The sequence below is a fragment of the Triturus cristatus genome, chromosome 7 (genome assembly GCF_964204655.1).
Source record: "Triturus cristatus chromosome 7, aTriCri1.1, whole genome shotgun sequence".
In the NCBI taxonomy this organism is placed as follows: Eukaryota; Metazoa; Chordata; class Amphibia; order Caudata; family Salamandridae; genus Triturus; species Triturus cristatus.
In genome coordinates, this window is record NC_140590.1 from 1,856,068,167 (window position 1) to 1,856,212,345 (window position 144,179).

Below are 144,179 nucleotides of genomic sequence, written 5' to 3' on the forward strand. Positions count from 1 at the left end.
GTTGGACTCGCTGTGATATTATGTCATTTTCTCCTACAGGTCATTGTAGGGCCTGCACCCACTTATCTAACGAAAAACCAAATAAAATTTGTGGTGAAAAAAAATAAATAAAATTACAAAGAACTCTCCCAAAACTGCAGATAGTTTTCTTGCAAGTAGCTCATTACAAAGCAAATGTAGTCACTTGAATCCGTGCCCCGCACCACATGTCATTAGTTGCGTTTTGGACTGTGACAATTAGCTTACAATGCAGGATGTGTACTTGTATGGTACACTATACTATGTCTGATACTCTTGCTGCTCATCTCAAAGAAAATAATATAGATTCTAAGAAACATTTCTTTATTTAGCAGGAAAAATATCTATATACAAATAATAGCATATTGCGTTCCACCAAGATTGTCTACTCCCGTAATGCCCAAAAACAGCGTTAAATGCACATCTCTACAATTTGAAAAAGCACAAAAAGCAGTCTGTAAAGTTGTGTCTGCTTTTCTTGTGGACCTTGATCCAGCGTACATAAAATATGACAATGTAATTTAGTTAGCCATTAACATTCTAAGGTGATGAAATGCATTCACATAATAATGAAAAATACATTTTAGGTTTTATTTATCAATAGGTATATTACAAATTTTGTGAATTTTTTGTTGAAACACAAGAATTTTGTCTTGATTAGGCACAAGTGGCCTGATTCACAAAGGTAACTTACGCTTTTGAGTATGTTTACACTTTTGAGTAAGTTTACTACTTTTCGGTATTCGCAAACTACACTTTTGTAGCAATTTACACTTTTGTAACTTACAGTTTTGTGATAAGTCCAGCATTACACAGGGCCAAGCACTGGTACTGCAACATCCTTCCACAGAAAATAATGGAGGTAAGGACTTACTACAAAAGTGTAAGATACTGAAAGTGTAAGTTACTACAAAAGTGGTTTGTGAACACTGAAAACTAGTAACATTACTCCAAAATGTAATTTATTACAAAAGTGCAGTTCATGAATGGCACGTTGTAGTAGATTTTGCAGTACTGCTGTAGTATTACAAAACGTACTAGAAAGTGCAGTTTGGGAATCAAGCCCAACGGATTTAGAAGACATTTTATCACTTTTCCCACAGGTTACATACATTTGTTGATACTAGCAAACTCTTAGACATATACACTGTTATGCCAATTGTTTTCCATTGGATGTTCCTCCATTATCAATCCTCAGGTTATATTTTTAAAAGGTGTCCACAGTTAAGCTGTAAATGTGTTTGATTCTGCAAGGTACGTTATTAAGGAAGAAACGAAAGTATTGGAGCTGGTATGCACTAGATGTCTAGATGTATGGGGAATAGGATATGCAACAAAACTGTAATCACCTTGGTATGCTTTAACTTTGTATCAAAGAAAATGTATTAAAAGGTTGTGCGTAGATACATTTGAATATTGTTGTTGTCACAGTAATGCCTTTGGTAGGGGTGAAACAGTGGTAAACTCTTTTTTATACATGGTGCTAGTATGTACTTTTCTTCTTTTACTACACTGCAAAATATATGTTTTCAAGATAGATATACATGTGTGAAAAAAAGTGGTGACTGTTGTTATATGTATATGTAACACAAGTATGCTTTGTACAACAGGATTGTTTAAAACAATCAATAAAGTGTGTTTAAAATAGGTATATGTAGATTAGGGGTATGTCTGAAATACTGTTTGCTGAAACTGTTGTGGTAAAAGTGGGCCAGTAATATTTTCTATTGTTGGATAGTTTTGGTGAATATCTTCATTTTTTATTTGTATATGTTTTCTTTTACTGTTGTTGATATCTTGAAGGTGTTCTTTATAAATTTTATTATGAGTAAATTTCAAGTGTGCTGTCATTGAACTGGTTCCTAAACAATATTTGCTTGGGTTTCCTCTTTTAATATATTTTGAACAAAGAATACATAGCACGTTCGATGCCGTCTTGACCTCACTGTATGATGGGATTGTGAAGTAGTTCCATACCCAAGATCTAGTTTGTGTAAATTTTCCTCCTCTTTTCAGTATTGCTCTGTTGCCATTTGGGTTCCTTTGTTGACAAGCATCGTCTGTTTTTGTGGCTGTACTAGATTGTAATTTGTGTTTTGTAACTGTGTAATTGACTCTCATATGTAATTCTGTTTTGTTATGTCTATTATTAGCATGCTCTGCTGTCTCTTCTTTATCTTTGCTTGGCATAGAATTACCTTCTCTTGTTTCCCCATCTGTGTATTTGCCTGGAATGATGGTGTGTTCATTGTCTATTTTTGTAGGAGTATTGGGTTTCTGTGTGACAGTGTCACTTTCTGCAGCTTGTATTACGTGGTTTTGTGTTTTTCGCATTTCAAAGAACGGGTGCTTTGTTTTTATGTTTGAGTTCCTTTCTTGCCTGTTTGCAAACTTCCATCTGGCGAGATTTTTCTGTTGTACTGCATTCATGTGTTGCGTTTGTGCTTTGTTATTGCTTGTATTTCCTATATACCCTTTTGTTTCTTTATGAACAGTGTGTATGTTTGATAATTGTGTTGAGTTTATGTGGATGTTTAGCCTTGAAATGTTTTTCTCCTCCCTCTGGGTTTGGGCATGATGATATGTGGTCTTATCTTCCTCAGTATATTTATGTGCCACTGTTAAAAATGGATTGTCTCTGCATAATTGCAAGTTGTCTTGTGTTTCCAGTTCTGTTGGCATTGTGGTTTGTCTGTTTTGAAGCGGACAACCTGTTGGTAAAAAGCAAACACATTTAACAGCAGAGAAATGTTATTATCATTGCATTTTCCATTTGAATGCGTATTATTGTATTGATAGAAATAATGTGTGCAAAGTTAGCTGAATCAACCCCAGAGTTTACAAAATCACAGTAGAAGGAAATAATGTTAATTTATGGACAGTGCCATGTAGGCTTCGCAAATGGTCTATAAAAGGTGGCCCTATAACATTATGATGACCTAGTAAAGAACCCTAACACAGATGAAAAGGCATTTTGGGTTTTGACTACAATCGTGGAGCCAGTGGACCAGTCAGCATGAAATGTGGCGATCGCTTAGCATTGGCCTATAAGTGTCAGCATATCAAGTTTAGTGCGAATCCCTCGACCGGAACAAAAGTTAAGGAGGGTGGATTAAAAAAGTGTGTCCTATTTTAACTACCATAAGAAATGTTGCTCACCATTCCAGCACAAAACACTGAACAGATTTAACCAAACTTGGTATGGAGGTAGAACGTCAATCTTTGAGCGTTCTTTTTTTGGTTTTCTGTATTTCAGTTTAGTAGTTTCAGAGATATTTTAGTTTGTAAAAGGTGACAGGACTGCATGAACAGGAAAATGCTTTTGCATATCTTGTCAGCTGAATTTTCAAATCACAGTAAACATTTTCTTAATTTTGAAACTAGGCCAAATCCACAATTTTTACGCTGTGGAAAATAACACAGAGCAAGGGAAACAGAAAGACGGCTTCTAAGCATCATGTGCTAGATTTAGTAAGAAATGCATTTAGTTTATGGTAAATGTATACACTTAAAAAAAAAATCCAAGCACATGGCTAACATGGTGTATTTGGAAAATGGGTGGATTTTGCCTGTACATTTTACAGGGCCAGAGCACAAAATGAATACTTATAAAAGGTTCTTATAAGCCAGTTTATAAGAAGGAGGGAATGTAGGTGCCTGAAGAAAGGTGCAGAACAATATCTGAACGAAGATATAGAAACACAGTGTTGTAGACAGTGAGCTTGCAAACGCTCAACAAAAATGTTCAAGCCTGAATCTGAGAGTTTGAGAAAATAATCACATTTTAAAAATAAATTAGAAACATGGCAAATACCTTATAGTTATGGATGGATGCAGGGCCTGATAAGATGCGAGAGCAGGTGTCTGTAGAGGCAGGCTTTATGCTATACATGAACTCTGTGACTCCATACCCCAAAGCCATACCCAGTAGACAAATAGACATGTTCATCACCCCACAATCAATGTCACCAGTAGCAAACTTTAAAAGGGACAGTACCCAATTTCAGGAACCTTTGTGCTCACCACCCTCGTAAAAGTATCTCTCTATCCAACAGAGCATTGGAACTACAAGTCTACATCATGTCACTTAATCGTGGAGAGCCCAGAACAGGCTTCCATCTTTAATGTGGCCTCCAGACCGCACCCGTCTCAGTCTGTACCATAAGCAAACTTTACTTAGCCTCTCAACTGCATTCAGCGCATTGAAGACAACATAGTGATACAGCGACAATTCACCCAATCCATTCCCTCAAAAAAGATAAAGAGCTGAAAATTGGGAACATCCCTCAACCATCGGAGTCATCTGCAGTGTCCCCAAAGACCCCCTACTCTCCGCCTGCTAGAATAGGACACTGTTGGATAATGTCAGGAATGACTACGGGTCTGATTACGAGTTCGGCGGACGGGATACTCCATCCCAAATGTGACAGATAACCCGTCCGCCTTATTACAAGTCCCATAGGATATAATGGAATTGTAATACGTTGAACGGGAAATCCTTCACGTTTGTGATGGAGTCTCCCATCCGCCAAACTCGTCATCGGGGCCTAAATAATTTCTAAGAGTGGATGCGTATAAAAGCCTCAAAGTAAATAAATCCAAGACAGAAACCTGGTCCATAGCCACAAACATCTCCCGAACAGAACGGAGGCACCAAGCTTCCTCCCCACACACTTTATTATTGAGAAAGAAAAGCCAAACACCCAGAGGTAGTTGTTCTTTGGGACTCAGAAGTCAGCCTCAACTCCCCAATGACGGCTGTGGTCAAGGCAGCCCATGACCAGCTCAAACACCAGACGCAAATCTCCACCAGGGACCACCATAATGACCCGTGTGCGGACCTCTCCGCCCACCAAATGAACATGCTGTAAATAATGCAAAACCTGTCAGTCCATTTCACCAGCTGAACCTGCAGAAAGAAAAGCTCCAAGATGGCTTTCACCAGGACCCTCACAATGACCTTTGTGCAACCCTCTCTATTCTCCAAATAAACCGGTTACATATAGGGCAAAACATGGCCGCCCATCTTACCTGTCTTTACAATCCTGGGCAAACACAGTTGGCTCGTGGTACAAAGCAAAAATACAGTTCATCGTCTTCTCGCTGACGTACAAATCTGCTATGGACGCTGAACCCAAATCCCTGCAGGACAAGATATAACTGTACGGCACCAACATCACAACGCGGTGCGCCTCACCATCCATGAAGGTAAATGCGTGAGACAAACCAAAGCATCTTTGTAATGCCACAACCCAGGTGTACTTGAACAGAGACTTGACAATACACCTTCCCTCCAGGCCTCTGTAGTCGCTACACGCACACTCCCCCTTTTCCTCTACAACTAGCTATCTACTCTGGAGTTGGGTAATAATAAAAATCTTTTATGTAAAGCCAAGAAACTCCTTAGGGTAAATGTCACTTTACTAACAGTATGCACATGAGACTTCTCACTGCTGTATTGTTGCTGTTGAGTTTTCAATGTGAGTCATAGAAAATGAAACTAAATAGAAACATGAAATTAAGAGCAGCTAGGGATGAGCCACCACACGCCAGTGAGCCTGCTTGGCTGTCACAATCAAGCATCGGAGGCAGCAATGGAGTGAGTGTGGACAGTCCGGCGGTACTGTGTACTCGCAGTCAGCCAAGGCCTATGGCATGGAAGGGGAGGCCACAACCACAGTGGACACAATGTTTGTGCCCACAGGAGTCGAGGTTCGTGTTACACTCTAGCCTTTGCTGTGTGGAGGGTCCCCACCTTTGGTCAGACCTCAGCATGCAACAGTCCTAGCTGCTGGACCACAGCAGCAAGGAACAGAAGGGTACGCCCTGTCGGAACTGGGCAAGGAGCCTGGTCCCAGGCTAGGCACAGTACATACACGTAGGACATTACCATGGGTTTGCGTTCAGGACACTTCGGAGGGTAATGTACGCGTGCTCTAAGGCAGGGTCCTAGAGCAGTGGCCGGCATGTCCTTCGGGAGCACGGATGGCACCTGCTTGTTTTCACAAACAGGCAGCTCTGATTGCACATCTTTGTTATCACAAACCGGCAGCTCTGTTTGCACCTCTTTGTTATCACAAGCAGGCAGCTCTGTTTGAACCTTTCTCCCACCCCAAAGTCAACTAATAGTTTATCCATCCTATGAGTAAAAGGAAGAGCGAATAAACCAACCACTAAGTGCCTTTGACATAGGGCACCTCTAGTCAGCGTGACACCTTGTTATATTCATCACCTGAGATGCTCGCCTCATCTGCTCTCGGCTCTGCATACATGTCTGCCTCTTGTTTTAAGGCCTGTGACAGCATAGGCGAAGCAATGGGCTCCCCTGGAAAGAGAAGATACAGTATATATGATTGTGTCACAATGACTATAAATAGAACAATCAAAGCAGAACAGCAACACAACCAACGCCGAACAGCAACACAACCAACGCCGAACAGCAACACAATCGGAGCAGAAAAGCAACACAACCAACGCCGATCAGCAACACAATCAGAGTAGAACAGCAACACAATCAGAGCAGAACAGCAACACAACCAAAGCAGAACAGCAACACAACCAGAGCAGAACAGCAACACAACCAGAGCAGAACAGCAACACAACCAGAGCAGAACAGCAACACAACCAAAGCAGAACAGCAACACAACCAGAGCAGAACAGCAACACAATCGGAGCAGAACAGCAACACAATCGGAGCAGAACAGCAACACAACCAAAGCAGAACAGCAACACAACCGGAGCAGAACAGCAACACAATCAGAGCAGAACAGCAACACAACCAGAGCAGAACAGCAGCACAACCAGAGCAGAACAGAAGCACAACCAGAGCAGGACAGCAACACAACCAGAGCAGAATAGCAGCACAACCAAAGCAGAACAGCAGCACAATCAAAGCAGAACAGCAACACAATCAGAGCAGAACAGCAGCACAATCAGAGCAGAGCAGCAACACAACCAAAGCAGAACAGCAACACAATCAGAGCAGAACAGCAACACAACCAACGCCGATCAGCAACAAAATCAGAGTAGAACAACAACACAATCAGAGCAGAACAGCAACACAACCAAAGCAGAACAGCAACACAACCAGAGCAGAACAGCAACACAACCAAAGCAGAAAAGCAACACAACCAGAGCAGAACAGTAACACAATCGGAGCAGAACAGCAACACAATCGGAGCAGAACAGCAACACAATCGGAGCAGAACAGCAACACAACCAAAGCAGAACAGCAACACAACCGGAGCAGAACAGCAACACAACCAGAGCAGAACAGCAGCACAACCAGAGCAGAACAGCAGCACAATCAGAGCAGAACAGCAACACAACCAGAGCAGAATAGCAGCACAACCAAAGCAGAACAGCAGCACAATTAGAGCAGAACAGCAGCACAATCAGAGCAGAACAGCAACACAATCAGAGCAGAACAGCAACACAACCAAAGCAGAACAGCAACACAACCAGAGCAGAACAGCAACACAATCAGAGCAGAACAGCAACACAATCAGAGCAGAACAGCAACACAACCAAAGAAGAACAGCAACACAACCGGAGCAGAACAGCAACACAATCAGAGCAGAACAGCAACACAACCAAAGCAGAACAGCAGCACAACCAAAGCAGAACAGCAACACAACCAAAGCAGAACAGCAACACAATCAGAGCAGAACAGCAACACAACCAGAGCAGAACAGCAGCACAACCAAAGCAGAACAGCAGCACAATCAAAGCAGAACAGCAGCACAATCAGAGCAGAACAGCAACACAATCAGAGCAGAACAGCAGCACAATCAGAGCAGAGCAGCAACACAACCAAAGCAGAACAGCAACACAATCAGAGCAGAACACCAACACAATCGGAGCAGAAAAGCAACACAACCAACGCCGATCAGCAACAAAATCAGAGTAGAACAGCAACACAATCAGAGCAGAACAGCAACACAACCAAAGCAGAACAGCAACACAACCAGAGCAGAACAGCAACACAACCAAAGCAGAACAGCAACACAACCAGAGCAGAACAGTAACACAATCGGAGCAGAACAGCAACACAATCGGAGCAGAACAGCAGCACAACCAAAGCAGAACAGCAACACAACCAAAGCAGAACAGCAACACAATCAGAGCAGAACAGCAGCACAACCAAAGCAGAACAGCAGCACAACCAAAGCAGAACAGCAACACAACCAAAGCAGAACAGCAACACAATCTGAGCAGAGCAGCTTCCCAGCAGTAATCTTTGAAACAAAATGCGAGCTCCTATTGATGAAGCAATGGACCAATGATGCACCGATGGAGACATATCCAGGTATGACAGTCTTGTAGAGATGCCCGCTCTAGTCAGACAGTTATCATAGTCAGTGCAGAAGTGCGCCTTCTTATAAGAGGAGCCTGGGGCATTATTACTAGGGTCTCCGGTGTTCAGTGTTTATTTTTCATGATTCTGCTGGTGTTTTCTAGTGTTTTCCAAACGTTTACATTCATGTTTATAAAATCATCCCTCAAAGCCAAAACTGTGTTTACATCTAAAGGGAGAATGTTACAGTTTATTGAGCAGTCTCAGCACTTGCTGTGTATGCAGCTGTATTCTGGCATAAACTCTCAAAAGTCTGTATTTCTCAAAATTGTATGGCTCTATCTTATTTCGCCAAACTCTGTCTGTCCAGTGGCGGCTTGTCCACTAAGGCGGAGGAGCATCGCCCGCCTACTCAAAAGGAAAAATAAAAATGCTAAAAACATAGATATTATCATTTTATTTTCCCTATTGCAGTCAGTGGCGGGACAGGCGGGGCTGGCCAGAGCAGGGGAGGAGTAGTGTGCATTCTCCAAGTGCGCATGAACTGTCTGGCCGGCCTTCTTGGGCTGATCAAACAGTTCATGCGCACTTTGCATGTTCCCACCAGGCTGCATTACACAGAGTCAAATGATGCTGAGCTGCCACCGGTGCCGGGGATCGAACCGTAAGCTCCGCGCTCCAGAGCCAGCTGCCCTGGCCGCTGCGCCACACTCTCTTAGGCCTCTGTTTGGTAAACCGGATCATTAGTGCCTCGAAGCCCATGAAATTATTATTTAAGAAGTCAGAGCCTGAGCCCAGTTGGAAGTCATTCCTCAATTCATTTATTTATTATTTCTAAAGCACACCTTGGCACTAGGAAAGATCTCTTCCACAGAAGTGATCCTCCAACACTCACAAGGGAGGTCTCCCCACATATTCAGGCCTGGGACTCAACATATGCTTCTTCCAGTTCAGACACAGGTGAAGAGAGGAACATAGCACAGCAGGGAGGAGAGGAGCAGGAACCCAATATCCTTGTGGATCTCCAAGGGAGTTTATATTATGGCGACCCCAGCCCTGTGTTTTACAAGGCCTGAAGGACCACGTATAGAACAGTAAATCGCCAAATCATGTAAACAATAGGTGGACTTGTACCCTACTACAGTCCCTTTTAACAGCATGCACACACTGCGATCTGACGTGATTTCTCGACCACCACCCCTGGCCTTATGCAATGCTCTCTCCGTGAGTCCACATCTCAACATGCGTGACCTCTGGCCTTATGCAATGCTCTCTCCGTGAGTCCACATCTCAACATGCGTGACCTCTGGCCTTATGCAATGCTCTCTCCGTGAGTCCACATCTCAACATGCGTGACCTCTGGCCTTATGCAATGCTCTCTCCGTGAGTCCACATCTCAACATGCGTGACCTCTGGCCTTATGCAATGCTCTCTCCGTGAGTCCACATCTCAACATGCGTGACCTCTGGCCTTATGCAATGCTCTCTCCGTGAGTCCACATCTCAACATGCGTGACCTCTGGCCTTATGCAATGCTCTCTCCGTGAGTCCACATCTCAACATGCGTGACCTCTGGCCTTATGCAATGCTCTCTCGGTGAGGTGAGGTGCTGTCCTATCACTCAGCACCACTTGGCATTTTTTAGCTTGGACTAGAGTAAAACTGAATGTTCACTGGGCCCAATGAGCTTTGTTTGCGAACCGTCCATACAGACACTAGAGTCCTGGAACAACAGACACTTGATTACTGAAGACCTGGTCCTGTTTCTTCCCTCTGGCTCAGACATAAAACCTTCTGCCAGACCTAATTTGTTCATAATATGGCCCTTTTTCTTGACTTGTACATGGTGATCGACTGGTCACGACATGCAAGTTTGTAACAGAGGCCCTTCGGTAGACTTGTACATGGTGATCAACTGGTCACGACCTGTACGTTTAAAACACATCCCTTTAGTTGACTTGTACAAGGCGATCGACTGGTCACGACCTGTAAGTTTATAACACAGCCCTTCGGTAGACTTGTACATGGTGATCAACTGGTCATTTTATGCAAGTTCGTAACAGAGGCCCTACGACAGATTGTATATGGTGATGGTGTCATGTAGTTCCTATAAACCTATATAGGATCTACGCATGTAGACAACATAGACTGTGGGATGAGAGTCCAGACTGATTCCAGACACCCCCACCGTGTATGTTGGCCTGTATGCCAGGTAGCTCACAGTGCCTCTGTAAAACCCTCTTACCAAGGAGAGAATAGTTCTTGGCAACTATCGAACATGACAACTCTGTCCCATGAGGGATCGTGGAAACAGTACAGTACCTTTTGCTCAGTCACTCGTGCTCACTTTGCCTCAGAGTGATACACAGAATAAACAGTGGGGACGTTTTCAATAAGCATTTATTGAACCAGCGTCATTCTAGTGTAAAATAGGTGTGCTGAAACAACCATAAGACAGAAACAGATGTCAGTGATTATGAGCACCAACAGAGTAAATGGATTGTAGATTCCTACCATACTGCTAAAGACAATTAATATATGGTAGTATATAAATACATGACAGTAAGAATGCATACTCTTACGATGCAAACCTACCTAGATGTACCCAAGTGCACTTACCATGTATGTAGGTGTAGTTGCCAAGACTCCCCCCTAGGCTGAGGCCATCCCCATTACCTGAAGTGAGAGACTGTGGGACCCCGTCTTGGTCTTGAGATGGACACCATGTGAGGGATGTCAGACCACTGCGAGCTGGAGTCTCTGCGTGCAGAACCTCAGCTTCTCGCGTCAGTGTGTCAGCTTGGAAGTCTTTCTCCTCTTCCCACCCTGGCAACGATGTGGTGTATATTTACCCAAAAGGTACCCTCAGGGGATTTGACCTTTGCGGTGTCATATCGGCCGAGGATGACGAAAGGGATGACCTTATACATAGTTATTATGCAGAAGATGGTAATCCTGCTGTGATTCTGAGAAGCCTTATGCATAATGAATGAGGCTAGTTTTTGGGGAGAACCACACAACATTTATGCAGCGCTTAACTAGGTAAAAGGTCAATACCAAAGGCTGCGTCTTCCTTATAGAAGGGACCCTCGGGGAACATCCGCTTAATCTGTTGTCGGTCTACTCCCCTCCTGCTTTGCTGGGCCCCACGCTTCGCGGACTCACCCCACTGATCGCAGCTTTGCCCCTGGGATTGACCATGGTGGGGGGTGACTTCAATGCCACCATGGATCCTAGCCTAGATACTGCGTCTCCTCCCTCCACCTCCAGGACTGCCCAATCCGGTCTTCTCTCCTCATGGGCTGCTAGCCTGGGTCTAGGGGACGCTTGGAGATTGTGGTACCCGACCGTAAGGCAGTACATCCATATCTCTGCCGCTCACCACACCCACGCCCGTCTAGACTACGTTTTCCTACCGGTCCAGGATTGCCGAGAACTTCAGGCAATCTCTATCCTCCCGAGGGGTCTGTCGGACCACTCCCCAGTGTTGCTCCATGTAGGGGCCCTTCCCCCATCCTCCCAACCACTTTGGCGACTCAACGCCTGGTTCCTCCAGGACGAGTAGTTTAAGGAATGCATAGGTGCCGAACTTCACACCTACTTCACCACCAATCATGGCTCGATCTCCTCCTCCCGCACCCTCTGGGAGGCTGGTAAGGCTACCATTCGGGGGTTCGCCAAGGGCCGACTGACACTCACCCGTGCTGCACGTGACTCCCGGGTCACGCTTCTGGAAACACAAGCCGCCCTGCTCGAGGCGATGAGCCCCGAGGATAGATCCGCTGCCCAGGACAGGAGACTGACGTTCCTACGGGACGAGCTCAGACAGACCTCTCTGGAAGCAGCCAAGCTTCTCTGGCATTCATCTGTGGCCAGAGTGTACGGCTGGGGAGACAAGAATGGGAGGCTCCTCCACCGCCTCACCACCTACCCCATGGCCAACCGTATCATTCCGGAGATGACTGACGCATCCGGCAAGCTTCACCGCGCTCCGTTAGCAGTGGCCCACTGCTTCGCCACCTATTACGCTACCCTCTAATCGGCACGGTTGCCGAGTCTTTCTCTCTCTGAGCTCCTCCGACGGGAAGAGTTCCCCCTTTTGCACCTCAGCGGCCCCGATGCGGCTGCACTGGACCTTCCACTTACCCCTACGGAGGTGTCTGATGCCATTTTGCGCCTGGTGGCGGGTAGGACTCCTGGGCCGGACGGGCTCCCCAGGAGTTTTATTCGTCCTACCACGATACCTTGATTCCAACCTCTCATAGCGATGTTCAATGAAGCGGTGGAGTGCGGCTCTTTCCGGACAGAGACGGATCTCGCCACCATTGTAGTGATCCCTAAGTCCCAGCCCCTCTCGCAATACTGTTCGGACTACCGTCCCATTTCGCTCATCAATACAGAGCTTAAGATCTTCGCTTCCGTGCTGGCCAATCGCATACGGCAGCACCTAGCCCAGCTTGTCCACCAGGACCAATGCGGCTTCATGCCTCTCCGAGGGACTAGACACTGTCTTCGGTGCCGCCATCTTGCCCTTGCGAATCGACACCTGCTAACCCCATACTTGTCCCTTCTCCTTATTGACTTTGAGAAGGCTTTTGACTCCGTTGACTGGAGCTACTTAGATGCGGTGTTGGACCAGATGGGTTTTGGCACTCCTTTCCGCAGCTTGACAAAAACACTGTATCACCGTCCCCGGGCACAGGTCCTCGTCAACGGAGCTCTTTCTCGCCCCTTCCCCATTAGACGGGGTACGCGGCAGTGTTGCCCCCTCTCCCCGATACTTTTTGCTCTGGCGATGGATCCACTCACTTGTCTTATCCGCTGTGCCCGCTCCTTGACCGGCTGGAGGTGGCCCGGCCTAGCAGAGGATAAAATCGCGCTATACGCAGACGACGTGCTGCCGTTTCTGGCCGAACCGGCCCAGTCGGGACCCCGATGCCTCCGAGTGCTGGATATCTTCGAGAGTGTTTCCGGCCTTCGCCTCAACCTGGCCAAATCTGTCCTTGTCCCCTTGCATCCATCGCACGAATGCTTCGATTGGCAGTCGACGATCCCCCTTCGGCAGCTGTCCTTCAAGTACTTGGGGATTTGGGTTTCCCTTCTCCCCGACCTCGCGTGGGAGCTCAATGTCACCCCGCTGGTTAAACGGGTCCGCACAGACCTCCTAAAATGGCGCAATTTACCCCTGAACCTCCTAGGCAGAATAGCACTATACAAAATGATGATCTTACCCCGTTTTTAGGTCTCGGGACCATCCGGTCTGCCGAAGGCAGAACCGGAAGTCGAGAGATTTAATGACTTGGAGAAGAGGGGCTTGAACCAGCCCCTCTTCTCCCCTGTTCTCCATTGGCTGGCCTCTTGAATGCTGGCCAGCCACTGGAGAAGAGGTCAGTCATTCAGATTAGGCCCCGTCCTTTTCGGATCGGGGGGCGTGTTTTTTGCAAGAAGTCTCAAGGAGGAGATAACAGCAAAACACGCCCCCGAATCCGAAAAGGACGCTGCGTTTCTCCGAGGCATTTCTGCTCTGCCTCGGAGAAAGGCGGTGGTGTCTTCCGGTGCCCTCGGCTTGTTTTTGGAGGGGGGGTTAGAGACCTAAAAACCATGTTTTTTTACCTTCCCTGTGAATTGCAGACGCTTTTCCAACACCCGAAGTAGCAGTGGTAGAGTTGCGAGGAACCGCTTACACGTAGTATCTCTATTCGAGAACCCAACAGATTCATGGGGAACAAAGTGTGATCTCAACAGGTTCGGTCTCAGTCACAGAAATATAAAATAGTATCTTTTGAGGAAAAAACAAACCATTTCAGCAGAGAATATGCCAAGATTAAAAGGTAAGAGACCCAATCCCGTACTACACACGTGCCAACACACCTACTGTCCAATGCCGCGCAAACGAAGCCATGAAAAGAAACTGTCGAACAAGCTGCTACAATACCTGAAATCATCAAGTAATAGTCACATTCTTGCGAAATCGCTCCCAAACTACGTCTAACATACCGGGTACCTATAAGGAAAAAAGGTTTTTTGCATTGTCACACCGAGCCACATTCACATCAGGTATATAACTGAATGCAGTCTGAACTATTTTGAGAAAAAACACAACCACATCCGTGTCAGACTGTCTTACGAGAGAATACCGCCCCCACGCAAAACGACACTGCTGCATTTATTACAGGGACCCGGCACTTGGACCGTCTTTCACAGATACACCGAAGCCCCTTTGATCTCTTTCTCACTCGCCCTGTCTCCTAGACCCCCCCCCATTCGGGCACATACCGAGAGATCCATGAAATTCCCGAAACAAATGCAGTCTGAACTATTTTGAGAAAAAACACAACCACATCCGTGTCAGACTGTCTTACGAGAGAATACCGCCCCCACGCAAAACAACACTGCTGCATTCATTACAGGGACCCGGCACTTGGACCGTCTTTCACAGATACACCGAAGCCCCTTTGATCTCTTTCTCACTCGCCCTGTCTCCTAGACCCCCCCCCCCCCCCCCATTCGGGCACATACCGAGAGATCCATGAAATTCCCGAAACACACCACAGATAAACATAGGAGGGGGCGCTCAGCAGCTCGCACACACGCCAACACGTGCACAACTTATTTGGGCGCGTGAATACGGGTATTCCCGATAACGCACCTTAATTTTCAATTGTTTTTCATTTCAGTTTTTGTGTTGGAATCTTTCAAAGAAGACGATTGGTTTACGTTGTCGGAGGAACGTGTGTCAGCGAAAATCAAAAGCAGTTTTGGCCTTGATGTGAAAAGGAACGAAACGTTTAGTTTTATTATTTCTGTTTACAAAGTGATCAACAATATTTATGTGACATTTTATGGAGAAGAGACAGATGACCAACCCGATCGCCATGTGTACGAAAAAGGTTACAGAACTGTAAATTCAGGAGACTAAAGCCAGAAGGCGCTACATTTACATGTAACCAATTGCAAGGAACATTAAACGCTAACTCAGAGACTTCCCTGGAGGGTAAACGTGCATAACGATATTATAAATCATATGGAAAAGATGAAAACATAAGAAGGGCAACTGGAATTCTGCCGCAATGGAACTCATGCCGCCTGGTTGAGCGAATTATGAGGCAAGAAAAGGGTAAATGATGTGGCAAAATGCAACTTGCTCACCTGCAATGCTATTTCGTAAATTTGTAATCTTAAAACATATTAATAATGTCTAAGAAAAAATGTCACCGTGTTAGCACTAGCTTAACATCTGAATATGACATTAAGCAACTGAAAGGTGAGCAGTTCACTTTTCTGTCACTGTCCTGCACCACTGGTGACTCTTTTTAAAGTAACTGTCGATCCATCCGAGATTGAAATATTTTTTGTTGTTGAAATCTGCAAATTACGCAACAGGTTGTGGATTGCGTGCAAGTACATTAACGGAAAGCGCCACTGGCGCGGAAACACAAAAAATTGTTGAGGCCATGAACTTAAGGGAAAATAGAACAGTAAATAATGAAGCAGTGACGAGGTTGCTAGAAAGCAACATCACTTGCTAGCAGTGCCAGGACCCAAGATATTTCTCAGGAGGTCGCTGCTCCTTGTCCCACTTCAGGCCACTAGCAGTGCTGCCAAATAGGAGTACCAACGACACCTACTATACAGTGTAGAAAAAAAAACAAGTGTGCATACCCTGTCCTGCATCTGCTCATTGCTAGGCCTAGAACACATTTTCTGTTTCGAGGAACACACACAAAATGGCTGTGTATTCGCGAAACGGGGACGAAAATCCTGCCAAAGGTATACCATGAAACGAGTCTCCCAAAAAGAATGAAACGCAAAAACCATCACCAAAATTCCTCGTTTTAACGAACCGAAGGAGCCGCGCTCGCGAATCTCCGCGTAAATCACCGCCGAGCACGAAACTTCCCCGGCGGCGGATTTCGCGCATTTCATGTAGTAGTGGAATGCTTTGCCCTCACACGTCTTCACACTGGTTGACACGGTGGCAGGCTGGGGTGCACTGTGTAGATGTAGGGTGAGCATTAGGAACAGCCATGTCAACATTGCAGTGCATTGTGTCACTGCATTTCCCACTGCATATCATATCATGAAGCGGTCGTTTAATAGCACTGAATGTTCCACTGCTGTTAATATATCACAGTTCCTGCACATCCAACGACAAGTTGTACAATCTGTGCACAGCGCTCTGGATTTTGAACTGCATAATGAACATTATCATATAATGTACATTGCTCTTAGTAGGCTGTAGGTTGCGCTGCACGGTGCATTGTACCACGTACTGCATTTCAATCGCACTGCCAGTCGCGCTGCGTATTGTCTATCACACTACACTGTAAATGGCGCTGCATGTGACAGGCATGACGCACACCAAAGTGTCAAACTGTGATACCGAGTATTGCACTGCAGTTCACACTCTGCATCGCACTGCGTCGGACCATGCACGCTGCACTGCATAAACTGTCGACAGAACCGGGCTGCACAGAGGTCGCATTGAATATTGCATAAAATATCGCATAGCCAATCGCAGTTAACTTCCTTGTGCATTCACTCCTATGAGTCGCACTGCATGTCGTAGTGTATAAAGTACTCCCCTCACGAAGCTATGTTTCAAACTACACTGTGCTGAAAGTCAACTTTCATAAATCAGTGTATCTATCCTTGTATGTCGCACTGTAGAGACAACCCTGTACCCCCCCCCCCCCACACCAAAAGAAAATATGTATTCTACACGGTAGTGTATGCTGAATGTTTGCGGCTGCTTGCTTCACTTCGTCTTGTTGTGGGGGGAGGGGGGTGGCCCAACTATCCGCACCGCTTTACTGCTCGTGCCCCCCTGGGTGGGCGGCAGCCAAGTCTTCAATCCACATTACCTGTCATAGCTTCCTGTCGCTCTCCATTTCATCTCCGTGTACTGCACAAGCGCCTAGATAACCCCCATCCCGGCGCAATACCCACATCTGAAACATTACTTGCTGCTCCTTGTTCTGTGTATGGGGAAACGTTCCTGCTTCCACCCCAAACAGCGCCCAAAGCCATAAGTAACTACTTCTAATGTCCTCCCCTTTCGAGAATTTAGCGCCTAGGGTCCTGAGAGTTGTGCGATTAAACTATAAGTCACCACGCTCGGTGTCAGCACTGCATAAGGCTCTGCCCCCTCTGTTAATTGACTAACACACAAAATGTTCCTCCACCCACATTTTAAACGCTGGGACTCACGCGCATCTGTCCCTCGTGTGAATCACCCTTTACAGGAAATCAGGTGTATTGTCAATGGATGAGTGGCAAAAACCTGAGACTGTTTTACTCTGCATTTGCCTCGCGTCTCTGTGACTCACTTCAGCTGCAGCAGCTTTGTGTGAAGTTTGCTTTGCTCGGCCTGCCCCCAGCAAGCAGGAGGGGGTGGAGGCTTTTGTTCGTTGTCACGTCGGTGCCATTTCATGTCGGGCTGTAAAAGCTTCTCGTTGAACTGCATGGCAAAGTATTCCCCCACACAGAGGACAGCAACGCCACTGCCAGGGAGACAAGCGCCCAGCTCTCACCGAGGCGCTCGGTCAGTTATACCCTGACATTTAGGAGCAAGCGTCTATTTTATTATTACACAGTTGCGGCCAGCATGGCTTTTACACACACAACCATGAAAACATTCCAACTGCCTGGCAGTGAATGCCAGGACTTATAGTTTCCTACCTACTAGAGTTTTATAGTTTTTATGATTAAATGGCTAAAATTACTTCCAGGCATTTTTAAGCAAAAACGTTTTATTTCTAGAAACTCAAGTGAAACACGTCCCCAGTCCTACATATGGGCCTGTGTAGGAGTTTTTGTAGTTTAGGCCAGGGCACCCTAACAAAAAGTGGCCCACATTTGCGGATTGCTCCTTTTCACAAACACTGCTTCAATGTTTTTAGTATTATAACAAGCATTTACAATGCAACGGTCTCGGCATTGGTAAAGTTAGAGCTATTGGCATTGCTCATGACAATGCCGTTTCTTTAAATGTTTTAAAAACAAAAACATTAACAAAAATAATGTCATGAGCAATGCCAATAGCTCTAACTTTACCAATGCCGAGACCGTTGCATTGTAAATGCTTGTTTATACATGCTCCAGAACACACATCTCTCCTTCGCTAGGTCTTGGTTCCGGGACATGGACGGTTTGGCCACCAAGTTCCTCTGGGGGGGCCGGAGACCCAGACTGGCCCTGGCCCACTGTCGAATCCCCCCTTTTGACGGAGGTCTCGGAACGACGAACCTCTACCTCTATTATTTAGCAACTCGTCTCCTCACGATCCACGACTGGTTTAATGGCGGCTGGTCTGACCCAGCGTACCGCTTAGAGCGTCATGCTATGGGCTTCTCTTCTATCCAGGGAAAGCTTTACGGGGCCGTTGTTCCTCGGGCCCTCCCTGAGGTCACGCGTGGAGTATTTCTGGCTTGGCGTGCATCCCTACGTTATACTCACTGGGCAGGGAAACTGACTCAATACACCCCCTTGTGGTATGGCACCAGGCTCCGTCAAGTCGCCTCCTTGCCGGGGTTCCGACAATGGGATCTCATCGGGGTGACTTTGTTGGGCGACGTCTGGAGCAGTACTCATATCCGATCCTTTCAGGATCTACAAGCTAGACACTCCCTCCATCCCTCTCAATTTTTCCGCTACCTGCAGCTGCGCCATGCCCTACACTCTCATATTCCAGATGGCACTTCCTTGCCTGAATATAGCCCGCCTGAGGCGCAAGTTATGACCGGCGATCTGGGGAAGGGTGGGATCTCTCGGATCTACCGCTCACTCACCAACAATACGCTCAACTCCCTTTCCCTACTCCAAGACAAATGGGAGGGTTGGCTCGGGGCTCTGGAGGATGCGGATTGGAGGGACGCTCTGATGGCCCCCAGAACTATTGCAGTCTCAGCTCCGCTCCGCTTGGTCCAAGTTTACTTCTTACATGCCGCCTACCTTACACCTCTGCGTCTTACTGCCCCCGCTGCTCCCACCTTAAACACAGGACCTGACAGAGGTCCTATGCTGGGAGGTGCCTCTTGATCCCATACGCATTCTGCTGGGCATCACCGACGGGCTGGATGGCTCCAGGGCTGAGAAGCTCTTCCTTAATACGGCATTAGCGGTTGCCAAAAGGGACATTGCCGCTCACTGGTTGGACACTAACGCACCCACCCTGGGGCGATGGCGCAGAGGGATGGACTGGTGTGCTGCACAGGAGCGGCCTCTTTATGTCGCATGGGGATGCCCTAAGACATTTCACCGCATGTGGGGCAAATGGGTTGATGTAATAGAAGTCTGATGTGGAGAGATATGGGCATTAGATGCCCCTGGACATTTCATTCTTGGTTTTCTTTGTATAGCCCTGATGTCTCTGTGATGTGTTGTCTCCCTCTTTTGATAATGTGTAATGTAGCTCTGAACGGTGCTATTGGTTGTTACATTAAAAACGCAATAAAATTGACTGTAAAAAAAAAAAAGGTCAATACCAAAACTTGTTATGTAGTACAATGGTACGGTAAATGTAGGTGAAGGGTCAGGTGACTACTCAAGCCTATATTGGGAAACCCTACGCAACATAACAATGGACTAGTCACAATATGCAAGTTTATAACACAGGCCTTGATAGACTTGTACATGGTGATCGACGGGTCACAATGTGCAAGTTTATAGCCGAGGCCTTCGGTAGACTTGCACTTGTCTCCAGATCTCCCCTCTAGTCCTGGCTATCGAAAATCAACTCTTTGCCTTATGCCTTATGCCTTATGCAATGCTTTCTCCGCGAGTGCACTTCTCACCATGTGCAACCTCTGGCCTTATGCAATGCTCTCTGCGCGAGTGCACTTCTCACCATGTGCAACCTCTGGCCTTATGCAATGCTCTCTCCGCGAGTGCACTTCTCACCATGTGCAACCTCTGGCCTTATGCAATGCTTTCTCCGCGAGTGCACTTCTCACCATGTGCAACCTCTGGCCTTATGCAATGCTCTCTCCGCGAGTGCACTTCTCACCATGTGCAACCTCTGGCCTTATGCAATGCTCTCTCCGCGAGTGCACTTCTCACCATGTGCAACCTCTGGCCTTATGCAATGCTCTCTCCGCGAGTGCACTTCTCACCATGTGCAACCTCTGGCCTTATGCAATGCTCTCTCCGCGAGTGCACTTCTCACCATGTGCAACCTCTGGCCTTATGCAATGCTCTCTCCGCGAGTGCACATCTCACCATGTGCAACCTCGGGCCTTATGCAATGCTCTCTGCGCGAGTGCACATCTCACCATGCGCGACCTCGGGCCTAAAGCAATGCTTTCTTCGTAAGTGCACATTTCACCATGCACAAACTTTGGCCTTATGCAATGCTCTGTCTTGCCCTATGCAATGCTCTCTCTGCGAATGCACATCTCACCATGCGCGACCTTTGGCCTTATACTATGCTCTCTCACCGTGCCTCCTTTCCATTCACCAAAGGTCAGAGGAGCATTGTTCTGCCATTTCTTAGCTATGTCCCATTTGCCAATTAAATATCAAAGTGTATCCTGTAAACTTGCACTCCGGCTGCCCTCCCAAGCAACCATGGTCTCCAGCAAAGCGTCCTAGGGTCCATTAGAAAGTTGTGCCCCAGAACCCTCTCCAGGTATGTGCATTGTGTACAAAAAAGCAATGACAGGACTGTCCTATGTAACGTAGAAAGGTGCTCTATATGTGGTTACAGCGCCAACATGCAGCCGAGGGAGCTCTGCCCACCTGCCACGGCATTTGTGCCTCTGTATGGCATTGACTTTAGTAGCTTTGAAGGATGTTGCTCTTAATTCCTCCATGTAGTATCAACATAGGTTCCTCCGTATGGTGTTAACTTTAGCGCCTCCATATGGTATCGACATTAGTTCCTCCGTATGAAGTGGACATTAGGACATCTGTATGGTGTTGCCTTTGGTGCTTTCATATGGTGTTGACTTTTGTGCCTCGGTATGGCATCAACATTGGTTCATCTGTGTGGTGTCGATATTAGTGCCTCCGAAGGATGTCCACTCTGTCTCTATGTGATGTTGCTATTAGGGACCCTTATGGTATTGACATAGTTCCTCCATATGACATTACCAAAACTACCTGCCTATGGTATCAACATTAGTTCCTCAGCCCACAGAAGAATACACCACCCAGTGTGTGACAGCCCATGGAGGCATACACCACCCAGTGTGTAACAGCCCATTGAAGCAAACACCACCAAGTGTGTGACATCCCATGAAGGCACACACCGCCCAATATATTACAGCCTGTGGAGGCATACACCACGCAATGTGTGACAGCCCATGGAGGCATACACCACCCAGTGTATTACAGACCATGGAGGCATACACCACCCAGTGTGTGACAGCTCGTGGAGGCATACACCACCCAGTGTGTGATAGCCCGTGGAGGCATACACCACCCAGTGTGTGACAGCCCGTGGAGGCATACACCACCCAGTGTGTGACAGCCCGTGGAGGCATACACCACCCAGTGTGTGACAGCCCGTGGAGGCATACACCACCCAGTGTGTGACAGCCCGTGGAGGCATACACCACACAACGTGTGACAGCCCATGGAGGCATACACCACACAACGTGTGACAGCCCATGGAGACATACACCACCCAGTGTATTACAGCCCGTGGAGGCATACATCAACCACTGTGTGACAGCCTCTGAAGGTATACATCACCCAGTGTGTGACAGCTCATGGAGGCATACACCAACCAGTGTGTGACAGCTCATGGAGGCATACACCACCCAGTGTGTGACAGCTCATGGAGGTATACACACCACCGAGTATGTGACAGTTCATGGAAACATACACCACCCAGTGTGTGACAGCTCCTGGAGGCATACTGTTAGACGGCGACCTCAGAGGAGCCCGGAAAGGGGGTCCTGACTACCCTGAGACCCACCCTCAAAGTATCGTAGCCGGGCACTGGCGGGAGACTCCTCAGGAGGAGGAATCCCGTATCGAGGATCGTACTTCTGGCACCACACGACACAGAAACCCCACACCGTGCGTTCTTAGGAATCACTCTTTATCAAACAGGTTAGCACTGCAAATATGTACAAGGAGAGCGCGGGCTCAATGAGTCTCGGAAGGGATAGGGGGTAGCGGGACAGTCTCTGGTACAAGGTTCAAGGCAAGGACGTACCCGGCGCACAGCTCACAATCCTCGAGCTGGGGGGTAGGCTTGTTGTCGTTGGGGTCCGGCGGGACCAGTGGAGTCTGTGGAAGCCGCGAGTCACTCAGCGGGCTCAGGTACAAGTTCGGAGGTCTTACGATCTTCAGGGAGCCGCGAGTCACTCAGCAGGGCTCAGGTACAAGTTCGGAGGTCTTACGATCTTCAGGGAGCCGCGAGTCACTCAGCAGGGCTCAGGTACAAGTTCGGAGGTCTTACGATCTTCAGGGAGCCGCGAGTCACTCAGCAGGGCTCAGGTGGGTTCCAGTTCCAGGAGCCGCGACCACGTCAGCAGGCTCTCGTTGTTCCAGCGTCGAATCTGCCGGACAGTCTCAGAGCACCCCTTGTTATAGGTCGACCCCGCTTTGATGTCCGGAGTCTGCGCAGGCAGGGATCTTGTCACCTGGGGGCCGCTTGTCGGGGTTTCCTGCTATTGTCTTTTGATCCTTTCAGGGCCGGGTCGGGAGGAGTCCCAGACACCCAGCAGGCACGGAGCCAGCCCGCAGGGAGGCCGGAGGGCCGATCGAAACCCATCGTCCCAGGGGAGTTCAGAGGTGCGATAGAAACTGCTCCTCCCTCTCTCATCCCCTGGAAGCGTGATGTCCTCCAGCCGGAGTGGCGCCTCGAGGCCCGGGTCGCGCTGGAGCCGGGCGGCCATCTTGTTGCAGGGAGTGGGCACGCGGGCCCGGGGTGGCCGAAAGGAGAGAGGCCATGGACGGGGATGTCCGGGGTTGGTGCAGGTGTCCTGGTGGGAAAGGTCGGCTGGGCCGCGGGCTTGGGCTGCAGGCACTAGGTTTCGGTGGTGCGGGGGCACGGAGGGCCATTCTACGAGGCCGGGTCCAACACGCGTCCCCCCCAGCTGAAAGCCGGAGAGAACTGCCCATCACCTTGGGGGGTTCTCTTCGCTGAGGCGGAAGAACCGGGAGAGGCCGTCAGCGTTGGCGTGGTCCGTACCAGGGCGGTGTTCTACGGTGAAGTCCATTCCCTGGAGGGAGATTGACCACCGCAGTAGCTTGGGGTTTTCTCCTCGCATCTGCATGAGCCATCGCAAGGGCCGATGGTCAGTTTGGACCCTGAAATGAGTGCCGAACAGGTAGGGTCGTAGTTTTTTGAGTGCCCAGACCACGGCAAAGGCTTCGCGCTCTATGGTGCTCCACTTCTGGTCTCGGGGTAGCAGCCGCCGACTGAGGAAGGCGACGGGCTGGTCTAGGCCTTGATCATTCACTTGGGACAGGACGGCCCCAATGCCATGCTCGGAGGCATCGGTCTGGACTATGAACTCCTTGGTGTAGTCGGGAGCCTGGAGGACGGGGGCCGTGCACATGGCCTTTTTTAGAGCATCGAAAGCTTCCTGGCAGGCAGCCGTCCATTGCACCTTCTTTGGCTGTTTTTTAGACGTGAGTTCCGTGAGAGGGCCGACCAGGCTGCCATACCCCTGAATGAATCGGCGGTAGTAGCCCGTGAGTCCCAGAAAGGCTCGGACTTCCGTTTGGGTGATGGGTGGGTCCCAGGCCAGGATGGCGTCGATCTTTGGCTGTAGAGGAGCGACCTGGCCACTCCCGACTTGGTGCCCCAGGTAGACTACGGATCCTTGCCCGATCTGGCACTTGCTGGCTTTTATGGTGAGGCCTGCCTGGCGCAGGGCGGTTAGCACTCTCCGGAGGTGCTGGAGGTGCTCACTCCACTCTGAACTGAAGACAGCGATGTCGTCCAGATAGGCCGCGCTGAACTGTTCTAGCCCGGCCAGGACCCTATTTACCAGTCTCTGGAAAGTGGCCGGGGCATTTTTCATCCCGAAGGGCATCACGCGGAAGCGGTAGTGCCCATCGGGGGTGGAGAAAGCAGACCTCTCCTTGGCCCCTTCGGTGAGCGCAATCTGCCAGTAGCCGCAGGTGAGGTCGAAAGTGCTGAGGAACCGGGCGGCCCCTAGTCGGTCAATGAGCTCGTCGGCTCGTGGAATGGGGTGGGCATCGGCTCGGGTAACATCATTGAGCCCCCGGTAATCCACGCAGAACCGGAGCTCGGGGGCGACACCGGGGGCTGCTGCCTTCGGAACCAGGACCACGGGGCTGGCCCAGGGACTGTCAGAGGGCTCGATCACCCCCAGGGTCAACATCTTCGAGACTTCGGCTTGAATACAGGACCGGACCCGGTCAGGAACCCGGTAGGCTCGGTGTCTCACCGGCGGGCTGTCCCCGGTGTCCACATCATGAACACACCAGTTGGTGACCCGGGGGGTCAGGGAGAAGAGGTCAGAAAATTGTCTGAGGAGCTGGCGGCAGTCCGCTTGTTGCTGGGCAGTGAGGGCTGGGGAGAGGTTCACTCCCTCCACGGAGCCATCCTGCTCCTTGACACACAGGAGGTCCGGGAGGGGATCCGACTCATCTTCGGCCCCGTCATCGTTGGCCAGCAGGAGGCTCAGTTCTTTCCGCACGAAGTGAGGCTTGAGGCGGTTCACGTGCAGGACCCGGAGGGGATCCCGAGGCGACTGGACGTCCACCAAGTAGGTGACTTGGCTCTTCCTCTCAACCACTTTGTAGGGCCCAGTCCATCGGTCCTGGAGAGCGCCAGGCTTCACGGGGGCCATGACCCACACCTGCTGGCCCGGCTGGAACTCGACCAGAGTAGCATTCTGGTCGTACCAGCGCTTCATTTCTTCTTGACTCGCCTCCAGGTTGGCCTCGGCCAGTTCTCGGAACCTCCTGGTCTGGTTCCGGAGGGCCAGGACATATTGGAACACATCTCGGGGGGTGGTCTGGGGTGCTGCCTCCCACCCTTCCTTAACCAAACTGAGGGGACCTCGGACGGGGTGCCCATAGAGTAATTCAAACGGGCTGAACCCTAAGGACTTCTGGGGGACCTCCCGGTAAGCGAACAAGAGGCAGGGGAGCAGGACGTCCCACTTACGCCGGAGGGGCTCTTCTAGGCCAGCGATCATCCCTTTCAAAGTCCTATTAAACCTCTCTACTAGGCCGTTCCCTTGGGGATGGTACGGGGTGGTGAACTTATAGGACACCCCACATTGTTGCCACAGGGACGTCATATACCTTGATATAAAATTAGTGCCGCGATCGCTCACGACCTCGCGGGGGAAACCCACCCTGGAAAAGATCCCCATCAGGGCCCGGCCCACCACGGGGGCCGTAATGGTGCGCAGGGGAATAGCCTCTGGATAGCGGGTGGCGTGGTCTACTAGGACCAAGATGAAACGGTGACCTTGGGAGGTGGGGGGGTCCAGTGGCCCCACGATGTCGATTCCGACTCGTTCGAAGGGGGTACTGACGACCGGGAAGGGTTGGAGGGGAGCCTTGCGCTTCCCCCCACTCTTCCCACTGGCTTGGCACGTGGGGCAGGACTTGCAGTGTGCCTCTACCGCTGCTTTCATCTTAGGCCAATAAAAATGGGTCACGAGACGGCTGTAGGTCTTGTCCTGACCCAGGTGACCGGCGAGGGGGACATCGTGGGCTAAGCCCAGGAGGAAATCCCGGAAGCAGAGGGGTACCACCAGTACCCGTCCGGATCCCAGCTCCACTGATTTCTGCTCACTATACAGGATGTTATTTTCCCAATAGATTCGGTGCGTTCCGGTCTGGTCACCTGCGGCTTGGCCCTCGGCCTGGCGCCGCAGCCCGATCAGGGAAGGACAGGTGGCTTGCTCCCGGCAAAATTCGTCCCGGGTGGGCCCGCCCTCGTGGCGCCAATGGGCCAACTCGGGTAGATCCCCCAACTCGGGGACCGGGGCGGGGTCGGATGGTGCGGGTTCGTCGCTGGCGACGGACCCTTCCGATGGGGGAACGGGAGGACCCTCGGCGGGGACGGTACGGGCTTCTTCGACCGGGGTGCTCTCGACTTCTCTCCGGGGAGTGAGTCGGGCTGTCATAGATCGGGTGGTGGCACACACCCACTCGGGGAGTCCCATCATTCCTAGGTGGGCCTTGCGCTCTACGTGCTTCCAGGGAGAACTCTCCAGGTCGTTCCCTAAGAGGCAGTCGACTGGCTGGGATGTTCTTACGGCCACCTTGAGTTTACCTATCACCCCTCCCCACTCAAATGGCACCAGGGCTACCTGACACATACTTTCCCTATTGTCTGCAGAGATTACGGGGCAAAAGACATTGGGGAGGATCTGCTCCTCGGGAACTAGGTGCCTGAGGACACCGGTGATACTAGCCCCGGTGTCCCGCAGGGCCTCTACCTGGTGGCCATTGATCTTGACGAGCTGCCCATATTTCTGTGTGTTGGACGGTAGGAGGCTACCAGGGATCATTTCCCTATCTCCCAGGGATACTAGGGCCATAGCGGCGGGTTCCCACTCCTCGGCTTCCTCAACCTCCTCCCCTAGGGCTACGTTGGCTATCTGTCTCGCAGGGGTGACTTGGGTGGCCATGGGTCACTCTGGGTCATTGGCGTAGTGCCCGGGTTTCTGGCAACGAAAACAGGTGACGGTCACCCGGTGTCCTCGTCTCCCAGGGGGCCCTGTTACTGGTGGGGGGGGCGCCGGGAAAGGTGGAGGTGGTGTCTTCGGGGGGCTAGGCTGGGACTCTCTCGGCCCTCCCTGGTTCCCTCCCCCTCTCTGGCGGGGTGGTCCCTGACTGGTTCGGGGGTACTCTCCTACCATCCCCTGGGAGACCCGGGTGTTGGTCCAGCGGTCGGCCTCCACAGCCAGCTTCCGGGGATCTGTGAGCTTGCTATCCAGCAGATGTTGACGTAGCTCTACGAAGCAGTTCGCAGCCAGATGTTCCCATAACATGAGGTCAGGGAGTTCGGCAAGGGTGGTGACCTTGCTGCCCTTGACCCACCCATCGAAGGCCCGACTAAAAAAGTTTACATACTCCACCCAGGTGGTGCCCGGGATCTTCCTGCAGTCCCGGAACCGTTGGCGGTACATTTCTGGGGTGAGGCCGTATCTTGTGAGGAGAGCCTCTTTCATGTGGCTGTAGGAGGTCTGCAGGGAGAGGGGTAGGTCGAGCAGGGTGTCCCTTCCTTCGCTCAGAAACCGCCCCCACAACCCCGCCCCCCCAGTCCTTCTGTGGAATCCGATGGGAGGTCATGGCGACCTCGTAGGCCCGAAACCATTGCTGAATGTCATCGTTTTTATAATATTCTTTGACCACATCCTTGGGGATGTGGACCTTCTGTTCCGCTGGGGGGGCCGTCTCTCGGTTCCCCGAGGGCCTCCCGTCCTCATTTCGGGCCTTGAGCTCGAGTTCTTTTAAGCTGCGTTCGTGCTCTAGTTGGAGCTTTCTTCCTTCGTGCTCCCGTTGGAGCTTCTTTTCTTCCAGTTCGCCTTGTACGCGCATTTGCTCTACCGCTAGCTTTTTCTCCGCTAACTTCAATTCGCCCTCGATTTTGAGTTTGGCTAACTCGAGTTCATGACTGCGGCTTCTCTCTCTGTCCGCGAGTTCTCCCGGGGATAGGCCCCCGTCTGGTACAATGCCTTGCACCTGATTGTCGCTGCTTTCACTTGGAGGGGGTTCGGCTTCGTCGGGGCGCTCCCCCGTGCCTTCCGGGCGGGATGCCCCGGTCTCCACCCAAGTTTTCAGTGCTTTCTGCAAGTCTTCCTTAGTGTTGAGGCCAGTGGTAGCTATTTTAAGTTCTTTGCAAAATTGTTTTAGCTCTTTGTGTGTGTATTCTTCCAGATGCTCCACCTGGAACACTCTGTTGGCGTTGGTTTCTGCGGAGCTCATGGCGCTTCCTTCTGCCATCTTTGTTGGTCGTGCGTCCGTTGTTCACTGTACGATCTCTAGGTGATGGGCCCGAATCCCGTCGCTTGCCACCAATGTTAGACGGCGACCTCAGAGGAGCCCGGAAAGGGGTCCTGACTTCCCTGGGTCCCACCCGTATTGTATTGTAGCCGGGCACTGGCGAGAGATTCCCCAGGGGGAGGAACTCGCAGCTAGGATCGTACTTCTGGCACCACACGACACAGAGAGACCACACTGGGTATTCTCAGAAACAAGCTTTATCAAATAGGTATCACTGCAAATATGTACAAGATGAGCACGGGCTCAAGAGTCTCGGAAAGGTAGGGGGTAGCGGGACTGTCTCTGGTAACGGTTCAAAGCAGGGACGTATCCGGCGCACAGCTCACAATCCTCGAGCTGGGAGATACGTGGTCGGAGTCGGGGTCCGGCGGGACCGTGAGAGTCTGGGGGAGCCGCGAGTCACTCAGCAGGGCTCAGGTACAAGTTCGGAGGTCTTACGATCTTCAGGGAGCCGCGAGTCACTCAGCAGGGCTCAGGTGGGTTCCAGTTCCAGGAGCCGCGACCACGTCAGCAGGCTCTCGTTGTTCCAGCGTCGAATCTGCCGGACAGTCTCAGAGCACCCCTTGTTATAGGTCGACCCCGCTTTGATGTCCGGAGTCTGCGCAGGCAGGGGTCTTGTCACCTGGGGGCCGCTTGTCGGGGTTTCCTGCTATTGTCTTTTGATCCTTTCAGGGCCGGGTCGGGAGGAGTCCCAGACACCCAGCAGGCACGGAGCCAGCCCGCAGGGAGGCCGGAGGGCCGATCGAAACCCATCGTCCCAGGGGAGTTCAGAGGTGCGATAGAAACTGCTCCTCCCTCTCTCATCCCCTGGAAGCGTGATGTCCTCCAGCCGGAGTGGCGCCTCGAGGCCCGGGTCGCGCTGGAGCCGGGCGGCCATCTTGTTGCAGGGAGTGGGCACGCGGGCCCGGGGTGGCCGAAAGGAGAGAGGCCATGGACGGGGATGTCCGGGGTTGGTGCAGGTGTCCTGGTGGGAAAGGTCGGCTGGGCCGCGGGCTTGGGCTGCAGGCACTAGGTTTCGGTGGTGCGGGGGCACGGAGGGCCATTCTACGAGGCCGGGTCCAACAATGGCGTTGACACTACTACATCCAAATGGCGCAGACACTAGCGCCCCTTGTGGTGTTGATATTGGTGCTTCCTCATGGCGTTGACACTAGTACATCCATATGTCACTAATACTAGCGCCCCTTGTGGTGTTGATGTTAGTGCTTCCTCATGGCGTTGACATTACTACATCCAAATGGCGCAGACACTAGCGCCCCTTGTAGTGTTGATATTGGTGCTTCCTCATGGCGTTGACACTAGTACATCCATATGTCACTAATACTAGCGCCCCTTGTAGTGTTGATATTGGTGCTTCCTCATGGCGTTGACATTAGTACATCCATAGGTCACTAATACTAGCGCCCCTTGTGGTGTTGATATTGGTGCTTCCTCATGGCATTGACTTTACTACATCCATATGGTGCTGACACTAGCGCCCCCATGTGGTGTTAAAGTTGGCGCTTCATTGTGGTGCTGAAGTTAGTACCACCGTATGGTGTTGAAATTAGGATCTCCATAATTTATGGCCAATGCCCCCATATGGTGTTAACGTCACTGTCTTCACATGGTGTTGACAACCCCTGGTAGGTCAGAATGTCGCCGCAGGACAAAGATCTCAACTCTAAAGGCAGATATGCTCAACGTAAGGCTTGAGCCAAAGCCACATTTATCGACCTCTTGGGTCCCAATTGATAGATATTGAACAATGGCTGTCATTAGTGACCGGAGGCTTTGGGTAATTCACGTTATTCATTTGTCTGTTTATTACATGGATTCTCCTCCAGGGAACCTTTTTACCACAGTAAGCGTAGCCCCGTTTTCCTACAAGCTACAGATGTTGCCTTTACTTTAAAATCACGATTTGTGCTTGACGTCACCAATAGCTCATTGAAGCACAAAAAGGGGAGGCGGGGGAGAAAACCAACCGGTCTTGTAAGTAATCCACACTCTTCACTACTCTGCTCTGAATTTGTCAGGGGCCTTTAATGGCAGCTCGTGACCTTTGAGCTAAGAAGGCCCGTCTGACTTGTTAATATTTCTAGTCGTCATAACTGTTCAATCAACTCCATCGTTAATGGTCGACAGCAGGGGTATCAAAGCGGCTACCAGTCGCGGAGTTAAGGCATCCAAGTAAAATAATATGAGTCATGTTATCATCTTCAAATATTATAGAGAGAACACCAAGTTACTTTTGTGCAGTGGCTGGAGCTCATCTGGACCACTCTGAGCATCCAGGAAGCGGTGTCAGACCCATGACTCAGTTTTGCACACAAGAAGATGCTTGTTCAAGCACAAATGGGTTTATCACAGAATACAAAGACAACACTTTTAAGAGCAGAAGGAAAGACAAAAATGACAGAAAGCCCATATATAATTCCTCTGCTAATCCAGGTGTGAAGTGGGCTCTATTCAGAAGTAACTCTGATTCGAAGCACTTTTAACTCACCATCGACTTCGTCAGCACCGTTTAGACTTTGGTGGCCCTGATGTTCCGAACAATCAAACTCTTCCTCCTCCTTAATGCCAAATGAGATAAGATCATCGCCTGTTGCAAAGAGAAACAAATACAGGTGTAATATCAGAACATATAGGGTTATATAGTACACATCAGTGTTAGCTATACGTGAGATGAGCTGCCATTACCATTTATGCTCCTACCAAAGTGTTGATTTTCGATAGCCAGGATCAGAGGGGAGATCTGGAGACAACTGCAAGTCTACAGATGGCCTGCGTTATAAACTTAAATATTGTGACCAGTTCATCACCATGTACAAGTCTACCAAAGGGCTGTGTTATAAACTTACAGGTCATGACCAGTCCATCACCATGTAAAAGTCAAGAGACAAGTCAAGAGAAAGGGCCATGTTATGAACAAATAAGTTCTGACAGAAGGGTCTGATGTCTCAGCCAGAGGGAAGAAACAGGACCAGGTCTCCTGTAATCAGGACTCTGGTGTCTGTATGGACGGTTCGCGAACAAAGTTCATGGGGCCCAGTAAACATTCAGGTTTGCTCTAGTCTAAGCTAAAAAATGCCAAGTGGTGCTGAGTGATAGAACAGCACCTCACAGCAGGCACTAAAAGGTTTGAGAAGCTTTTGCATACTTTTTGTCAGTAATAGAGCAATCACTGGGGTTTTTGTTGTCTGTGGGACATCCTATGAGCTCACCCACTTAAGATTAGGTGAAAACAAAACCTTTAACCTGCAATGACTCATGAACCTCAAGAATATATATCGGCTCCAACAGCCCCACATTTAGTGCACATGGCCATGTACACCAAAGAACCCCCCAGTAATCTTAGATAAAAGAGGGGTTGCAATAAGTCTGCAAATGAGAGATACCAGTAACTCTAAAGTCACAAGGGTTTGTTGTAACACCTCAAGATGATACCAGTACCTCTAAACTCACATGGGATTTTTGCAACCCCTCAAGGTCACACTCCCTGTCTAACACTGGATTACAGACCCAGGTGCACACCATTGGGCTTTAGAGCCAGTGAACAGGTGGGTCAGGCCATAGTGGTCATGCAGCCTTGCTGGCATGTGCAGTCCTAAATAGTCTCTGGCACTTCCTGGACAGTCACTGGCTGCAGATGGGCATCAAGTTCAGTAGAGGTCAGCTGGGCCCAGATACTTGTGGCTCTGGGGCAGTCTCTTCTCTTGCAGCCAGCCCTCCATGGAGGGCTCAGTGAGCAGGGCCTTGGATGTGCCTTCTCTTGGTCACAGCGGCTCCTGTGCACACCGCGCAGTCTAGCACCCTGTGTTCAATCACTGGCAGCACCCCCCTTCTGATCCTAATCCCTGTCATGCCTTGACGAGCACCCAGTCATGGTGTCCTGTGCCTGGCAGGTCATTCTCTGAGTGCACAGGTTCCCTCGGAAGTCAATGTCTGTGTACATTTCTGCCTTCAGAGAAGCGGAAATGTAGGCACTCTTGGGAAGCCAGGGCCCAATCAGATGGTGTGCAGTCTTCATATTCAAACTTTCCACTCATCCAGTGCAAGGAACATCATTGTGGGCCACTTCCGAGGCTACAGGAAGGGGAGAGTAGCAGATGATCAGTTAGACATACATTAGGAGGCCACGTACCAGACATCCAGTGCGTGTTATCTGTTGATGGGGAAAGTCCACTCTCTTAGGACAGTCAAACCAGTTCAGTCCAGGTTTTGTTCCTGAAAGGATCTCAGGAATGTGTGTGGATCACAGACCAGAAACCAGGCATGCATGAATCCACTCTAGGGTACTGAAGGTGCCGACCCCCGGGCCGAGCTGCCCAAACAGCCTTACAAGGACTGGCTCGCTTATGGTACATGCGGGGTAACCTTTGAAGAGAACTAGTTATACAGCGAACTGTATCCATATACTAGTCACATGTAACAGCACCACACAGCCAGAGGCAGGTGGAGGAACCCCATGACAGGGGACTGACCTGATTTCAACAAGCTAGGAGTCATAACAGACACGCGCCCCTGCATGCATATAACTACCACCAACCATCATTCTCCCTAAAGCTTCGCACGGGAGGAAGTAAACCGACACGCACCCCTGCAAGCATTTATGGTACAATGAATCATTAGTCTCCCCATATCTTAAGGGGGGGACAACATTTACTGCAGTTAAACCTATAGTTTCACAACAGCACCATCTGTGGGTTCAAAGCGGTTCAGAACATTATGGGGGAAATGGGCCAGCTGGAAAGTCTCTCTAAAGGGTAGAATGGAACACCTCCAATGGGGATGTAAAATGAAGGAGGCTGCATTACCCAGCTTGCGTCACCCAATAGGTCATCAATCCAGATTAAATACCAGTATACCAGAGCGCATGTGTAAACTATCTGAGCTGATGATAGATAACATAATGTGTTTTTGTAATGTGCATGTTCATCCATGGGTATTTTGGCACTGAATGACAGATGTTTATTGTTACCCAACTTAATGGTACTCACTTTATTGACCTCGGAAGGACGAAGAGCTGAGTGGGCCCACTGGGATTTGAATTTGTGAACATGATGTCAAACACAGGCCCCTACAGTGGACACATTAGTTCACTAAGCCAACAGACGCGACTTCGAAGAAAGGGCACAACTCCTGAGCAGCTGGGAAAACACGCTGGAACTGGTACACTTACTAAGTAACAGAGGCAATAAACCAAGCCGGGGGCCACCATAATTCATCTCACCACGAAAACCAGCTTTGCTACAGTTCAGAAAATGAGGTACTCACTTAGAATGTGGTCTTTGCTGCAGTTTCCAAATTCCGTACCCAGTTGATTATCGGAAATTAATATTGTATCTTTCTTCACCCATGTGTCAGCTGTGGGGAGTGAAAATCCTGCAGAAAAATTAAATTATTGTATTGTGTTTGAGGAACAAAGGTATAGATTATTATAAAAACTGAAATGTATTTCAAGAATAGTGTACCCAAAAGATGACCCAAGCATTGTAATCTCAAGTAATAGGATATCATGTAGATATGGAGGAACTGCAAGCCAATATAGTTGACCTTTACTTTCTGCGCTCAACAAACAACAGACAAAGGGCCTGATTTAGAGCTGCACGGGTGGGTTACGCCTTCACAAACATGACGGATATTCCATACGCTGTATTACAAGTGCATGATATCCAATAGAATTTGTAATACGGCAGACTGGATATCCGTCACAAACCCGTCCGGCGACCTCTAATCAGGCCTAAACTTTCCCCACAGGTTTTTATGTTCCCGATAATTAGAGAGAAGCTCTCTGATGGCGATGGCCCTGCTCTAGGTCCTCATCCTGGTGAACACTAAGGGCTTGATTTAGATCTCGGTGGACGGGTTACTCCGTCACAACAGTGACGGGTATCCCGTCTGTCAAAATATTAATACAATTATATCGTATGGGATTTATATTTCGGCGGATGGGTTATCCGTTACCATTGTGACAGAGTAACACATCCCTAAAGTTTCAGGCGTTTTTATCTTGTTTCATACATTTCTCGTAGATACAATAAAATATTTACACCAACTTGTTTTGAAATCATATATTCCTTATTTCGTCTTGTTAGTGCAATTTATGTTGGAAACATAAGTCAATAAGGATAACAAACAATAAGTACAATTACTCTGTGCTATGTATTGCTAACGCAAAAATTCAAATGTGACCCAATGCATTTCGGGTTTGTAAAACCCTTCTTCAGGGGTACATATAATACAGTAACGATGATATGATGATTAGATATGCGGCATAAAGCTGCCTCCGTTTGGAACTATGAAAACAAAAATTAATGCATTGTCAATTCTCTGTATGCTTCCTGAAGGAATACATATTATAAGTAGGATTTGCACACTTCAGGCATTAACTCATGGGAAAACATGTTCATGTACGTAACCGGGAAGTGAAACCAAAACTGCGACGAAAGGTGAAAAGATGTAAAACGTGACAAATATGCAAATCTATGGGTGCCACTATTAACTTGAATGTGAATCGTGCCGGAAAAAAACGAGGTGCCCTACCTCATATGCACACAAATTTAAAAAGACTGGAAGGTGCAATACTTTAACATGCTCGTATCTTACCGCGTCTTTGTAGAAAATACGCGATTTCCACTCTGCACGTAAAAAAACGGAAACATAAGTAGCCATAAAACGCCATAAGACATAAATCAATAGAAATGCCCCTTGTTCTACAGTTCAAACAATCTTACGGGGATGCCGAATTTCAATCTCCGTATCTGAACGGAAAAATCAGACATCAAATAGATGTCAAACTTTGTGTAACCGAGATGCCAAGGATATATCTACGACATAAAAACCTAGTCAAAGACGACTAGAAGCTCACCCTTTTGCTTGCACCAACTGGCGGTCAATCAAACGAATCCTCGCAGCTGCTAACGTGCGTGCCTGCATGGGGACGTTTCCGGCTTAAACCATGCGATTCAAAAAGCAACTTTATTCATGCCTCTACGTACATCCATTGCTACTCGTGTGCCGCTCAGAGCCACCCAGCGTGAAGCGCTCTACCTATGAAATTAAAACGTTTATAAAAGAATGCTCGAGAGAGTTGCGAATACTGCAATTTGCTAACTGGTGTCGGTGACGGTGCTCTAAGGTCAACAGGAGTTGTGTAATGTCCAATTATAAACTGATGTACACATTAAAAGCGTAATGCTTTAAAATGCAACTAACAAAAAGGAAAGAACACGAAACAAAAAGTAACAGCGTCAAAAAATGACTAAAAGTGAGGGGGCTAATACATTATGTCTGTGTGCAAATCCTGTACAAAATGCAAAGCGTATTACATAGAACACAGTCCATCATCATGACAATAGATATATACATTTACAGGAAACATAACAATTCATAATGGTCATTGAGACCTCCAGGAATGATGGTACCTAAGTATTTAATCCAAAATGTTTCTCTACGTGCTAGAGAAACATTATAATCTATCCCTGGAAGGGGATACATTTTTTCTAATATTGTGAACCTGATCTGGTGGATGGTGTGTGGTGTGTTGACCCAATTTGCGGCTAGACAGGAGTTGCAGTTTTTATTGCGGATCATACTTTTGTGTTCTATAATACGTGTTTTGATTTTACGTGATGTTCTGCCCACGTATATCAGTCCGCACAGACATTGGATGGCATAGATAACGCCCTCTGTGTTGCAATCTGACGTGTGTCTCAACTGGATTTTTTGCCCTGTATGAGGATGCGAGAAAGTGTTTCCTGGAATTATGTTGCCACATTGTCCGCAGTTCCAACATTTCCTCATGTCTCTATGCGTTTGTGTGGAAGAGATAGGTCTGGGTTTTAATAGTTTCCTCAGGTTCTTAGAGCGATTGTGAGCAAACATGGGTTTGTCCATAAACAACATTGTAAAGTCTACCTCTTGCTCTATAATTTCCCAACGTTTAGTTATGATTTTTTAAATCTTTGTGGAGTGTTTTATGACAAACACTTCCTATTTGCTTGTCGACTTGACAGATTTTTGTAATAAGTCTTCCCGTCTCTTCTGTGCGACTGTATCTTTAGCAGAATTCAGAACCTGCGGGGGATACCCCTTGTCTTTGTATCTGTTGAGTTGTATGTCTATAAGAAGTTCACTCCGTTCCTCTTGAGATGTAATTCTTTTTATTCTGATCAGTTGTGACACAGGCAAGTGTTTTTTAAGAGAGGTTGGATGGGTGCTCGTGTAGTGTAAAGCGATATTTACATCCATAGGTTTTCTGTATACACAAGTCTCTAATCCCATCATTGTTTTATGAATTGCAATGTCCAGGAAGTGAATTGTCTCCGGGTGAATGGTGAACGTAAATTGAATCTGTGGGTTGCATTGATTTAGTTTGTTGATACTTCCTTCCAGTACGTCAAGTGTTCCTCTCCAGATGGCTAAGATGTCATCTATATAGCGCATATATGTGATGAGGTTTTCTTGCCATCTTGGATTGTGTAATATATGCGCAGGTTAGGATGTTTCCGGGTCCTCGCATATGCAAGTCCTACACAGGGGTTAGGGCTATACCCCAAAACGCATCAGCACACAAAAACAGATCACAATTTACCCCGATCCACAAATACGATTTTGAGCTTTAAAATGTACTAATTAGGTGTGCAGGTCTAACCCACATACAAGGGAGTAACACATCCGCCAAGATCAAAATCAAGCCCTAAGTCTCATCGCTTCAGAACTCAGACTGAGGTCAAAACAAAGTAAGACCAATTTTGGATGAAGCTATACATACCATGTGTACTATTGAACTCCTCGTCATCTTGGTAACACACCTTTTCTTTATTACTCAGTGAAATTACTGTGTTTTCAATAAGAGGACCTGTTAATAAAAAGAAAAGAAAACATTTACTTACAGTTTTTCAAATGGTCCCAATGTAACGAATAAGAATCATAATGACCCTGTGGCACATGTTGATGAAGATTTAATTATGATGCGTAGCAGCTAGCAACGGGTTCTTGGCGCTAAAAACTAAATCAAAAAGAAGGGAAACAACTAACTTAACGTTAAGAAATTATGTATAACGTGTTAAATGACAGACTGGAACTGTGCAACAACCCACTGGGTTAAATAAACTTGCCATGTCATTGTGTAGAACGCACGGGGCACACAGAGTGTTAAGCAAAAATATACAGTGGTGCAAAGACTGTCCTGGGGTATGAAACACTCACAAAAGTGCTGTCAATCAAATCAGTCCAGACGAGAGATGGCAGTGACCCCCCCCCCCCAATAGAAAACCTATCAAACGCAAGATCGAAAATGAAACAAGGAATGCAGTGAAGTGGCAACTTCAAACAGAGAGACCAAAGGAATACTGCAGGTGAAGTACAGAGATGAAGCAGCATACATATGTCAACCTGAGGAAAGAAATGTACAAATCAGTATATAACATATTATTCAGATGACTTATGAAAGATATAACCGGATAAGACTAAGGGTCGTACCAGCCAAGGATAGAACTAACACTATGGAGGCCCAAATGCCATTTCCACTCCTAGGCAAAAACAACAGTTGATGGACAAAATGCAGAACAATGTCATACATTCACCCCAGTACAGAGATCTGGGCCTAAATCCATCGTTTTTTTGCTCACCATGCCATTCCAGTTTGAACCCTGCCACATGCAAATCAGTCTTGACCCTGTGCCCCATGGGAACAGTCCAGCCCGAACTGCCAAGCCAGGTCCTCCCTGGACTGGAAACAAGCATCCTAGGACTGGTTTTAGGGTTTCACCTCTCATCAGCTAGGATAGCTTGACTCCAGAGGCATGGAGAACACGGGACCCACGTCTGGGCATACCCATCTCACTCGGGGGGACAAATGCACAAACAACAATTGATGGACAGAATGCAGAACAATGTTATACGTTTTCCCCAGTACAGATATCTGGGCCTAAATCCATACATTTTTTGCTCCCCATGGCATTCCAGTTTGAACCCAGCCACATGCAAATCAGTCTTGACCCTGCGTCCAATGGGAACCGTCCAGCCCGAACTGCCACTCCTAGGGTCGTTTTCAGAGCTTTGCATGTGGCACCGCTGTCCATCATGGTGGTGGAGGCCATTGTCTCCGCCACACTGGTCGGACTGCTACCCACCATATGGAGAGACCTCTGCTGGCTCTGTGCAGATTTCTGAGTTTTCAGAGTCGCCGCGGCTCCTCAGAAGGCACTGAAAGTTTTCTGAAAGGCTACCATATCTCACGTGGCCCCTCAACAAACTTATTGCTTCTCTTTGCTTTTGAAAAACAAAATACTAATGACACTAATGAGTATTTTTTTTCCAGGTGTTTCCCTGACAGTCCTCAACCGAAAAAGGTCTATCAGCACCTAATAGGGCAGATGGTGTGACTTACTAACACTGAGGGCCCAATGTAGAGTTTCCGTCAGCAGGAGCAGCAGGGGCACTGCTGTGGGAACCATGGTATGCATACCAACTCCAGATAGAGGGGACAGACTGCCAGTTTGGTGGACAGGGTTCACCGCTGTGTTTGTGGCAGGGTACGCTGTGCGAAGGACACGCAAAGCAACAAACTAAAAGCGATGGGCGGGCTGTAAGCCCACAGAGTAGATACAGCATGTCTTGAAGAGGCATCACATATGCCGCCATAGGCGAGACCTAAAAATGGGTGGGTTCTTAATGAATGCATTCAAGAACCCAATTATCCTGTAATTTAACTTCACTCTTAGATCCCCCATCCTTTCATTCCCAGTTTGTGGGATCATTCCATGGAGTGAGGCCAAAGGCTTTATGTATTATGGTGGGCTGTCCAGGTTACTCGCCAATGTCAACAGATCTGGAAGAATGAATATTAGAAACACTTTCAATATTTTAAGGTCAATCAAAGATAGACAAATCAGATGTATTCTGAGAATCCTGAAGTAAAAAGAAAACATTCAGAGAATGTGTAATTTTACCTAGTGAGATCAAGGCCTGGTGGATTTCCTTCATCACGTTCCTGTAAAGTGTCCTCTGCCATTGCTTTAGATGCTTCCACTCCTCTTCAGAGAAGTAGGCGGAAACATCATGGAAGGAAACCTGGAAGCGAAAAAGGGACTTCACTTACTTAGCTCCCGCCAAGAAAATAAAGTAAAAAACCATAACCATTCATTTAAATATGAACTTTTCTCCTCTCAATTCCAACATCTCCCAACTTATCTGCTCTTGTCACATGAACAGCCCCAAAAAGTGGCAAAATATTCACACTGTGATGCAACATCAAATGCTCGGTGTGTCAACTGCAGGTTAATTTCAGTTCTTTTATATTCCCAAGTTGGGCCCATGTAGTAAAGCAGCTTATTTCTTACGCTGTCCTCACAAATACCATTTCCAGCTGGGACCTTCTGCACATATTTGCATGCACAACAATACTGGATTCGTTTCTCTGAAACTAGACTTGTTTTTACATTGAGCTTCGCACAACATTATCACTACGCCCCGAACATCATGTACAAGGTCTCGTTTCGCCCTACGTACAAATGTCATCAAGTATCTTAATCCACAGGGCAATAGGGCTATCTACATATCCATAATATCACTAATCTATGCGCACATCGCAAGGCTGATTTCAATTATAAAAGATCAGCATCCTGATAGATTAGTAGAAGAGGCCCTTCCGCTGACATCGAGGTTCCTTGCATGCTAAAAAATCCCCATGCAGCGGTCTGACATCTCGTGAGGGGTATCCAATTTGTGACCTTCACTTTCACTCTATCCCATCAGGTGATGGGGTTGGATCGTCCCTGGGGTGATTCTTGGCTCTACACCTACACACACTCTAGATACACCTAGAGTAGGGTTCACATAGTAGGAGTATGCCGGATTACTGCCTTGTTTTATATGCCTGCATATATACATTGTTTTAGCACCATGGCAGAACTCTATCTGCTATTTACGCTTTTGGCGTTTGTAATCACGCTTATCTGCCTCTGACTACTAACCATTGCAGGACACGTATATTATCCAAGAATAACGTTGATTCAATAAATATTATTGAAAACGTCCCAGTGTATTCTCTGTATATTTCTCCGAGAATAACTGAGCGCAAGCGACTTACCAAAAAGTTCTGTACTGTTTCCACGATCCCGGAGGAGTCAGGGTTGTCATGTTCAGTGGTTGCCAGAAAACAATTCGCTCCCTGGTAGGTTAAAGGGGCTTACCATGGCACTGGGAGCTAACTGATCTACAGGCCAACATATCCTGTGGGGGTTTGCGGAATCAGTCTTAACACTAAGTCCTTAGTTTATGTTGTCCAAACAATGCGCAGGTCCTACGGATTGGTAGGAACTACATGACTTGGCACCGCTAACATTGGTTACGCTCTTAGTTAAAAGTCAAATCTGAGCAGTTCAATCGCGCTTTCTCAGAGACCCCTAATCAAAATTTAACCAGAGACGTCCGTAGTGAGAAGTGAAACAAATCCGCCTCAGCAGAGTAGGTATACCCTATGTATTGGCTGTAGGTTAAACAAAGCATGGAGTATTAGAGGTTCCCACAGCATGCATTCCATATCTCTATATGATTTTAAGTAAATACTACTGCTGTGACAATGACTGAACAAGCTGTGGACATTGAAGAACAGATAGTTTGACTAAATATTTCAGAAAATTGCAGACAAGCAGTTACCATGAAATTATTACAACATGGCCTCCCGTCAACGGGTGGTGATGTTACCTTCGTGGTAGAGGCGCACAAAGCATTAAGAACGGAGGTATTCTATTTTTGGATTAAGTTCCCGCCTGCAGACGCACACACACAGTTTTTTCATGACTACACTGAAGTTGAACCACCTGATGAGTATTTCCCATACGTGGCCTTAGAAGTACCGTTAACTTACCAAGAGCACATTAATTGGTTTAAAGGCGTCCTACCCCATACCACAGAACACGTAAGACTTGTTCCGGTCAGCACAGAAGGAGCGACTTGGCCGGACTTAGCTTCATATACACTGCATCCAGCCACTGTTGCTTTATCAGCAGCACAAATGCGTACACTCTACAGAGATTTAGTAACAATTTACAGAAATCTTACACAATACGTAATGAGAACATTTATGGTCCAACCTGCAAGGGCTGCTCAGGCTACACAACCACACATGGCCACAACAGGTATTAGCCCACAACCACTGAATGCAATTATGAGAAAGGTTCCCACCAGCTGGGAGCATATCTTGTTCTGGATAGCACAGAAAACAGCACAGCTTGAAGCAGTTTTTCCCCATATGTTTCTGCAAGAAATAACACAGAATACTGACAATTTGCTTTCCAATGGGAATGGCTCCCCCGATAGAAGATTGTGTCACTTGGGGTACAATCTTCACTGCCGTATATACCAGAAAACATGGTACCCCTTCAAAAGCAGTCATACCATATGTACTGAAACAGATTCAGAATGAGTACAGAGTCTTAGATCTGGAGATGAAACTGATTTTCAATTTTGCCCATGTAGCAACCATTATGTTGAGTAACATAAAAGAGGAGGCAGCAGCGGTTGCTAAACGCCTAAGGGAATTCACTCTGGCACAGCAGGAGCGAGAATTGCCTAAGATTATCGAAGATACATATGCTTTGCTTGGTAGAGATAATCTGTGAGCCAGACCTGGGAAACCTATAGTTAAGCGCAGTTCTTTAAAGGATAACTCTAAACAAGCACCTGATTCTTTAAGGAAGAACTGGGATAATAAACAAAAGAAAATACAGTCACGGTGGGTCTCCTCAACAGGAACACACAGAAAGAAAATACAATCTGAGAAACCGTGACAATATTAGAAAATCTGTCAGGTTTCAGGATACTGATACACGTTCATCTCGTTCCTTTCAGGATACATCCGAAAAGCGTTCGGAGAGAGACGGACGATCAGAGTACAGATCAGAAGAGCGAGTCAAGCCAAAGAGGGGGATACATCACACTTCACACTACATTATTAAACAGGAAGACAAACAAAAGACTTCAATACCTCAATTTAAGAAGAAGGTACCAGGGATTAATATTAGAAATGCCCGGCTACTGAGGACTCTGCTTCTGAACAGGGATTGGACAGTGACAATGCTGTACAGCGCGGCAGAAGTCACAATAGCTCACCAGAACCTGATGGATTAACTAGGGGTAGTCATACACGGTGGAAAAACCTGGTACAAGGGTACGTATCTTACATCATTTATACAAAGTAAAGCTCCAAATGGAGGGGGACATAACCAGGCAAGTAAATAGTCTCTTTTGGGAGAACATGACCTAAACCTATGACATTTTTTGGGCCGAAAAGAATTGGCCACCTGAGATCGTAATGGATTGCCCAATGGGAGAGAAAGTTATTTTACCTGCTTTCTCAGACCTTGTACCAGAATCAGTTAAAAATTCATATGTGCAGCCACGTCATCATGAGATCCCATTAAAATCAATTCTTCAACCACAGAGAAAATACCCAATAAAGCACGAAGAAAAGAAACAAGTAAGGGAGCACTTAGATCAACTGGCGTATCGGGGTGTGAATGAGAATTGTACCACACCTATGAATATTCCCTTGTTTCCCATAAAGAAACCTAATACTTCATATCGTCTTGTCTTAGATTACAGACATTTAAATACATCCACACACACATACGCAGTACAAAATGCACATAGTGCTGCACTAATGAATAACATTGTGTGGAAAAAATAAAAAGCAACACTAGACATCTTGAATGGATTTTTCTGACATAATATAGCGCCTGGGAGCAGATATTTAAAGCATTATTGGCGCTAGGCTCTCAACGCCAATTTTTTAGATTACCTCAGCGGTATAAGAATTGCCCCGGGTTGTTTTCAGCCAGGGTCACAGAGTTACTCCAAAATTTTCATGAGGGGGCATTGTCCTATGTAGATGACATCTATCTGAAGGATAATGAATTAATGGAACACTTCTCTAGAGTGAACCACATAATTCTTAGGCTTGCCCACCTGTGATACAAATTTAATTTCAAGAAATCGAAAATTGGCCACCTCAGTGTCCTACTTTTTAGGGTATGAATTGTCAAGTGAAGGCATAAGCTCGACGATAATTTTTAGAAAAACATGCACTGCTCCAACCTCCAACGACTCTGAAAAGACTACAATCCATGTTAGGATTTTTTAATTTTGGCAGGACATGCATTTTGGATTAGGCAGAAAGAGTGAAATCTTTCAACAACTTAATTAGACCTGATTTTTCAGTGCATCATTGGACACAGGAACATACTGATAACCTACGTTCCGTACAAGCGGACATGAGAGCTTCCAAACATTTACACGTGTGTTAACACAACTAACCTGTTGATCTGCATAGTCGCTGGCCTAACTGGGTACACATATATCACGTTCAATGAAGGTGATACCGTCCCTATAGCATACAAATCACATTTGTACACAAACGCCGAAATGTGTTTTGCACTAACTGAAAAAATACACACAGTGGTACAGACTTCTGTAGTTAGTGAGAGAGCACTAGCGCAGGGGAAACACATAATTGTTGTGACTGCGGTATCGACCCTAGAGGCCGCTACAAAGGCAAGCATTCCAATGTGCAAACTCTCTCACTGCAACAGATGTAGATTACAGATTTGATTCTACATTACAAACACAAGCATTCCTGCAGTACGAACAAGAATATCCTCTGCCAAATGAAATAATGCCTCTAGATCAATATGAATGTATCATTTATATCAATTGATGTGCCCAGCCGACCATAGAAACAGGACAACAATATTTCGCGGCATGCGCAATTGAAAAAGGGCGCATGCAGGATGGAAAGTTCCTTCCTGGGAAAACACACGCTCAGTCTCTAGGGGACTGTATGGCACAGATGGTGGTACTAAAAGCTCTGATACTGGCACTACAAAATAAGAATCGTGAATTCTCCACACTCATAGTGTGTGATTCAATTTACTGTGTCCAGTCCTATAACACATATTTACACTATTGGGCCAGAATGGATTTAGGAATTCCAAAGGTTGCACATAAAACACAAGATGCTTTCGGAACAAGTGGCAAAGCTGAAAGAAGGCCTGCCACGGGCTCAGGTTATTCAAACATTGAGTCATCAACGTGTTGGCGTTCACATTGATTTCAATGGCGGATGAAGCCGCCACGACAACAGTAGGCACTGCTGCCAATGCTGCAATCATTTGCTCCAGTACGAGAATAGACAGAACAAGTATGATAGCTGTCAATTCCACGTGCAACAGCTCAGCCCTGCCGAAAGGCTTTCCACTCAAGTACTCCTAAAAGTTAGAAGCACAAAACCTTTCGTATGCTCAGATTCCTGGAGTGGGGGATACAGTAATACCACACACTGATCGCAGATTGGGATAGATACTAGCTGCACACGAGGGTCTGGGTTCAGCACATGCAGAGATCACTACTACAGTTCCACTACTAAAGCAGTGCTATTGGTGGCCAGGTTTTATTAAACAGATCACTGACTTTGTCCTCAAATGCGACTTCTGCCAGCAGATGAAGGGCCCCACCGTTGCACGTCCACCACAAACATCTGTATTGATCTCAGACAAACCTCTTGCGTGTGTGTATTTGGATCACTGCAGTCCCTTACACTCAGATGGGGCTTACAAGCACATCTTAGAGGCAGTAGATTCATGCTCCAGATTCCCGTGGGTATGGCCCTTGCGCTCGGCTGACACTTGAACTGTTATAAAGGATTTGCGAGTCTTTATCGGCACATACGCAATTGGCACACTACATTCCGACCAGGGTTCGGCATTTAGCTCTCGGGCTTACAAAGAAGCTATTGGAAGTTTGGGTATGGCCTTGCGGTACTCCTCCCCCTATCATCCTGAGGGAAATTCTGTAGTTGAGAGGACAAACCGGGACTTAAAGCAATCCTTACCAGCATGGGTATTAGGCTCAGGTGGCAGTTGGGTCAATCACCTATATGGGGTCAAGACAGCACTTAACAACATGCCAAGAAAATCCCTAGGGGGTCGTACACCTTATGAGCTCCTGTTTGTGGTGAGGATGTGGATACCCGACCTCGATATGGTCAGTATGGTGGTGGCTGAAACCCCATTTGACATCAATGATAGTTTACAGGACCTTAAAGAATACAGAGCTTTACAAAGCAACATCCAAGTAAAACGCACTGCCACTGGAGAAGTGAAAACGGTGTCAGCAAGACCTGCATGGGTCCCAGAGATTGGGGACCTGGGCAGAGAGAAAATTGTGGACAAGAAAGACTTGTGCCCATCTTACACCTTTACACTTGTACCTGTTCTAGCTGTCGAAGGTACTAGAACTGTACTTCTTCCGCCACTTGCGGTTGCCGGGACAAAAGGTTTGTCTCAATTGATCTGATCAAATTACACTATATAGCCAATTCACAATAGTAGGCCACATGGGCTCCTGGATAGCTGCCGCACTCCTTTCGCTACTGTAAAGGAACTTCAGTAGGAAGTTTTAATAACAAATGAATACTCCACTTTCTAAAGAGAAGCTGTGAACGACAATGAAATGATGCTTCTCCCTGTTGAAACAACTGAACAATCAACAAGCACAGAAATTTCAATTACAAAAATTGACGACATCTGTGTAAATATGCCACAGACAGAGTCATCTACCAGTTCCACAAAACCTGCTGAGCTACCAAGAATAGACCGGACGGCGTCTGGATACTTTGTGCATTATGATGATTTCTCATCAGATCCAAGTGAACCTGAGCCGCTGCCACTGCATCTCCCATTCAAGCCGAGAGTTTATGCTTTCTATCTTTGGCTAGAAATGACTTACTTCGTTGTACCCTGGATACATCTATGGATTACAATTAGATTACTTTTCCTGGTACTTTGGATTGGTGTAGTAACTGTCGTTTTCCATCTTCTGAATGGACACTTTTTCCCAGAATGCTCCGCAGTACAACTTGTGAACTTGGTTCTTAAACCACATACATCACACAGTGAACTAAGAGACTTGTCCCTAAAGAACATTACAGCGGTTCGAGTTCCTGAAGGAATTGTATGGGACAGGGTATCGTATGATGTATATCATCCTACTGAACTTTTGAAAATTCCTTATTGTTTAAAATTTCATCACCTCTTGTATTTTTTCTGATGATTGGGACACTGAAGCTGTGCATAATTTGCTTTCAGATTTAGAGCCATCAGCTGCATTGCCTAATGACGAATTGTATGATGACACAAGAAATTTTGGAGACATGTTCTTTTACAAGCATTATGGTCACCATGGTTTACATAAAGCTAGTATCCCACGCGCTGTTATAATAACACACAATGGGAACACTCCCAACACCGCCAAGAGGTAGTTCAAAAATTTTTGCACATAAGTTTGCTTATTTTTCAGGTTTTGAAAACTCGTATTACTACAGGCTTGCACCTACACCTGCAGAGAAAAATATGCTAACAAACACCAAGCTGATTTACTCTGCTTCCTATATAGCCAACTGTCTATACAGGGTTTCAACTTTTGGAAAGACATAATAGACACAAAGTCTATCTGTGGAACAAAAGATTGGCAGGTTCAGGGGACAGAGGCCTTATTTAGAGCATGCCTCATACCACATCAAATGATTTTTCTATACAAGACAGTGCAATGAACTTCATGTCTAGGTATAGCAAAATCAAAGGATTTGTACGCACCAGGTATTCCCGCATTCTCATGCTTCGAGAATTGGCAGCACTTTATACTCTTCAGTGAGGATACACTACATACCATGATACGCAATGGTTCTTTCAATTCATCAGTACCCAATTTGAAGGGTTGGTTGGTTTGGCCTATGAACACAAACAGTGTCAATCAGATTCCTGGGTAACACCGAAGGATTTAGGATCAATAGCCCTGATCAGCGATATGTACAAACAGAACACTCGGGGTGGTGACATAATATAGTGTTGGAAAGTTATGCCTAGATTGGTTACAAACCTCAACACTCTGCCAGGTGAAACAACACCTGTATCTTCTTTCTGATGACATGGATCTCTGGGATTTTTTAAAGGACCACAGATTCCACGTCAAAAGCACCTTTTGTACGGAATATACAATGAGCTGCGGAAGATTTCTCAACAGGAAGCTGCTGAGAGATTGCGTGAGATTGATAGGGTTAATTTAGAAAAGGCTTCGGCTGTAGTTGACAACAGTATGATCACTTTATCATCCAGAATTTATTCACTGGGCAACATAGTGTCCTCTGCAATTGACATAATACAGCAAGGCACGTCTATATTACAACATGGACAGTCACAATTAAGGTCAATAGTAATACTGAGCTGGATATTACAAATGTTACGTTCTGGCCACATGTCATGGCGTTACATCAACAGTACAAATCTGTTTTCAGTATACGATCTAACAGAAAGACAGATAACAATGGCACGTAGAGATGCAAAATATACCACGTTGCACATTGAAAAATTAGACCAATTACCTTTCACCGTGGCTGAGATACCATCCACTGACTGGGTAATCCATGGTTACATCACCCTACTGGTCACAACCTTTCAATTCCAATATTGTCTCCAATACCAACAGGTAGGCAGATATGAAGTGCTAAAGGAAGGATATGTGCACAAGTATTAGGAATAACTTTTCAGGTTTAGATGCAGGAATGCAGACACTGATTTTTTTCTTGGTGGCTCCGACTGTAAAGACGCCTTAAGCGGCTCCTTGGTTTGCAAGGACATTTCTCTCCACAGAGCATGCAATGCTTCAAAGACGAACATGTCTTGTTATCTGGAGGGTTCCCCTGCTGCCGTGATTTATCCTGTTTTCAGGCTGCTCTCTAATGGGAGCGATATGATGCTGAATGATCAAGGTTACTGCAGAATGGAATAGAGCATCACTTATCTAGCGACTGTTAATTCCATAGTCACTTGTTCTACACAAGTACTGTTTCCATCTGCCTGCACAGTTGGGGAGGCAGAATTATGGCCTTCAATAAATGTTTCCAACATAAAATTTGATTCCCAAAATGAATGCCATGCTTTTGCAAAAAGATGTAGTAGCCTTAACTTCAGCCAAAGAGACGTTTGATCTCCAGGTTGCAAGGTCCACGTCTGAGATATATACACTACTCCACACTACCTTTCCGCTGCAGTTCGGGGAGACGATCCATTGTATCTTTAAATGGCAGATACGAAAGGAATAGTGCACTTTCTTAAATGTATCTGCTATGGTTCGGTGAGCACCTCTCAGACAATATTCAGAGTTATACCATCTTTCATACACTCCGTGTTGGGAAGCATTTTTGGAGGGCTCCCGCTTGTCCTACTACTTGTGGCCGGAACACTGATTTTATTCTATCTGCTCCACAATGGACATCCCAGTTCAACTCGGAATGGAGACATCACTGCTAGTGCTGCGTTGCTGTGAGCACATGATACACTACTTCGGCACACTTCGACTTCAAGAACTAAATGAGCACTGGTTCTTGTTATTCAGGCCAGTCTGGCTTGCCTGCATACAACCTGCGTTCCGCTGCCTGCTTTGCAGCCACGAAGCGTCCTGGATATATGTCTCTGATCATAATTGGTTGCGCCACCGAATATTGAAGTACTGATGGACCCCTTAAAGGCCCATGCGTATTGCTGTCCCGAGCGTATTCCATTGATGATGAATGCATTCTTAGAGCCACCCTGGGATGCTTCCGCTCCTGGTGATGTGATCAACGCTCTGCGGACAACTTCTGGGACACACTACCCTCAGTGGCTGCTCTGGGAACAGGATGGAATTACCTTTGCTCCATATGCTACGAGATGTGCCCACGGATGTGGGCAACAGTGATGTTGCGTATACCACTCGGAAAACATAAACAATTGGCCTTTTTCCGTGTGGGAACGATTTGGCCTCTTTTTAAAACAAAATGAACCAAAACAGCTTTTTCGTTTTCTAGGCACCATGGCTTTCTGAGTGCTTGGAATCTCAAATAATATATTGCCTTTCAGAATGTTTAATACATATTTTATTGGGAAGCCCGCTTTCAGATACTTTTAAGAGTATTTTTTAATTTCTTTTAAATTATCTGCTGGCTAGTTAGACCGCTTTTTAGATATCGACCCTTAATCTAACGAGTGGGTGTTATATTCCCGAGTTAGACCCATGTAGCGAAGCAGCTTATTTTTTACATTGTCCCCACAAATAACATTTCCAGCTGTGACCTTTTGCACATATTTGCATGCACAACAATGTTGGACTTGTTTCACAAAGCACTGAACATCATGTACAAGTTCTCGTTTCGCCCTACGTACAAATGTCATGAAGTATCTTCATACGCAGGGCAACAGGGCTATCTACATATCCATAACATCTTTAATCTATGCGCACATCGCAAGGCTGCTTTCTAGCATGAAAGATGAGCATCCCGATAGATTAGTAGAGGAGGCACTTCTGCTGACACCGAAGGTCCTCACGTGCTGAGAGATCACCACGCAGCGGTCTGACATCTCGTGAGGGGTGTCCAGTTTGTGACCAAGATGGGGTCCTTCACTCTATCCCATCGGGTAATGGGGTTGGATCGTCCCTTGGGGGGGGAAGAGGGTTCTTGGCTCTACACCTACACACACTCTAGGTAAACTTAGAGTAGGGTTCACATAGTTGGGTGTACGCTTGATTACTGCCTTGTTTTATTTGCCTGCATATATACATTGCTTGAGCACCATGGTAGAACTATATCTGCTATTTACGCTTTTGGGGCTTGTAATCACGTTTATCTGCTTCTGTCTACTAATCCATGCAGCACACGTATTTTATGCACGAATAACATTGGTTCATTGAACATTATAGAAAATGTCTCTCTGTGTATTCTCTGTATATTTCTCTGAGAATAAGTGAGCACAAGTGACTGAGCGAAAAGTTCTGTACTGTTTCCACGATCCCACGTCAGGGTTGTCATGTTCAGTGGTTGCCAGAAAACCATTCGGTCCCTGCCGTTACCGCGGTGAAGGTGTGAATGTAGACCAAATCTGACAATAGAGTACGACCTTCAGAAGTCAGGTAGAAACTAACTCTTCGCAGGACTCTCGAGCTGAAACACCAGGCACACGTACGCACCTTCTAGTTTTTGTGAGATCACGGTATGTCCAACGTGGTGATCCAGCATTATCTAAAAGCTGCTAGACGAGCAGGACGTGTTACATCAAATGAAAGGGAAGGAGACTCCAAGCAAGGAGTGCTACCCGAGCTCACACTGAAAAACAAGGTTTCCGCCATGGCAAGCGCCTGTGCTCCCGTTTCCTGAAACATTGGACTGCCTTGAGGTACCTTAGATTTACTAAACCACGCAGAGCCACGCAAGGGGTGTGGCTTAGTAAATCCCATTTAAGGGCTTGCGTTACCTTAGATTTACTACACCACGCAGAGCCACGCAAGGAGCGTGGCTTAGTAAATCCCACGTACAGGCTTGCGTTACCTTAGTTATAGGCCGATCTCACTTCTTCCAGCATTCTCTAAATTCTTAGAGAAGCATGTTAACTCGCACATCTCGAGTTACCTGGAGCATTATAATCTCCTCTACCCAGTCAGTCGGGTTTCAGAGCTAACTGCAGCACGGAAACAGCCTTGCTTGAAATAACTGAACTAAATAAAGACACGCTAGACAAGAGGGCTGCCCCGATACTGCTGTATTTATCATGGAGGACTACTGGCCCGCCTACGGGATATAGGATTCGAAGGTCTAGCCTTGAAGTGGCGCACCTCATCCATAAATAACAGGAGTCGAGAAGTATGGATGCCCCCAGATGCAGCCGCTATTCGAGAACTCACTGTAGGAGCGCCTCAGGGATCGGCACCGAGTCCCGCATTATTTAAACCATATCTAACTCTCCTAGCTGGTCTGGCAGAAGCTCTGGGGCTGAAAGTAATATCATATGCAGACGACACTCCGCTGCTTTTTACCTGGGGAAAAGAAAAGGAATTTGATGGAAAGGCCATTAAATACTGTCTATCCAATGTGTTCAAATGGTTATCATTCAACCAGCTTGAAGGCATCCCCCGATAAAACTGAGATACTGTTCTTCGGGGACATTTCCCCCGAAATAAGCAGAACACGGTGACCACATGATACTCCTCCCCCAGGCGCACAACAAAAGGTAGTAAAACCTGCGGGAATCAAAACGGAGAGTGCCCTGTCTTTCCAGCCACACATCCAGTTATTGGTGGCTGCTGTTTCGGGATCCTACATTCTCTAGAGAAATGCTTCCCTTTTCTGTCATTAGAGACGAGGAAAACATGGATTCACAAGCTCTGATCACCGGAGGCTTGACTATGGAAATGCTTCTACTTGGGCCTTCCAGACTACTTGCTCAGGTGTTTTCAATTGGTACAAAATGTGTCAGCTAGATTCATTTTTAATGTGGCCCCAAGAACGCGCGAGACTCCTCAGTTGAAGGCAGTGTAGAGAGCCACCCGGGCTCTCCTAAACAATGTATCAGCAGCACACGCACCCCTCGGGGCGGGCTCAGCCCGAGGGGATAAATAAACGGCCAGAAGACCGCTCGGGGTCCTCCCGCCATTAACCAGCTAGCTGTGTGGCGTACCCCATTTCCAGCGCTGCCAAGGCCTTATCCCCGTGGCCCCGCCGCACTACAGGCAGTACACGGGCCGCCTGTCAAAAAGAGGATTCTTTTCAGGACTCTGGCCCTGGCACATAAAGCTGTCTAGGGAAAGGGGCGGAGTATCTGAGAAGGAGGGGGGACACGTGCCTGTGCCCCCCTCAGAGAACTGCGCTCCTCACACAGCTTTTTAGTCGGGGCTCCCAAAATTTGCTGGGCAAGAACAGGGGGGAGATTGTTCTCTTTCCTTGGCCCAAAGACCTGGATTAAACTCTCGAAAGAAGTCCATCCATTTTGGAGCTCCGTTTTCAGGAAAAAAATGAAAACGTGGCTGTTTCAACCACTTTTTCGCAGACGGTAGGTTTGTTTCTTTCACACGGCTAGCGCCGAGACACTCTCTGGAGTATTTGCGCGCTATACAAATGCCTTTTTCATTTCATTTACTAAACCACGCAAGGGGCGTGAGTTAGTACATCTCACTTCAGGGCTTGCGTGACACAATAACTTTAAGGGGCAAATTTACAAGCCCCTTATGCCAGATTTGCGCCGCCGTTGCCTCGCTTTTCTGACGCAGCGGCGGCGCAAAGCCAGCGCCATGCTGCGGGCTATTTACATCGTGACGCATCTAGGGAGACGCGTCATGTTGTAAAGCCCTGCGCCACATGTGGGCGTTCCGGCGTAGGAACGCCTCCGAAAAGTGGCTGAGTGAAACCTGCTTGAAGCAGGCGTAAGGATTGACGCAGCATGTTAGGGATAGGGGCACCCCGAGCCTTGCTGGAGCTGCGTCGCGCTTGCGACGCAACCCTAGCAATGCACCGCCTTTCCGTGGGGGGATGCGACACGCATCTGTCCGTCCGTGCGGCGCATCAGTGGTGGCGCACAGGTGGGCAGATGCGTCGCAACTCTTCTGGCGCATCCCTGCTGATTAGCAGAGATGCGCCAGAAGTAGTAAATCTGCCCCTAAGACCCTAGTATAATGGTACAAAGCAGACACAGGACCTGTAAGTTAAATGTCACTAGTGGACTGCAGTACCTATTGTGCCATCCCCTACAGTGACAGTGGAAACATGACTGCAGGCCTAGTATTGGTAGCCCGGCCGTTGCACTTCCAAGCACATTCAACATGCCAACATAATCCCATTGGACAGGACAGAACCTTCCTTTTAAATAGTTATGTCATTCCTATAGAACGCAAACTTTTGGAAATCGAGCCCGAAGTGTCCAACAGTGACTCTGGGCTCACTGTAAATCTTGTGTTACGGTCCTCGAGGTCTTCTTTGGTGAAATGAAATGTAAATGGGTGAAGCCCTCACAGGGTAAGAAAACTCCGGGGGGAGTGAGGGGGGGGGGGTCCTTACGGCCCCCAACACTAGGCTGAGGGGCAGATAACTCCCCTGTGCCCGCTTTTTGTTTCGGAGGCATCGACTGTTCAATGTTGTCGCTCGTGGGGGCTAAACATATTTTAATAAAGAGAAGACGATACTGTTTAGAAAGCGCCTTCTTCCAAAGATTACCAGGTTTGGGGGGTTTTTCGCCGCCGGAAGCTCACGTTACATACACCAAAATAAGGGCGGCCTTTTCACTTTATATCAGAGACGTTTTAATGCATGGGCAAAGTGGGCTCTGGCCCAGGGCCCCAGCCTTTTAGGGGGCCCCCTGACAGTCAGCTCCTTTCTCCAGAGTTTTGCCCCAATGACCTTGAATATTTCCTAAACATTTTGTTTTAAATTCTGTTTTCCTTTCATATATTTCTTATGTACCTGATGTGTGTGAGTCTAGTACAGCCATTTTGCAGAGAAATTGTGTGTTTATGTTTCATGCAATATATATAAAAAACATTTATTTTAGATCAAAACAAGGCCTAACATATAAGAAATGGGAGGGCGTCATAGAGATTATTTGCAGTAATATTTGTGAGCTGCTGCTGTGTTACAATATTGAAAACACACATAACTATCCCTGAATATTAGATGTAAACACTTTCAGGGCCTTATTTATGAGAAGTGATGCATCGCTGTGTGAAAACAGGGATGCGTCACTTCTTAGTGCGCCCTCGTTGCGACATGATGGATGTGTCATATTTACTGTATGACGCATCATGTCGCAGGAGTTACAGATATGTCAGTATTTCTGACAAATCTGTATGCGCAAAAGTGATGCATTGCTGGGGTGTGTCTGAAAATAGACGCAACTCCAGCAATGTGTTGTTTCACATGGGGCAAGCCCCAAGTGAAAGGGCCTGCATCAGTCTTATGCCTGCTGTGTGGCAGGTGTAAGATATTGACGAAATGGCGTCCTAGAAGTGGCGCACTGAGTTCTCATAGATTTCAATGCGCCACTTCTACGAGGCATTTTGCGGGGCAACACCCACCCTGCATACATTATGCCTGACGCAGGTATAATGCGGTGCAGGGGTTTACAAAGTGAAGCATCTGTGTAGATGCGTCACTTTGTAAATAGGGCGTAACATTGCACATATTTTATGCTGCCGGTGCGTCACAAAAAGTGACGCACCAGCGGCATAAAAGTGAAGCAAAGCCTCATAAATAAGGCGCTTAGACCTAATGAAATGAAATTGTGTATTTAATAAAGCGCGCTGCTACTCAGACTAGAGAGTCCTGGCGCATGACAGTGGGAGGAAAACATGCGTAAAAGACCCATCAGTTATCAAAAAGCCAGGTTTTTAAGTTCTTTCATGAAAGAGAGTAGGTCTGTGGTTAGTCTCAGAGACTCAGGGAGGCTATTCCACAATTTTGGGCCTAGAAAGCCGTGGGATCTGCCTCCAATGCGGGCACTGCATATTTTAGGCATGATGGCCAGGTTGGCATTGGAAACATTTAGGGGTCTAGCTGTTGTGTAGTGATTAACGTGCTTATTTATGTAGCCGGCTCCTAAGCCATTGAAAGCTTTAAAGAAGATGGTCATCGCTTTGAAGCCGATCCGTTCTTTTATGCGGAGAGACTTAAGAATAGGGGTCATACTAGATCTGGGTTTAGGTCTCAGGATGGCTCTGGCCGCCGCGTATTGTACCACTTGTAGGTGCTGGATAAGGGATTTGGGAAGACAGAGGTACAAGCTGTTGACATAGTCAAGCTTTGATGTCACCAGAGTCTGCACCACGATCTTTAGGCTCTCAAGCGGTAACAGTGGCAGGAGTTTTTTTTACCATCCAGAGTATGCCAAAGCAAGTGCCATTTAGATTTTGAATTTGAAAGCACATGGAGAGTGTCTTGTCTATGACAATTCCTACGTTTTTGACTTTCTCCTTTTCAGCGGGCGGGGGCGACAGATCTTTTGGCCACCAAGCGCTCCAGTCAGGCATTTATGGATTACCAAAGAAAACAACTTCAGTTTTGTCAGGATTGCACTTCAGCTGATTGATCTTAAGCCAGTTAAAAAACCTTTGTGAGGCAAGACCTAATCATTGCCCCGTCAAAGTCGGTTCCTTTTTCACACGTAAAAATCAGCTGAGTGTCATCAGCATAGGAAACAATTTTGGCGCCCTCTTCCTCTACCAGAAATGCAAGGGGGATAGATATATATTAAAAAGGGTAGGACTGAGAATGGAGCCCTGAGGGACACCTACATTCACGGCCGGAATTGGGGATGAGAAAGGGGGGTGCCAGATGTCCTGAGATCTATTTGCCAAGAAGGATGACATCCATTGTAAAGGCGGTCCCCCCCCCAGACCGATGTTAGCAAGTCTCTCGGGGAGCCTCTCATGTGGGACCATATCGAAGGCCGCCGACGTATCGATCAGTATCAGAACAGTCTTGCCTCCCTGGTCCAGCTTACCCGTGAGAAATTCAGTCACTTCCAGCAGAGCGGACTCCATACTGTAGTTAGCCCTAAAACCGGATTGGGACTCATGAAGGAGCTTCCCATCTTCAATGTGTTTTTTGAGGGCCTTGTTTACATGCTTCTCTAGTACTCTGGAGAGGGTCGGAAGAAGGGAGATTGGCCTGTAGTTGACAGGGTCCGTCGGTTTGGCGTTAGCCTTTATTATCAGTTGAAGAATCTTAGCATTCTTCCATAATTTCTGCATGTTGCCTGAGGAGAGAGAAGCATTAAAGAGCTGGTTTACTGTGGGGTTTATGGTGGGAGCTAATAGGTTCAAGATATTCCCTGGACATGGGTCAGTAGGAGAGCCAGACTTAATGCTTAGGAGAGGGGTCAGTGACTCTTCAAGCTGAAACTCAGGGAAAGCTAGTAAAGATGTAGGATCCACGAGGTGAAATTTGCTATTAGAACTAAGGTAGAAGGTCAGTTCTTCCTCTGAGATGTTAGTGAAGGCTTGTTGGATCATGGAGATCTTTTTGTGGAAGAATTCAACTATTTACTTAGACCATTCTTCAGTGCATGGCCCTTCCTTTGTGCCGGCTCTCAGGGCAGTAAAGGATTTAACTATGCTAAAGATTTCCTTACTCTTATTTTGGGCATTTTCTATCTTGGTTTGAAAGAGGTTTTTCTTGGCTGCCTTCACGAGAATGTAATGAGCTTTTAAGGTGTCTTTATACACCTTCCTGTCCTCAGGTAGATAGGATTTACGCCATTTCCGTTCAATTGTTCCACAATTTCTGTTGCGAGATCTAAGGGGATCGTTAAACCATGGAGCTGGTGGGGATGACCTCTTTGAGGAGCAGCAAACAACCAGTACCACTGCATCAATGTTGGTTCGGAGCCATGAATCTATTGAGAGGGCGTCCGAGTCGGGGCAGCCAGACAGCTCTGGTGAGGAACGACCGAGGGCGTCTGCTAACATCGGGATGGATATTTTATGGAACGTCCTGTAATTAGAGACCCTCTGCCCTGTGTTAGCTCAAGGGGCTGTGGCAGAGTTGGGAATGACAAATTTTAATAGGAGGTGGTCAGACCAGGTAATGGGAAGAGGTAGGTTTACTGATATGTCAAAGTTGTGAACGATTTGGTCTAGGGTATGGCCCTTCTCATGGGTGGCCAAAGAAACAGATGGAAACATGTTGCAGGCCTGCAGCGCCTCCAACAAGGAAATTGTTTGAGGGTCTTTTCCATTGTCCATATGTATATTGAAATATCCCAGAATGAGGCAGTTGTTGTATTTTAAGGCCAGGGAGGGGGTGGCTATATTAAGCGTAGTAATAATATTTCCAATAGCACTGGGAGGTCTGTAAATCAGAAATCCAGCTATGCTATGATGGGGGGATAAGGTACAGCAGAAGCCTAAGCAGTCTAGTTTTTTATTGTAAATTATGGCAACACCTCCCTCCTTCCCATTCGATCGGTCCCTCCTAAGAATGTAATAACCCGTAGGGATGGCCGAGGTGATAGTAGGGTTGGAGGCTTCAGACAGCCAGGTCTCAGTGAGAAATAAAAGATCAGACTGTTAGTCTAAAAGTAGGCCATAAATGTATGGTTTATGCTTTTGTATAGAGCGACAATTTAAAAGGGTGGCCTTTAAGTCCTCTGTTTTCTTATTGTTTTTACACTTATTGTTGCGTGGGAGGATATTGGGTGCGAGTTTCCTGGGCTGGAGGAGAGTCCAGTTGCACTTATTGCATCGAAAGTCTACCTCCAACCTCGGATCAGCGGCTGTACAGTGACATAATGGTAGCTAAGCAGTTTTTCCCTATTGCAATATAGTGGAAGAAACTCACCGGAGGGGAACTGGGCAGCATGGCCGGCGCCGAACGCCTCCGGGCGCAGACAGGCTTACCTTCGGCGCCAGCGGCGCGCCCGCTGTGCACGTCCACTTAGCACGTCCGTTTGCATCGGGAATATATAGGCTAATGCCTATGATGCAAACTGGATGGCCAACGCAGCTGAGGAAGCGGAAACTGCATAGGCATAAGTGAGGAGCCCGATAGTAGCCCCAGCCCTCCGCACAATCGGCGTATCAGCCGCGGCGTACCAGGACTGGAGGAAAAGCGAGATGCGAATCGAAGCAGCTAAGGAGGTGTAGGCAAACAGAATCAAGTAAAGTGCAAGTGCGCATAGGTAGGAGAAATTATTAAAAAGCACAGAGTAATTCAGCCAGACATATACAATTTAAAAAGTAATAAAAACCTAGTAGCAGGGCAGGAAACCCTGAATCCTACACCTGTAAGCTGCACATGTCCATTTACATCGGGAATATATAGGCTAATGCTTATGATTGGATCGCTAGTGCAGCTGAGGAAGCGGAAACTGCATGGGAAACAGGGGCTCAAATTAGATCATAAATTCAAAGGTGTCCTGAACAGGGGCCCCCAAAATATGTTTGGCCCAGGGCCCCCTAAATCCTTAAGATGTCCCTGCTTTATATACAATGACCCTTAAAATGTGCCCAATAAACGCGAGACTGCCTCGAGCTGTGCAGAGACAATGTTAGGGGGAATCTGCACGGATTCCAAATCTACCCCCGACCACCCCAGGGGAGCAAGGGGCAGAGAAGAGTGGCAGGCTTTGGGGTGACCCCATAACCCCCATATATGAGCACACTCACCGCTCCCGGGCCGGTTTGGGACATGCTGCTCCCTGTGCTTCTCTGCGAGTACGTGTGATCGTGAGCAGAATCAGTGTTCAAGGACCCCAGGCTCGAGGCTGCTGCTAGCGCCCAGAACCCGAGACGCTAGCTCTCGGCACATGCCCGGAGCAAACACCGCTTCCGGCTTTGAGACCGAGTCAGAAACGGAAACTCAGGGACGGCGGGTCCGGCGGTGGACCGGACTCGGAAAGAAATATTCAAAGACTGCAGCCGGCCCGGATCCGGGGACCTCGGCACCGAGGGGCTTCCTCCCGTCTACCTTTTTATATGTATTTATGCACGTTTGAGGACTCTCGGACTCTGTAAAGCTCCTAGAAGCTACTTTTAGCCGGCAAGGAGTCAGCCTGGGCGCACGTGTGACGTGCACGTGCAGAGTGTAATATGCTGATTATTATTGCCAGTGTTCATGGTGGGGAGGGGTCTCGGTTTTAAGGGTATTTTTTTTTAATTTTCCGTCTGTATCTATCCATATTTTTTAAGCAATTTAATCTGTATTTATTGTGGGTTCTGTGAAAGAAATGAAGCTGAAGATAGTCTATTTCCACATTTATTTAACTGATAAATGTGTACTCATTCTTTTTTTTATGGGAGTATATATATATATATATATTTTAAACAAATCAAACAGCGCAGTACAGGTGTGCGCAGGGTCTCCACAGAAACGTAGGGGCATATCAACAACAACCGGCGATAATTATCACTGAGCGCACTTAGCGCTCGGATAATTATCGCCGGCTAGCGCCGATTTTTATCGCTGAGATAGCGTGCTATTAGCAACGCTTATCTCAATAGCGATAAAAATCCTGGTGCTAAGTAGCTAATGTGAGATTATCACTGGAAACCCAGCGATAATCTCACGTTAGCTTGTTGATTGGGACAGACAAACTTAGCCATGATATCCACCCTCCATAGGATATCATGGCTAAGTCAGAAAAATACCAGACGTAAAAAAGCAGCGTTAACCGCGGTTAGCGCTGCTTTTTTTGTCTCTAACAGGGTTAGCGACATTCTTGATAATAGGAGAAATGTCGCTTAGCGACATTTCTCCTATTATTTTACTCTGGAACGCCCCCTTTGCATCTCATTAGAGATGCAAGGGGAAGCGTAGAGTAAAAGGGTGCTAACATGCAAATTTGCGTGTTAGCACCCTGTTGTTGATAGGGTGCTAGTTTTATCTCGCCTTTTTTGGCTTTTAAAGCCAAAAAAAGCAGAGATAAAGCCCTTGTTGATATGCCCCGTAGTCACAAATCAATGCATATATTTTCTTGCCAACACCAGATCTTGTCTTGAAGCCTAAAACGGGCATTGTCCAGGCCTTGCCGGTGCACGAGGGCAACGCATCGTCAGACCTCTGCGATGGAGACCCCTGCAAGGTAAAAGCCTCTGACTGTTGCGTGTCTCCCCCTATATCAAGCCCAAAGTATCGTCTCCAGGGGTCCCAAATTTTGTGGAATTTCTTGGGGCGTCCTCTGCTTCGGTAAGTAGTCTGTTCGGCTATCATGTCCATGCCCGTCGTCCATTCCTGGATAGTCGGATTATCTGCCACCCCCCATTTCCTGGTGATGTCTCTCTTCGCGACCATCAGCCCCAAGGAAGCGAAAGTCAGTTGCATTCTGGTGATGTCAACCTCGGTCGATATCTCAAGTATCGCAAACCTGGGCTCCACTGGTAGCATCACCCCCAGGACGCTGCCTAGGAGTCCCAGCACTTGTCCCCAATAAATCTGGAGTTTAGGGCATGCCCAAATCATGTGGTGGAAACAGCCCGTGGCCGTTGCGCAGGCCAAGCAAAGTGGAGACTCCGCCCTCCCCATTCTGTGTAATCCATCTCTATCGTAATATGACCGATGCAGTATCTTTAATTGAATGAGTCGGAGTCTCGTCTTTATGGCCACCTCCCTAGGGTGAATTAGTGCCGCCTCCCAGTCTATATCCTCCATGGCCCCCACCTCACTCTCCCATTGCAGCCGAAGTCTCCCTAGCCTGTCGGGAATGTTATTGTTAATTGTTTTGTAAGTGAATGTGACCGCCTTCTGGTCGAGCTCCTCTTGCAGGAGTCTACCCTCCAAGGGTGCATCTTCCGGAAGCAGGTCACATGAAACGTTTTCTGCCAGCCATGTGTGGCGCAGCTGGGCATATTTAAGGAATTGTGTGACGCTCATATCATAGTCTTGTTGAAGTTTGGCCCACGGTATAAATTCCCCCTTCTCAATTATGTCGCCAACTGTAGAGATCCCGAGGAGGTCCCAGGCCCTGGACCCAGAGAGCTTGCGCAGCTCCTTAAAGCAAGCCCCTTCCTAAAGCGGGGTGGCCTTCGTCACCCGCCCTGTCCAGCCCAAGATCCTAGTCGCCCTCGTCCATGCCGCCAGGGTCACCTGAGTTGCGGGTAGCAGGCAACAGCCGCCCCTCCCTCCACACAGGTAGTGCAAATGCGTATGTGGCAACATGACCTCCCTTTCTAGTCGATATTTGGGGTGCTGTCTGTGTTTGTGTATCAAGTTGTTGATGGGGTATCAAATAAGATGCTCAGTAATAAGCCTCGACATCGGGGAGGGCGATGCCTCCGTTGTATGGATTACGTTGCCATGTTTTGAGTGCGATTCTGGGGTGACCCCCTTGCCACAGTAGTGTTCGCAGTATACCATCTATTTCCGTAAAAACGGCATGGGCAAGGGGGTGGTAACAGTTCTGCAGGGCATAGAGAAGTTGAGGCAGAGTGATCATTTTAAAAATGGCTGCACGACCAAGAAGTGTAAGGGGGAGATCTCTCCACCGTTCCGCATCTGATCTAAAGTTAGTAAGGATCCGTCCTAAGTTTTCCTTTCTACAGACCTCGGGCTAGGGAGGGATGAAGATACCTAAATATTTAAAGCCACTTTGCGCCATTCAAAGGCCTCCCGGCAGGGGACAATCATTTTGCGCAGCGGTTGGCAAAAAAGTGTGGACTTGTTCCAGTTTATTTTGCATCCGAGTAGCAGCCATATTCAATTCGAAGATGGTTGTTGCCGGGTGCGAAATATACATCAGGATATCGTCGGCATACAAGGAAATCTTTTCCTCTATAGTGTCTGTGGGTGCTGTGTGGAAACCACTGATGGAGGGGTGCACTCATATCGCACACGCCAAAGAATCGAGGGTGAGCACGAAAAGGAGAGGGGAAAGAGGGCATCCTTGCCGCATTCCCCTCTCTATAGGAAACGGTGACGAGCACCTTCCGTTGACTCGCACCCTGGCCATTGGCCGATTGTAAAGGAGTGCGACCCAGCTACGAAAAATCAGCCCTATCCCCAGTTTGTCCAGAGTGGCATTAAGGAACAACCAATCAACCAAGTCAAACGATTTTTCGGCATCCAATGATAAAAACACCTGCAGGCTGGTCCAGTCCTGCACCTTCAAGAGCAAGTTGTGGGTGCGTCTAAGGTTTAAACGAGTGAATCTGCCCAGCATAAATCCTGATTGGTCTTTGTGGACCAGACCCTCAATTACCCCCAGGAGGCGTGTCGTCAGTATAGTGGCCAGGATTTTGAATTCCGAATTTAACAGAGAAATGGGTCTGTAAGACCCACATTGATCACTGGGCTTGCCCTCCTTGGGTAATACCACAATGGTGGCCATCCGTAGGTCCGGAGGAAGAATGCCTTCCTCGTGGGAATCGAGAAAGAGTCGGAGGAGGTGAGGGGCCCAGGATACTCGCGTATCATCTGTAAAATCCCGCGGGGAACCCGTTGGTGCCCGGCGTCTTCCCAGGACATAGTTTCGCTATCGCGACCTGGACCTCTGCCAACGTCGGTTCTCCCTCCAAACTTTGTGCCTCCACGTCCTCTAGCAGTGGTGTAGGGATCCCCTCCAGGTATGCCTGGACTTCGGCTCGTGACTTAGACCTTTTGGACCGGTATAGGTCTCTATAATACCCTTCAAAGGCGTTGGCAACCCCGTTATCAGTAGATTGGGCGATGCTTTGAGAATCAGACACCTCCCTAACCCATCTGTTCTGTATCTCTCGCCGGCTGATCCAGGCCAGTAGCTTTCTTTCCTGCCTTATCCCCTACCTCATAGAGGCGATGTAGTGTAGCCAGATATAGCTTCTTAGCATTGTCCGTGGCCAATTCCCTAGATTCCCCCTCCGGGCCGCCAATTGGCATGTTACGTCTGTGCCATTGGCCAGGATCACCCGTCTTTCAAGATCTACAATCTCCTGTTCCAGGGTAGTTAAGGCTTTATCTCTGTCCTTGTCCCACGCTATGAGATTTTGGGCTCTGTCGCGCAGCACGGTCTTGTACGCCTCCCACACCATCACTCCAGAGGAGATCAAGTCCTTATTTTCCCTGAAGTAGACTTCAGTGTCCGCCCTAAGTTCACGCGCTATCTTGGCATTGCTTAAGTCCCATGGACTCAGCCTCCAAGTGCGAGTGCCCCCCCCGTGCCCTCAAGCCCATCACAATAAGCAGTGGGGAGTGGTCCGAAAGGCCCCGAGCCCTGTATTCTGCAGTCCTTGCGTAACGTGTTTCGCCCTTAGGGATGAAAATGAAGTCCAGCCTAGAATACGTGTCATGGGCCCCGGAATGAAAGGAGAACGGCCGGACTAGGGGGTGGGTTTCCCTCCAACCATCTGTCAAATCCAATGTTGTGGAGAATCGCCTAAGGGGGGTGGTCGTCGGAGGTCTATCTCACCCTCACGAGCGGTCTAGCTGCGAGTCCATAACGTCATTGAAGTCGCCCCCCACAATACGCAGAGCTGAGGGCGTCTCAATCAGTATGTCCTTCACCTTGGTCATGGTAGGCGCTTGTAACCCGGGTGGTGCGTACACACATAACAGTACGACTTCTATCCGACCCCACAGTCCCAGGACCCCTACGTATCTACCCATGGGGTCCCACCATAATGTGCACTCATTCTTGAATGCCTGAGAGGTTTCAGTGATATAAAAACCCACAGATGATAAACCAATGCACTTATATGAAAACATACGCATTTTAGTATCCATGTGAATATCTACTGCTGTTTAAGCCTCTTTGATAAAATTCCTTTATTTTTTTAACCCCCTTGCCAGTCAATCCGCACAGCTATTCGCTTAGCAGCCATGGTAGACAGTATTTAGAATTACTCAAAAACAACTCCATTTCAATTTTCATCCACATTTAAAAATAAATACAGATAGGAATATAAATGGGTTTCTGTCTGTATTTATCTGTAAAAATCAATAAAAACGGAAAACAGGGATCCTTATTTATAAGAAAGCAGGGGAATATAGAGTTAAAAATGATTTGGTAAAAACGGCACAGGACAAAGAAGGGAAGTGACCTGGAAAGGTGAGAATACCACAGAGTAACCCTGAGCGTAGCAACAGGTGACTATGAAATCAGCCGGCATATGAGACACAGCAGATGTGGGCAGCCTTAGAAGATGAAAACAATAAGGCAACAGAGGGAAAGGGCTTATCCAATGGTATTGTATTAGCATTTATATAGCGCTCACATTCAGGATGAGGAGCTGAAGTGCTTTTCTGGATGAGTAGCACGCTACTCCCAGGTAGCTTGCAGGAAGCCAGCCCTGTGGCTACCCCTCAGGCTGGCTGTGGACGGGTGGGTGAGAGCCTACACAGTGGAGCGGTAGGCCAGTCGCTGAGGAGCGGGTGCAGTGCGTCCAAGATTGCCTGTATGCAAAGGGGTGGGTGCAGGCCCTGCTTAGGCTGTGCACAGTAATGCAGGGGGCCTCATGTGAAAGGGGGTCATCAATGATGTCATTTGAGATTGTAATTGTAATGGGTATTTATATAGCGCTTACTACCCCTGACAAGGCATTGAAGCGCTTTGCGGCGAGTAGGACGCTTCTCCAGAACCTCAGATGATGTCATTAATGGTGCCATTTAACGTTATGACTCATGTAAACGTGTAAGTTATAATTAGTGCACTAAACTACAACTGGCATTTCTGTGGTGTTTCGATTTTTAAACATAAGTTATTATCTCACTTGAACACCTAACAAGAATATCGCTTTAACCTTTGTTTTTTTCAATTAATCTAGCTATCTATCTATTTGGATATTTAGAGAGTAAAAGAATGTAGGGGCATATTGGCCAATCTATCACACAGGGCAGCAAGGAAAGTTGCTGTGCTGCTGTTGCTCGAATATGAATTTACCTTGAAAAAACAACGACAAAAGGCATTTGGCAAAACAGGAACAGTTGGTTTAATTAAACGCTGTGTCCGGGAGTACAGCATACAGAAATGGGTCTGAGGACTGACTCAAAGTACAATCTTTTCGAGCGCCTTTATTTACATTTCTTGCAGCATCATAAAACAGTTCATAGATCTGTTCAGGGAGAGAATGTGGGCCTAGCCATGGAGTCATAAATTACTTGCACCTGATGACAAATGCAGGTGGGTCTCGACCTTGCGTGGACACAATGAGGGCCAGCGGGTGACGTTGCTGGAGCAGGGGTTTTAATTTAAAACCAAATACCTGTTTCATTTTTGTATGTCATTATTAAAAGTACTACTGATTAATTAGTAATTACTAAAGATTTGTCGAGTCTTGACTAACCAACCTTATTTTTTTTTTTTTTTTTTTGAAAAACTTTCTTTATTGGCATTTATAGATAGTGAAACGCGCAGGCACATGCGATATCGCCATTATCACATAGATTTACATTTCAAGTGCGCCCAGTCACAGTTCTTACAATCTAGCAGCCTCTCGGCTCTTCAGGCCATTCATCGCTGTCCTGAGTGGGGCTGCAGATATGTGCCCGGGTCCAGCCTCTGAGTGTGCCCTGCTGGAGTGCGCCAAGATCGCCTCGCGGCAGGGATGCCGTGCAATGCGACTGAACCCCCTGTGAGGGGCGTCGCAGAGGCTATGGAAGTGCGGCCATTGATTAACCACTAACTAACTGGGGGTCGAAAACCAGGGAAAAGGGGGGGTGCACTGTGTCGCCCATCGGGAGTACTAGTAGCTACGCGCTCTTGAGGTCGGACCATCATGTGGGAGAGGGCCGGTGTGGTCGCCGCGGAGATGGGGAGGGGGTGGGGGGGCAGGAGCATCGCGCCTGGCCTATGGGGACTCTGGCTGTGAGGCCCGTGGTGGTAACCCCTACGAGACACCGGGTGCTGGACCTGCCTGCGCATTACCCAGGGTGGATTCCGGAGTGGCGGGCGCCCCCGAAGGGTCTATCAGTCCCGAGCTCGCCGCTGCCTCAGTTTCCCGCGTGAATGTGTGCATTAGCATGGCCCAGGGCATGGAGATCGGGTGTTTGCCCATCACACGGGCCTCCTCCGTTCTGAGTGTGGTTTCCTCCGCCTTGCCCCACTTCTTGACGGCCCCCACCCATGCTGCTATGGGGGGCCCCCCCGGCTCCTTCCAATGCATAGCAATGCATCGTTTAGCGAGGATCAACATTAAGAAGGCAAACCACCTCTCCACCTTCTGCCGCTTATGCCGACCATGAATTCCCAGCGCACACGCCTCCCATGTGCCCAGGTCCTGGAACCCTGTAACCGTCTCTAGGGCAGCGTGAATCGTGTGCCAGTAACTGTAGAGCGTCGGACAGTCCCAAAACATGTGCCTAATCGAGGCAGCAGGCTCCAAACATCTAGGGCAGCCAAACACCCCCTCGGGGAAATATTTCTGCAACTTTTCAGGGGTTAGATACGCCCTATGCAGGATATGCAACTGTATGTTCTTAAACCGATAGTTGCGGGACACTTTCTTAGTGTATTCTAGAGCCCTCGTCCACTCCCTATCATGCAGGGGCCGTTGGAAATCATCTTCCCAGTGTTCTCTAAGGGTCGCCAGCGTAGGACTCCGCAGGGCTCTCACTGCTTTGTATATCCATGTGACTAGATGGCGGCCGGGCCCCATCTGGAGTACCGCATGGATGACCGGGTGTGAAGGGGGCTCCGCATCAATCCCCCCCACTGCCTACGGCAGTCCATGAGAAGCTGTCTATGCAGCAGGAATTGGCCCCTGGGGAGCTCGAAGTCTCGACTAACCAACCTTATTAACAGAAGAATTACACGTGGGAATGCAATTGCATGGCTAAAATAATAAGTGAACTAAGTTGGTGAGCAAATTGACAGTATAGATGTTGCTTATGTGATGTTATTGTATTTTGCGCTTATAACAAATATGCATTAATGGCTTTTGATGTCGCAAATGGCTAGATAAATACATACACATAAGGGTATTAGCAGGGGAATAACACTGTATAATCATTTCCATGTAGTAATTATAATTTTGTGTTTTCTTCACTTAAGTTGACCATTGTGGCCTGCTGTAAAATGGCCACCACCCGCAGCCTGCATTCGAGTAGATGAAAATATGAAAAGAGGCTTTGCGCTGACTGCGACCCTGTCCTCTGATTGAACTGAAAAGCCATGAACATGACGACAAATCTGGGAGTGTTGCCAGATGCCCCTGAACGTGAAGAAATGTTGCAACCCAAAATCCGACTTGATGAACTTATAATGGTCCCATGGATGAGATACATTTTATCCTGAGGAGACATCCGTAGAAGTAACGAATTAGCTATAGACTTCTAATTTCTATTCAGAACTTGAAACTATCAATACATGAGAAAATCTAATGGTGTAGCTTAATGTACCAAGACGACATATTTTCCGCCAATCGAATGTTTCGAAAGTTATGTTTGCAACATTTGGAATGTAAATTTTGGTATAAATATTAGTAGACTAGAGAGGTCTAGCGCCACTTCTTCCCGAATCAATGATCAGAGGTCCCGACGCTGACGGAGAGGACGGTGACTCTACATGACGGATAGAAAACTTTAACTATTTGCTGAGGACCATTTCTGACTTAGAAAACGACTTTTAGCCAGAATAGGTAAATATGGAAAAAATTATCTTGCATTTAATTGGCTTTTCTTACAATTTTTAGATAAACAATATTCTGTTTGAATTACTGTGTCGGGTGGTTATTTTATTGTTATGTTTATTGAATATTTAGAGTGTTAAGTTGTATCACCAAATCTATAGCAACTAGTTGATCTCATTGACCTCCGGGTACATGCAGATTGGTTAGGTATAGAAAAGTGTTTCCCTTATACATGGCATGGATAGAGTGGTAGGATGAATGTTGGCGTTATGGGCCCCACAAGCGTGTGATGTGTATGGGTGTGTGTGACTGTGAAATCACTCTGTCCGTGGAAGTAGAGGGGATTCGGAAGCTCCGATCTGCACCAGTTTCTTGGTAGCAGAATGATGGTTAACTGTTGTCTTGATCTGGTGAATTTGCGTGTATATAAGCTTATTGATTATTGATTGATATTGATATGTACTAACACTATATGTTGAAGTCGTATTGAGTTTTATGTAGTGTGTACGGCTTCTGGGACGGTGGAAGTCGGTGACAGTTCCGTAGTAGGGCAGAGGGAAGCGCTGCTCTCGGAAGAGGCGGGATTGTTGGCCCTGTATGTAGACAGGGGAAAACGGGTGACAATTGAAGTTGCGCGTCGCATTGTCTAGGTTTGATGAGGTAGCATCGCCGTATGTTGCCATTAGAGACATATTTTCTGTGTGAGAGAAGTGTATATGATAGCGAAGGTTACCTGTGAAGTTCTGGACTTAGGTATCAGGGATCCTTATGGCATTCCGATAACGCTTATCACTAGAAAGGTAATAGGTATTCTCTGAGCTTTTTAGAAGGACAGAGCAGAGGTAAGCGCTGCTTTGTTAACGTGTGATATAATTCTGTAGTAGGACAGACTGTTCGCTGTTCTCGGGAAAGACAGGATTCTGTGTGAATGTACTACATTTTCTGGTGTGAAAGTGCGTGAATGAGAAGGCATTCTGGTTAATTGTGAAACTCTTAGGAGCATTCCGGAGAAAACAGTTAATTGGTGCTTGCTAGAAGGATAGAGTAGAGGGATGTTCTACTTTATCAACGGAAGTAACGATTCCATAGTAGGGCAGAGGTAAGCGCTGCTCTCGGGAAAGGCGGAATTCTCGTGGGAAAGGTCTTTTGCTGTTCTGTGGTTAGCGAAGCAGACAATGGAGATGTTTGTATGTTGTAACTAACAGACTCGTAGAAGTTGAAACAAAGTCTACCGAGTAGTTTTGTAAAGGAGGGGTAGACGAGAGACAGGAGACAGGAGCAGGAGCTGCTGCAGCGACTGCTGACGTCAGGAAGACCGTGCTGTTATTGGACAGTGGGTTAGAACGGTGGAAGCACGGTGATTGGTGTGCTGGTATACGCCGCGCAAGGATTGGGAGACATACAGGGTGACGTAGACGCTCCAGGATTGGTGCGTTAGTGTGAGTCGCGCTGAGATTCGTGGACTAAGTCAGTGACGTAAACGCTCCGGATTGGTGCATTAGTGTGAGTCGCGCTGCAATTGGACAGGAGATCGTACAGTTGTAGAAAAGACTAAAGGGTTGCGGAAAACGAGAAAATGTATTACCACGCTGAGGAAAAGAAAAATAAATCCTTGTTTAGTAAGGTTAAGACCTGGTTTGACAAGGATAAGGATATTGTGACTAGGGAAGGACAGTTACTTCCTCCGATAAGAACCCCCGCATCCTTCATGGTTGCAAAATATGGGTATCATACTTGTATTTGGTTAGACAATTGGGCAAAGTACACCAAAGAAGATGGAGTTTTAGCTTTCCCGGAACATGGCTCATTTAATTTGGCAATATTGAGAAACTTACGGGAGAGGATGATGAATCTAGAGCCTCGGCCTAGGCCGACGCAGTTTGAGGCGTTGACTGAATGGGAAGATGAAATGCATGAGCGAGAAAAGCAGAGGAGTGGAGGAAACTACCGGTACATGTTCGGGCGAAAGTATGATCGCGAAACTCATCATGATCGGATGAGAAGATGGCGAGATGCCAGTATGACTGAGGGATTATATCCTGTAAGAACTGCAGGGGAGACAGAAGGGAAAAAGTGTACAGAGAAGAAACATAATGTGGAAACAAGGAGGTATGGGGCGAATGAGTCTGAAGACGATGTCTTAGATGACATGTTCTACAAAAGACCACCCCCGTATAGACGAGAACCAGAAGTAGGAACACCAGTTACCCCAATGAGAGAGACCCTGCGGATTATAAAAACAGAAGTTACGACCCCTGAGTTGAAAAGCAGTAGTTCTCTTGCGGAGAGAGAGAGAGAAAGGGAAAATGAAATTGAGGATGAAAAGACAAGAGAACTAGCAAGAACCACATTTGAATTGACAGAGAAAATCAGAGAACTGACTAAAATTCTTGAAGCAGTTACAGTGCCGGTAACAATAGGTCCGGTTATGCCTGTTTTTGAGAAGCAGAGGATTGGTGAAGGTGGTTTAACAGTTCCATAAGTAGGCAACAGACTGGTTGTTCCTCCAGAACAGACAGAAATGAGATCGGGAGAAAATCAGTGGAGATCAGGAGAAAATCAGTGGAGACATACCATATGTGGAGGAGAGTTGAATGTGCAGACTAACTCGGTTTTGAATTCCGGTTGTGTGGAAGGGAACAGAATGACTGGAGGATCGATCTTAGAACCACAAAGAGTGACAGAACCAGTGGGTGCAGAAAAATCTATGGGGATAACTGCTGAAGATTTGAATGATTGGCTAAAAGTTTTGCAGGGGAAAGAAAAGGAATCCCAGGCAATTGATGTAGCTAGACTACGTATGGAATTGGAGGAGCTAATAGTAGGAACAATTCCTACAGAAACGCTGAAAAACTATCAGGATGGGGAAATACTATTTTTGTGCAAGAGCATCACATGGAGAGCAAATAACACACATGACAGGTTGAAAGGAATAGCCAGTGAAATGGGAATTGACATGGACAAGGTAAAAGCTTTACAAAAGCCTTACCGAGTGGATTTTACAGATAAGGACATCGAGAATCTGAATAATGCAGGCCGAGCAGGGCAGATTAAGGAGATGATTGCTTTGCTGCGAAAATGGGGAGATGTGGAGAAATGGAAAGATAGATAGTATAAAAAACGAGAAGATGCAGCAGACAGAACTTATTCAACATTCCCTATGAGGGAAAAAGAGAAAACAGTGAAGCTTATCCCATGAGGGAGATTCCAGGAGGAGGGTATGTACATGTCCCATGGACCAGACAAGATATTTTGTCATTTACAAATGATTTCCCTCGACTGAGAGAGAAGCCCGTCGAGTGGTATAGACAGGTTGACAGATTTGTGAAGTTGTCAAAAGTGCTGTGGATCGACCTGAATAGTCTGTTTGATATAATTGTACCAGCAGACTTGTGGGCAGAATGTAAGATAGTCATAGACTGGCCCACTAAAGAATACCCGAGAGATCCCAAGACAGGAGCTCCAGACCCGGAGGTCATGAAAAAGTATGAGCAGGTTATGGTTTTCCTGAAAAATAAGGTACCTCCCAAAGAAAAAGACTGGGTTAAGATAGATCGAACACATCAAGAAGTGAAAGAATCAGTCCATGCTTACTATGAAAGACTAATACTAGCTTTCAAACAGTTCAGTGGAGATGAACATCTGGGTGACAAGGATCTGAGCCATTTTGTATATAGATTTGTGTATGGCTTGCGACCTGAAATCAGTGAAATGATAAGGCAGCATACTGTAGACTGGCAGAGCAAAAAGATTGATGAGATCCTGAGACATGCAAAATACTTCAGGGATGAGATTGAGGCAAACTGAAAGAAAAAGCAATGTGGGGACAGGTGAAAGTTGCAGAAAGACAGGAAGCTCAGTTGGTTGAACAAGCAAATAACCCAGGAAATAAACCTAGATTTGGCCCAGGAAAAGGGAAAGGCAATATTGAGGAAGCAAAGAAAAGGTTTCCCTGCCATAACTGTGGAAAATTAGGGCACTGGAAATCCGAGTGTAAGAATCCACCGTCTGCTAACGATGACAATCCATCATTGAATTCACAGGTGCAGAGTGAAGGGTGTGGTCAGCAGCAGGAACAGCAGAAGGCTGTTAAGCAGCAGAATCAGGTGCCAAAACCGCCCTTTCCACAAAACAGAGGATCTCAGAAGTACAGCCAGGATTCGGGGTTCTACAATGAAGAACAGGTAAACAAGCCAAAACGCGCAAGCACTGTATCACAATATTGGCTAAGGAATGAGGGAAGTGATTCTGAGGGAGACTTCTGAAGGTGCCGAAGAGAGGAGGAAGAGTGCGTACTTGGCGCAACTCTAGAAATAGACCAGGCAGGACCTTTTGTAGATGGAAAAATCAATGGTGAAAGTGTTACTTTTCTAGTTGACACAGGAGCTACGAGATCGACTGTCAGGTCAGCTGATATAAAGAATCTTCCTCTCTCGGATGAAGCAATCCAAGTGGTTGGTGTGTCCAACACACAGATCAAAACTCATCTTACTGAACCAGTAAGGGTTAGAATAGGGAAATTCTCAGACATGCACCGGTTCGTGGTGTGTGACACCAGTCCTGTGAACTTGTTAGGCAGGGATTTGCTGTGCAAGATGAATTGCACTATTTTTTGTACCCCAGATGGAATAACCTTTGAGACACCAGATGAGGATGTCCTATACAGAATGACCCTAGATAACAGGGAAAGTGAGGCTACTGGAACATATGCTGTATTCAATCCGGACGGATTACCCCCAGAACTAAAACAGACAGTAACAGCAGCAGTTTGGAATTTTACTGGAGAAGATGTGGGCCTGATGAGAAATGTAGATCCAGTAAAAATTTCTGTAAAAGATGGAATAGTTTACCCAAACATCCCACAATACAGACTGACACCTGAAATAATTGAAGGAATAACACCTATAATTGAGAAAATGATTCAGCAGGGGGTGTTAAGGGAAATATTGAGCAGCCCATGTAATTCACCTATAATGGGACTGAAGAAACCCAATGGGAAGTTCAGAATAGTACAGGATTTGAGAAAAATTAACAAGATTGTTGTGTCATGCTGTCCCATTGTGCCAAATCCATCAGTGATTTTGTATCAGATTCCCCATGATGCAGAATGGTACACAGTAATTGATTTGTGCCATGCTTTCTTTTCAATCCCGTTGCATCATGACAGCCAGCCGATTTTTGCATTTCGGTTTGGAGAGAGAATTTTGGCATGGTGCCGAATTCCACAGGGGTATACAGAGAGTCCTTCGATATTAATCAATTGCTGAAGAAATCTCTGGAGAGTTTAACAATGCCTGAAAATTCAGTTTTAGTCCAGTACATTGATGACCTGCTTGTGGCATCAAAAACCCGTGAAGCTTGTGAAGTAGACACCATTGCTTTACTGAATCACTTGACAGATGGAGGATTAAAAGTATCTCCAGCCAAATTGCAATTCTGCAAGAGAGAAGTCCAGTATCTGGGACATAATATTGAGAAAGGCCTGAGGAAAGTGACCATTGACAGGATCAAAATCATCAGAGGGATGAGAGCCCCAATGACACAAAGAGAAGTAAGAATGTTTCTGGGAATGGTTGGTTATTGTCGTCAGTGGATAAGTAACTTTTCCTTAATTGCCAAGCCACTGATTAAATTGACTAAAAGTGAGGTGAAAGACCCATTGGAATTAAACCCAGAAGAAATGGCAGCATTCAAAGAATTAAAGAACAGGCTATGTGAAGCTCCTGCCCTAGGAATGCCAGATTACCAAAAAGAATTTGTGCTGTACTGTAGTGAGAGGAATGGATGTGCACTTTCAGTGTTAATCCAGAAACATGGACATCTGAGGAGGCCAATTGCGTACTTCTCATCAACACTTGACCCAGTAGCTGTGGGTTTACCAGGTTGCCTGAAAGCAGTAGCTGCTACATGCAGAAGTCTGGAACAAAGTGAGGGAATTATAATGGGATATCCTGTACGGGTATTCGTACCTCATGATGTGGCAATCCTTTTAACAAGGAGCCGGACACAGTTTATGTCTCATAGTCGGCTGACTAAATATGAGAAAGTCATTCTTGGTGCATCAAATGTGAGTCTTGAGAGATGCGTGAATGGGAATCCAGCAACGCTGTTGCCAGATGCTGAAAGTGTGGGGGTAAGAGATGATGTTGATCATGATTGCCTGGATGTGCTTGATTACTGTACAAAACCAAGACCAGACATAAGAGATCTGCCACTGCCTGAGAGTGATCATGTGTTGTTTGTAGATGGATCCTGTCTGAGAACTGATGAAGGAATGCTGAGTGCCGCATATGCTGTGTGTACAGTTTCAGGAGTTGTGGAAGCATCACCTTTGAAAGGAGTTAAATCCGCTCAAGTGGCAGAATTGGTGGCACTAACGAAGGCTTGCAAGATTGGAAAAAATGTGAGAGTGACTGTAATGACTGACAGCCAGTATGGCTTCGGAGTTGTCCATGATTTTGGCCAGTTATGGCTACAAAGAGGTTTCCTGACCTCAAGTGGAACTCCCATAAAAAATGCTGAAATGGTTGGAAAATTGCTTGAGGCGATACAGCTGCCTAAAGAACTAGCAGTTGTAAAATGTGCTGCTCATAGTCAAGGTGATGATTTCGTCACCCTTGGGAACAAATTTGCCAATGACATAGCACAGTATTGTGCGAGGAATAATCACTCCATTAACCGGAGTAAGGAAAGGGAAATGTCTTCTTGTTCCTTAATGTTTACTAATGTGGTGGGAACATGGGAAGAAGTGAAGCAGTTGCAGGATGAGGCGGGAGATGAGGAAATTAAAGATTGGGTGAAAGCAGGTTGTGCACCAAGGGAAAAAGACCACGTGTGGGTCTATAGGGATGGAAGACCAGTCATGCCCAATAGCATGTTGTCAACAATGGCACGGATGTATCATGGCCAGGGACACCTGGGAAGAGATGCTATGATAAGGGCCTTTAAGCAAACCTGGTACAATTCAAAATTCAGGCTGATAGCAGAGAGTCTCTGTCAGAGATGCCTGATATGTCAGCAATTCAATCCTGGAAAGAAAACAGTGGTGAGCCTAGGTACAATAGGCAGGGAGGGAGGACCCTTCACCAGAATGCAGATAGACTTCATCGAAATGCCCCAAGTCAATAGATTAAGGTATGTCCTGGTGGTAGTCTGATTGTTCTCCAGGTGGGTGGAGGCATTTCCAACAAGAAGAAATGATGGGATAACAGTGGCCAAGCTACTGTTGAGAGAATTCATCCCAAGGTATGGGTTCCCAGTGACCATTGAATCAGACAGAGGAGGACACTTTTATAATGAAATCATGGGTTTGATCTGTGAAGCATTGAGTGTACAGCAGAAGCTACATTGTGCTTACCGACCAGAAGCTTCTGGTGTGGTTGAACAAATGAATGGTACTATCAAAAACAGAATTGGCAAAATGTGCCTGGCCACAGGAATGAAATGGCCTGATGTCTTGCCTCTAGTCCTGATGACAATTAGGTCTACTCCAGATAGAACAACAGGTTTGAGTCCACATGAAATCATCATGGGACGTGCTATGAGACATGCGTTTGTACCAGTCAACAAGCTGATGACTATAACTGATGACATGATTTTGGATTACTGTAAAGGCCTGGCTGACGCAGTTCATTCTATGTTTCACCAGGTTGGAGAAGACGCCACCACACTTGAAAGAAAACCAGCCCATGATCTGAGCCCAGGGGACTGGGTAAGAATAAAATTCCACAGAAGAAGAAATTGCCTGGTTCCAAGGTGGGGAAGGCCAAGGCAAGTCGTTCTGACTACAACAACTGCTGTGAAGTGTGTTGGAGTGAAAAATTGGATACATGCCAGTCACACTCTGAGAGTTCCAAATCCAAGTGACGGCATTGGAAAAGAATACTTTGAGGAATCAGATTCCAGTGATGATGCAGACAGTGAGGCAGAAAAAAGAATCCTGAAAGGGGGGAAAGTGAGTCAAGAGAAACTTTTGTCCCAACAGAAGGAATTCTGAAAAGAACATTGCAAACTTCAGAGACAAGCCCAGATTCTGAAGAAGTGCCTGAAGTCCCAACTATCAGTGACGAACACAAAAAGAAAGAAAGAAAAGAAAAGAACATTCCAACAGAAGTGACACCTGAATCAAATGAGAAAATTGGGAAAATTCGACCTGAGATAATTTTTGAAGAGGAAGGGACAGAAAAAGAAAGAGAGGGACAGATTGCGGAAAAACCCCGAGGAGGTGTAGGGAACATCGACAACAAGCTAGGTGAAGGGACAAGTAGACAGCAAGTAGATTGCGTGTCGGAAACGCGAGGAGGGACAGAAGTAGGGAAATCTCAATCGGTGGAAAAAGAGACTGTTGGAGAAAAGAAAGTTGTTGGAGAAGGGAAAATTGTTGATGAACAAGAGGCAACTGAGACAGAATCTGATGAAAGTGGAAATGAGATACATGAAGGACGAGTTCTGAGAAAGAGAACTTGGATTGGAGAGAGAAACAGTAAAGAGGGAAAACAAAAAAGAAATGCTAAAGGATATCTTTGGCCCAACAAAATAAAGAGACTGAGATATCGACTGACACGAGTTAACTCTTCGAAAGCTGAACAGGTGAACGAAGTGTCAAGTCAAAACCAAACGAAAGGAGAGGAAACAAAGATATCTGAAGAAACTAAAAGAATCAGAAAACCAAACCAGAAGTATAAGTCGCCAGAATGGACGTATGTGGCACTGCCTGAACAAGGTGAAGAGGCAGACAGTCAAGGAAATCCAGAGGAGGCTTTACTGAAAGTGGTTGAAGAAGAAGAAGCAGTTGGAATCCTGAGAGTTATCTTGTCCGACATTGGAGAAGAAACGGATGTTCAGGACCTAATACAGTTTGATGATGATGAGGAAAGAGTGAAGAGTGATGAAAACCCAAATTGAGTAAATCCAAAGAAGTCACTTGAAGAAAAAAGTGAAAAAGTAAATTAAGAACTAATAGATTGTAATAATCTGCTAGGTGCTTGCTGCCCTAAAAGTTTGGTAGTGGAGTAGAAGAGGCTAAGTCAAAAGACACGGTCAAATTAACAAGATGGCTAACACTGAGAATAATCAAAGTAGATGTACCTTCATGAAAAGATGGTGCAAGATGGGCTGCTGCTGTACAGGATTATTAATGCTACTTTGGAGCGTGCTTGCTCTACTGATCTCTTTTAGAGTAACCATAGACACTTTAGGAGGACATACTGAGAACATGACTAACATAGGGAAGAATTCACAGAAGATAGTTCCAACTAGAACTAGCAATGTATATGTACATAAGGATAGGTCTATTAATGCTTTTTCTAGCAATGTGTTTTCAAAATTATTGTACGAATATGTAAGGACAATGGATGTAAGGGATTGCTACGTCTGTATGCAATTACCTGCCTCTGTTTCAGAAGGAGTGACTTATCATCACCTTCCGGCTACAAATGGAATTTCATGTAGGGTGTTGATTAGTATATTTTATCAATTAGGGAAATTAGATTATAACATGTCTAATGTAGATAATATTCTTGGGCAACTGCCTATGAATAAAGAACTGAATCCTGCTAAAGAAGCTAACACGAAACTAGAGAATTAACATTAGAATATGTTTTTAGAAACAATTTAGCCTGCAGTTTGAAGTAAGAAGAGAAAACTTTCCTAGACATGGTTGAGAGAAGAAGGTTGAACATGCATAAGAAAGCAGAAGGACATAAAATGAGTGAAACAGTGTGGGATATTGAGAAAGAAAAAGAGTTGAAAAATGGAGCCAGTCCAACTATGGCTATAGATGCACCACAGAAAGGCAAACTATGCATTACCAGGAAGAAATCGCAGTATGATTATTTCATAGGGACTAGTGAGTGCCATGATACATACTTTATTGCAACCGGATGGGGATTTAGAGGTGGAGAAGATCCAGTCTTTCCGGGAGTGTATTATATTTGTGGGAACAAGGCTTATTACAGGTTGCCTGACCATTGGTATGGCACATGTTATGTTGGCCTGGTCTTTCCAAAGATTTTTCACATGGATAGAGTAGAAAATGCTGAACAAACTAATCCATTAACACGCTATAGAAGAGAAACATGGACAGAAATTGTAGGAGATATTTTTGGAGCTTTGATACCAGCAGTGGGAATTTCATTGAATGCATATGGCATTCGGAAGCTATCAACAGTGGTGGATCGCTTGTCAACAAGCACCGCTGGAGGCTTTCTTTTGGTAAATACTGAAATGGTTGCTTTATGCGCTATGGCGATGCAAAATCGACTTGCCCTTGATATTCTATGATGGTTAGCCAAAATATCGAGTTTTAAATTTCGACCTACAATAATATCGTGTTTTTAATATCGTAGGTACAGAATATCGAAGTCAAGAATATCGATGGACAGAATATCGATCCCAAGGTAAGTAATATCGAAGTTAATAATATCGAAGTAATTAATATCGATGTAAGTAATATCGTAAGTAAAAATGTCGATGTCAATAATATCGATATTTATTTAGTGTAATGTTATTTAATATGTATTTTATTTGTATGTTAAAGATTATTGTAATGTATTTTAATACATTTAAAAATAAATGTTTAGAGATTTATAATTATTTTACATTTAATTTAGCGTTTTAGTATCAGAGCGGGTTGTGGGTTTATAGGGGAATAGGGTGGGAAGTAATTTAATTATAATTAATGAATTAATATGTATTGTTTAATTGGTATTTATGATTAATTAATTGGTAATTAATTAATAATTGGTAATTAATTGATCAATTAATTGTTAATTAATTATTAATTGTACAATTATTTTATTAATTGGTTAATTATATACATTATAATTAGTTTATTATTAATATTTATTTATTGTTAATTAATTAATTGTTAATTAGTAATTAATTGGTGATTTAATTTTATTAAGTGATTAATTGATAATTAAATTAATTATGTGAATTTTAATGTGTAGTGGGTTGTGGGTTTATAGGGGAATAGGGTGGGAAGTAATGTAATGATAATTAATGAATTAATATGTATTGTTTCATTGGTATTTATGATTAATTAATTTGTAATCAATTAATAATTGGTAATTAATGTGATTAATAGATTAATTAATTTTTAATTAATTATTAATTGTAAAATTACTTTATTATTTTGTTAATTATATACATTATAATTAGTTTATTAATAATATTTCTTTATTGTTATAGTTAATTAATTAATTGTTAATTAGTAATTAATTGGTGATTTAATTTTATTAAGTGATTAATTCATAATTAAATTAATTATGTGAATTTTTATGTGTAGTGTGTTGTGTGTTAAAGGGGGAATAGTGTGGGATGTAATTAAAATTTATTTATTTAAATATTTATTTTACATAATTGGTATTTAATAATATTTTTTTTTAAAACATTGTTAACATGCAATTTTTTTATAAGAAATTATTGAATTGGTTATAATGTTAATAGAATCACTATGCTATCTAGTGCTTTCCCAACTGTTTTACTATCTGGAGTGGGAATAGTAATTTTTACCCCTACGCTATCCAGCGCTTTCCCTACTGTTGCACTCTCTGGAGTTGGAATAGTAATTTTTACCCCTACGCTATCCAGCGCTTTCCCTACTGTTGCACTCTTTGGAGTTGGAATAGTAATTTTTACCCCTACGCTATCCAACCTTTTCTCTACTGTTGCACTGTCTGGAGTGGGAATAGTGAATTTTACCCCTAACGCTATCCAACACTTTCCCTACTATTGCACTCTCTGGAGTTGGAATAGTAATTTTTACCCTTACGCTATCCAACACTTTCCCTACTATTGCATTCTCTGGAGTGGGAATAGTAAATTTGACCCTTACGCTATCCAACACTTTCCCTACTATTGCACTCTCTGGAGTTGGAATAGTAATTTTTACCCCTACGCTATCCAATGTTTTCCCTACTGTTGCACTCTTTGGAGTTGGAATAGTTATTTTTACCCCTACGCTATCCAACGTTTTCTATACTGCTGCACTCTCTGGAGTGGGAATAGTAAATGTTACCCTTACGCTATCCAACACTTTCCCTACTATTGCACTCTCTGGAGTGGGAATAGTAAATTTTACGCTTACGCTATCCAACACTTTCCCTACTATTGCACTCTCTGGAGTTGGAATAGTAATTTTTACCCCTACGCTATCCAACGTTTTCCCTACTGTTGCACTCTTTGGAGTTGGAATAGTTATTTGTACCCCTACGCTATCCAACGTTTTCCCTACTGTTGCACTGTCTGGAGTGGGAATAGTAATTTTTACCCTTACGCTATCCAACACTTTCCCTACTATTGCACTCTCTGGAGTGGGAATAGTAAATTTTACGCTTACGCTATCCAACACTTTCCCTACTATTGCACTCTCTGGAGTTGGAATAGTAATTTTTACCCCTACGCTATCCAACATTTTCCTTACTGTTGTTTTTGTTGAAGTTGGACTAGTAGTTTTATTGTGTCTGATATTAAATATGTTTTGTAATATTTTAGCTATTGTAATATATAATTAATAATAAAAATTATTCAAATTAAAGCTATTGATTATTATTTGCTATATGTAATTATTTAATATTTATTAATGTTATTGTTTTATGTGTATAGATGTATTGGTAATTTAAATAAATATTTAATAATTTATATGTTATAAAAATTATTATTAAAAGTAATTATTAAGTAAGTGTATATATTATATATTATATATATGTTTAATTAAAGTTTCATTTAATTATATATATTTATTATAAATTTTACATATTATACAATATATTTAATTATGTTTCTTTGATTTATAAGTATTATTTGGTTTATTTTACATATATTTTTAAACTAAAAAAAAAACGATATTTTTGAATTACGATATTTTTGACATCGATATTAAATTTTCGATATTTTTGTACTTACCATGTTGTAGATAGGATGTCGATATTCTTGACCACGATATTTTTGTTGCGATATTTTTGTAGGTCGAATTTTTGTCTTTCGAAATTATGTCATACAATCATATTCTATTGGCAAAAGAGGGTGGAGTCTGTGGAATGCTGAAAGTTCAACATTGTTGCACTTACATTCCTGACGAAAGCAAAGATCTAAAGGTCTATATCAAAAATATTACTGATTTGCATGAAGAATTAGTACCACTGGAAGCTGAAAGTATCTGGACTAAAATGGCTAATAAGATGATTGCTATTAAGAATTTTATAGCTAAAATAGGTAGTACCATATTTGGTAAGGTATTATTAACATTAACGTGTGTAATTGTTGCATTATTAATTCTTCGATTAGGGTGTATGTGTTGTAGATACAGAAGAAATAAAAAGAAAATAACACGAGAAAATGTTAAAAAGAGACAAAAGAAACCAGAAAGAGATCCACAAGAAATAGAATTAGAAGAATTGAGGGAAAGTATGTATATAGAAACAAAAAGAGAAGATGATAAAGAAACAAGAGTTTAAAAATGAACAAGAAGACATTTTGAATTTCTTCAAAAAGGGGAAATTAAATTGATTTTTTGGGTTTTGATTTTGTGGTGATAAAATATCACCAAAGGGGGGATTGCTGGAGCAGGGGTTTTAATTTAAAACCAAATACCTGTTTCATTTTTGTATGTCATTATTAAAAGTACTACTGATTAATTAGTAATTACTAAAGATTTGTCGAGTCTTGACTAACCAACCTTATTAACAGAAGAATTACACGTGGGAATGCAATTGCATGGCTAAAATAATAAGTGAACTAAGTTGGTGAGCAAATTGACAGTATAGATGTTGCTTATGTGATGTTATTGTGTTTTGCGCTTATAACAAATATGCATTTATGGCTTTTGATGTCGCAAATGGCCAGATAAATACATACACATAAGGGTATTAGCAGGGGAATAACACTGTATAATCATTTCCATGTAGTAATTATAATTTTGTGTTTTCTTCGCTTAAGTTGACCATTGTGGCCTGCTGTAAAATGGCCACCACCCGCAGCCTGCATTCGAGTAGATGAAAATATGAAAAGAGGCTTTGCGCTGACTGCGACCCTGTCCTCTGATTGAACTGAAAAGCCATGAACATGACGACAAATCTGGGAGTGTTGCCAGATGCCCCTGAACGTGAAGAAATGTTGCAACCCAAAATCCGACTTGATGAACTTATAATGGTCCCATGGATGAGATACATTTTATCCTGAGGAGACATCCGTAGAAGTAACAAATTAGCTATAGACTTCTAATTTCTATTCAGAACTTGAAACTATCAATACATGAGAAAATCTAATGGTGTAGCCTAATGTACCAAGACGACATATTTTCCGCCAATCGAATGTTTTGAAAGTTATATTTGCAACATTTGGAATGTAAATTTTGGTATAAATATTAGTAGACTAGAGAGGTCTAGCGCCACTTCTTCCCGAATCAATGATCAGAGGTCCCGACGCTGACGGAGAGGACGGTGACTCTACATGACGGATAGAAAACTTTAACTATTTGCTGAGGACCATTTCTGACTTAGAAAACGACTTTTAGCCAGAATAGGTAAATATGGAAAAAATTATCTTGCATTTAATTGGATTTTCTTACAATTTTTAGATAAACAATATTCTGTTTGAATTACTGTGTCGGGTGGTTATTTTATTGTTATGTTTATTGAATATTTAGAGTGTTAAGTTGTATCACCAAATCTATAGCAACTAGTTGATCTCATTGACCTCAGGGTACATGCAGATTGGTTAGGTATAGAAAAGTGTTTCCCTTATACATGGCATGGATAGAGTGGTAGGATGAATGTTGGTGTTATGGGCCCCACCAGCGTGTGATGTGTATGGGTGTGTGTGACTGTGAAATCACTCTGTCCGTGGAAGTAGAGGGGATTCGGAAGCTCCGATCTGCACCAACGTATCCAAATGTCCAGCAAGGGGAGCGTGTGATCACTGCATGTGCTGTGTGTGCTGTGTCCTGATTGGCTGAGTGTTCCTAACTTCACATGGCATCTAACTTTATGATGTTTTGGGAACACACACCCTTCCAGCCATGTGCGTTTTATTGGGGCCAATCTCCCTGGACCATTGTGGTGTTGCTGCCTATCTGTGGGACTAATCTGGGTTTTTCCTGTTTGTGCGTTTGTTCCACTGGTTACGTGTCCCTCCACCTGTGATCTGTAAGTCAGTCGCCTCAGGCCTAGGTCGTAGGGCCTGCCTGACCATGGATTTCTGACTCAGGGTTTATGGAGAGGTCTTCTCGGGTGATTTAAACAACAGTGATTCAGTTTAGTTTTCCTGCACACCTATCATTGCGTACATCAACATCAATATTAACACTGCATTGTGTGAAAGGGAGCGAGAAGAAATGCTCCACAGTAACAAAGATATGGCGCACCCCTGCTCTCGCATAGCGCGGGTGCACTGTCTGCTGCCTTGTGCCTGCGCTACGGGCAAGTTTGTTTTTGTGCAGGAAGGGACACATTCCTGCACAAAAACAACCCTTAGAGGCATTTTCCGTTCTATGTGTGGTGTGGAAAGAGGATATAAAGAAGAGAAATAAAGATATTTCTCCTCGTTACGTCTCACTGGGGAAGGTGTAGTATTTTGAGGCATTTCCAGGTTTACTAGCTTTACTAAATCTGGGAAAGCTCCATAAAGCGTAGGTTGATGCATGGGAAACACCCCTGCTCCACCCATGGAACGCCTCCCAGCTTGAAATGTAACGTAATGCAGCGCAAGACACTGCTTTACGTTATATTTCTTTACAAAGCATTGCAAGGCGGCGCAAATCACCCAGTGGGTGGCTCTGTAAATATTACAGAAGCCTTTGCATTGTCCTACAACGCAAAGGCTTGATAGATCTGGGATATAATCATTAAGCGTGACATCAAGTGTGAAACTATTGACCAACAAAGATTCCGTTGACGTCGATAAGTAGGATCAATGTGTCACGGCTCCAGAGGCCAGCATCACTAGATTAAGAATATCCTGAAGACATTGTTTGCCTTAAGGAGAAAGAGATATGTAAGGCAGACTGTACAGGTGGAAGCAAGAGAATCAACAAACCAGATATGAAGGATTAACCCTGCGTGTGCGAGCGGAGAGCAATGCACACATTCCACTACTGGGTTCTGCGACTGAAATGAACGGGGTTGAAGAACTGCAGTCCCACTCATATAGTGTACACAGACGTGTGGCCTGGTAATGCCTCATTCATCCGGCCGACGGCCAGAGGGATAACAACTAGAATAGTTGAAGATGCTTCAGAAGTACTATATAAAGCAAAGAGCCTCGTCCAGGTTCACAATATGTGGAGTTAAGGGACACTGAGAAATGACACGCTGTGGCTAACACGGTAATAGGTATTCTATTCTATTCATGAGGTTTTCTAGAGCGCATGGCTACCCAGAAGGGCCTCCCAGCTCTAAGACAGCATTCAGGTTACTTGGCATATTAGCTGAAATGAGCGTTTTTAACAATTTTGTGAATTTAGGTTCTGACTCAGTTTTCCTTCTTTGCTGTGGGAGCGCATTCCAGAGTTTAGGAGCTAGGAATGTGAAGGAGTTACCTCCACTGCTGGTTCTCTTCATCCCAGGTACTGCGAGAAGTCAATGGCTGCTGGGGCGCAACGTTCCATTGGGGTCGTAGGGAGTTACTGTTCTTTGAATCAGCCTCCGACCCTTTTCATACATTGATCGATTAGCCAGGCAGTCCCTTAAAATACATTCTTTTCTAAGGAATCATTTAACAAAACTATTTCTTCGTAAAGAACTAAAATGGGGCTCTAAAATAAATTCAGTTGAATTGTGACTAAAGGCAAGAATCGATTAGAATAGCCTCATACATTGTTCCCCAATGACTGGCTCGCAAGCACATTGTCGCTCCCACTACCTTAAAGGGTTGCCCTCCAGTTCTTCTTTGGCAGCAATGGATGCGTATTTTTAGGCCTCGCCTAGCGTTGCAGCACGCATGTGGTACTCGCTCGGCGAGACATATTGTAGTAGAGGAGATTTCAGAAGGGGACTTGAATCCCCGCCCATGCTAAAGGGTGGCCTCCGATTGAAAATGAGGCTTCTTTGTTACCGCCCTGTCTCCTTTTGGGACGGCCCATCCGGACTGGATCATTTGCATAATGGCGGTCGTGAGGGTATTTCTTATCTAAAGGAGGCGTGTAGTGACGGATCATGTTTCCGAAGTCTTTTTTTTTTTCTAAATCTGATTATGTCTGCCGGTGACGACATTACAAAACAGCACTGCGCAGTCTACACTGAAATAAAACGTTCACGCTACTGTATTTTTCCTCACCCTAAATCTAATGTTTAGTTCAAACAGATTTCTGTGCTGATATACAAACACCATCTTCCCCCTCTGCCTCCAGAGCACACATGTGCACCAACCCCCCCTGTCAGCCGCCGAGGCTCCCTTCAACTTTTCAACCAGTCACTGCTCAACACCAGACCCAGCCTTCCTTTGTTGTTTATTGAGGTCTCAAGACACCCCTTCACGCCCAAGGGGCTCCTTTCGCTTGGCCTTGCTGTAGTGATGTGCTAACAGTAAAAAGATGTGAGATCGCCATCACTGTAGATATAGGTGTGAGATCACCATCACTGCAGATATTGGTGTGAGATCACCATTACTTCAGATATAGGAGTGAGATCACCATTTCTTCAGATATAGGTGTGAGATCAATATCACTGCAGATATGGGTGTGAGATCACTATCATTGCAGATTAAGGTGTGAGATCACCGTCACTGCAGATTAAGGTGTGAGATCACTATCACTGCAGATATAGGTGTGAGATCACCATCACTGTCGATATAGGTGTGAGATCTCTATCACTGCAGATATTGGTGTGAGATTACCATCACTACAGATATTGGTGTGAGATCACTATCACTGCAGATATAGGTATGAGATCACTATCACTGTAGATATAGGTGTGAGATCTCTATCACTGTAGATATTGGTGTGGGATCACCCTCACTGAACATATAGGTGTGAGATTACTATCATTGCAGATATAGGTGTGAGTTCACCATTACTTCAGACATAGGTGTGAGATCACCATCACTGCAGATTTAGGTGTGAGATCACCATCACTGCAGATATAGGTGTGAGATCACTATAACTGCAGCTATAGATGTGAGATCCCCATTACTTCAGATATAGGTGTGAGATCACTATCACTGCAGATATAGGTGTGAGATCGCTATTACTGCAGATGTAGGTGTGAGATCACCATCACTGCAGATATAGGTGTGAGATCACTATCACTGTAGATATAGGTGTGAGATCAATATCACTGCAGATATAGGTGTGAGATCACAATTACTTCAGATATAGGTGTGAGATTACTATCTTTGCAGATATAGGTGTGAGATCAATATCACTGCAGATATAGGTGTGAGATCACAATTACTTCAGATATGGGTGTGAGATCACTATTACTGCAGATATAGGAGTGGGATCACCATCACTGCAGCTATAGGTGTGAGATCACTGTAGATATAGGTGTGAGATGACTATCGCTGCAGATATTGGTGTGAGATCACTGCAGATATAGGTGTGAGATGACTATTACTGCAGATATAGGTGTGAGATCACCATCACTGCAGATATAGGTGTGAGATCCCTAATACTGCAGATATAGGTGTGAGAACACTATCACTTCAGATATAGGTGTGATATCACTATCACTGCAGATATAGGTGTGAAATCACTATCACTGCAGATATATAGGTGTGAGATTACTATCTTTGTAGATATAGGTATGAGATCACTATCACTGCAGATACAGGTGTGAGATCACTATCACTGCAGATATATAGAATACCTACGTGTTCGGTATACGGGAGTTTAAGCTATTAGCATTGTAAATGACAATGCCTTTTGTTTATGTTTTAAAAACGAAAACAAAAATAAAAGGCATTCTCATTTACAATGTCAATAACTCAAATTGGTGTAAATGCGAGACCTATTGCATTGCAAATGCTTGTCTTTTTTAAGGGACTCTGCAAATGAAGACATGTAAGTGGCAAGCATGTGTCAGCGCCGCAGCAATGCAGTGGCAGTCTGCCGGTGGGCTGGGGAGGTGGGCCTGAGGGGTTGTGGACGGGGCAGATCTGCCAAAGCCCCATTGCACAACCCCCCTCAGGTAAAAGCAGACCTTTGCCTGGGCTTGTAGGCTTGCACAAGATATAGATGGGATAACTGAGAGGAAAATGTGTCAAACCGGATAAGCAATGACTCACCTGACATTACTGGAAGCCTGGAAGGTAGTGAGGACACTGAGGCTAGGAACATCATGAGGAAATGGGAAGTGAAAGGGGATGATTGTGTGAATCACTGGAAACATTCTCAAAGTGTTCATTTGGGGACACTGTCATCCTGGAATGCGTGCTAGCGTGGACACAAAGGTATGTGCCTGTGCCACTAGGTACATGTGTAAAGTGTGACTAACGGGGCAGCCTGAAGACTTGGGTGCTGAGCTGGCTGAGGCTGTGTTGTGCCGGTTGTATGACGTTACAACGCATGCCATTACAACTGCCCCTGTGTAATATTACACTGTGGTCAGCTTCAGGGAGGTGTAGTGAACCAGTTACTTATTTGAATATTTTTGAGGGAAACTACTAGCAGCGTAATTTGGAGACGTCTAGTGCTTCATGAGCGCAACATCATCTTACGTAGTTTGTCTCCATGTTCACTCTACTCCCAGGAAAAGTGGCCTTCAAGTCCCACTAAATGTTAACCACCGCCGCTGGCCTGATGCGCTATGTATCAATAGAGGACGCCTGGACCACAGATCTTTCAATCTGACCAACGAATGACCAACACTACGGACTGAACACAAAATAAAATATACTATGTCCCACTTTTACTTCCACAGAAGCCATTGTGGAGGGACCCTAAAACCACACTAAACATGTCTTAAATCCTCCCAAGGTTTCTCATATGTAATTGGGCGAACACTCTATATAAATACCAAACGTGTCGCTAAATGTAGCAGAAACTCCTTTGTGTATCTTCGGCTGAACCCCCTTGCAGTGTTCTTGTCATGTACCAAGTTCCTACCAATCTTGTATATACGCACAACGACACATCGTTTGCGTCACCGTATTCAAGATGTCTCCCAAACCCTCAGTAATCTTCCAGTCCCAATCTGATGAAACAATGGGATTGACCTAAAGTACTTAATGGGGGCCCTTAGCCACAAAAGGATACAATGATTTATTGGAGAACACCCAATTCACTAATTAGTGGCCGATGCTACTGACCCAATGAGTTATGAAGTACAACATCTGCACACACATCGCACACACACATCTGCACACAGATCTTCACACACACACATCTGCACTCATCTGCACACACATCTGCACACTCATCTGCGCACACACATGTCTGCACACACTCATCTGCGCACACACACATCTGAACACACTCATCTGCACACACACACACATCTGCACACTCACATCTGCACACACACACATCTGCACACTACCCCTTGGTGGATAGCTCCGAATCAATCCGAGCAGAGGGGGTCATATCACACAATGTTATTGGCAGAACGACTCTATTGTCCACTGTGCTCCCAAAGTTCCTTGTAGGTATAACTTCTAAAACTCTTCTAAAAGTGCCACAATGTTGTAAAGTAGGACCCTGAGTACCGGTGCTTAGTAAATGCACCACCTGCAGCTATATTTGTCACAATTCTTTAGCTGTATTTAAATTGTAACACTTCTTGGGCATTATTACTAGCTTTGTGTGTTAAAATGCCTAACATATCACTAAACTTCTTCGAAGTTCTTCAGTGGGTTGAACACCTCCTCCTTCACTGCACAGCAATATTTGCATCTTTATAAGATATAAGCAATGTCACTAAATGCTTACAAATGCACGATTTGCAGAAGTTCCCCAAATAAAGAGCATCTAAATCTATGTTTACGATCTTTAAATGAACCATTTGCCTTTTAAACCCTCCAATAATAGGCTCAGTATTAACTCTCAACTCCCTCTTTGAAGTGGTAGATGCTTTGACCAATATCACTCCATAGTGTCCTATGAAAGTTGCCATTTTCCGCTACCATTCCCCAAAACATTTTGGGAAAAAATGGTCTTCCCCTCTGTAATTGTTTTAAAAATCCAGCAATGTGTTGACCACTTGGGCCGGCCTTACTTGCTACAACATGTAACTACATCCAGCTAGAATTCCTATGGGAAGGAATGCCCAACTCGCCTATCGACAACATTTGCAATGCAGGAACAATAAATTGCAAACTGCTTTGACTAGGTTGTTATTGTACATGTTATTGTGGGGAGAGGCCTCTTTTAGTATGGTCACTCTCCACAACCTTGGACTGGTGCTGCTGGGTTTTCGACTCGGAGAGTGCACTGAGGGCTCCTAACCTGACCTCAGTGCCAGAGTTCTAATCAATTACAAAAGGTATGTTGAACTTGCTATCTCCACGTGGCATAGACTGACTCCTTACAATATTGTACCCAGAGCATGTAAGACAGTGTCCCCCCAGGGCTGCAGCACTGGTTGTGCCAACCAGTGTGTGACCATGTACAAAATGGCCCCCAGGCTGCCACTGCAGCCTGGAAGAGCAGTTTTAAAGCTGCTAGTTCAACCTTTGCCATTTAAACCAATGGCAAATTCCCCACTTAAATTAACAATGTATGGTAGGTCTCCCCTAAGGAAGACCTACTGTGCCCTAAGGCAGGGAGTTGTATATTTTTAAGCAGCACATATATTTTTAACAGTAAACTTCCAAATATGTAGTTTTTGCTGTGCAACAGTTAGTAGCCCCATTGACTACCACAGAGTTACTGGCTGACCCCTCAGACCGGATAACTTCTGAATGGGAATACTAAAATAGGTACTTTGGGGTATCTAATTAACCATGGCATTAAATCCGACTTGACAACCAAATCACATTTAATGTCGCTCTTAAGGAAAGGAAACCTTTAGAATGCAGCCCCTCTGTTACCCAGTTTGTCCAGTGGCCACACAGTGTCAGGTTGTCAGCAGCACAAGAAACAAACAACGCCACTAACCTTTTCACAGTGGCCAGCGGAGACGATGGTAGTCGAGAATTCCCCCAATTCTCCTGAACGCAACCCCCAACAGAGGAAAGATGACACTGCTGTGGGAGGTCGTACCCCGGGGAAAAGGGAAAGGGATAAATTAACAAACTGTGCTGCAGTTGCCCTCGTACCTCCCTGGTCTGGTCTAGGAGTCAGAATGGCACCCTTCTAGGTTTTGGCACAGCAGTGTAATAAGAAAACAAACAGGTATGAGAAGTACCATACATCAATACACGGATGCATTCTTGAATGTTAATCCATGCATACACTCACCAGGAGCCCTGCAGCTACTCCTTGGGAAACCTGTGTAAAAGCGTTGCTCCAATGAATGTTTCACCAAGCAAAAATGCAGACAGGTAAACGACCCGGTCTGTATATCAAAGTAATCAAATCCACAAGGGAAGAGGTCGCTAGCCTCTATGTAGGTATGCAGTGAGTCTTTCCTACCGTTTTGAGAGTCACAGCAAGAACACTCCAAGGCACATTGCACGAGTGCTGTTAAAGAAACACAGCAAGAGAGAACTAAAATAAGTCTACCACTGCATTCTGATACAACGGAATCGCTGAGTAGCGAGCAAGGAGCAAAAATGAGTTCCAGCACGCAGTCACGGTTCTTTGGCCACGAGACTGTGCTAGACGAATCCCAATGTAAATTGCAAAAGTAAATAAAACAAATATGCGGAAGAAAAACAGAAATCACTCCGGGAAGAAGTTGCGGTCCCCTGACCGCTGTACCGAACTGAGGGACAGGGCGCTGCTAAATCTCAGTGTACGGGCGAAAACAAAATCGCGGTAATGAAGGACGCACTCCAGCGCCCCTTCCAAGTGTACCTGCTGTTTTCTACCCTTCAGACGAGCCGTGCAAGGAAATGGTGACCGGGTCAGCTCCCCGACGGGTGATGTTAAAAACAACTCCTCGGGAAACACGGGAGACGCTGGTATTCTTCTAGCTGAAATCCGATGCGGACACACCATCCGCCATCTTCAATCGCTCTGGAACGGATTGTCAAGCACTTTCCTCGGGAGGAGGAAGTGCTTAAGTAGGGGCTGCGCTAACAACCACGTTGCTGTCTGAAATGCCCCACTGCCTGCTGGGAGGCGTAGTGCCGCGGGCTCCTGCTCCACTTACGCCCAGGTACTCGCAAACAGAGAAAGCGTTTCAAGCGTGTATGTGCCTGTCTGGCGGTCTCTCTATGTGTGATCACTTGTCAAGAATTCCTGTCATGGGGGGAGGAGCCAAGATGGCGACCGGAGCAGACGCTTGAGCGCCCGGCTCCGTCGGCCCTTGGCCTCGGACTATCATCCTGACTCCTATCCTCGCCGATTTTCGAGGTGCAACGTGTGCGACGACGCGCTGACCGCGCCGCCGCTTTCCCGGAGTCTGAGCCCGCCCGGACGCCGGAGTTCTTGGTGCTTTTGTTCTCCGCACTGGACCCCTGCTCTATTGTGGCCTTGGCCGGCCCCCTGGAAGCTCCGCAGTTACCGGACCCGCTAGCGTAAACCTGAGCCCCGAGGTCCCGGTCCCACCTCACACCACGGACTGTCGCCGGATGAGCCGGGGGAGGGACGCCCGGACACCTCCTGCACCCCGCACCTGATGGGCTGGAGCTATAGGGTAAGCCCCGGTGCGGCGGGTCTCCTGCCCCGTTCTGTGGACCGCGCTGTGGGAGGCTGCAGACCCCCTTCTTCTATTGCCTAGTCGGCTGCAAAGAGAACCCGAGGGAAGGGCAGCGACTGTTGGCTTTTCCCTGTTGCGGCGCAGACCTGAGGGGAATTGCCTCCTTGCTACGACCCCCCCCCTGGCCACTGTACCGTTCTGCGGTAAAACATGGCGTTGATTGCCTGCTCGCGACTGGGGGATGCTACTCCGGTCTCGCCCGCTTCGCCCTCCCTCTACCAGACACCAGCTCCACAGTGCCGTCCCGGATGGCTACCGATGTGGGGGCGCAGCCTCCGCTGACATGCTGCTCCGTTCTGGCTGCCCTGCGGGACTTTCGTATACAAATGTGTCTTGGCTTGCAAGCGCTGAGTGAGCGGTTTGACTCCATACTGTCGGCTGCGGGTCGTGAGCACCCCGTTTGTCATCAACGAGGCGTGGGTCTGCCAGTGCTTTTGTCCTCTTGCGGGGACGCAATGGCTGTTTATGATCGTGCTACACTGGTGCCTGCATCTGGCTTTACCGGCACCCAGGATCAATCGCTCTCCAGCTCAAGTGCGGATACTTTGTCTCCCCGTTCATTGCTGCCTGCTTCGTTGTTGCCTGCCTCACCGTGCCCGCAGGAGTATCCAGCAGAGCGACACCTGACGTCCTCGAGGAACCGTTCATGGTGGCCTACTGCTTCTTTTCTGTGGAACTCCTGTACTTTACATGCCAGGTCTGGACTTTATGTGGTGCACAAGGGGACCTCAATAGATGGTCGGCGGCCATTTTGTGACTCTACTTCACCATCTTCTCCCAAGCGGCCATATTGTCTTTGTCTGCACGGGGTGCGGGGCCTTCATGTAGGGGCTGGTGTAATCTTAAGCCCGCGATCGGGCCAGGGCTGAACTGATTTATATCGCCATGGTTTCACGGATGGGCTGGACTGGGACTGGAACTGTTTGCATATGTTGTGCGCACTCGTCGCGGTTTGTCCGCCTTCATTTAAATTGTTGTGACACGTTATCTTCACACGACCGCTTTTGGCGTAGTGGGTTCTCAGTGTGTGGAGGCCATAGCTGGCCGATGGTTTCGGGCGCTCTGGGGTAACGTAGGCTCCTCCCCACTTACCTCTCTGTTCTCTTATTTTTCTTTACTCTATTCCTACTTTCTCTCTTGTCTATATTTCGGGTTCATTGGGCGACAGGCACTATGCTGGGGGGGGGGCAGGCCGTAGCCTCCGCATTGGTGTAGGGTGGGGGGGTAATTTACTGTTTCTACTTAGTTCTATGGGCCTTTTTCTTTTATGTTTCTGCGCTATACTTGTTTCGATTCGGGGTCCGGGTGTGGGGTGGATTGAGTGGGGGCGGCTCTGGAGGGGTGCATATTTACTCATGTGACTATCCTGTTATATAACTGCATCGCCTCACTGCCTGAGATTTTCCTTCCATGACCGTTTTAATGATGCTGCTGCTCTCCCGTGTGGTGAAGCTATCTTGCGGACTCGAATCTCCTTGGTTCTTATTCTTTACTGATTTTTTTCCTTGATAAAATTATTTTGAAAACCTTAAAATTAACCTTCACTTCTCCTTCCCCTGGTGTCAAGGATCTCTCCAGTGTATACCTCATGACTCGTTGCTAATCTTGACCGTGGATGCGCAGGGGATGTAATGTTTGTACCAGTGCTTAACCGTACCGTGGCCGGCCTGACGGTTGTAGGCCCGTATTTGTTCTTTTCATATGCACAAATAAAGGTTTAAAAAAAAAAAAAAAAAAAGAATTCCTGTCATACGAGGGGAGGAAAACGGTAACCAGCAAAAACGGACTACATCTCCCAGGATGCTTAGCGGTTGAGAGGTTATGTAAACAGGAGAGCTGTTACATAACTCAAGGGAAACACGCCCTTATGTAAACAGGAGAGCTGTTACATAACTCAAGGGAAACACGCCCTTATGTAAACAGGAGAGCTGTTACATAACTCAAGGGAAACACGCCCTTATGTAAACAGGAGAGCTGTTACATAACTCAAGGAAAACACGCCCTATAAAGGGAGGAACCGGGAGGTACAAGGCTGTCGGATATTGTGTTTACACAGACGTACCTGCTTCGTGAAGAGCAGTGTTCCGGAGTGGTGCTCCAGTAAGGCAAGAACGGAGGTAGGTCGAGTCGTTACTCCCTGGGCCGTGTCTTGCCCCATCGTCACCGGTGAAGGACCCGGAAGCTCTACCGGTCAACCATTGAGCTTCGCTTTTTGACTCGGCTGAGTCCAAGCGCAGTGGCGCTTTTGCTGGTTGGAGTCGTAACTCCCAGCCCGACCAGAGACACAGGGACTGCCAGCTGTAACGCACACCAGGAGGTGTTTGCCGCGTTACAGACTCGGAAGTCCACAGGATCGATCGAGCGGCTGCTCTCGGTTCAGTCTTCTTGCTTGTGATTGGGGTATCGGTGACGCATCACCAGGAGGTGACTCCGCGTCCCGGTGCAGTCTGAGGAAGAGGTTGAGCGGCTGCTCCCTTCAGGTAGAGACCCCGGCTGGGTGTTTCCCTGACTCCTCGATTCTCCCCAACACTCTTCGTGCCCCTCACAGCCTACCGATTGGCATTGTCGGCCATTTCATTTCTGCCCTCTGTTGGCATACGCCGGGATCGGCGTATATGCAGAGGACGGTTAGGACCATCCGTGCTGTGGGCTGGTAACGTACTTAGCCTGGAGGATTCCAGTGACTATAACTTTTGTTTGTTCTTTGTATTTTATTTGCCTTCATTAAAAGAACTAACCCTTCACAAGTGGTTGCGTCCTCATTGTCGTGTCTGTTAAACGATCCTGAGACGTTCAGGGCGTTACATCACTACACACAGCTGTTGGCCACCAGAAAGCCTTCTGCCCTCCTAGGGAGTAGTGTGAGTGACTCCCAAGCTCAAGAACAGTAGCAACCTGCTACAGGGAGAGGTGTTAGCTCCCCCTTGCAGGAAGCCACTCAGTGTTGGCCCAAAAGGCGAGGCTCCCTTTGGGCAAATGGCAATCACACTCCTGAGGGGGTTTCCCCTTTGTTCAGGTAGACAGGCTGGAGCAGAGAAGGAAGACCAGTGCCCAAACCAGTTTTCTCATGGGTGTGTAACCCACAGGTAGCCACACCTCTAGGGTGGGCTACAAGATCCTAATATCTAAGGAAGGGTTCAGACATCTTGGGAGTGAGTAGAATAGTGCACCCAGGGATTGCTAGATGCCATACATAGCCGCATAGGGTGGAGGGATCCTGGTAGCCCATTGGCTAGTGACCGCATACTCCCCAGGGCACATTCTGGGCATAAGCAGGGCATGCCTGGCACCCTGAACCTTAGATCACAATGGAACTGGATAAAAAACCAAAGGACTGCCTTGCTGACCCCTGGACCTGGCAAAAAGAGGCTGCACCGTCTGCTGGACAGCACCTGCCGCACCTTGGGCTAGCTAAGAGAGGACTGTGCCTGTGGCTTCTGGCTTGAAGAAACCCGCTCCTGAGCCCCAGATCAAAAAAGTGACTCCAAGGGTTTGTTGGCTGAACACCTGGAACCAGCACCAGGGCCATCAAAGCTGAAGTAACCCTACTCGGCAAGTCATTAGTCACTTCAGGAGATTCACAGCTAGGTGCCCCAACGGACCGATCCGCGGCAGCCAAAAGTTGCACCGAGTCTGCCGGACCCAGGAGTGTCATCTTAGTTCTGATTAGTCCCACAAGAGGGACACCAGCCTCCACTAAAGGATTCCACTGAGACCGCTGTGGACGGAGACTGGAATCACAGCAGCAGCATGCCTTCTACAGGCTCAAAGAGGACTTCAATGGACCTCAACCTCTGTGGCCAAAGTCACCCCACCTAGTGGCAGTCCATAACAATATTACCATTAAGAGCCCATAGGTCGACACACAGTCTCAAGGTGTTGTCCTGCCTATTTGCCAAAACTATAGGAGACAACCACTCTGAGGAGTCAACCTCCTCATGCATCAGTCTTTAAACTGATAGGAACACTTCTCAACTTCTGTTTAATGGAAATGACCCCATGTTTAAGTTTAATGTGATGTGAAAAATACTGTACCTGACCTGGCCTGTTCGTGAAAACATTTGGAATTTCTCAATCCACTCGATGTAATTATTATCTCTTAAACACAGCACTAATTCTTTAGATCGGTTACTAAAAACTATGGCTTTCCAATTGATCTCTACAGCCAAGTAAATCAACTCCTTTTATTTCTGCATATGACCTAATATCTGCAGCTCTGCCCTTGAAGATTCATCCCACACTACTAAAACCCACCATACCAATGCTTTGGCCCTTGAATGCTTCAAGCCTTATGTCTGATTCTTTTAAGTCTTTTAAATTTAACTTACTGTAGAAAGCATTTAAAAATATTTTCTTGGTAACTATAGTCCATGGAGAGCCAGAGTCTGTCATTAATATGATATCCTTTCCCAAGAGTTGCACTTGACATTTTGGTGGGTTTTTAGATCGCGGAATAATCAGAATTGGATAAAGATTCCCCATCAGATAAAAGCCAAAACAAAACCTTGTTCATTCATCTCACTATTAAGATCTCCCTCCTCATGGATATCTTTCACACAAGCTATCACTGATTTGTCATTCTTTTAAACATTTGCACATCGTAAATAAATGCCTATACCGCCCCCAATTTTGTAAACTTTTCCACTGCCAGGTCAGAATTTATGTGTGCATGTTTGACACACTTCTTCACTTATAGCATACATTGTTTTTTCCATTTTTTTAAAATTCGGTATTCTTCTCTACACGGTTTGTTACACTTCATAATTCACTGTACTTTCTTTCCGTTTTGTCCCCCTTCTCTGACTTCGTCCAGGATTCCGACAGCTCAGTGGCTTTTGCAGTAGCATTTACATCCTGAAGTGAGAGACCATCAAGTACCTAAAGCTGTTCTTGGATTCTGCAGCTTCATACAGTGACTATAATCAGATCTTTTATCATCTTATATTATTCCAAAATAACAAGACAGGGACAAGTTCCTTGAACTTGTCATCTCTGAATATGGGTGTAAAATGGTTACCTTTCCAAATCAATACTGGATGTCAGGTTGAATCCTGTTTTCATATGAGTCATGGCCTCATAAAATGTATTAAGCTCACCTTGACCCTTGCTAAGTAAAGAGAGTGGGGCAGTTCTGAATAATTCCTGCCCCTCAGACCCTAAGCAATGCAAAAGAATGTTCTTGAGTCCATCCAATGTCATTTTGTCACCTTCTATTGCACACAAATGTCATAAACTCCTCCTTCCATTTTGTCCATGGTCTTGGTGTTCCCCTTCTTGCTGTAAAAACGTGGGTTTAGGAACAAACTGCATGATGGCAGATATGTAATACGGCAGATGTTCACAAAACGTGAATACACACAACACTGCAGAGAATGAGCCTTAACAAGTGTCCCAGAATACTTTGTTTTCTTAGTTGTTGTGTCCTGATCACAGAAGTCGATATGCATGCAGTTTGTACATTTATTACTATAAATTCATTGTATGCAACTCAGAGAATAATGAAACACTTCCATATGTGTGTGTATCACAGCGACTGACAGCCACGTTCTTATATCTGTAACGAGTGCATATGACAGTGGGCATTAACTGTTGATGTTAGGTATGTACAATAAAATGTCAGTATCTACATCATGTGTGGGCACATCCCAGATTATAACACTTAGAATCTCCTGCTGGATGTGTGTGCATATGACAGAAAATAAAGTCAATCTGTTCCAGTAAAGTGCCCACATAGACTACGACATGCACAAGGAATTCAGTGTTAGTTATGCATATTACCAATGCCCAGCGTACATCATATGCCTTATCCATATATCCACTACATGTGAAACTGTAACAAATGGATATTGCTGTAACTGTCTGCTAAGCTGAATCCGACAAGGGCATGTCACAGCGAGTCTGTGCTCTCTTTACTCAGCGGACGCTTACATGCATGTTTAACCCTCCGCCAGGATTCCCAATACTTGTTTCAAGCAGAGTTTTCTCGTCAGGAGCAATCCATGGATGGGTGGGAAGGCAGAGGCACACTGCTGAAGGCTCTGTAGGTTCCAGAAGGCACTTTAAATTGTAGGCAGGTCAACTCCTACTACTGTGCCTGCTTTCCAAAGTTAGTGGCGAGGGGAAGACCAGCACGCTTGTGGCCAATTTTAGGGAGAGAATGCAAAGCTCTTCATCTAGGAAGTCACCTTTATTAGTTCAAATATAAAGTGCTAATGTGCAAACACCTCTGCTGTGAACAACTCCATCCAGGGAGAACAGGAGTCCCAAGATATTCACAGAGGTGTGCCAGGAAACCTGTACCTGGTGCAGGTTTCCAGGTGGACTTCTGAGAAGGTTTGCTAATTGCAAACAAAAATAAATATCAGTTCATACGGAGATGTAAATCGCTGCCCTTGCGCTTTTTTAGTTTTTTGTGATTAGGGCACATCTCTTCAGATCTGAATCTTTTTGTCTATGAACAGATTTAGGCAAAGCACCTCCTTCTGCAGTGGTCCAGAGAGAAATGGCCAACAGTTAACCCTGAGCGTTAAGTAGTGTGTGTTGTAGTTCAGGCAGGTTATTCTGAAAATTTAGTAGGTTCCAATTGGGTGGTAGTATGCAGTGACAAGTGATTGGGAGAGAAAGGCAAGGCCACTTGAATTATTCGATTATGTGGCCGCAGCGTTTTTCATCTAATTATGGATCTGCCGCATTTGCCACATAATCTATCATCAACTGCATAATCTGCAGATTTTAACAAAAACAAAATTTGTTACTAGCACAAACGGTTCAAAAGTTACTAAACCCACAGTGACACGTGTTGGTGCGTAGTCACAAGTCCTTGGCAAAGGTTGATATCCCCATTCTATTGCTTATTGTTATATTTGGGTATTAAACTGAGGAGCAACCTATGCACAGACAGTGTTAACAAGTGTAACAAGCATTGGCATAGCCAATAGGTCTCGCCTTTAGGACCTGCTGCATAACTAAATACTTATAAGGTCTTAAAGGCGAGACCTATTGGCAATGCCAATGCTTGTTTCTCATTGCAGCGAGAGCACAGCCTGAGTGCCAGCTCAGAAATCTGATCTCTTGAATGAGCTGGGCAAGCAGGCGACATCGCTGGAATTGGAAGTCCCTGGAGGAGAAGCTGAGAAAAAGCGGGTTTTGGTACTGGCTCTCCCTGCTTCTGGGGGGAGGGGGAACAAGAGCTGCAGGATAACATGGAGGGACAGGAGAGTGGGAGGGAGCACTAACAGCACGGAAGGACTGGGAGGTCGGAGAGAGCACTAAACCGGACTGACGGAGGTGGAGGGTGTAGCGAGCACTAAACAGCACAGGAACAGGGAGTGTGGAAGGAAGCACTAAACAACACAGAGGAACCGCGAGGGAGCCCTAAACAGCACAGAAGGAATGGGAGGGTTGAAGGTAATACTAAACAGCACAGAGGCACGGTGATGGTGGAAGGGAGTGCTAAACGGCATGGAGGAAATGCGGAGGTTGAGGAGCCCTCAACAGCATGTTAGGGTGGAGAGGGCGCATGCAACAACACAAAGGGACTGGGAGGGTAAGCAAGAGCATGCAACAATACTGATGGATGGGAATGGTGGGAGGGAGCACACAACACTCTTCTTTGACTGCTAATGAACTGTAAACAAGCCTGTGAGTGGTGCGCGCGCGCTCACTGCAAAGAATTTCAGGAATGCAGCTGGCACAGTGAGGGGCCGCTGCTCGCTCCCTAGGCCACGGGTGAGAGAAGGGGGGACAGCAACCCGCCTTTGGCCAATTGCGTGCGGTCTTTCTTAGAAAGACGCATGCAAAGGCCAATAGCGGGTGATAAAAAAGAAAGCACATGCATGAGCGTGTGTTCTGAGTTTAAAGCCCTTACTAAAAGCCTCTCAGAGCAGCGCATGCGCGCTGGCTCAGGCGAGACCTACAAATGACAAAATAATGAAGTAATACTATCAGTTGAGTCGCATAATTTGCATTTTCGTGACGCATAATTTAGTCAACCCAAGTGCATCATTTTGGCCCTTTCCTGCTGCATAATTACAGTGGCATTGAATATGGGCACAGTATGGAACAGATGAACCGCGCAGCGCACGAGGCTCTTCCTGAGCCCTAAATCAGGAAATACCCTAATGTTCTTCATTGTACAAACTCCACTGTCTCATCAGAGCCTCCCTTAGGATTACTGTTAGAGTACTCGCAGGGAGCAGGCAGTTGTCTCTCGCAGCAGTGATCCAGTGATCTCATGGCTTGAGGATACAGGTAGCTAGTGCTTCATTTGTAAAAAAATAAGTGCCGGGGCCCAAAGCTCTGCTCCAACAGTGCTCTTAAAAATCGCTGCGCTGAATACCAAGGCTGCAGTCTTGAATCTACCTCAGACCTCTTTACTCCAACACCAGACACACCCTACTCATTTATCTTAATCTTGCGGTCCCGCGTGCTCAATTTGTGTCTGTTTTTCCGTCTTCCTCTCTTTTAACTTTGTGTGTTTTCCCTTTCTTGGTCACGGTCAATATCTAATGATAAAAAATAAGTAATGAGCCCCAAAAATGAGGGCCAGTGGGCCCCACTAGCCACCACCGGCTCAAATTAAGCCCTGCTGTAAATGAGAGAATACCTTTGGTTAAAGAAGAGAACCAGCTCGAGCTCTCCTCTTAGTACAGAGAAGAGGCCAGTGGGCCAGGTTCTTCTATCATGTGCGGTGTGGCACCTAAATGGACACAACCGTTGCAAACATCTCCTCCCAGTAAACAGAGGACCACACTGGAAGCAGAAGAACTCTCATTTATTGTGAAAACAAATGATTTTTTTATCACTGTATTACGTTAATATTCTACAGGTAAGAAATCCCAACAGGTACAGCGGACACTTCTCTTAGAACAGACTCCAGCAACTCTATCTCCTCAAATGGCACTAGTATACGCCTCCTTCAACCCCTAAGTACTCCCTACGTTCACTCAGGAGCAGAATACCACCAGCTTGTGTGGAGCTCAGGCTTAGTGGCGGATGCTACAGCACCTCAGTCGCTCAAACCCTATTCAGTTCTCATACAAACAGCTGGATCTTCCATTGAGCCACTGAGGCTTCATGCAGGCAGAGCCCCCCAAATCCTTCCCTGGACTCGCTTGTAGACACGGACATGACCGTTCACAGCTCCTCTCCAAACCGCACTGTGGACTTCAGGGGGGCTATGTCATATGCTGCACAATTACCCGCCAGTGAACCGAGAGCAGCCTCACACTGTTCTTCCGTCAAGTGCGGCCACTGCTACTTCCAGTGGTATCCCATCGCTCCCTTCTTCAACTGGAGACTTGGATTTTATGGCAAGACAGAGGCTAGCATTAATTACCCATAACTCTTTATTAATGCGCCTCAGCGCAACACTTTATCCTCCAGTCCCTCTATCCATAGTCCCTCCCACTTTCTAGAATGTTCCAGAAACGTAACAACTATGCAACAAACATGGTCTTCTTTTTAAACATATGACACAGGAAACATTAAAAATATAACAGTCATTTCAGTAGAACCTGTAGTACAATAGTGCAAACAAGTGAAAATAACAGGCACATGTAAAAGGGTGGTGATGTTTTTGGCACTTTGATACATCACACAAAGCCTGCAACATTCATTCAGTCCTGAGGTTTTTGGTTCAATACATTACGAAGCTTATCAATCAAAATGCAAAGCAGTCGTCTTTGATGAAGTCAAAGCTCCTGTCAAGCAACAATCACGTTATCAAAACACGTCCTTTCAACCTTCACATTTAAAAAACAAGAAAATGGCTAACGCTGTGCCTGCTAAACTATGCCGTATCATCACTGGTCAGGAGTTAACTCAAGACCTGACAACGCCAATACCCTTTACGAAGTTCTAAAGCATGTGTGGTGGGTTTGAACTGTGAGATATCTTTATAATTGTTTAACAGGGCTACCTCCCCCGCCCCAAATTGCTTCTTGGTTTAATGACAACTAAGGGCCTGAATTAGATGTCAGCGGTTGGGTTACTCCGTAACAACTGTGACAGATATCCTGTCTGCTGAAATGGAAATCCCATAATATCCTATGGGATTTATATTTTGGATTACGGGTTATCCATCACTGTTGTGATGGTGTAACCAGTCCACCGAAATCTAAATAGGCCCGTAAGTCTCTGTCTAAATGGATCAAGAGCTCGATGATCTGTGATACCAACAGCCAATTTCCTTTCTGTTGTACTATATGTTTGTAGGAGGTCAGGGGAAGTCCATCTCAACCAACACTCACTCAAGACATTGCCTGAAGTCAAACTGACAATCTAGCTTTTGTTTAACAGATTTAAAAAAACTAATTTCCCACCAAATACCAGCTGCCACTGAGTAGTACAAACGGTTAGGCTTATTTCTAAATCTTAACTATGAAGCCCCATTAATACCCAAAAATATCCTGACTCGTAAATGCAACCAAATAGGCTAATGTGTTCAGGTTTTGAAAATGCAGAAATTACAAAATATTTATTCATGTAGTCATTCATATATGCCCTCCTCCTCTCGGGTTTTGACACAGAAACTGGTATCACTGGTTTACAGAGTGCCACAGTAGCATGGCGCTGGGGTTTGCAGTCAGACTCGCCAAGGCCATAGACCGCACCTAAAGATGTTTGGTACATGCTCACTTGGCCGTTCAAGGCCTTATTTGGACCTTCCATGGACCTTCAAAGGCAAAGAGAGAAAGCTGGCCTCCCCACTAGAGGTTCAACCACAAGAGGCAACTAGAGAACCAGTAGTTACCGGAGCATGGAACTTAGGCCACTGAGCAATCGCTGTCTGTACTCAAGGAGACCCATGAGAGTGGTCATGGCACCAGTAAGGGCACTGTAGAAGTTATATGAAGTTAGTATCTGGGTTACGCACATGCAGCGAAGGTTGACCCACACAGCACTGCAGTAACAACCCAAAGCGGGGAATTATCTGTGAGACTTGTGTTTTCTGTGCATAGAAAGATGGGGGGAGAAGCCCCTACCCACCTAGTCAATGCACCTGATGCATTATAGTAGGTATTCAGAACATACCAGAATCCCCTCAAAGGTCTAAGTGCCCCGGCCTATCAGTATATTGAGATGCACAAGAAAGCCGCAGATCTATTTACTTTCACCAGAGATTTCAGCTGCTACAAGCTGTCAAAATCGACTGCGGGTGAAAGTCTGAGTCAAAATGAGGAATTACCTGTTGAACTGGACCAAGAATGATCGATTCTCCCAGCAGCGCCTCACTTCTGGCAGACCCTCTGGGTCCACATCTGAAAACAGTAGATTAACCCTTCCCCTGGAGTTACTAGGACCACTGTATCAGTCACTCCAGCGGAGGAACATACACTCCCATTTCCTGGCCCACTCATACTGTGGGGCTTGGTACCTGTTTCTCTGGTGCAATGCGATGCCTGGACGCATCTCTGCACACTTGGGGAGAAAAAGCATAGCTTACGTTTAGTTTCTATTATAATACGGTTTCAGCCGTGGAACATCTCTGCAGACACTATTTAGCACGAGCCATTCATGAGGATTTCATTTGTAAAGTATTGATTGGGAAGAAATATAAAACAGTTGCATTTGATAATGTTCAGGTTTTAGGTTAAATAAATTGCATTTCTGTATTGTGTCCCATTTTTCGGCCGGAAACATATCTTCTGTTTGACGAATTAATAAAACACAGGAAGATGGAGAGCTTTGTAGGTTTCATTTTCATGGCTTGTTCTGTACTTCTTGGTAGGTGGGAGTTATCACCAAAATGCAAAACAGGAGAAATCAACCTTTTGTGCTGGCCTATGGAGACTATCACGGCTATAATAGCAACCTAAACCTTTACAGAGATGGAATAGAAAAAAGGGCAGATTCCTTGTTCGAACAAGTAAAAAAAAACTTTGACAGACTGTGCCACTGTGAGCTCCAAAACAGTCCAGAGTAGCGGGCTGACCGGGTGTTCTGAATGGCCAGTTATCGGTCAATCGGAAGTGTATTATACAGAAGCCTGTTTGGATTGGCCCACTGCAGCAAGCTTTTTCAGCAATTCTGAGTGGTTGACAATTAGAGGAAGTCTCTGTGGTTACACCCTTCCGATTGGCTCATGGCAGCTCATTCACAGATTGCCCTGCCCATGCTCACTCCTCTCCTCGCCAGCCAATCCTTGACTGACAGGACAGAGGGTGGGTGTCTGGTAACCCAGCCAGAGTTTGCTGTGAGATACTGCCTGCCTTTCACTCTTTTATTCTGTCTTTGCAGATTTACAAGACTGGCTTTAATTACCTTCCTAGGTTTACAGCTTGAATAACTTTCAACAAAAACTTTAAAGATGTGATTTTGCATTATACCCTCCCTTCCAACCCGGAAGAATTTTAGTTCTGACTAGCCATTGTTTATCGGGTTGGAGTGTCATGTCTTGGTAGCAGCGTTCTGCTCTCATGGTGCACGACCATGTGGTAATGGGAGAAGCCTGATCTGGCCAACGTGAGACCATGATGTAGGTAAGGGGTTGGAGGACAGGCAGACGTGGGCACCCATGGCTATGAGTACAAGGGAAGGTGGGAACCCACTGGACTGTGCTGGTATAAGCAGATATGCAGACCGTATGCAGCTGGTGTTCATACGCTGCAGTTGCGATTGGTGGCAGTCCCTGAAACTGCTGAATACAGGGCCATCACTGTGAAGATGGGTCTGCAGTACTAGTCAAGCCTCTCTTCGGGTACATGGCCGAACACTGCAGACATCAATCATTTCAAAATTCACTTTATACTCAATTGTTCTCTAATTGCATCTTCTAGAATTTCAATATTTTTGTCCTCTTCTTGTTGTAGGATGAAGTATTCATTAGGGGCAGACACTTCCAAGAGTCTGGCAATAATCATGTGTGTTTTTCCAATTCCTTCTGCTGTGTGTTTTTTTCTCTCTTGTGTAATATGCTGCGTGTTTTGAGCAAATATGTTCTCGCACTCAATGCAACGATATGGTTTCTTCCCTTTACAACCTCTGTGACGTTTAATATGAACATTGATCTGGCTTAAGGTTTTGGCACAGTCACTGCAAAGAGTCTCGATTTCTCCTAATTGATCATTACAGTGACTTTGTGCACTGAAACGTGTCCCACGCTGGCGACGCCTCTCTCCCTTCGTCACTGCACTCTTTCCTGTGTGAGTTCTTTGATGACGTCTGAGATCCTGCTTCCAAGCATAGCTCTTCCCACACTCATTGCAATGATACGAGTTCTCCTCTGAATGCACTCTCTGATGTCTTCTAAGAATTCCCTTCTGATTGAAGCTTTTCTCACATTCAGTACATTGAAAAGAACCCCCATCTGAATGGGTTTTCTGAAGTCTATTTACAGTCTTCTTCCGAACTACTCTTTGCTCATATTGGGTACACTGAAAGCATCTGTGGTTAGCATGATTTGCTTTGTGGCTAATGAAACGTCTTCTTGTACTAAGGCTGTTCTCACATTTCGTACGCTGAAGAAGTTCGTCACCCAGGTATCTTGTAGGGTGGCCTATGCAATTCTTTATGCTGGAGATGTTTTCAGATTTAGGACAAGGAGACGGTCCCAAAGTGACATGTGTTCTTAGATGCTTCATAAGAGTGGTCTTTAGGCAGGATTTCTGGCACACGGGGCAAATATATTGTGTCCTCCCTGGGTGTGTGGCTTGGTGATATTTCAAAAGCTTTACAAATTCAACATTGCTTCTAATCAATACATTCATTTTTGGTAAAAGGTGACGTCAATTGGAATGTGATGAGGTGTTGACACTGCTCACACACTAAACTATTTCCTCTGCTCTAATTTCCCGATTACATTCAATTCACATCTTTCTTGAAGTGTACGTTTGCTTATCAGGAATCTGGGGTCCATTCACTTTTCCTTCTCACACATAGGTTTAGAGCAGGTGCGTCTTCCAAAATGTTCATCACTGATTTCTGTGTTTATAGTTTCATTATCTGCTGAACCAAAACAAGAGATGGTTAAGAATTACACATGTACAACAGAACAGAGAAGTAGCATTAAAACAGAAACTATAATTTAGAGTTGGGACCAAAAGAAAACCATATTGCGAACTGTATCAATAGCATGAACAGAAGTCTAAAACTTCATGGTGCCAAAAACAATGTAGCTAATTAGGGACCAAGGAATTTTCCCATCAAATAGGCTGCAAGTGGTCTGACGTCTAAAAATACATATAAGCAAGTACGCTAGCCTATTCTAGAGAGAAGTTTGCAGGCGCACTCCGCATGCAGACTGCGAAAGATTTGGCACCCCTGCAAAATTGCTGTGAAACAGATTTGGCTCGTCCATACACACCCAGGGAATGGGATATGATACTGGTTAGCTCTACATGTGTCCCCCACAACGCCAGGTTCTGAATAATTCAGTATTAAATAATACATAGGCATATCTTACCCGGGACCAAATTATTCAATACTTTCACAGACAGGATGCATGCTGCCCCCGATGCAGTCATCATGATGCTGACAGTTTACATATGCTGTGGTTGTGCCACAAACTGTAACACTACTGGGAGGGGGTGACGCGGCACCTGTCCAAATGCATCTTTCAAATTCATGGAAAAGCTGTATATTGGGTATAGTCACAAGAGACAAGAAACACAGAGCTACTACTAGATTCTTGGACCTTGGCTTGGTGGTGGCTGAATGCCTCATAACAAGACGCTGGAAATCCAGTAACCGCTGTCTCTGCTGGCCAGGTCGCATTCTATACTCAACTGGGCTAGAGTGGAAGGAGTCTCTCCGCAGGGAGGATACTCTGGATCTGCGCAAATTCCCTATCTCGTCCAGTTGATACGTGATCTGAACAGCCCTCTAATTGGCATTGCGCCCTGAATGGTGCAGATGACACTTTGAGGTGAGATCCGCACTTGGGCAAGAACATACCCATAAGCCATGGCTTTAATATTTGTAATGTTCCTGAGTGCACACACTGTGATATGTGGACTGAGGAAACCAGAAATGTAATGTAATGTTGGTATTTAACATCTAGCGAACAGATAATGCATTGAGCATCAGCGAATCTTACTTTTGTTTACTCCCTTGTTGCTATCCTTAATTTCACTTGTTTGATTTGAGATTGTATCATCCATTTTTATCTCCTCTTGCACGACACGGCTGCTCATGGTCATATAAGGAATATGCTACTTACCAGTATGCATCTGTTCTTGGCATGTAGAGCTGCAGATCTACACACTTTTGCATAGATCACCATCTGGTGTTGGGCCCGGATGTTTGCAGTTTGTTTTTCCTCTTGGAATGTCTTTGGAAGTCACGAGGTCAGTGACTCCTCCTTTGGATCGTATTGCGCATGGGCTTCGGCTCCATCCTCAGATTGTTTTTCGCCAGCAGGGAAAGATGGAGCGTAGTACTAACAGTGAAGATGCCCATGTGAGTGCTATCTAAATAAGATAAACTGGGACAGATACAGGTAGCCGGGGAGGCGGGTGGGCGTGTGTAGATCTGCAGCTCTACATGCCAAGAACAGATGCATACTGGTAAGTAGCATATTCCGTTCGAGGCATATGAGCTGCAGATTACACACTTGTGCATAGATTATATAGCAGTACCCACGGTTAGCGGCGACCACCAGTATCTGTTGCAGTGGTTTGAAATAATGTTCTGAGTACAGCCTGGCCCACACTAGCTTGTTGCTTAGTTTGCACATCTACACAATAGTGTTTGGTGAAAGTGTGCGGTGTTGACCATGTAGCTGCTTTGCAGATATCATCTAATGGGATGTTCCCTAAGAATGCCATGGAAGCCCCTATTTTTAGTGTAGAATGGGCTTTCGGGGGAATGGATAGCGTTCGCTTTGCTTTATGGTAGCAGATGTGTATGCATTTTACAATCCACCTAGCTATCCCTGATTTTGAGATGGGGTTGCCTTTGTGCGGTGGAGAGAAAGAAACAAACAGTTGTTTGGTCTTACGGAAAGGTTGTGTTCTTTGAATGTAGTAGGGTAAGGCTCGTTTGACATCCAATGTGTGAAGAGCCCTTTCTGCAACGGTCTGTGGTTGCGAGAAAAATACTGGTAGTTCTACTGTTTGGTTTAGGTGAAAGGGAGAAATTACTTTAGGGAGGAATTTTGGGTTGATACGGAGAACAACCTTGTTATGGTGCCTTTGGAGAAAGGGTTCTTGAATGGTAAGTGCTTGTATCTCACTGACCCTTCTAAGGGAAGTGATGGCTACAAGAAAAGCGGTTTTCCATGTTAGGAATTGTAGTTCGCATTTGTGCAGAGGTTGAAAGGGAGGCCCCATTAGCCTTGTGAGAACGATATTTAAGTTCCACACAGGTGAGGGTGGCACTCTGGGGGGAATTATTATTTTAAGGCCTTCCATGAAGGCTTTGATGGCAGGCACTCTAAAGAGTGATAGATGTTGCCTGTTTTGTAGGTAAGCTGCAATAGCTGCGAGGTGTAGTCGAATGGACGTGTAGGCTAGATTGCACCTTTGTAGGTGGAGTAAGTAGCCTATGATGTGTTGAATGGACACGTCCAGTGGATTGATGGTGTTGTTATGGCAATAAACAACAAAACGTTTCCACTTAGCGGCGTAGCACGCTCTAGTGGTAGGTCTTCTAGCTTCTCCGATGACGTTCATACAGTCAGGTGGAAGGATTAGGTTTCCGAATTCTAGGATTTCAGGAGCCGGATCGCAAGGTTGAGCTGCGCTGGGTCCGGGTGTCTGATCTCTCCATGGTTCTGGGTTAAGAGGTGTGGAGAGAGGTGTTGTTTTTGGTGCAGTACTACAGATAGTTCCAGCAGTGTGATATACCACGGTTGTCTGGCCCACTTTGGAGCTACTAGGATTAGTGTGAGGGAGTGTTGTAGTTTGCGCACCACTAGTGGAATGAGTGGGAGAGGCGGAAAAGCAAACGCAAATCTGCCTGACCAGTTCATCCATATCGTATTTCCTTTGGACAATGGGTGTGGGTATCTGGCGGCGAAGCTTGGGCATTTGGCGTTTTCGTGGGTGGCGAAGAGGTCTATCTGTGGATGCCCCCATATTTGAAAGTACGGGTGAAGAACTTGCGGGTGAAGCTCCCACTCGTGGATCTGTTGTGTCTGCCTGCTGAGCAGATCTGCCACTGTGTTTTGGACTCCTGGGACATGCTGAGCTAGGAGAAAGATTTTCTGGGGTATTGCCCATCTCCATATGCTCTGTGCTAGGTGAGAGAGCTGTGGAGAGTGTGTGCCGCCTTGTTTTTGAATATAATACATGGCTGTCATGTCTATTCGGATCAGGACTGCCTTGCCTGAAATTTGAGTTGGAAAAGATTTTAGGGCTAAGAAGATTGCTAGTAACTCAAGATGGTTGATATGGAGTAACTTTTGTTGAGGTGTCCACTTGCCCTATGTGGTGAGATGTAGTAGATGAGCTCCCCAGCCGGAGAGTGATGCGTCTGTTGTTAGTACTATGTGAGGAACCGGGTCCAGGAACGGTCGACCTTTGGAAAGGTTTGTGGTGTTCCACCACTGCAGAGAGCGATGGGTGCGACCGTCTACCAACACCAGATCTGTTAATTGACCCTGGGCCTGGTTCCATTGGCGCGCTAAGCACTCTTGGAGAGGACGCATCTGGAGTCTTGCGTGAGGCACTATGAAAATGCAAGAGGCCATCATCCCTATTAGTTGCATAAACACTCGAGCTGGAAGGGAGTGTTGTGCTATGAATTTTGTGCGTAGAGCTTGAATGCTTGCAATCCTGGCAGGATTGGGGTAGGCTAGTGCTCTTGAGGTGTCTATGGTGGCACCAAGGTATTGTTTTATGTGGGATGGTTGGAGATGGACCTTCTGGTGGTTTACTGTGAAGCCCAGCTGGTGGAGTAGTTGAATGGTGGTAGACGTGTGTTGTACAACACTGATTGTATGACCTGGCTTTTATCAGCCAGTCGTCTAAGTATGGGAAGACGTGGATGTGTTGTCTTCGCAAATGTGCTGCCACCACTGCTAGGCACTTGGTGAATACCCTTGGCGCTGTTGTGACTCCGAACGGGAGCACTTTGAATTGGAAGTGTTTTCCGTCCACTACAAATCTGAGGTACTTCCGGTGAGCTTTGTGCACTGGAATGTGGAAATAAGCGTCTTTTAGGTCTAAGGTGGTCAAAAAGTCGTTTTGGGAGAGGAGCGGAGGTACCTGCTGAAGTGTTACCATATGAAAATGGTCTGAGTGTATGTATGAGTTTAGGGGCCGGAGATCTAGGATGGGCCGCAGAGTCTCGTCCCTGTTTGGTACGAGAAAATATAGGGAGTAGACTCCCATGTTTTGTTGGTTGGTAGGAACGGGTTCTATTGCCTGTTTCTGTAGGAGGGAGATTACCTCCTGCTTTAGGAGTATTAAATGTTCTTGTGACATTGGGCGCTGCCTGGGTGGAATGTTTGGGGGGGGGGGTAAATATTAGTTCTAGGCACTAGCCTGACCGAATTATTTGTGTTACCCATTTGTCTGAGGTGATGGTAGCCCAGACAGGAAGGAAATGTTGGAGTCTGCCCCCGACCGGAGTGGAATGGTCTGGGGGGAGCGGGGGGAAGTCATTGGGTAGGCGTTGTGACAGAGCGGGCGTTGTTTGTTTTGCCTCAGCCTTTATTATTGTTACCCCTATAGCCGCCTCTTTGATAACCCCTCGTGAAGGTGGACTGAGTAGGGGATTTGTATGAAATGGACGCTGTGTCTGAGGAGTAGCCTCCAGATGTACTTCGAAAGGAAGAGCGGCGAAAGGAGCGTCTAGGAGGGTGTGACTGGAAGGCTCCCATGGACTTCGCCGTATCCGTATCCTTCTTCATTTTGTTCTAGGGCCTCATCCACTTTTGGGCCAAATAGATGTTCCTGGTCAAAGGGATGGTTAAGGATGGATGCTTGTACCTCCGGTTTAAACCCTGATATTCTTTGCCAAGCATGGCGACGGAGGGGGACGCTGGTATTGATGGCCCTGGAAGCTGTAACTGCTGCCTCTAAGGCACAGCGTATAGAGGTAATAGTCTTACCCTCTTGAATTAGTTCGTTGGCCCTAGCTTTATATTTTTCAGGGAGGTGGTGCATTATGCTTTCTAACTCGTTATAATGTGCCCTGTCATATCTGGCCAATAGCGCTTGAGTATTGGCGATACGCCACATATTGGCTGCTTGTGACGCAGTGCGCTTTCCTGATGCGTCCAGTAGCTTTGACTCTTTGTCAGGTGGTGGTGCTTCGCCTGACGCCTGGGAATTTGCCCTTTTGCGTGCAGTGGATACCACTAGAGAATCTAGTGGCGCTGGCCCTCTGATGTAGGAGGGATCTGTGGGGACAGCTTTGTATTTTTTCTCGATGCGCGGGTTAATGACCCTGGCCCTAACTGGGTCCTTAAAAACTTCTGGCACATGCTTTACCACTCCTTTAAGGATAGGTAATATGGAGGTAGACCTATGTGTGGTGTCAAATGTGTCGAGGAGGAAATCTTCCTCCACGGGGTCGGTATGCAAGTCTACCCCGTGATAGTGTGCCGCCCTTTGCAGTAGATGGTGGAACCCCAATGAGTCTTCTGGTGGAGATGGTCTGGAGGGGTAAAGATCATCTTGTGGGACGTTGGGGATATCAGGGATATTGTAGTCGTCCCATGGGTCTGGGGATCCTGTAGGGGTGAGGTCCCCTGTGGGTAGGTCCAGGGGGACATCCCCTATGTCATCATATGGGTCCCCGTGATCATCATCGTGTGGAGAAGGGGTGGGAGAACGATGAGGTTGGGGTGGAGAAGGCGGAGGGGGTGGAGGTGGGGAAGGTGGAGGAGGTGGAAGAGGTGGGGAAGGTATTCTGAACGGAGAGGTAGCAGAGTCCTTTCTCTTTTGAGGCGGAGGTGGAGCAGGCTTCTCCAAATGTCTCTTTTTGGAAGAAAGTGTTAAATGTCCAGTTTTTGGATCCTTGGTGAGTGTTTTTTGCAAGGGATCCGGTGTAAATAAGTCCGCTGAGGCTGGTCGGTCCGTCGGCGCCGGAGGCGTCGGGGCCGTTGGGTTTTTAGGCTTTTCTGTGCCGGTTTGTTGTTTGGAACCTGGTCTGGGAACCTCCGGACGCTTGGGCGGCGCCGAGATTGGTTTCGGCCTCGAAGTGTCGGTGCCGGTGGCCTTGTGTGCTTTGGTCGGCACCGAAGGTGGTGTCGGTGCCGAAGAGCTGGGTTTCGACCCCGAGTGCTTCGGTGCGGGGCTTGGTGTCGATATGGAGGTCGGCTTCTTTTTCGGTGCCGAAGCGTGTTTATCGGCACCGACGATAGCCTGGCTCGAGCCCGAGCCACGGAAGGCTTGCTTGGCTTCTTTACCGGGCCCGAAGGAGCGGTGTTGGAAGCAGTGTCCTTGGTCTTGCCTAGGTCCGGAGGCGAAGGTGTGACCGGAGTCTTTTTTGGTGCCGGCAGGGGTGTGTGTGTGTGTGTGGGGGGGGGGGGGGGTGGGGGGGGAGGGATCAGTACTGACGACCCTCTGCACCGGGGTGATGTCCTCCACATCTGAGTCGTCGGCTTCGGAAGCTCTGACGAGGCCCTCTTCGGTGTAACGCTCTGGAGCGTCCATGCCTTCTCCGAAGATGTCGTCCGGAATCGTCGTCGAGGAGGGCGCCATAGTTCTTCTGGCTCTTCGGTCCCGAATAGTCTTTTTGGACCGGAAGGACTAACACGCCGGACAGTCTCGAGCCTCGTGTTCAGGGGAGAGGCAGAGATTGCATACCTCGTGGAGATCGGTGTGGGGAAATTTGGACCCACATTGAGGGCACTCTTTAAATGGAGTCCTTTCCATTAGCCAGGACCGAAGCTTGGAGAGGCCCAAAGGCCGCCGTCGACGACTGGAACCGAAGGTCTGTGCCGATGAGAAGGCGCGTCGAGTAGGGGAGATCGCGATCGAAACAATACCGCGGTTTGGGGTGAGGATTTTGCGTCGATCTGGAAGCTGTTCGGAACCGGAGCGCGAAGATTACATCCGAGCCCGATGGCGGAAGAAAACAATCTGAGGATGGAGCCGAAGCCCATGCGCAATACGATCCAAAGGAGGAGTCACTGACCTCGTGACTTCCAAAGACTTTCCAAGAGGAAAAGCAAACTACAAACATCCGGGCCCAACACCAGATGGCGATCTATGCACAAGTGTGTAATCTGCAGCTCATATGCCTCGAACATCATATGTATGTTGAATGTTATTAAGGTGGTATGTAGCAGATTATACGCATGCCCGGTCTCTTACAGAGTGTACTCCCCCCCCATTGTAAGTTGTATACACTTACTAAGTTATATACCTTGGTGATGCACGTTTAATCAGAAATGCTGGTTTACTCAGATTTTTATATTACACAATCATTTGTGGACACCCCTGTATAACTATACAGCTCAATTACCTGCTGAAACTGTTTTATGAAAATCAACTAATAAACAGATCACACAAAAATACATTCTAGAGAGAAGTTACATTATAAAGTCTGTACATATATTGTGTCTGGAAGTGATAGCCTGCTGCTGTAACAGCATTTGAGCCTAGTGTTTCAAAACTGTGGGAATTCACAAATGTAGGCATAATTTGTGTGTAAACTGTGGTGTGTGTAATGTTCATGGTTTACGGCTGCCTTGGACAGGCATATACCTTCCTTACATATATATGTGTGAAGGATGTTGGACAGTATGCCCACATGTGTTCAGTATTCACACACTCCAGTCCCGAGTTTATGTAGGGAGCCTGTACTGCAGGAAGTCATTCCTTTGCTACAAATTACACTAGTCTAGAAGCCCTTGGCAAGTGCCCTTTAGATTTATTGCTGCTATGCACATGTCATGAAAAAGGCACCATACACATTTTTGGGTGAAAGAGCAGGATTGGCAGTGCTTAATTTGAGTCAGTGGTTTCCGGAGTTCATCACCAGCACTTAATTGACATCAACGGCACATATGACAGTCTGCCACATGGGAATGTCAGTCCTTCCCAGGTAGGATTACCGAGTGCATAGCACAAATTATGACGCAGTCTTCTTATCTTCTGCTTAATTCTCCTTAATGATTCATTGGTTATCATTTTTTTAGGTATCCCTTCAATGCTAGGTCTTGATGAGACCCCATATTGATAGTTAGGAAGCGAACCATTTACCAGCCCTACTATTGTACTAGGAGGCTGCTAGTACCTATTAGGCATTGATTTATGGTTGTTTTTATACAAATTGGTGAAACCTTACTTTTATGTCACAAACAGTCACAACCTTGATATATAGGTTTCATCTTCACTTGGGGCACCATGCACTGGATTAAAAAATAATGTGATACATTATATTAACAACTTTGATTTCATATAAAACTTGTGTTATATGCCTTTTCTGTCTCTGACATCTCTTTGCCTCCGATTATTGCGATTGTGCTGTTTGGTATCATTTATTAATTGTTGATTGCCAACAGGAACCATTGTTTCTGTTTAAGTGTAGAGTGCAGTGGTATGGAGTGGTACAGAGCAGAGTGGAGTGTGCATGGTGTGGTAGTGCACTGCTATTATAGACAGCACATTTTCAATTGAAATGACCATTACATTTGCACAGACATACAGTTTTACTAATAAACCTAAACTACGCACAAATAATAATGTATGTAAATGTCATCACCTAGTGTACTGATTTGTTTCATCTTATTTAAGTATTTGTTTCTAACACACTTCAGAATGAACAAAAATGTGCTTCGTTTGAGCTTTCCTAATTCTGATATATTTTGAAATACTTGCACAGTTTATTTAAATTTTGTTGTGTGCTAGAAAAAAAACTTTCCTACTCGCAGTATCCAGCAAGATTGCCAGATATATCCTCTCACTTTGAAGTCAGAGTAAGAAAAGTAAACACGAAGCTCACTCTGAAGACAGAGTCTGACATTTGACCTGTGTTTTTGAATGCACAGAGAGCAAATGTGACAAGCTAAGAACAAAATGTACAGGCCTGTTTACAGAAAGGAGCACTTGTGGAAGAATGCAAGCAGAGGTAGTGTGAAAAGACTTTGCTCCTTGGGAGGGACGAGATCATGCTGGACAGCCAAAAACAAATAAAGCCAGCAAATAGGAAGCCAGAAAATGTGAGTTACAAGCCAATGGTAAGCAACGGGCGGAATGCATTCTCAGGGAAACTTTCTGAATGTCCCCAAGATGTCATTAGCAAACCAGACAGTAGGCTTCGACCTAAACATACATCTAAGGGACACACATATATGGGGAAAATAAATAAACAAACCAAACAGTGAAAAAGCAGAGAGGCAGGGTCCAAAATCAAGCTAAGCTTGAGTAGGCAGGCAGGTGTAAAAGCAAAAGAGGAACCTGCAGGGAGTGTGTCTGAAAATGAGGACTGTGCTAGAAAAAGAAACAGGAAGGACGGCTGCATAAAGGCGCATACATCTAAAAAAAAAAAGCTACAAGACATGACCATGAAGACATCTGCTGTCCTTGCTTGCATGAATGTCACACCATGTGTGAGTGAACGAACAGTAAACGCCTTTCCAGACCTGCACCAACAGATTATTTTCAAAAAATTTTGTTAATACTGTGGGTCCCTTGCTCACGTTGCCACTGGATTCAAGCTAGCCTGGCTGATGATGGCTGATAGCCAGAAACCGGTCCCAGGATGCTTGTTTCCGGTCCAGGGAAGACCTGGCTTGGCAGTTTGGGCTGGACTGTTCCCACGAGGCACAGGGTCAGACTGATTTGCATATGGCCATGTCTGAACTAGGGTGGTGAAGTGAGCTAAAGAATGATGATGGATTAAACCCAGATCAGTTGAGTGGGAGTGAGTGCTTGCAATGTTCAACAGTCCGTCCATCATCCCCTTTGGTTTTGCGTTAATACTGTATGGTCATTTGTGCTGTAATGCTGATTTTTATTTCCCACATCACAGTAACAAATGCAATAGAAACAACGTGCACATAAAGGGACATCATTAAAAAAAAAACTGCAACGTAAAGGACACACACTTGAAGGAAAAGTATGGGGAAAAAGAAATAAAGGAAATAGGCTAAACTAAAGGGGCAATGCCCAAGATAAAGAGATTAAGTATTTGACGCTGGACCTCGTGGGCCAATGTTGGACACTCATGATCTAAGGGAAGTGAAGGTAGTACCTTGTCCCCGTCTACTCTCCTAATAGCGACAGAGAGTGTAGAGTCCTGCATGTAGCGAGGCATCAGGCAGAGGCATTAGAGGAGGAATGCTGTGGGAGAACTGACAGGCTGCCCTGGTCAGAAAGTGTTCTCTATTTATTTTCCCTTTAAAAAAACAAATGTTTGCGCTCGAGATGGAACAGCATAATGCAAACCCATTTTACCTGAAGTAAACATTGTAGGCTATGTTCTTGGCGAAGGGTCCGAAAGGCCAAGAGCATTAGTAAATAAATCAAAGGACGGGGCCTAAATAGGGGTGCTTTGAGAAGTGAGCTTAAATAAAGGGCACATAAAGAAGTGAAACAGGCCATATATGTTTAGAAATAACAGCAGTCTTAAGGAGCAGGGTGTGAGCGTCGATCTTCTCTCAATAAAAAGAGCATTACGATTTGAGCTTGTGCTAACATTAGCTTGTGTTTACACTGTCCGCCATCTTGCCTGGACGTCAAAGTGTATCTATCACGTGATGGCTGTGGTTGATTCTGTTTCTAAATCAAACTCTTTGAGTTGCGCTTGAGTAAGCAGAAACGTCCTGGTTGTAGTGAACCAAGGAGGGTTCTTGCTGCCCCAGGCTCGGATGACAATGTATCAACGTCAGACAGGAAATTAATGTCCGAATCCAGGACAATATGACAGGGGTCATGAGCGTTACACAGACAGACCTGACCAACAGTGTGATCGGATCTCAGAGAGATGAAGGTGGATCTCACGATGAATGAACCGCAGCGCTAACTTCACGAAGCAGGATGAGAAGCCGAAGAGCCGGACCTTCCTTGGAGAAGAACCAGCGGTGGTGGAAGAGGCGGCAGAAAAACTGTCAGCTGTGTCACCATCAGGAACCAAAAAACCTAGATGGAGAACAAGACTGCAGTATTGACGATGAACCCTCAAAGCTCTGGAAATACTTGTAAACGAATGAGTCCCAGCTAGGAAGAGTTACTGGATGGAAGTGAAAGAGAGTGGAAGGCAAGACAAGGAGAAAGATTGAGGATGGATCTCTGTGGAGGTGCCTCCTTCGGTCACTCACTCTCATGCAGCCGTTGTTCTGTCTGCTTGTGGAGGGGAGAACCCGTAAGGCAGGGACCGGTCACGGAACAGCACCATTCTCAGAGGGACCACAGTGTAACGGAGCCCTGGTAATCACGAGTAAGGATAATCGCTCTGTTCCAAAACTTGATTCACAGAATCCTGGAAGTTGTAGATTGAATCTACAAAACCACAAGCAGGAAGTGAGGTATTCAGAAATAAAAGCTCCATGGGAACAGACAACTGAGAGAAGAGGACAAACATGAGTAAGCCCCAACTAGAGGAGTGTAGAGTACAGAACTATGATTATGATTCTACGCCTTCTATAGGGCAAAAGAACCTAGGGGATTTCAAGAAGAAACCTGTCACGCTGTCGGAAAAGCGGGAACAAAACACACCACAGGTAAAGACAAGCTTGGTCTTATCATGGACCATTATAAGGTCAGAATGGAGGACGCAGACACGACCAGGCACCATTCCTCCTCAATGCAGCCCGACGGACGCACAACGACCGCTGGTCAGTAGAAGGAAGCAATTTTGGTGAAACTAGATATGTAAGCTGTTTAACAATCCCTAATGCCTCTAATATCCAGCGCTTCCTAATTCTAGTGATACCTCTAGGAGTAATTAACGGTTGCATACCCGTTTCGATGTGAAATACCAAGTACGGCAAAATGAATAATAGTAAATCACTTGCTAAAGAAAAACACAAGACTAATTATAAGAACCTACCTTGGAGGGAAACTGGAGTCTCTCGAAGGAAGGGGCAAAATCCTGACGACAAGGAACCTGAGAAGAGAAAGAAAACAAAGATAAACAGAAACACATACTAATGGAGCATAATCTGGAAAGAGACAACTACATTATGGAAAGTCTTCGAACACAATAGGGTATTGATGCAATGTTAAGGAAAAACTTTAAAAAAAAGAAAGGTCTTTGGGCTCGAAAGGACATAATCTCAGACTCTATACAAAGGAAAGCCCAACCTTTCCTTTAATTTACATGTAACAACCATATAAAAACTAAGCAATAAGAAAATAAGAAAAAGAAAATAACTGGCAGAATCTAAATATAGAGAGTTTTGTGATATCTTCGTGTCCCACCACCAAATCACACACAGCTGCATAAAAAGTCGAGAGTGGCTTCTGCTCCCTGGTCAGGTTATCGTAAACTGGACTGCGGGTGACAGATGCTGTGGACGGTCGGGAGAAGCAAGGGGCACTTACCTCTACCTAAGGGAGAGGCGTCGAGTTAACGTCTTGTTATAATCTGGCCAGTCCACTGTAACTAGGGGACTACACTGCTCAAGTGCAAGATCTGTGGTTGGGCACAAGTGTAGGAATCCATCTGTGGAACAACTGTTGGGCTCACGTGGCACTACTGTGGGAGACCGTGTGGCACAAGTGTTGGTGCTCGTATGACAAGTGTGGGCATACATGTGTGGCACAAATGTTAGGCTTGCGTGGCACAAGTGTGGGAGTCCATGTGTGACATACTTGGGCTTGTGTGGCACAAATGTAGAAGACCATGTGTGGCACAACTATCGGGCTCTTTTAGCACACGTGTGGCAGTTCATGTGTGACACCCTTATAGAGTTTGTGGTGGAGCGTGCGTGGCACAAGTGTTGGGCTCATATGTGGGAGATCTTGTGTAGCACAAGCACTGGGCTATGGGGACACAAGGGGAGAGTCCATGGACTTCTCTAGAGACACAGTAAAAGTGGGCAGGGTCTCCCTCAGATTAGCTTGGTTCCACCTGCTTATTGCAAGAACTGGGACCTGCCCCTCAGTAGGATGGGGAATACAGAAACATGTATTGTTGGGTCCAGAGACCTAACCAGCAACAGCATCCGGATGAAACCGATTTGAAAACTTAGAGCAAGGCTTTACCCTGCTCATCAACCCAAAGGGTTGTGGTTGTGCCATAGGGTAATCTCTGGTGAGCACCCAGTGCCTCCTCAACATGGCCCCAATCTACACCTGCGTACACTCCAGTGGGGTGTCTGAGCCCTGCACTCCCTGGAGAGGGGGAGCGGAACCTTGAAAGGGTCACTTCACGACCTTCAGTTTGTGGGCTGTCTGCATCGCCTGATTAGGAGCCCAAAAGAACAACAGGGATCTATCTCCCCTTCAAGTGCTGACCTCGAACCAGCGGATCCACCCTTGATGCTTCCCAGGATATCCTGTTTACGACGTTCTTCATATGTAGCCCTACATTATGACACTCTTACTCCTTCCTGCCTGGTGCCATCCTGCCCATGGTCTGTTGAGTCACTGAAACCTCAAATCTGATCAGTTCCTAGACACAGGACCTGGAAGGTTTTTGACTCCTATGTTGCCAACAATTAAGTAATATTCAATTTATCGGTACCCGTGAGCACCCTGATCCCCCCACTGGCTCTCTACGTGGTTTCCAGCAGCCCCGGCTGCAGATGCTGCATCCAGGAGGCCCCACTCTGCTAGTCCCCCCCCCGACTTGGGATATGCCCGGTTTCCTGTACCAGCCTCTTAACACTCGTTCCAGTGGATTGAGGATCCGCAGTTCCATACTGAGGGGTGAACTTACTCAGTTTTGGTCTAAATTCTACAGCACTGAAAAAGAGAATCTATGACAACTGTATCAAAGCCCCCTAAACCTTTCTAACCCCACCTGGCACCTAGAGTTCTCCCAGTAGAGAGCACGGCCCGAAAGCTAAAATGCAACAAAGTTCCCCACAGGGATTCGAAAGCTGCTAAGTCTTCGCGATTACTCGTAGGAGGAAAACACTGCGCGGGGCACTGGCTATAGCACCTCAGCACATAAGCAATTTAATAGCATTTGAAGGTCATACCAGGTCCCCACAAGCTGCTGCCATCTTTTGGTTTTACTTTAAATGCTCTGCCTTAAATAGAGAGCTGGTATTTTATAAATATGCATCTCTGACACGATATTGATTTTAGGGGGTGTGATTAGTGTGTATGGATGTATGAGTCCCAAACCTGCTCTGCTGCACGTTTGGACTGCTCACTCAAGCTACTTGACACTGACAGGAGTAGGTCAGAAAGGACACAGTCAGCGGGGGGAGAAATCAGGCTACCGCAAGGTATATCAAGACGATGGCGGACAGGGAATGTAAAGGGGGTTGCTTAAAATAGATAGGTGTGGGAGAAGGTTCACTTAGACACAAACTGAAGATTTCCGGCACTGGTAGTGGGATTGTGGACACAGCGCGGGAACAGAGGCAGTTAGGACAACTGGGACAAAACAAGGCGGGGCAGCCGTGAAGATTTCGCTAAGAGGGGCGACTAGAGCGATGAGCATGAAGAGAGGCATGGTGGATGAAGGTAAGTTGGAGAAGTCAGGTGGTATGATAAAAAGAAAAATGTCACGGAGGCCAGGAGCGAGTGTAAAAAGAGGCTGCCGTACATGGGGATCACAGCGCCGCTGCAGACTCGTTTGTTGTCCACTACTAAGGAAAAGATACAGAACGGGGAGTTTATAGACGTGAACATTACTAAATCTAAAAATACAGGCATAAGAGAGATTTAAGGAGGACAATGCAATGGGCGCACTTCTCCAGGAATGCCAGGTAACCAAGACCTAGAGGTGCGACTTTTCATTTTATGCCCACAGCCGCTGTGAGAAGTATTCTGAGAGATGGTCAGCTTTTTTAAACGCATTGGGTTTACAAGACCAGTCCGATCTGTTCCTCCAGAAATGGACCCCCTTCTTAAGAGATGAGAACCACGACGGGCAACCCACCAGGGTTGGATTGGGACTAGAAATCGGCCCGGGCACGCTAAAACAAAGTGGCCCACGTTTGCATATTGCCTTTACGCAAAACACTGCTTCGGCGAAACCTTATAAACAAGCATTGGCATTGACAATAGGTCTTGCCTTTGGGACCTTATAAGTGTTTAACCATGCAGCAGTTAATGTTGTTGCACCAAGGACATTGTGCTGCATAACTAAATACATATAAGGATCCAAAAGCGAGACCTATTGGCTATGCCAATGCTTTGAGTGTGAAAAGAAACGCAGCCATAAAGAAAAACTGTATAATAACTGAAGGTGGTATGAGCTGCATGTTGGGTCTTTTGTATTTGATGACACCCTGGCGATAATCTACATATACCATATAAAACAAAATCTATAAAATATAAAAGTGATGGATACACTGGGAAGCCACAGGAAGCTCACTAGTAGCTACACACAAAATGTATGTCCGTATGTATGCATGCATGCGGTATTATTGTAGCAGACGCAACTCCAGATACACAGTCGATTGTGAATCTATTCAGTCATGCTTGTTGGTACGGCCTCGTATATAATGAGTAACTCACTACAAGTAACATTACAAGAAATTCTTAATTCTTCCCTCTAACCAGCTACATGAAAGTCAATTGTGGGGGTGTGTGATCAGAGCACTTCATTGTTACAAATGTTCTTACAGTTGCTTTGGATGTGTTGAGGGCTGGAGTCCCTTGACAGCTAGTTTATGCGAATGCAGCAACTTAACTAACTTCCCAGAAAGTTAACTGAACATGTCATTTTCTTCAGGAAGAATGTCAGCACTCACAAACACTGGTTTCACACACAGTAATTAATCATAGACCTCAACAGTGCTATTAACACGTGTTTATAAACAAAAATTTCCAGAAAGTTTAGGGGGCACTAAAACGTCTCGTGTCAACAAATACAACCTTAAAATAGCGTATACGAGCAGTCCAGTCTAGCTGGAGGTACTTTGAGAAATCATGTCAATGGGCACACTCAGCTGACAAGAGGTGGGATAATGTTGTGTAACACTACAAACTAAAGTAATCGTTTTTTAAAGCAGATTTTCTTTTAGATTGGTTGCTCAAATTATATAGGGAATTGCACAATAACTTTGCACATGAAAAAACGCATTGCTACTACAGTATACAGTGATGCCCAGCCTCCGGGATGTGGGATAAGCTAAGGGGAGACGCGACCTTCAGTGCTAAAGCAGCCGGCCTCAGGGTTGTAGGCGCACAACTGTGTATGTCATCATGTGTTATCAGTTATTAAATAAATTGAATTTAAAAAAAAACTTTGCACATGAAATATTTATCAAACATCAAATCGGTTATTACGGAGCTCAACAGGGTGACCCCATTACTGCATTATTAAAAAGAGACTTTTTTAAAGGGGTTATTATTTTTAAATTTTTCCAGACACTCCTTAGCATCACAATAGTTGTGGTACACAGGGGTAAACGGCTTGTGTTCTATAAGACTTTAAACAGTAAGAGCAAATAACTATCGAATAATAATACATTTATAAAATTCCGGTTGAACAGATTTCTTTCTCGAAAATTAAGAGAATCCGTGACCAATAAAACACTGGCGGATAAAGCTTCAAAAATATTGTACACATTTGTCGACAGCCCGGTGAACGTTAACTAATTCCCGCAATCTACCTATTTATTTTTTGTCTGACTACTAACGCCCAGTGAAATGTATGTGTTTTAAGACCTATGTATTTTTTTATCCGAGGCGAGGGTTGCATTTTAAAATGACTATTATGTCTTTTGGTAACAAAGATTTATTAGTAGAGAGGGTGTTATTTTTAAGAGAGATGTCGGTAAAGCAGTGACGCTAATAAATTAGCAACATGAACTCCTGTTTTTTTTAATCTACTTTTCACCAGGCAACACTGAACCACATTGTTTTAAGTTGACACTAAATGTAGCAATAAACTGCAACAAATGTCTTCTGTTTAATTGAGCCAAATGAAAATGTGTTTTAGGTAAATGCTATCTTTCCGGCCAACGCCGCAAAATGACATTTAGTGGCAGATACATACGAAAACAGGCGCTTGGAAACAGAAACGCGAGCATGCCGACAATTCAGTGAAACAAGCGCCATACACACCGCATTTTCTCACTAGTGCTATTTCTCCACATGTTTTTGAGAAATACAGTGCACGATTACTAAATGTAACTGCAGTTACACCAGGACATTTTTTAAACGTGCGTCTTTTTGAAGACAACGGGTATCATTGTGTCCACAAATAAGGCTGTAGCACTGGAAGTGTGGCGGCCGTGAATCGAGCTTCACACAAGTTCAAAAGAGGACGCGACAAGCACAGCGTTTCCCTTGTGGAAGTGAGCAGTAGTGCCATCTGTTTCAAAAGCGCGAGCAAGATCATTAAAAACAGATGGCGCCGCTGCTCGCTCCCACAAGGGAAATGCCAAACGTGCACGAGTACCAATACAGAACAGTGCAAAACATGCACGAGTTTTAACCAAAGTCCTGAGCGATTCCAAAAGGTCCCCTCCTTATGCAGCGCTTGCGCGCTGCGTAGGCGAGACCTAAAAAGGGGAGGGGGTAAAAAGAATAGCACAGATTAGTATACACTGGTGAAACACACCTGAAAACAAGCGAGGCACTTCTGCTCAGCCCCCTGCCCCCGCACAGTATGCACACATTAATGGGCCAGCCCAGAGAGAGAAAGGGAGTGACACCTCTGCCTGTTGATAAAAGGGAGGCAATGGACGCCCATCTGCCTCCTGAAAGGCCACTTGGGCACCCACTGGCTTTATCCGAACAATGCAGAAACCACTCAAATCGGCCCCCCCCAGACTGCTAAAAAAAGCAGCCCACAGCTGGAACTGGACACCGGCCCCTCGGGCATTGCCCTAGTGCCCGCGATACCAATCCGACCATGCACCCCACCCAGACGCTCCGGACCCTCAACCATAACGACCTATGAAGTGGCAACAGTGAAACGCATTGATGACTGTCGATACTGTCACCGCACAGGACACTTATCCGCCACACCTTACACTGCCCCTCCCACCTCCACTAGTATATTATCAACTTCCACATTCTTCCCCACCATCATCACGCCCCATCCCATTACGCCTGGTTCGTCTCTTTCCGCCCAAACACTCCCCCCCCCCCCCCCCCCCCAAAAAGGAAGGGGGAGACGGGGAAGGAGGGAGAGAAGAAAAAAAAGGGAAAAAACCACCCGGATACCCCTCTTTCCCACAGCTCATTCCCTACCATCTCGCGAGACCCTCCCCCACCCCACCTCCTCCCGCAACACTGTCCCTTTTCTTCCCATGCCTATCTTTTTATTTTTATTCAACAACTCCTCTATACAGCCCCCCCACCTCCACCTTCCCTCTCCCACCACAATGAGCAGTCCCACCAACAGACAAGGAGCACTACCCCATCACGGGGGCTAGCAGCTGCGACTACCAGCTTCACCAACCCGGCCTCCCTTATTTATTTATTAATTCCTTCTTTCTTTCTTCCTCTTCTTTGTTTATCTCATTACACCCCCATAGAACACCCTTAGTCCTGTACAGACACAAATCCCAAGCTTTCTCTCTTCCACCACACCTAACACAGATACAGCAACTCTCTTCCGACCGCCTCTCATCCATTGGACAGTTTAGAACCTTACTACATGACCCACATGCTGCACCACCACCCCTGACTCATACACCTGCCCTAAACCCACGCAAATAATATAAGCGACATGCCACACCTCACAACTTTGCTTCCCAATGTCTACTGCACAACAATGTTACACCACGAAAACAACACAGCACACCAACTCACTCTCAAACACTGTCTCCACCACCTACACACGCAGGCAAATCAAAATGCCTTCTTAGCCTGGTGGACGAGGAACACGTTGCAGAACAGCTACACAATTGCTATCTAAACACAGCTAATACCAGCACTACAAACACACCTGCTACAAACCGACACAATACTAATCACTCTTCTACAAAACAAAGTCACACTATCACCAAAGCCCATTCTCTAAACTGTCTACTAAAAAATGCTTGCTCCCTCTCTAAAAACAAACATCACATTTACGACCTTCTCACAGATACAAAACCAGACATACTATTTGTAACTGAATCATGGTTGGGAGATGATATGGCTCCAGTCCTGCATGAATCCGTTCCTCTAGGCTATCAAACAATCACCCAAAATAGTATAGGCAAAAAAGGAGGTGGTCTAGCTGTTGTGTTCAGGCAAACATTACGTATCACTAAAGTTGACGACATCACCATAAAGAATTGTGAGGCACTTCTCACCAGATGCAATCCTACACCGTCTTCCTCCTGTAACTTCCTGCTCCTTTACAGACCTCCACCTAGCAAGGCGACATTCCCAGATGTACTTCTAAACACAGTTTCAAACCTGATAACAATACACTCCAACCTATGCGTTCTGGGTGACCTCAACATTTGGTTTGACAAACCCAATATGACCCATCCAGAAACAATAATCACTGGCCTAGACGCACTAAACCTGCATCAGATTGTCCACAAGTCCTCACACACCGCTGGACATATCCTAGATGTCATCTTTGCCAATACCAAACTAGTTAACTTTCAAACTATAAGTCCAGTCACATGGTCAGACCACCACTTACTTGCTTTCCAACATAAAACAACACTAAGCGACTCACCTAAAACTACCTTATATCCATCCACATATCGACCACGGAACAAACTCAACTTGGAACACTAAGAAACACAACTAACATCCAGTACAAATCTGGAAACAATCAATTCTGTTCAAAAACTATATTAGTGGCTACAGGAAGCTTTTGACATCCTGATACCACTCAAAACCACACAACAGCACAAAAGAAAAAAAGCGCCTTGGAGAAACTTAGAATTAAAAAAGACATAAAACAACAAATTAGAAAGCTTCAACGTACCTGGCTCAAAACAAACGCCAAACAAGACAAACTTCACCTACAAAAAATTAACAGATTATACAAGTCAGCTTTCAAAAATGCTAAGAAAAGGTATTATTCAGACAGAATTCAAAGTGCTAAATGTGCAAATAAATAATTCTATAAAATACTCAATGAATTTCGCAAACCAAATTGCCTAGAAGGAGCTCATCCTGTTACTCAAGATTTCACAAACTGGCAAATCATTACACTGACAAAGCAGACACGAAGGACTCAAACTTACACAGAGATAAAGCACCAGCACTAACCCTTTGATAAAACAACAATCCAAGAATACTCTACGCCAGCCTCTCCATTCCTTCCAACACATCTCACACAATGAATTTATGGACCTGGTTAAAGCAAGCAGGCCTGCCGGCAGCCCTTCTGACCCGTGTCCACCACAAACTCTCAAGACAATCTGTTTAACAACCGCTGCTGCCACTCCAGTAAGAAGAATAATCAACGATTCCTTAACAACCGGAATATTTCCAGAAGAACTCAAAAAGTCATGCATACGCCCTTTACTGAAGAAAACAAACGTGGACCCGCTGAACCCAGACGACTACAGACCCATTACAAATGGACCTTTCCTGGGCAAACTGATAGAAAGAGCAGCGTTCGCCCAGATGTCACAATTCATTGAAGAGAATGACATACTTTCAGACTTCCAAACAGGTTTCCGTCCGGGAAAAGGCACAGAATCTGCCCTCCTTGCCGTCTGGGATGACCTGAAGAACACAGTAGACCGCAACTGGGTTGCTGCGCTTCTCCTCTTGGACCTCTCGGCTGCCTTTGACACGTTTTTTTTTAAAATCTGTTTTATTGACTTTTTATGCACAGACAAAAGGAAAAAGAAATTCCAGTACACAATAAACATCAAAGCATGTTCTTGAATATAGAATGACCCCCAGGCTATCCGACAATGCGCAGCCTCGAAAGCAGTACAATGTTGTACTACCTGGGAGTGGGGAAAGCAAATAAGTTGGAACAGTCAGAGGAAAATTACAAAACATTCACCGCGGAGACCGCATGATGATCTCCTATGGGCTATTCCCCACAAACTGTCTATATATATATAAGGTAAAAAAGAAAAGAAGGGAACGGAAAAAATAAAAATTACACACTCAAAGTCATCATGCCCCTAGAATGAAGGCCAACGCAAGTAATAAAGAACAATTCGAAAAAGCAACTCGTGACTATCAAACTATCATATGGAACTCACACATACAAAGAAAAAAAAGAGAAAAAAAAAGAAAACAACACCTAACAACTGCCAGGGGACCATGTGCTCCTAAATGGGAGAGAAAATAAACGTCGAATCTCCAGGTATAGACGGGGGGAGAGGAAGGGGGGGAGAAAGGGAAAAAAAAAGAGGGGGGCGCAGTGCCCTTCGCTAAGCGCTAAGGGGGGGGGAGGTTGGATCTCCCAGTACCCAGCTCCCAGAACACCCTAGACCGTAGACTCCGGCGAGGAGGGTCCCACAGGACGGTCCGGCATATGACGTGCCTCCCAGGCCATAAGGATATCCCCTCAAGGTTCCGCATACGGCCGACGTCGCTTGGTGATCCTGTCTTCGCAATCAGGGCCCGCTCCTCAGCCCTAGCCCAACGTGTAACATCAGCCTCCCACAAGGTCACCAGGGGGGGATGTGCAGACTTCCAGCCAAGCGCTATCCGTCGTTTAGCTAACAGAAAGGCCAGATCAACAAACCAATGTCCCAACAGGCCTAACAGGCAAACCTCAGGAGCACACACCAGAGTACGGGACAGCACCTTATTAACCACATCCAATACTCCAACCCAGTGGGCAGATAGCTGCGGGCAGGACCAAATCATGTGGTCGAAGTCCGCATCTTCCAAGAGGCACCTGGCGCAGGACATATCCACCCTATTATAGACCACATTCATCCTGTGCGGGGTAAGATATGTTCAATGGAGTATGTTAAATTGGAGGACTTTAAAAGCTGTATTCCTCGAGACTTTCTTGTGGCTCTTCAGGATTTTCTGCCACTCCTTGTCCGATAGACTCCTATGGAGGGTCCCTTCCCAACGCTCCCTGAGGCCCGATAGAGGAGTCGGATTCAACTCCAATAGTGCAAGGTAGAGCCAGCGCACCAAGTGCCCCGCTGAACCTAACGTCACCACCGCATGGAGGGCCGGGTGGGTCTCTGGTTTCATCGTGCCCTCCCCCCACAGCGCTCGCATTGCCCCTCTTATCTTGTGATAGTTTAAGAATTGCCCAGCCGGGAGTTCGTGATTCTCTAAAAAATTCCCCAGAGGGAGCAGTTCCCCATCTCTGTAACAATCTCCGACTGTCGACACACCGGCTTCCTCCCAACCTGCCAGTTGGCGCCGCGGTAGCGGGGGGCCCATCCCAGATTGAGGGAGACACGCCAGCAGGAGACTAGGAGTGTATAACAATTTAGTTCTGGAACACGTCGTACACCTATCCCAGCATCGCACCGCCACAGAAAGCAACAGGCCCATTGGGTAAAGTTTCCGGTGCCTACAAAGAAGCCTGGGAAAGAGCTCAGTCTGCACAGCACCTGCTGGAAGCGGCAGTGTGGTCAGATCCCTGCCATCCAGCCATCTGGCTAGCCACTGCAGCTGCCTCGTGAGAAAATAGGCTTCAAAGTCCGGGGCCCCCAGACCACCATCCACAAGCGGGAGCCGCAGCGTCTGCAAAGAAACTCTATTGCGGCCGCCATCCCGTACTAGATCTCTCAGGAGACCGTCCAACAGTTTGAACTAGGATCGTGGAATCAGCACTGGGAGATTGACAAAATAATATAGTAAGCGGGGAAGGACCACCATTTTAGATAACGCCACTCTCGCCATGATGGGCAACTTAAGAGTGCACCAAAAGGTGCCTTTGACACGGTTAACCATGACACTCTGAAACAAAGACTCTATGAAGCCGGCATAGAGGGGACTGCTCTAGACTGGATCGCGTGCTACCTTCAAAACAGAACTAGTGTCATCCATACCCCACCTTTCTCATCCAAACCATACTCCACAAAAGCAGGGGTCCCTCAAGGCTCTATCATCCCGCTTATGCTTTTCAACATCTACATGAAATCATTACTGGTACTGATCAATCAATTTCACCTCACTTGCTATAACTATGCAGAGCACACACAAACACTCCTTCAACTGGAATGCACCAAAGACATTGGAAACGCCCCAATTTTCAGTTGTCTCAGAGCCGTGGATCAGTGGATGACTTGGAGCCACCTCAAATTGAATGCTTCCAAAAACAGAAATACTCACGTGTGGCTGTGGGAAACATTATGACCCGCTTGCCGCCTGGCCTGATGAACTGGGATCACCACCTAAAGTATCGAAGAAAGTAAGAAACCTCGGAATTACCATGGACTCCGAGCTATCGATGAATGCCCAATTGGACAAACTAGCAAGATCAAGCTTTGTCACTATAAAAACGCAGCGACGATTTTTCCCTCATTTGGGATTTCCACACAAGGTCCAAGCTACCATCTCCCTTGTTCTGTCCAAAATCGATTACGCCAATAGCCTCTACCATGGATCACCTTTAACGACCATGAAAAGACTACAACGGATTCAGAACTCGGCTGCCAGACTACTCTTGCATATCAAACCGCAAGACCACATCTCACCTGCCTTGAAAGCCCTGCATTGGTTACCGGTTGCCAGAAGATCCACGTTCAAGCTGCTTTGTATAACCCTCAAAGCAATACATGGAATGGGACCGCCCTTCATCAGGAATAATATCACCAAACACATTCAACAAATGAACCTCTGCTCTAGAGTGGCACCTCGCCTCAAAATCCCAAGATACAAGAAAAAAAACATGGTTGGCACATCCTTCTCTGTTCAAGCTTCCAAACTATGGAACTCTTTACCCCCCAACATAAGATTCATAGACAACCACCTTATCTTCAGAAAACTACTCAAGAATTGGCTCTTCCGAACATAAGCACCATACACAAACAGAAATATACAGCATATCCCTCTGTATATAAGCATTTATTTTTACTATGGATATGTACCTATCTTTGTGTATTGCTTTGTATGAACATGTAGAATAATTATGTTAAAAAATGTTTTTTTAAAGTACAATAAAACTTGAAAACCGGAGTTTATCCGGTGCATCTTTGGTCTACATGTACTTCTTCCATTGTGCATCTATGTACCTTCCATGTACTTGGATCTGTGTGTTTGTTACTGTCCTCCTGAAAAGCAAATCCAATGCACTACCCTATTGTGAGAAGTTGGCCTGGTATATGCTGTCCACTAGTTATAGTAGCAGTCCAAACAACCCCTTATTGGTTATAGGTTAACCCCTTCAGTGCCCGCCCCTTTCCCCGCCCAGTGCCGGCCGTTGCATTAGCGGGCGGGGTCTATGACGAGCTGGACTCGTCATGGGCACAGCGCCACCGCGGCCCATGACGAGTCCAGCTCGTCATGGGCACTGAAGGGGTTAAAGACAACCTTTATTGAAAGCTATCCTAGTGGTAGCTATGGAGAGCAGCCTTCAGGCTAAGTCTTGAAGGAATGTAAAGCAGCTTGTTTTACCAGTCTATAATCTCTTCAGTGGCTAAATGAAAGACAATCACACCAGGTATATATATAAAATATATGTATTTATTTCTAAACACATCCTCCTAGTCTCTTTATGAGGCTAGAGGTCAAAACACATAAGTTACACTTCAAATATGACAGTAATAAGCACAAATACCCGTCAGGCCCTAGGGGCGAGCCGAACCATATACTAAAATAGTGGTATAAGAATCACGACTTAACTAGACACAAGCATTTGCAATGCAATAGGTCTCGCATTAGCGAAACTTTCAGCTACTGGCATTGTAAATGACAAAGCTTTTATCTATGTGTTGATTTTAAAAACAGATAAATAAAAGGCATTGACATTTACAATGCCAATAGCTTAAAATTTCACAAATGCGAGACCTATTGCATTGCAAATGCTTGTTTTGTAAGGCGGAGATATTGATGGATTGCGTCAGGGGCTCTTGGTTGGAGCCTTTTCGTGCTGTAACTGGCGCATGCTGGTGCCCAATTACTTGGTGAAAAGTTGCTGGACGTTTTTGGCTAGCATAGACCAATGTAGAGCAAGGGGGTCGCCCATCGGACTGTTTATGGCTGGGCCATTGTACTGTAAGCACGCCACGCCCGGCATTCACAGGGCGGGAATTGTCCACTCGTTTGGCCTAGTTGTTTGAGAATCTGGCTCTCCTGTTCGTGGTTTGAGGCAATTGCCCAGTGGAGTCTCGGAGGTGTGATGTGGCTGTATGGTATTCGCCCGGGGGAGTGATATTCGAATTTGCACAGTTTCGGCGAGCTCACGGTGGTGGGCGCAGGGAACGGCACTTATCCTGAAGAGGACATTGGTCTACGAATCAGCCTTTCTCTGCCCCCGGAGAGGCCCGAGCTGGCGTAGCTATGGAGGCTCGTGTTCACCAAGCAGGGAACGGGTGTGATTCTGGTGGCACAGTATGCATTAAACTACTAGGCACAAAATCCATTATGAACATATGTTCTGTGGTTAGGTCCGAACCCCACAAATAAGCTCAAAGTCTCCTACACATATGTGGCCGCACAAGCACAACACATGCACTTCTGCTGATAGCTGCGTTGATAGTGGATTCGTAGCACTATGAAAACTGGCAGGGTGATGGAATGAGTGGGCTGACCAGAGCTCAACCATGTGACATGCATGTTGTGTCCTGGTGTCGATATAACCAGATGTCTCAATAAATGAAGGTTGAAGCTTAGTTGTGCCGGTGATGTCTCCAGCAGACGGTGACTGGCCTGCCTGTAGTGCAGCCTCCTAGGTCGGTGCACTGGTGCACTTTATTTCACAAACCGGCAAGATTTCCTTGCAGCTGCTTGTTTTCCCTAAAAATGCTACAATTTTATTAAGTATTACTTTTGAAACTCTATCTTGTGATTGTGAATGGAGTTGGAAAACCCTGATGTAATGTGAATAATTATATGCTGAAAACGTGTGTTTTTACAAATTGGTGGTAACGACGGCTGGAATCAACAAGACAAGCCCGGCGGAGCGTGGCGCTCGCGCTTGGCGGGGTGGGGGAGCGCATTCCAGGCAGGGGAGTGGACCCTTTGAAGTACGATAACAAATGGATTGCATGGCGGCACGATGCACGTGATTGTGCGCGTGCTCGCCATGCAATCCTCTTTTGGGAGCACTTTTGGGAGCCCCTTACTAGAGTCTCGCATAGCAATTGCTAAACACGGGCTAGGCGAGACCTAAACATGCCAATCGGTGCGATAATTAGTCCCACAGACAAGCTTTATGACGATAGTTGGCTGTTGTAACTGAGCTCACAGGAGATTTGAGTGGGTGTACCCATGACTGCAATATTTCAGTTTTTTGTATCATCCTGCTAGAGGTGTCAAATCACTTTCACTCCTGGATGGTTTGGATGCGCATAAGACTTGCAAACGCTCTTGGCTTGCATAGCCGGACGTGATCCTTTGCCGGACAGATAGCATTGTGGCATTGACTGGTACTTTGCGGCTTCTGTCTTTGCTTCCAGATATGTAATACAACAAGTATCATTACACCTACAATAAGCCAGGACTATTGGCTTTTCCACTGGTTGTTAGTTGCATCATTGTAAATATTAGGAGAATCCTTCAGTTCTGTAATGAGGAGACTTTGAATAACGTTAACGAGACTCTGAAGTGACATCAAAGTTAGTGAAGGGTGGTGCTGCTGTAGAGTTAAAAAAAATTCAGCGTGAGGCTGAGGGGAAAAAATGAAAGTCCGATAGGGACCCGTCTCAGCATCTCCTTTTTAGAACTGCCGGTGCTGAGCACCGCCAGGACCCGGCCTACTGAAAGCCCTGGGTATAGCCCACAGGACGCGCCGAATTTCAAACGAGTAAGAGACTGGAGGCAACTGTGCTACTAAAGTCAGATGAACTGGCTGAGCAGGTTCACTCTTGTATAACCTGTCAGGAGACAAGGTCCCAAGGGTGATGGAATAAAACAATCACACTCGTTCATGCGGCGAGAAGCGCGGAATGACTGTTGTGAGAGGCTGCAGTACTCAGATCTCCGCCGGGTGGCAGCAGAGAGCGGTGAATTGTAGCCAGAGGACGGAGTGAATTAAGCAGATAGACTGCGTGAAATGTCACTGTGAAAGGAATGGAGGGATGCGATGCAGCAGGTGGGTAGTAGTGTCAGAACTTAGGAGGAGTGTAACCTTGAAAAGTCTGTGGTGAAGTGAACAGCAGATACACTGCAGTTAAGTGATACAGCAGAGCAGAGGACCCGAGGTGAAGGGTGGGAGGTGATCCACTTTGCAGCATCACAAGGGATGCAGGAAGCAGTTGTGTATCACTTTTTACAAATGCACGGACATTTTATACCAAATAATAAATGAGCAAATACGTAAAAGTTACTGACTGCACTCGACAGCCAGTTTCTGACTGAAGAACGGTTTGTGAGTGAACACTTTGTTGCCAGTAGAGGTTGCCGGTTATGCACTCACTTTGCGTCGTGTCTCTCAATGTTGATTTTGCCCGTCGCAAAGAAGTTTCTGATGTGCAGAGTTACTTTAATATGTTCTGAATTGGACTTTTGCAGTCACAAATATAGCCAGTTTGAATCAACAAGACAAGCCCGGCGGAGCGTGGCGCGCGCGCTTGGCGGGGGAGCGCATTCCAGGCGGGAGAGCGGACCCTTTGAAGTACGATAACAAACGGATTGCATGGCGGCACGATGCACGTGATTGTGCGCGTGCTCGCCATGCAATCCTCTTTTGGGAGCACTTTTGGGAGCCCCTCTTACTAGAGTCTCGCATAGTAATTGCTACGCAATAGCTAGGCGAGACCTGATGAATGCAACTTTGTGTGAAGTAACTGGTGCTCAAGTAAAGCACCCCAAGTCAAGTTTGCTCTAAATAAAAACTTCACAAAAATGCACAAATAGGAAAAAACACAACCGTTAACACAAACAAGCATTTGCAATGCAATAGGTGTCGCATTTGCGAGAGTTTGAGCTATTTTTATTGTAAATGACATTGCTTTTTATTTATGTTTTGGTTTTTGAAACATAAATAAAAGCCATTGTCATTTACAATGCCAATAGGTCAAACTCGCGTAAATGCGAGACCTATTGCATTGCAAATGCTTGTTCAATGTATACTATGTTAATAAACAACTGTTGTTGTACTGATCTGTACATTAGACAGACAGCATGACCATGTGGCAGACTGTCCTAATCGCTGGTGTTGATAATTAAGTGCTGGTGATAGCACCAGGAACCACCAGCTCAAATTAAGCACTCAAGCAACCACATTTTAGATGTGTAATTGTCACTCAGACGCCCACTTTCAAGAACAATGCCGAGTTCATGGCTTCCAATTGTTGTGAGCTTATGGCTTCATATTTTTTATTTTCTGACCATTTATTTTAAAACATTTGAGTTAGAACGATTCTTCTGCAAGCTTACATGTGATCGCCGGTGCCACACTGCTGTAAGAGGCCTGGCAATAAATATATGAGAGATGTCCAAGAAGAGCACTGAAAGGACAAAACCTCAGCACAGTCTTTGGGTTGAAAGGGTCAGCTGTTTCTGAAGTTCACTTTGACCCAGTGAAAAAAATAATAGTGGTCCATTGAATAGTGCCCTGTGAGGGGCTCTTTCCCGCCAGATGATGTACAGAATTACAACAGAGCAGAGTTACAAGCTTAACTGGCGCACTTCCCTGCGGAGTCTGCTCGGTCATTCCCCCATCGAGGCCGATAACACAACGAACTGCAGATAAATTGGGTTTAAATATGGCTTATTGTGCCCAGAAGAGCCCCGCGTTCTATACAATCAAGAAAACTACCACCAGCGCAATACAGACGTCGATCACAAGAGTTTAAAAATATTGCGTTGATTATCTTGGATCTAAACAGTTATTTATTTATTTTAAAAAGGGTGCTTTCGTGGTTTAGAATTAATTCACTAAATAAATAAATACCACTTCCGCTTAAGGCACGAGCCTCGTGATTTTTTAAAGCAATAAAATGCTTTATTTTCGTTTTCTTCCAGGACAGACTTACTGCATTGCCATGAAAGTTGATAGGCAAATTACATTCCTCTGATATTTCTTATCTCCCTCTCATCTTTGTCGGAATGTTAGATTGTATTTAAACGTGCCACGTTGATAAGGACATTTCAAAAGTAAACAGTCAATCTGCGTACGAGGCATTAACATAGATTCAAATGTGAATCTGTGCCTGACTTCGGCTGTAGCATATAACATATTCCTTATAACTATTGGAGTCGTATCTTCTAGAGCGGAAAATCCCAAGCACTTCTGGTTCCTAAAAGTACAATTACAGTGAACATTACATAGGATAATTAGAGTCGGGTGAGACTCAAGGCATACTCTCAACAAGCATTGGCCGCGCGATCGTGCAAGTGACAAGGCCGCGAGGTACGTGAAAGTGAAAGTGATCGCATCAAACACTGCGGAGGAAAGCGCTGCACTTTACAAATAAATGAATATTTAGTTGGTTCCAAGATATACATTGACTAATGTGGGTAATGTTACCATTTGTCTTTTATAATCTTTATCATGCAGCTGAGTTAGGGTTACAACGACAACAGTGCAACATGCAGTTAATATTTTACCTATGCACTACATAAAAGAACAAGCATTGGCCGCGCGGCCGTGAAAATGACACGGCCGCGTGGCCCGCGAAAGTGAAAGTGATCGCATCGCGATCAAACACTGCGGAGGAAAGACACATGGCGGCTGCGTGCGTGCACGCTCACATGCATGCAAGCTTTAGGCCACAGGCAGCACTTGGAAAGCTCACATACAAAATGTCTCGGCCAGACCAACGCATGTGCTGGATCAGACGAGACCCAACAAGCTCGTGATCGGGTGGTTTCAGCCAATCAGATCTCACAATTCTCAAATATCAATAACAGTAGATCTTTACATTTCTCAAAAATTACTGAACGGATTTACACCATTTAAAGAAAAGAGTGCTTTCTAGACCGGAAGCTAAATTTTTGCCAAATTTGGTGTAATTCCGTTCAGCAGTTCGTGCTGTAGCCGTGTCTAAAACTTCCTATGGAAATTAACATGGAGAAAACCTCCCTTTTTTTCTCGGCCCCCGCTTGACGAATGACCCCGAAACTTTTAAGACAGGAGCTGACCGGAGTGCCCCATTAGTTTTGAAAATTTCGCGAAGGTTCGTCACCCAGTGCCAAAGATATTTACAAAAGAAAAAATGCTTTTTGAATAGAAAGAAGGTTCTAACTTTAACTACCTACTGAAGACAGTCAGTAGGTAATATGTATATATGTGTGTGTGTATATATGTGTATATATGTGTGTGTGTTTAAAATTAAATTTAATATCTTACCTGTGAAGTCACAATATAAATTAATGTGATGGAAAGATACCCCCAATATTCTGACCGCTATGTAATGACTCTTGATGTAACTGTATGTGAAGTAATGACTGATATTCCTCCAGATTACCAGATTAGTATTACTACATGTGAAATTACCCATACCGCAGGCCTGGGTAGTTTCAGAATGCAGAAATTCTGAGGGGATTCAAGTTTACCTCCTGTGGTCCCCTGAAAAATGTGGAATTACCTCAGGAATGCCACACTTGATATCCACAGTAATTCCCCATTTTCTAGCCCATTCACAACAGGCGTGCGGTGAAGAGTCTGGAGGGGTTTGAATTATTGGAATATGCTACTTCTGTATGACTTGTAACTGCGGATTCCGCTGGGAACGCTATATCTGGCACAATTGAGACCTACATGACTACCTACAGACTAAGTGATCTGCCATTTTCTCCCACAGAAAAACAAAGAAGCATTGGCCATGTTAATCGTTTTGTTTTTTGTATACTGAAAAGATCTGAGCAACAACTGAAGAGGCATGAGGTATCAATGGATTCAGATTTACCTCACGATGTCCCGTGCTATACCTGTATTGTATCATGTTGTAACTTGATGAATACTTTCCAAAGCCCAATACGACTGGTGCTAACAGTGGCCATGCAAAAGAACTGCAGATACAAGATGTAGAGAGCGGCACATGTTCCATGGGAAATGGGAGTCGTGGCATGGAGGGATCCATATGTGTACTGCAGAATCCAAAGGAGGGCACGCCAAAGCCAATGGGGGGGAGGGGTGGGTATCCCATATTCCAAGGGGTACAGTAACAGATCATTGGCCGCTGTAAGCAGCACAAGGTCTGAGGGGGATACGTCCAGTCATGCACAGCACAGCATCCGGGGGTCAACATATATACTAAGGTAGAGATCAGCAGAGCATGGAAGTGGGATTGCAGTGCAGGGTTCAAGAGGGTAGCAACACAGACTCGGGGGTGGGGTGCAGGGAGCACTATAGGGCTTGTGATGCAGGGTCTGGAAGTTGGGTGAAGGCGCTGTGCATAGTTAAGGGCTTGAGGGGGGGTGCAGTGTAGCTTGCAAGGCAAATGGAGTTGGTCACACCACAGTGCTTCACACATAATCAATGGGGCGTGAAGAGAGAGGCACACACACACACACACCCCAGGACTGCAGAAATCTACACATTTACACCAAGACCACAGACTCAGTAAACATACTCAGCAGAAGAGCTCACTCACCTACACACCCAACATCCAACCATCGATTCTCCTTCGCTTACTACCAGTGCTCTTCTTTGGGCCTTCTCATCTTTAGGACTCTAACAGGGGTTATAGGTACCAGCTTCAATCGTGCTCAGTCATTTCACCATCTTTCTATGGATAAATGGCTGTATTTGCCATGCTAGGATTCAAGTCTGCGACCTGCCTTCCGGTGGAAGACTTCTGCAGCACGCGCACTTCCACTCTGAGATTTCTTAGTGGCATGAAAGCAACCTGAATGAAAATGTGACCGGTAATAAAAATACAGTATATATACCACGTCTGGCTCAGCGATGCAATGAGCAGAGAGCGAACAGCGAGTCTTTTTTTTACCTATGTTCTCGAACGTATTAGTCATGGAGCATGGGTTTTACGCTCATGAAGATGAAATCATAAAATCAGACATTACAGGTGCTGCTCACCGGGAGGCTCCACAAAGAGAAAGGAAAATGAGTGACTGTGCACAAAGACATGGAAGTCGGTGACACATCCCATTACGACGTCTGCTGCAGAATCCCTTGTCCAACAAGCGGATGGCAGGTTTAAATCATGGCGTGTGGCTCAACCTTTCATCCGTGCACGATATATAAAATGAGTTGGGGCTGGTGAGGTACCAGGAGAGGCTACGGCGGAGGTAAGGTAGTAAGCTCGAGGCGAAATCACCAAGAAGGTAGTTCGAGCCAGTTGTGACATGAGAGAGAAGCACGGAAGTGGTGATGGAAGAGGAAAGTGCATAGACTCAGATACCAGGACAGAGTGGAGACTGGGAAGCTGAGGGGGTAGGGGTGAGGGGGTGATGGAGTCAGAGAAGGGTGCAAAAACAGTTCCCTTGTGAACTGAAAGCTCTAGTACGGAGTGAGGTCAGGCTTGTGGCGCTGTGCCTGGGACAAACACCGAGCCAGTGATGCTGAGACTTGAAGCGGGGGAACTGAGTGAAGAAAGAACAAGACAAGCCCGGCGGAGCGTGGCGCGCGCGCTTGGTGAGGGAGCGCATTCCAGGCGGGGGAGCGGACCCTTTGAAGTACGATGCCAAACAGATTGCATGGCGGCACGATGCACGTGATTGGGCGCGTGCTCGCCATGCAATCCGCTTTTGGAAGCACTTTTGGGAGCCCCTTACTAGAGTCTCGCTGAGCGATTGCTTACGCGATAGCCAGGCGAGACCTAACAAGGCCTAGAGCCTGTAGAATCGCTGGGACCCCAAGGAACCACCCATGGTAGTGACACAGGGGACCCACGGGGGCCGTGTGCAGTGTGAGAACACAGCCGTGAGCTCCCGTTAGCTTCTATGGGGAAAGTCGCGAGATTAGGGAAACTTAGAAACGAGTCAGGACCAAACCCTTTGGGACTTAGGAAGTTCTAGGGCTAACACCCACGGAAGCATCGGAGTACTCGTGTTAACTCACCCAGGGAAGCCGGGTGCATAGGTGTCAAATGGTGTCGGGTCGCGTCGTCGGTTTTAATGGGAGCTGGCAAAGAAGTGCTGCTGCCGGGAAGATGCGAAGTGTCCGAAGAGATCCAAGCCTGGATCGAAGTTGAGAAGAACCTGAAAGCAGAGGGGACAGAGTCTGGGTCACTTGCCAGTGACCAGGAAGGCGATAGGCGGATGCCCACCGATGTCAGGTGATTTCAGGTGAAGAAGGTGAAGCTTGACTCTTCAGCCACGAAGACCAGGAGGCGTCGAGGACGACCTGGAGCTGGATTTGAGAAAGATGCTTTGGTGCAGACCAGCAAGGTCTGAGGGACTCACCACTTGGTAGGAGTCAGGGCACGTCTTGAGCAACCAGGGAAGCCCAAGGAAATTCAAAGTTACCCCCTCAGGGACCAACCAGTCGACAGACCAAGGATCGCGAAGGGACCTCGAGACGAAACACAAAATGGCAGCCCATGGGTCACTCAGGGTTTCTAGGCCGACAATCTTCGGTGGATTCTCTAATCGAGGTGGGGGCTACAAATGAGCCCAAGCACGACCTCAGGAGACATCGAGAAGTCAATGCGCTTGCAAAAGTGCACGGTGACCAGGAGTTCCGGTTCCACGCTACTCATGAGGGCTGTGGGTCTCAGCTTTGCTGGGGACTCGGGTCGGCCTCTGAGATGTCTGGAAATCCTCTTCCTGGGCTGCAAATACTTCGGAGTCCAGTGGGAGCTTCGGAGATGCAGACCGGCAAAATGCTTCGTAGGTGCCTGCCAAGCAGGGGAGTCACTCCTTGACCCCAAGGGAGATTTCGTCAGTCCTCTAGCCTTTAGTAGAGCGTCGAAGTTCCAGGATTCAGCTTCAGAGTTTCGTCCAGGGATATCTAAAGTTCTGGTCACAGAGGTTCCTTACTTATACCTAAGGAAGGGGTTGGACTAGCTCTGGGGACCCACCTATGGCAGGGTTTGGAAAGAGGGCTGGCTACACCCATTTCCTTTGTCTAGTTTCGTGCCAGAGCAGGGGCTGGAAGCCCCTGAACCGGTTTGAGCTGGACTATGCACAGTGACACCAAATGTGCCCCCAGTGCAGGACTTCGAAGCGCTCAGTGAGTGCTCCCACCCAGCCCCAATACACATAAGCCTGTCTGGAAGGTGGTTACACCTCCCTGTTTCAGGAAACCTATTGTCCAGGCCTCCCCTGCCGGAGTTTCGGTCAGCAGCAGGAGGCCAGACCCGTGTCTGTGGCTGCAGCATCCATTTTGTGATGCCAGGGCTCTATTAGATTTCTACCGGGTATACCAGTACTGCCATGTCTCTCTCTCTAGAAGGGTGGGATCATATCCTCACATCAAGAACTGATGTGGGGGTATGATTCCAAGGTGTTTGACACCAAACACGACATGTTTCCGTGCAGCCAGTCCAGAGTTAGCATTAACTGTTATAATGCACTTAAGAGTATATGGTCAGGCTGCACCACTGACAACCCCGGAGAAGAGATTCCGAAGGCTGCAGAGGGGCTCAGCTCATGCCTGGGCACCCTCTCACATAGAACCAAGCACTCTGCCTTCAGGATTGATAAGGTCTGCCATAGGGGTGACTGATAGGTAACTATGTGCAGTGAAAGGTGAGGTATTGTGAACCTATACCTCAGAAGCGCTATATGAATGCAAACCTTTCTCCCCCTTCTATCCCTACGCTACGCTTCTCACTCCAAATAACTGAATAAGATAGCCACCACTCAAATTACTTCATATTTCACTATACTAATTTTCTACACTAATCCTTTATGGGTTCTGGAGTAGCGTGCTACTCGCCTGAAAAGTACTTCAACACCCCTTCAGGGGTAAGAAGCGCTATATGAATGCAAACCTTTCTCTCCCTTCTATCCCTCCACTATCCTTCTCATTCCAAATAACTGACTAATATCCACCACTTAAATTACTTTCATAGTTCACCATACTAATTCACCACTACTCCTTTATGGGTTTCTGGAGTAGCGTGCTACTGCCCAAAAAAAGAAAAAAGGCGCTTCAACACCCCACCAGGGGTAACAAGTGCTATATAAATACAAACCTTTTTTCCTCTGCTATCCTTCCGCTATCCTTTCAAATCCAAATAACTGACTAACCTATCCACCACTTTAATTACTTTCATATTTCACTAAACTAATTCAACACTAATCCTTTATGGGTCCCGGAGTAGCCTGCTACTTGCCGAAAAAGCACTTTGATGCCTCGTCAGGGGTAGTAAGCGCTGTATAAATGCAATTACAATACAATACTAACGCTACTGGGACTGGAAGGCAGCCTTCCTCACCTCCCCGACTTACACATCTGTGATAGCTGCCCCGTACGCTGCCATTAACACCTGGTCATGGATCCTGTTCTCCCCCATCCAGGAGATGGCCTCTACCTATGGTCCTTTCTTCCCGGCAACCCCTCCTACAACACCAGGGCATTATCATCTCTACCAGGCAGGCCCCCCGGGAATTTCCCCTAAGTAGATGACATGACCCCTTCAAGGTCCTACTCCCTTCCCTTTCAGTCTATTGATCTCCACCCCTGATCTTCGGTGTAACATAGGAGCACCTGTCTGCGTCCCCCCCCCCAACTCCTCATACAAACATAATTCCCTACTCCACTTTCCATGTTCCCCTCCCTCGTTCCCCCTTCTTTTTCTTTTCTCATTGCGTTGAAATCATTCATCCTGATTTGTCATGATTATTCTCTTATTATCTAACGCCTTATGTTATCATATGTGACTGAGGGTGGACGATCCTCTATGTTGTACACTCCTATTTATGTTTCTTATTCAATAAATAAATGCAACACAAAAAAACATGCATCGAGTTAATTAAGATCCTAGTTATCTTTTAGTGAAGGAGAAGGCTTAGCTGCTTTATAACGAAGAGGTTAGCGTCAGAATGAGCCTTGGGGGGAAGCTGATGGCGACCCCCGGCTGCAATGGGTGGTACTTACCCTGCCTGCCCCAGCTGTGCACACTCCCAATATGGGCAGGAGCTGGTTTCTAGAGAACAAAGTATTAACTAATGCAGGGGCATTCTGGGAATTTAATAGACGATTTTACTATAGGGTGCTCTACAAATGCAAACAAGAAAGCTACAAGTGCATTGGCAAACACTCCAATAAACAGTACTTCAGCTCCATGGAGTGCTGAATGAAAAAGAAAAAAAGTACTTGTTGTGTGTTATGTGTGCAATAACGACAGACATTTGATATTAGCGGAAAATACCTTTTTATTTCCACGTTCACATGGGAGCTCAACCTGAGCCTTCCTTCTCCTCCTCCCCACTGATTTCCTTTCTGCCCCCTAGCTCCTCCCGCTGCTCTCAACAGTTCTCTTAACGACACGGTCATAATGCCCCGGGTATTGTAATGCACTTATATCACATCCCCCCTGCAAATGTATTCTCAGTGAGATATGTCTTACAGTTCTTCAATGAGACGAGTGGATCGCTCACGTGTTCGCTGTGATCGGCATAGTGGGCTTGGTTATTATGTCAGTTTCTTCAGATCCGAAGAGACGTGCAATTTTTCACTGCTGGTAGGTTCATGACTCTTTTCGTCAGTATCATTTTCTGAATCATCCACCAGCTATGTGTTTTCGGGATCTCACTTCTTGAAGTGAGACATTTTTCACATGACTCTCTTATCAAAGCAGTTGTGACCATTGTTCCTTTAAGGCTAGTTACTTGTAGTGGATGTTATAGTACCGGCTGTCTGTCTTTTTCTTTTGTTTTTGTCCGACACCCAGTCTCCTTCCTGGATAGAAGATGTTCTTGCTTTACAGAGAGCATCCGTATTTTCCTTCATCTTGGCTATCTTGTTTCTGTCTAAATCCGCCAGCTCTACATGATCAGACGGCTGAAGAACAGTGTGGGCTGAATTTTCCATCGAGGGAATTCTCGTACACACTGTGAAATCTAACATCAAGGTGGTTGGACATTTTTCAGTGGTGCTATGAGACGTGGTCCGATAAGTTCGTAGCGCTTCATTTCGAGCCTTTTGAACATCTCACCTTGCTAGTTCTGCTGGTTGTATGGTTTTCTTTAACATGACCGTAAACCTCTCCACCATCCCGTTGGCTTGAGGCCACATGGGATTGATCTTTTTATGTTTGAAATTGAGGTGACCGGCAAATTCAGCAAATTTGTATGCATTAAATGGAGGACCACTGTCGGTTTTGACGCCTTTGGGAATGCCCCAAGCTGCAAATACTTCGTCTAGTACTGGTATGATGATGGTCCTTCTAGTTCACTGCACTTGTGCAGTGGGGAACCTTGAGTATTCATCCATTATGGCGATGATATTTATCAGACTGCAGGGGACCCAAGAAGTCAATCGCCGCATTTTGTCATACGTCGTCTGGTAAGTCAGACGTGTAGTGGTGAAGGTGGTTCTTCTCGACCAACCAGTTAACATTGACGGCAATTTTGGAGTGTGGCTTTAACCATCAGGTCAAAAGAGGGGAACCAGGTTCATTCCCATAGCGCCACCATGCCGCAGTGCCCTTCATGTGCCAGGTTGACCATCAATCAATCAATCACTGCATTTGTGAAGCGCGCTACATACCCGAGAGGGTCTCAAGGTGCTGGGGAGGTGGGGGGGGTGCTACTGGTCGAAGAGCCAGGTCTTGAGGAGTCTTCTGAAGGCCAGCAGGTCCTGGGACTGTCATAGGATGGTGGGGAGAGTATTGGAGTGTGGCTTTAACCATCAGGTCAAAAGAGGGGAACCAGGCTCATTCCCATAGCACCCTTTTCGTGGCCACCATGCCGCAGTGCCCTTCATGTGCCAGGTTGACTATCAATCAATAACTGCATTTGTGAAGCGCGCTACATACCCGAGAGGGTCTCAAGGCGCTGGGGAGGGGGTGCTACTGGTCGAAGAGCCAGGTCTTGAGGAGTCTTCTGAAGGCCAGCAGGTCCTGGGTCTGTCATAGGATGGTGGGGAGAGTATTCCAGGTCTTGGCGGCGAGGTAGGAGAAGGATCTGCCGCCACCGGTGGTTTTTCGGATGCGAGGGACTGTGGCGAGGGCGAGGTTGGCTGAGCGGAGGCTTCGGGTGGGGGTGTGGAAGCTGAGTCGGTTGTTGAGGTAGGTGGGTCCGGTGTTGTGCAGTGCTTTGTGTGCGTGGATCAGGAGCTTGAAGGTGATCCTTTTGTTAACGGGGAGCCAGTGCAGGCCTCTCAGGTGGAGTGTGATGTGGCTGCGGCGGGGGACGTCGAGGATGAGTCGGGCCGAGGCGTACTGGATGCGTTGGAGTCGTCTCAGGAGCTTGTTTGTAGTTCCTGAGTAGAGGGCGTTCCCGTAGTCGAGCCTGTTGGTGATGAGGGCCTGGGTAACGGATTTTCTCGTGTCGAGGGGGATCCATTTGAAGATCCTGCGGAGCATACGGAGGGTGTTGAAGCAGGACGGGGAGACGGCGTTGACTTGCCTGGTCATGGAGAGAGTGGAGTCGAGGATGACCCCCAGGTTGCGTGCGTGGTCCGTGGGTTCCGGGGCTGTGCCTAGTGACGTGGGCCACCAAGAGTCGTCCCAGGCTGATGGGGTGGCTCCGAGAATGAGGACCTCTGTCTTGTCTGAGTTCAGCTTCAGTCTGCTGTCCTTCATCCAGTCGGCTACGGCCTTCATTCCTCTGTGGAGGTTAGCTTTGGCGGTGTGGGGATCTTCGGTGAGGGATATGATCAGCTGGGTGTCGTCGGCGTAGGAGATGATGTTGAGGTTGTGTTGTCGTGCGACGTGGGCGAGGGGGGCCATGTAGATATTGAACAGCGTCGGGCTGAGGGAGGATCCCTGTGGCGTAGTTTTTTTGGTATGAAAATTTGTTTATCTCGGATTACTAAGCCATTGTCAGCGATTGTTAGTCCATCTATGACATGTCGAAAAGAAGCCAGCTCCATGGGGTCCATCCTCTTATCACCCTAGTGAACATTGAGATGTCTCCACAAGCTTGTTCTAAGGCGACGTACTACATCTTGGATAGTGACATCTTCTGCAGTAGCCTAAGGGATAGCTTCCAGTGGGAAAGCTGGTGGTCTGGCTTGAACAATGACAAAATGGATATATTTTTCAGCAAAAGAGTTTTTTGTCACTGAGGACGTCCTGGGATGTCTCAACTTGTAATCAGCCCGGGTTGCTGCCTTTTCTGGTTTGTGAACGATCATGTATGTATATTCCTGAAGGCAGATAGATTCCCCATCACTCAATCCTGGGTGGAATTTTTGTGTGGGGGGGTTCCCGAATATGGTAGCAAGGGCTGGTGATCCGTTACGAGTGCAACATGCTTTTCATAGATGAAAATGTGGAAGTGCTTGCAGGCCCAGACGATCACC

The 144,179-nt window shown here is 46.2% G+C and overlaps 2 protein-coding genes across 4 annotated transcripts in view; both read right to left on the minus strand.

The window, feature by feature from the left end:
* Positions 1-325: 325 nt before the first annotated feature.
* On the minus strand, positions 326-58,428 carry LOC146813466 (uncharacterized). The gene is made up of 7 exons (XM_085620234.1): positions 58,279-58,428; positions 39,213-39,333; positions 37,031-37,117; positions 33,532-33,639; positions 30,758-30,856; positions 6,251-6,343; positions 326-2,729 (listed from the first exon to the last, which is right to left on the minus strand). Exons 1-7 carry the CDS (start codon positions 58,300-58,302, stop codon positions 1,678-1,680), a joined length of 1,584 nt encoding a protein of 527 aa, XP_085476360.1. The 5' UTR covers positions 58,303-58,428; the 3' UTR covers positions 326-1,677.
* A 41,218-nt stretch (positions 58,429-99,646) lies between these two features.
* LOC146813467 (uncharacterized) overlaps positions 99,647-144,179 on the minus strand; it is a 49,664-nt gene continuing 5,131 nt past the window's right edge. The window contains exons 2-4 of one of the 3 annotated variants that reach the window (XM_085620237.1): positions 128,027-128,088; positions 116,775-116,831; positions 99,647-104,828 (exon numbers count right to left, since the gene is read on the minus strand). In XM_085620237.1, the coding sequence (XP_085476363.1) occupies positions 103,625-104,593 (969 nt within the window). In that variant the 5' untranslated portion in view covers positions 104,594-104,828; positions 116,775-116,831; positions 128,027-128,088 and the 3' untranslated portion in view covers positions 99,647-103,624. Of the gene's footprint in view, positions 104,832-116,774; positions 116,832-128,026; positions 128,089-144,179 lie in introns of all 3 variants that reach the window. The other 2 variants (XM_085620235.1, XM_085620236.1) reach the window with 2 other exon arrangements.

Excerpts from the sequence above, each read along its gene's own strand:
- LOC146813466 (XM_085620234.1), bottom strand. The coding sequence starts at position 58,302 with ATGTCCCAAACCGGCCCGGGAGCG. Across the intron at positions 30,857-33,531 it reads CAGCAAAGACCACATTCTAA|GCGATGATCTTATCTCATTT; the intron begins GTGAGTACCTCA and ends TCTTTGCAACAG. Across the intron at positions 2,730-6,250 it reads AGATGAGGCGAGCATCTCAG|GTTGTCCGCTTCAAAACAGA; the intron begins GTGATGAATATA and ends TTTTACCAACAG.